This window comes from Linepithema humile, chromosome 1 (genome assembly GCF_040581485.1).
Source record: "Linepithema humile isolate Giens D197 chromosome 1, Lhum_UNIL_v1.0, whole genome shotgun sequence".
NCBI classification, from domain to species: Eukaryota; Metazoa; Arthropoda; class Insecta; order Hymenoptera; family Formicidae; genus Linepithema; species Linepithema humile.
The window spans coordinates 15921058-16065236 of NC_090128.1; the positions used below are offsets into that span (position 1 = coordinate 15921058).

The 144179-nt window shown below is 35.0% G+C and overlaps 13 protein-coding genes, 2 long non-coding RNA genes and 1 pseudogene across 46 annotated transcripts in view; 8 read left to right on the forward strand and 8 right to left on the reverse strand.

Annotated features, from left to right (window-relative positions):
• The window catches only part of LOC105679271 (extracellular matrix-binding protein ebh-like), a 9736-nt gene extending 9658 nt beyond the window's left edge, over positions 1–78 (forward strand). For all 8 annotated transcript variants that reach the window (XM_067351091.1, XM_067351058.1, XM_067351066.1 and 5 more), the window contains one exon: positions 1–78. This exon is cut by the window's left edge and continues 1179 nt beyond it. The gene's annotated coding sequence lies outside the window, so the exon portion shown is untranslated.
• A 23774-nt stretch (positions 79–23852) lies between these two features.
• Positions 23853–32061, reverse strand: LOC136997540 (uncharacterized). The gene is made up of 12 exons (XM_067348451.1): positions 31268–32061; positions 28573–28788; positions 28277–28483; positions 28020–28172; positions 27741–27824; positions 27540–27632; positions 27123–27352; positions 26897–27056; positions 26669–26818; positions 24744–26578; positions 24292–24374; positions 23853–24225 (listed from the first exon to the last, which is right to left on the reverse strand). The coding sequence occupies exons 2-9, from the start codon at positions 28772–28774 to the stop codon at positions 26688–26690; spliced, it is 1260 nt and encodes a 419-aa protein (XP_067204552.1). The 5' UTR covers positions 28775–28788; positions 31268–32061; the 3' UTR covers positions 23853–24225; positions 24292–24374; positions 24744–26578; positions 26669–26687.
• A 10461-nt stretch (positions 32062–42522) lies between these two features.
• LOC136997539 (uncharacterized) lies at positions 42523–46414 on the reverse strand (annotated as a pseudogene).
• Positions 46415–51754: 5340 nt separating this feature from the next.
• LOC136997541 (putative nuclease HARBI1) lies at positions 51755–55075 on the reverse strand. The gene is made up of 2 exons (XM_067348452.1): positions 54202–55075; positions 51755–54066 (listed from the first exon to the last, which is right to left on the reverse strand). Exons 1-2 carry the CDS (start codon positions 54388–54390, stop codon positions 53458–53460), a joined length of 798 nt encoding a protein of 265 aa, XP_067204553.1. The 5' UTR covers positions 54391–55075; the 3' UTR covers positions 51755–53457.
• A 5280-nt stretch (positions 55076–60355) lies between these two features.
• LOC105669704 (putative nuclease HARBI1) lies at positions 60356–60961 on the forward strand. The gene is made up of 2 exons (XM_067361040.1): positions 60356–60644; positions 60753–60961. Exons 1-2 carry the CDS (start codon positions 60356–60358, stop codon positions 60959–60961), a joined length of 498 nt encoding a protein of 165 aa, XP_067217141.1.
• A 7351-nt stretch (positions 60962–68312) lies between these two features.
• On the reverse strand, positions 68313–76163 carry LOC137001887 (repetitive organellar protein-like). Its single transcript, XM_067361086.1, has 6 exons — positions 76121–76163; positions 75547–75661; positions 75326–75473; positions 69101–69322; positions 68944–68972; positions 68313–68592 (listed from the first exon to the last, which is right to left on the reverse strand). The coding sequence occupies exons 1-6, from the start codon at positions 76161–76163 to the stop codon at positions 68313–68315; spliced, it is 837 nt and encodes a 278-aa protein (XP_067217187.1).
• Positions 74866–82155, reverse strand: LOC105669709 (uncharacterized). 3 transcript variants are annotated; one of them, XR_010888176.1, is made up of 8 exons: positions 78275–82155; positions 77127–78166; positions 76929–77003; positions 76817–76861; positions 76555–76739; positions 76121–76283; positions 75547–75661; positions 74866–75473 (listed from the first exon to the last, which is right to left on the reverse strand). XR_010888176.1 is itself a non-coding variant. In XM_067348176.1 (2 exons), exons 1-2 carry the CDS (start codon positions 78480–78482, stop codon positions 77409–77411), a joined length of 966 nt encoding a protein of 321 aa, XP_067204277.1. In that variant the 5' UTR covers positions 78483–82155; the 3' UTR covers positions 77019–77408. The 3 variants fall into 3 exon arrangements, 1 of the variants encoding a protein (XP_067204277.1); XR_010888175.1 differs by having other exon boundaries at positions 76817–77003; XM_067348176.1 differs by lacking the exons at positions 74866–75473; positions 75547–75661; positions 76121–76283; ... (1 more) ...; positions 76817–76861; positions 76929–77003 and having other exon boundaries at positions 77019–78166.
• On the forward strand, positions 80607–81797 carry LOC137001896 (uncharacterized). The gene has a single exon (XM_067361092.1). The coding sequence runs from the start codon at positions 80607–80609 to the stop codon at positions 81795–81797; it is 1191 nt and encodes a 396-aa protein (XP_067217193.1).
• LOC137001901 (uncharacterized) lies at positions 81926–86461 on the forward strand. Its single transcript, XM_067361098.1, has 2 exons — positions 81926–86127; positions 86293–86461. Exon 1 carries the CDS (start codon positions 81926–81928, stop codon positions 85631–85633), a length of 3708 nt encoding a protein of 1235 aa, XP_067217199.1. The 3' UTR covers positions 85634–86127; positions 86293–86461.
• A 57-nt stretch (positions 86462–86518) lies between these two features.
• LOC136996923 (uncharacterized) lies at positions 86519–89740 on the forward strand. The gene is made up of 3 exons (XM_067348177.1): positions 86519–86637; positions 86706–87226; positions 89627–89740. The coding sequence occupies exons 1-3, from the start codon at positions 86532–86534 to the stop codon at positions 89663–89665; spliced, it is 666 nt and encodes a 221-aa protein (XP_067204278.1). The 5' UTR covers positions 86519–86531; the 3' UTR covers positions 89666–89740.
• Positions 89741–95831: 6091 nt separating this feature from the next.
• On the reverse strand, positions 95832–116930 carry LOC105669708 (myb/SANT-like DNA-binding domain-containing protein 4). Of its 4 annotated transcripts, XM_067348172.1 has the most exons (7): positions 116484–116930; positions 116119–116380; positions 98368–98469; positions 97715–98125; positions 97483–97622; positions 97278–97409; positions 95832–97184 (listed from the first exon to the last, which is right to left on the reverse strand). In XM_067348172.1, the coding sequence occupies exons 3-7, from the start codon at positions 98420–98422 to the stop codon at positions 96840–96842; spliced, it is 1083 nt and encodes a 360-aa protein (XP_067204273.1). In that variant the 5' UTR covers positions 98423–98469; positions 116119–116380; positions 116484–116930; the 3' UTR covers positions 95832–96839. The 4 variants fall into 4 exon arrangements, with proteins under 4 accessions (XP_067204273.1, XP_067204272.1, XP_067204274.1 ...); XM_067348171.1 differs by having other exon boundaries at positions 116119–116930; XM_067348173.1 differs by lacking the exons at positions 116119–116380; positions 116484–116930 and adding an exon at positions 111763–111901.
• LOC136997428 (uncharacterized) lies at positions 112015–113524 on the forward strand. 2 transcript variants are annotated; one of them, XM_067348178.1, is made up of 3 exons: positions 112015–112144; positions 112314–112470; positions 112693–113523. In XM_067348178.1, exons 1-3 carry the CDS (start codon positions 112065–112067, stop codon positions 112819–112821), a joined length of 366 nt encoding a protein of 121 aa, XP_067204279.1. In that variant the 5' UTR covers positions 112015–112064; the 3' UTR covers positions 112822–113523. The 2 variants fall into 2 exon arrangements, 1 of the variants encoding a protein (XP_067204279.1); XR_010888177.1 differs by lacking the exon at positions 112015–112144 and having other exon boundaries at positions 112391–112498; positions 112693–113524.
• Positions 116931–126553: 9623 nt separating the features above from the next.
• LOC136997232 (uncharacterized) lies at positions 126554–127619 on the forward strand. Its single transcript, XR_010888037.1, has 3 exons — positions 126554–126869; positions 126974–127133; positions 127551–127619. It is a non-coding gene; the product is annotated as an uncharacterized lncRNA (long non-coding RNA).
• A 5138-nt stretch (positions 127620–132757) lies between these two features.
• LOC105679532 (chromosome partition protein Smc-like) lies at positions 132758–133989 on the forward strand. Its single transcript, XM_012379603.2, has 4 exons — positions 132758–133130; positions 133198–133360; positions 133474–133677; positions 133734–133989. The coding sequence occupies exons 1-4, from the start codon at positions 132953–132955 to the stop codon at positions 133924–133926; spliced, it is 738 nt and encodes a 245-aa protein (XP_012235026.1). The 5' UTR covers positions 132758–132952; the 3' UTR covers positions 133927–133989.
• Positions 133990–134691: 702 nt separating this feature from the next.
• On the reverse strand, positions 134692–142298 carry LOC105679531 (uncharacterized). Its single transcript, XR_001101861.2, has 2 exons — positions 137565–142298; positions 134692–137261 (listed from the first exon to the last, which is right to left on the reverse strand). It is a non-coding gene; the product is annotated as an uncharacterized lncRNA (long non-coding RNA).
• Positions 142299–142445: 147 nt separating this feature from the next.
• gish (casein kinase I gish) overlaps positions 142446–144179 on the reverse strand; it is a 34419-nt gene continuing 32685 nt past the window's right edge. For 11 of the 19 annotated variants that reach the window (XM_067347715.1, XM_067347714.1, XM_067347720.1 and 8 more), the window contains one exon: positions 143048–143742. In XM_067347715.1, coding sequence (XP_067203816.1) covers positions 143553–143742 — 190 coding nt within the window. In that variant the 3' untranslated portion in view covers positions 143048–143552. Of the gene's footprint in view, positions 142661–143047; positions 143743–144179 lie in introns of those variants that run through there. The other 8 variants (XM_067347723.1, XM_067347725.1, XM_067347730.1 and 5 more) reach the window with 2 other exon arrangements.

Here is a 144179-nt window from a genome sequence, read left to right on the forward strand (position 1 = left end):
TCCCACGGATGCCCTACGGATATCCTACGGCTTTGTACAGACATCCCAGGGATATCTGAAAATCCTTTACATTACATCCCACGGACATCCGTAGGATGAAATTTTGCTATGTAGGTTGTATACTTATTTCACGCCGCTTAAATAATTATTTCACCGTTGCTTCAATAATTATTTCACCGTGGTTATTCTACCGACCGCACCGATACTTTGTTACTATTTCACCGTCGCTATACTGATTTCACCGACACTTTTATATTTCTTTCACGCTACTCAAATAATTATTCAGCCGTTGCTTAATAATCATTTCTCCATCGCTTATATATTCTTTCGCATCACAATTTCACATCGCATGTACACACACAGTCATCAAACATACTTAATTGAATAAACACGTCTTCTGATTTATCATTAACCAAACGCATATTTTCTTTGACACATCCCCAACCGACCGAACCTGGATTCCGACGAGCTATACCGCGCTCGAAAAGCTCACACGGTTTCAGTGTTATTGTGTATTACAGTTTTTGTTTTGACTTATACTAACCATTTATATATATATCATGTGCGTTTTAAATTATAAAATAATTTTTAAATTTTATTGTTTAAAAAAAAATTTAATCTTCAATTATTTTATGTTAAAAGCATTTTTCTGCAACATCAAATGTATTTTAATTTATTTACTTACAGAATTTGTAAATGCTATTTTATTCCTTTGTAACCAACAAACCCAAAAGAGAGGAAACACGTCCAGAGGAAAATCACATCCCTTTATTCGTTACCGATTTTGTGTCGTTCATTTATACCTGCTTTCCCCTCAGCAGCCGCTTAGATACCTCTCTTACGAGATTTCGTCATTAGCTTTCTTTTTCATTCTTTTTCAATGTACATTATTTAAGGATTCCGATGATTTAAATGTATCATATTATAATATAAATAATTTTATTTATAATTAATAATATTTATTTTAATATAAGCAATAAATAATTTTTTCAGTAAAATTAAATTAATATATGTTTATTATGAATAACTACAAATAAATTACTTCTAAATTAAATAACAGATTAATAAACACAATTAATTTGATTTTACTGAAACAATTTATTTATCAGTTATATTGAAATAAAAATTTAATCATTAAATAAGCTCAATTAATTTTTATTATACGTAATTTTATTACAGGATCTGCTAATGAAGAATTGGTTTATTTGAGGAAGAAAGTTTTCTTAATAATTAAAAAAAATATGAAGGATGATTATCAAATCATTATTAATATTTTGCAAAAAGCTCTTGCAGAGAAGAATGGGCGTTTTGTGGAAATACGAGACGATATGCAGCATAGTTTATCGTTGTTATTTTCTAACATGAGAACAAAATGGGCGATGGCAAACAGGACATAACTGACATTTTTCAGAAATAACGAAGAATGGCTTAATGGTCTGATATATTTTCCGATTGCATCAAGTACTGAATGCGCAACATCGACACCGAAAAAGGAAGATAAGAAATCAGGTCGCCCTTCACAAACTTTTATGTCTTCCAGTGAAAGATCTAAACGTAGAAAGACCAAAGAATTACGCGATTCGATTAGTTCAGAGGAGTTGGCATATGCTACTCAAATGAGTCTTCGTTCATCAGGAAAAGTACACAATGCACAAGTTGTCAGAGATGTTATATTGACGAGCCCATCAAGAGCTTCTAAGTACATTAGTGTTTATAAGTCAGAAAGTGAAAAAACTATATCTGCCGATGAAGCACTTTCAGTTATGGTCGAAAATAAGTTCTCAAAACAAACTTATCAAAGAATAAGAAATGTCGCCAAAGAAAATAAATGCAAATTGTATCCATTGTACAATAATGTGACAAAAGCAAAAAAACGTTGTTATCCACCACATTCCAGTATTACTATAACTGAGAGTAGTGCTGCAGTAAAATTGCAGGCTTTATTGAATCATACGGTGGACCGCATTTTGTTCCTTTAAAGGGATGTTATTGTTACATTGACTCCTGATAATGTCAGAAATTTAAGACTATATTGTAAGTGGGGTTGTGATGGAAGCTCCTGACAAAGTTTATATAAACAGAAGTTTACGGAAGATGGAAAATCTGATGAAAGTGTCTTTTTCACTTCATTTGTGCCATTACAACTCACGGGCATAAATGAAACATTGAACACAGTAATCATTGTGTGGAAAAATCCAAGACCATCGTCTCCTTGATTTTGTAGGCCAATAAGATTGCAATTTATGCATGAAAATGTTGAGTTGACTGTCAAGGAAGTGAATGACATTAACGAACAGATCAAGTTGCTTGTACCATTCACAACACAGATTCATGGAATGTCGATCTCTGTAACGTTCAACATAGCATTTACGATGATTGATGGTAAAATTTGTAACTCAGTATCAGGCACTACACCCGAGGGTTGAGCTACCCACCGGGCGCGTCTCCAAGTGGCAGATAGGAGGACACCCAGTAGGTGTGAGTTTTCTGAGGGGACTCAGTGCTGCTGGGTAGTGGCGGTTATAACCTGGCCCTACGGAAGTAAAACCCTGTGGAGGGTAAGGGAAGACCGTTGCCGCAGACCAGCTCCCCAAGCCAAGTTGTAAGCCATCGTGGCGATGGCTGTATGTCACTGGGGGAGCAGTGTCGCGAATGATGCCTCTGGGAAACCGGGTGAAACCCCAGAGTATCCAGCCTTACCCAGGCATGCGGGGCTTTGCGTGGGCGGACCGTGTAGTTCCCTAGCTACTCGTGGGACCACTATGGATGTGAACGTAAACTTAAACTTGGAGAACGAAGGGGGAAATTGGGAGGGCTCGCGTGACGGGTCTCCGAGGGAAGGAGCTGGGACGGTGGTGACGGACGAGACCCTTAAGGGCTCCGGAAGTGAGGCCGGCCCGGCTGCGCGGCAGGAGGCTTCACCTCCAGCGAAGAAGAATCGGTGCTGGGCCGAAAGAAGGAGGGCGAAGCGGATGAAAGCAGCGGCTCTGGAAGGGGCTCGCTCTCTTCCCGTGGCTCCCCCTTGTACGCCGGTGGAGGTGGTGAAGGGGCACGCCGACGGTAAACGTCGGAAGGGCTCCAAGGATATCCCTCCATCGGGCGGCCGTCCGCTGAAGAGGCAAAGGACTCACGACGGGCACCATGCCTACTCGGACGCTGCTGACCCTCTGGCGAGGGTGATTGTGGCGGAGGGCTACCCCGAGACAGAGATCACTGCTGAGCAGTTGACTCTGTTGAGAGCTGCGGTCTCGAAGGAGATCGACGGGATCCAGGAGGGTCCGGTGCCCAGATTCCACGGCACCTCTCTAAGGAGTGGTGCGGCGGTGGTAAGATGCGCGGATGAGGCGTCGCTGGGTTGGCTCGTGGGGCGGATCGGCGGCATCATTCCGTGGGAGGGCGCCAGGCTCAAGGTGATGGGCATGGACGCACTTCAAAAGCAGCACAGGACGGTGGTTTGGGTCCCGGGACCTCTCGAGGGCGCGGCCACGGTCCTGAAGCGGCTGGAGAAGCAGAACCCGGATCTCGTCACCGGGAGCAGGAAAGTGTTCGCGGAGGGGGTAGGGGCCACCAGGGAGGGTGGGAATCTAGTCCTCGGTGTCCCGGGGTCCAGTGTCCTCAAATTGAGGTCACTGGACTTCAGACCATTTTTTGGGCTCGACAGGGTTACCTTTCGGGTAAGTAGAGCCCAGGGAGCGGGGGTAAAGGGAGACAAGGAGGAGCCCCCTAAAACGGTCTCGTAGTTAAATGGCGGGATCGAGAGGGGTGGCCTTCACCCAGATTAATCTGCATCACAGCAAAGGGGCCTCGGCTGTTGTGGCCAGGCAACAAGCTGGGAGGCAAACATGCATATCACTGATGCAAGAACCCTGGGTAATCCGAGGTTGCATCAGGGGTTTGGCGGCCTGCGGTAGGCTCTTTAGGGCCCCATCAGTGGATCGGCCCAGGGCCTGCGTGGCCGTCAAGGGTATGGAAGCTCAGCTAATACCTCACCTGTGTTCCAGGGACGTTGCGGCTGTAGAAGTGAATTTCACTGATGACTCCGGTGACAGGAAGAAAATGGTTATTTGCTCAATCTACTTCTCTCATGACGAGGGGGAGGCGGTGCCGCCTGCACCGGTGATAAAACTGGCAGAATACTGCCAGGAGAAACGGCTTCCCCTGATCATGGGATGTGACGCTAACGCGCATCACACCGTGTGGGGAAGCTCGGACACCAACGAAAGAGGGAGAAAAGTGGTGGAATTTCTAGCATCTACAGATCTGGAGATTCTCAACACAGGAGACGAGCCCACCTTCTGCACTATAGCGAGAAGAGAAGTGCTCGACATCACTGTCTGTTCCATGCAGTTGATACAGGAGGTAGTGGAGTGGAGGGTCTCGACGGAGCCCTCGCTCTCTGACCATAGGCAGATCACCTTCAGGATAGCTAAGACTAGGGGGAAGGAGGGCAAATTCAGGAACCCGAGGAAAACCAAGTGGGACTCCTATAGGAAAGACCTGGCCAACAGTCTCAAAGGCTTCCCTAAGAGGCACGGGACAAAGGACGAAATGGAGACCTGTGTGGACTACTTGCAAAGGTCTCTGGTAAACTGCTACAAAAGTAATTGCCCCGAAAGGGCGGTTACAAATAGTAGAAAAACTTCCTGGTGAACCCCTGGACTGCAGGATCTCAGAGTGGCGGCTCGTAGGACCTGGAACAGAGCCAGGAACACGGGCCGCCAATCCGACTGGAAGCTCTCTAGGAGGGCACAGAAGGAATATAGAGACTCTGTGGTTAGGGCGAAACTGGAAAGCTGGAGGAAGTTTTGCGAAGAAGTAGAAGGAATGCCTGAAACGGCAAAAATCTGCAGGATCCTCGCTAGGAACCCGGATGCGACTCTGGAAACCATCGCACTTCCTGATGGGACGGTGGTGACTGGAGAGCGATGTCTGGAGCATCTACTGGAAGTGAGCTTTCCGGGCTTCCATAGGGAGCCGGGAGAGCTATTTGCATATAAGGAGCCGGGTTCACTCAGAAGAGCCCGACAAGCGGACTGGCGAATGGCGGCCAAGATTGTCATGCCCGAGAAGGTCAAGTGGGCAATTAACACCTTTAAGCCCTACAAATCAGCGGGACCGGATGGTGTCTTTCCGGCTCTTCTACAAGAGAGACTGGAACAGATCGTGGGCCTACTGACCCGAACCTTAAGGGCTTGTATCGCGATGGGCTACACACCCAGCGCATGGAAACTGGCCAGGGTAGTTTTCATCCCGAAGGCAGGAAGAACGAGCTACACCAAGGCAAAAGATTTCAGGCCAATTAGCCTAACATCGTTTCTCCTTAAGACATTGGAAAAGCTGGTGGACGCGTATCTGAGGGAGACAACTCTGTGGAGTCACCCTCTCCACAAAAATCAGCACGCGTATTGTTCGGGCTATTCCACCGAGACTGCTCTACATCAGACGGTAGCGTTTCTTGAGGAGCAGCTGGAAAGGAAGGGCTACGCAGTGGGTGCTTTCTTGGACATAGAGGGCGCTTTTAACAACACACTGCACGAGGTAGTGTGTGAGGAAGCCGCCAGAAGGGGTGTCCCGATGAAGCTCGTCGAGTGGATCCGGAGCATGCTAGGGAGGCGTGTGATGACTTCGCTGGGAACTGCGAAAGTCTGTGGGTGGGTGGGAAGAGGCTGCCCGCAGGGCGGAGTACTTTCTCCACTTTTATGGTGCCTGGTAGCAGACGGTTTATTAAAGGCACTGGACGATAGAGGCTTCACTGCACAAGGCTACGCGGACGACGTGGCAATACTTGTGCGAGGCCCTTTTCTAGAGACGCTTCTAGAGCTCATGCAGGGGGCACTGGAAGTTGTAGAAGAGTGGTGTCAGAGGACAGGTTTAGCGGTGAATCCACTGAAGACCGGTCTTACTGTTTTCACTCGCAAATACAAGGTGGGCACCATTGTGGGACCCACTCTTGGAGGAGTAAGGTTAGTTCCGACCAAATCAGTGAAATATTTGGGAGTTATCCTGGATAAGAAACTGCTTAGGGAGGAGCACCTTCGTAATCGGTGCAAAGGCTTGTGCCAGTATTTTTGGATGTGTAGAAAGACCTTTGGCCAGACTTGGGGCTTGAAACCGAGTATGATACACTGGATCTACACAGCCATACTTCGCCCCAGACTCACATACGCAGCCGTAGTATGGTGGACTAGGGTGCAAAAGAAAACAGCCAAAGTTGCGCTGGAGCATGTCAGGGCTCTGATTTTGAGAGGGGCCCTGGGTGCTATGGTTACGACACCAGTGGCGGCGATGGGCGTAATGTTCGGCATCGAACCATTTCATCAGGTGGTGGTGGCTGCTGCAGCAATGGCAGCATATCGTCTGAGATGCGAACTAAAATGGAAAAAAGGAGCCCGGCATACGAGGCTGCCGGAAGACGTTCTGCTGGATCCAATATTCGAGATGCGACAGGACAGAATACCTATTATTCGGCAGGCGCTTCTGATAGGCGCTTCAAAGTGCATGTACCGAGGCCGGAGGAGTGGGAAAAGGAAGGTGGACTTAGGGGCTCGAGTGCGTGGAGGAAATGTCTGGTATACGGACGGCTCCAAGACGGACACGGGCTCCGGGGCCGGCTTCTTTGGCAGTCGAGAGGGATGGAAGGAGAGTATTTCTCTCGACAGTTATGCCACGGTATTCCAAGCGGAGATTGTGGCTATCCTAAGCTGTGCTCAGACCGTGCGAAGTAGAGTAGAGGCGGGGGGGGGGCACATCAGGATTTGTACGGACAGCCAGGCAGCCATCAAGGCGCTGGGGGCTCCGACAATAACGTCGCGGTTGGTTCGGGAGTGCAGGTGCGTTCTGAACGAACTGGCGAGAGAGAGAGAAGTCACCGTTACCTGGGTGCCGGGCAGTGATGCGATATTTCCCACAGCGGTCCCGGCTCCGCTGCCTCACACAACCTTACAGAAGCGCTACGTCACGTATCCGTGTGAGCTCGGCCGTTCAACCAATGGAAGAGAGCGAACGCTCCCTTCCACCGAGCCGACACAACAGACGATAAATGCATGCTACTTGCATGTTAAAAGCAAGCGTTACTGATTCAGAAAAGAAATTCTGAGGCGAGTCACACTGGTCTCAAACGACATGAGCTGTCTCAAAACCCCCTACAGCCTTCAATTTTTGACCGATTTCAATCTTTTTTTTTTTTAAATAATCTGTATAAAATTTCCAAGAGATCTGTGGGAGCCGATTTTTAAAAAACTTAGTTAACAATTCTAATGTTTAAACAAATTAGGAATTTTTGGATTTTTTACTTATATCTCCCTAAAAATTATACTTTTGTGTTATATATTGCATGAAATTTATGTAAAAAATTGTAAAAATGAAAAAAAAGTGTTGATATAATAATCCAATTGTTATAAACAAATTAGATTAAACCATTCAGGTCCATGAGCAAACCATTAGCGTTAGCAAGAAAATGAATACAGATATGACAGCATTAGGTAAAAATATGATTATGCATTAAAAAAAAATTTGCCTATTTGTTTAAACAATTTTTGTTTAAACAAAAAGTTATAAACAACGAGATTATTAGAAACTAATAGCGTTTTTCGCTTTTACGAGAAAAATTACGAAGGGAATGTGCCTTGCAAAATTTTTTTTAAATCTTAATTTTCAATAAAAAATATAAATAAATATTTCTATGACGAGTGAGTGCCCATTTGGACCCATTCATGGGCAAATCATTAACGATAACAAGAAAATGAATACAAGAATGAGAGTATTGGGTAAAACTACGATTATCCATTAAAAAAAAGTTTTTATTAATATTGTTTAAACAGTTTTTGTTTAAACAAATTGCTAAAAACAGTGAGATTTTCAAAAACTAATAACGCCATTCGATTTTACGTAAAAAATTACGATGGAAGTGTGTCTTAAAAAATTATAACATACAATTGTTTATTTCTTTATTGTATTGATTAAACAAATTGCTTCTTTCCACCTACCTTTAAATTACATTGCAAATAAATCTTAGAGATTGAAATTTGTTATTGGATAATATTGAGAATTTTGTGAATTGTTTCATATTGGAAGTAGGAAAAAGTTTAGATCAATTTTATGAGGTTTAGTACTTCATTTACTTTATTATTATAGAATTTATGCATCCAATGTCATCAGAATAAGTTTTCTTTGTTTATGCGAGGTTTAGAGTATTTTATTTGTTTCAGTATTATAAAAAAAGGAGTTCTATAAAATTTGCTTATTCGCTGTCAGTATAAATTTTCGTCTTTTGCTTTGTTTCCCATTTGTTTCGTTATTATAATATCGAGTTAAATAACATTTTGGTTTTTAAAATAGCAAAAGTTTACGTGTTTTTTACAAGATTTCGTTCGTCATTCGTTTCAGTATTATATAATTTGCGCATTTAATGTCAAAATAAGTTTTGGTTTTTGTTCAAGGTTTTCTTAGTTTTTCATTTGTTTCAGTATTATAGAATAATTGAATTCTATACAATTTTCACATTCGATATTAAAATAAGTTTTTGTTTTTTGTTCGAGGTCTAGAGTATTTTATTTGTTTCAGTATTATAAAAAAAGGAGTTCTATAAAAGCTTATTCGCTGCCACTATAAATTTTCGTCTTTAGCTTCGTTTCCAATTTGTTTCGGTATTGTGAAATCGAGTTTAATGACATTTTGGTTTTTGAAATAGGTAAAAGTTTACGTGTTTTTTACAAGGTTTCGTTCTTCATTCGTTTCAGTATTATATAATTTGCGCATTCAATGTTAAAATAAGTTTTGGTTTTTGTTCAAGGTTTTCTTAGTTTTTCATTTGTTTATGTATTATAGAATTAAATTCTATAAAATTTTCGCATTCGATGTTAAAATAAGTTTTTGTTTGTTCTTCGATGTTTAGAGTATTTTATTTGTTACAGTATTATGGAAATAAGTTCTATAAAATTTGCTAAATCGATGTCAGATTAAGTTTTTGTCTTTAGTTCAATACTTTGTTTTTTATTTGTTTCTGTATTATGAATATTGCGGGTTTGATGTCAGAGTAATTTTTCGTCCTATGTTCTATGATTTAATTAAATGATTAAAAATTTGTGTTTTACTAAGGCGTTTTTACTTTTAGTTTTATCAATTTTTTATTAGAAATGGAAAAGTTTGAAATTTCTAATAGTGCTTTATGCAATATACTGTTAGAACCTGAAAGTGATAAAAGCATTAATGCTCTAATAAGCCACATTAGACAGCACTATGATTTGGATGACAAAACTTTTGTATTAGTAGAGAAAAAACTTGTTCGATCCTTTATGCCTACTTTTAAATCAAAGTTTTCCAGTGTTTTATATAACGAAAATGTGTTTAGAAAAAAAATGCTAAGTGGTTGTCTCAACATTTCTATGTTGCTTTTAATGAGGATATAAATGTTGGTGGAAGGCCTGTTGTGGAAGATTTTAACAAAGGATCGAGAGCCACAAAGTATAGAAAAATTCAAACGATTGCAGAGAGTTATTCTTTCGAAGAAATTCAGAAAGCTTTTTTTAAACATTTGCGTGACTCTGGAAAGGAACATTTAATAGCAAATATAGAAAATTTGTTATCTGAAACTTCAAAGAGTGATCGAAATACAAATGATCCTATTTCTTTTACCGAAGATGAATGTATATCCCTTATAGAAGATGCAAAGTTGTCAAAATGGCAATACGACTCTATACGAAAACAAATTTCTGCAAAAAATGCTGATATTTTAATTCCTTATCAAAATCTTTCATTAGCAAAACAGAAATGTTATCCTTCTCCAGAGCATATAACCATAACCGATAAAAGTGCTGATGTCGATTTACAAGCTCTTTTAAACCATACATGCAAACGCATTTTAGAAATTCCACGTCTGCGTGTTAAAGATAATTTAATTGGAAACAATACAGAATTGTCATTAACTACGATTTCAAAATGGGGATGTGATGGTGCATCTGGTCATAGCCGTTATAAACAAAAATTTTCTGATGGAACTACTTCTGATGAAAGCATTTTTGTAACATCAATTGTGCCTCTTACTTTGGTCTTGAATAATGCAAATGCAGTTAATCAGAAAGTAATTTGGAGTAATGCTCAGCCTGGTTCAACTAGACATTGTCGTGTCATTAATTTTGAATTCACAAAAGAATCTAAGGAAACGATAACAAAGAAAGTTAATCAGATAAATGATAAGATTACATTTTTGCAGCCAACAACAATTGAGACAGATTCTGTTAAAATTAAAATAAATCACTCCTTGTATTTAACAATGATTGATGGGAAAGTTGCACAGGCCTTGACTGATACTCCTTCTTCTGCCTCCTGTGTCATTTGCCAAGCAACATCCTCGGAAATGAATAACTTACAAAAATTATCTCTTAAGACAGTAAATGAAGAACATTATAAATATGGTCTTTCTAGTCTACATGCGTGGATAAGGTTTATGGAGTGTATTCTTCATATAGCATATCGTTTGGAATTTCGTAGGTGGTCTGTTCGATCAGTTGAAGATAAACTAAAAGTTAAGGAAACAACACGAAGGATACAGAAGGAATTTAGAGAAAAATCCGGCCTTCTCGTAGACTATCCAAAACAGGGTTCTGGATCATCTAACGATGGAAATACTGCGAGAAGATTTTTCCGCGATCCGGAACTGACAGCTGAAATTACGAAAGTTGATTTGAAACTAATTGAGAGATTTGGTATAATTTTGCAAACCCTTTCTTGTGGAATTAAAGTAGATGCAAAAAAATTTGATGATTATACTAAAGAAACAGCAAAATTATATATGCAACTCTATGACTGGTACTATATGCCTTCTTCTGTCCACAAGATCCTATTTCATGGTTCAGAAATAATTCAGCACTTCCTTCTTATTCCAATAGGAATCTTGTCAGAAGAAGCACAAGAATCGCGTAACAAAGACATTAAACATTACAGAGAATTTAATACTCGAAAGTGCAGTAGAATTTCTACAAACACCGATTTATTACATAAGCTACTAATATCATCTGACCCTTATATTTCAAGCCTTCGATGTCAACCAAAATATCAAAAGCACGTTATTGATTCTCCTGCAAAAGACTTATTAGATTACTCATAAGAAACAAATTTTTAGTTTAATTCTTTAAAGATTGACGTTAAAATATGTTTTAATTATTAATGATTATGTTTTTATAATGAGGATTTGCAATACTCGATAATTGTTTGCTCATGGACCTGAATGGTTTAATCTAATTTGTTTATAACAATTGGATTATTATATCAACACTTTTTTTTCATTTTTACAATTTTTTACATAAATTTCATGCAATATATACCACGAAAGTATAATTTTTAGGGAGATATAAGTAAAAAATCCAAAAATTCCTAATTTGTTTAAACATTAGAATTGTTAACTAAGTTTTTTAAAAATCGGCTCCCACAGATCTCTTGGAAATTTTATACAGATTATTTAAAAAAAAAAAAGATTGAAATCGGTCAAAAATTGAAGGCTGTAGGGGGTTTTGAGACAGCTCATGTTGTTTGAGACCAGTGTGCGAGTGGCTGGAATATTAGAGATCACCTGTTCGAAACCTGCTTCGTGCAACTTTTTTTTCTTTTTTCCACATTTGTTTCTAACATAGTAAATTATTAGATAATATTTTTTTGCCCAAAAAAATAATATTTTCTATTTATTATTAATATTCGCATATATTAAACTAACAATTTTAGAAATAATACAGATCTGCTATTGTTAATAGAAAAATGAAGTTATTTTACAATGTTGCAACAAAGTGCTAATTTAACATATGCGAATATTTTTAATAAAGATAAAATAATTTTTTTTAGCCAAAAACATTATCTAATAATTTACTTAAAATAAATATCAAAAAAGGAAAAAAAGTTACAAAATCACAGTTTTCAAACACGAGATTTTTAATATTCTTGCCATTCGCCTTACTCGTTTAGCCATGCTTGTTATTTTACATTTATCAACATAAAAGATTACACGCCTGCAAAGCTTTTAATTATTTATTTTAAACTACTGCATATTAGCAAGAGTTACTGCAGTAACTACATTTACATGTACTGTGGAGATTAGTGGAGGAACACAGTAGCATATTAAAACTGCAGTCAAATAGATGTAGATTGGTAATTTTATTAATACTATTAATAAGTAGTGGTCTTCCGCATCACCTTTGAGGTTCCACTTATGGCGCGTTCGATTTTTTTTTAAGTGGATCGTCGCCTGGAGCCCTATTGTACCACTTTTTTTTACACCTGTTATTTACAGGTTAAAATAATTTACAGTAGTTGACACTGTATTTTTGTATCTATATACTTACTGTACTTTGTATACTCACTGTACTTGTACTTTTGCGCGTTGCGCGTATATTGGCGAGTTGGGAAAATTACTTACTTTATAATTTTTTATAAATACAAAATATATTTTGTATTTATTATGCCTGCAATGCTATCAAGAGTAATGAGAAATACAAGGTGTCCCATTTTAAACAATCCACTCAAATATCTCAGAAACACCGAGTTAAATAATAAAATTTTTTAAATAAAAGTTGTAGGATTTGGAGAGGGAAAAAATATAGGGATATTTGTTTGACCTTGGATGGAAGCGCTTCTGAGATTTGAAAGTCATTTTTATTTTTTTAAATGGAACCACTTTAATTTTTTTATATAAATCGATTTCTCATAATATTTGTCGTAAAAAGTTATAAAACTAGGATGGCCGAAAATTGAATGGTTTACAAGATATTTTATACTTTAATTTGACATAATTTTACATAAACTATAAAATATCTCGTTAAATATTCATTTTTCAATTATCTTACTTCAACACTTTTATGCACAAAATAATGAGAGGAATCAATTGGTATAAAAAAAACACATAGTTGTCTTTAAGAAAAAATCTAGCAGAGCTATATTTAAGCTATATTTAGCAGATATAATATAATATACTTTCTTCTTAAATATATATACTTTTTTCTTAAAGTCAACTATGTATTTTTTTACACCAATTGATTCCTCTCATTATTTTGTGCATAAAAGTGTTGAAGTAAGATAATTGAAAAATTAATATTTAACGAGATATTTTATAGTTTATGTAAGTATGTGGTTTCATTTAAAAAAATAAAAATGACCTTCAAATCTCAGAAGCGCTTCCATCCAAGGTCAAACAAATATCCCTATATTTTTTCCCTCTTCAAATCCTACAACTTTTATTTAAAAAATTTTATTATTTAACTCGGTGTTTCTGAGATATTTGAGTGGATTGTTTAAAATGGGACACCTTGTATTTCTCATTACTCTTGATAGCATTGCAGGCATAATAAATACAAAATATATTTTGTATTTATAAAAAATTATAAAGTAAGTAATTTTCCCAACTCGCCAATATACGCGCAACGCGCAAAAGTACAAGTACAGTGAGTATACAAAGTACAGTAAGTATATAGATACAAAAATACAGTGTCAACTACTGTAAATTATTTTAACCTGTAAATAACAGGTGTAAAAAAAGTGGTACAATAGGGCTCCAGGCGACGATCCACTTAAAAAAAATCGAACGCGCCATAAGTGGAACCTCAAAGGTGGTGCGGAAGACCACTACTTATTAATAGTATTAATAAAATTACCAATCTACATCTATTTGACTGCAGTTTTAATATGCTACTGTGTTCCTCCACTAATCTCCACAGTACATGTATATGTAGTTACTGCAGTAACTCTTGCTAATATGCAGTAGTTTAAAATAAATAATTAAAAGCTTTGCAGGCGTGTAATCTTTTATGTTGATAAATGTAAAATAACAAGCATGGCTAAACGAGTAAGGCGAATGGCAAGAATATTAAAAATCTCGTGTTTGAAAACTGTGATTTTGTAACTTTTTTTCCTTTTTTGATATTTATTTTAAGTAAATTATTAGATAATGTTTTTGGCTAAAAAAAATTATTTTATCTTTATTAAAAATATTCGCATATGTTAAATTAGCACTTTGTTGCAACATTGTAAAATAACTTCATTTTTCTATTAACAATAGCAGATCTGTATTATTTCTAAAATTGTTAGTTTAATATATGCGAATATTAATAATAAATAGAAAATATTATTTTTTTGGGCAAAAAAATATTATCTAATAATTTACTATGTTAGAAACAAATGTGGAAAAAAGAAAAAAAAGTTGCACGAAGCAGGTTTCGAACAGGTGATCTCTAATATTCCAGCCACTCGCCTCAGAATTTCTTTTCTGAATCAGAAACGCTTGCTTTTAACATGCAAGTAGCATGCATTTATCGTCTGTTGTGTCGGCTCGGTGGAAGGGAGCGTTCGCTCTCTTTCATTGGTTGAACGGCCGAGCTCACACGGATACGTGACGTAGCGCTTCTGTAAGGTTGTGTGAGGCAGCGGAGCCGGGACCGCTGTGGGAAATATCGCATCACTGGTGCCGGGTCACTCGGGCATCCAGGGTAATGAATGTGCGGACCAGCTGGCAAAAGCGGGTTCAGAATTAATGATGGTAGGACCGGGGCGGGCTCTGGGAATCCCCTTTTGTTTAGGAAGGGGGAGGATCAAAGAATGGCTCCGCAGAGAACATCTAAGACAATGAAGAGTGGAATCTGAGTCCAAATGCAGACAGGCCAGAGCTCTGATGGGAGATACTCCTAATAGAGAACTGGCTTGGAGCATAAGGGCTCTGAGTAGGAGAGATGCCAGGACAGCGGTACACATACTGACGGGTCATGGCACCTTAAGCTACCACATGTACAAGCTTGGGCGTAGCGATACATCCAAGTGCAGGGCATGTGGAGACGACGAAGAAACAAGCCTTCATGTGCTCAGCGACTGTCCTGCACAGGCAGGGTTGAGACACAAGATGCTAGGCTCAGCACTACTTGGGCCCGAGCAGATCAGGAAGCTGCCGGTGAGGGATCTGATTCTCTTTTGGAGAAAAACAGGTCTCTCATGAGTATGTTTATGAGGGGAGGCACAATGGACAATGTCTGGGTGCCGCGGGCGGTGCTTCGAAAGAGGAACGCCCCCCCGTTATATTATTATTATTATTATTATCAGGCACTACATCTTTGCAACGTTGTTTTTTGTGCGGAGCTACATCAAAAGATTTTAATAACATTGATTACGTTCTGACAAAGAAAATAAATGAAGAAAATTTGCAATTTGGTATGTTGACTTTGCACGCGTGGATACGTTTTTTCGAATGCTGTTTGCATTTATCGTACAAACTCGGTATTAAAAAATGGCAAGCACGTTCTGTGGAGGAGAAAAACCTTACCGAAGAACGTAAACATGTGATACAAAAGGGATTTCGTTTGCAACTGGGACTTGTCGTCGATCGTCCAAAGCCAGGATACGGAAGCAGCAACGATGGAAATACGGCTCGGCGTTTCTTCGAACACTCAACTACATCTGCTACAATAACAGGTGTCGACGAGTCTTTAATCCATCGCTTTCACGTGATTCTGTAGGCTTTTTCGAGTGGCTATAATATAAATTCTGATAATTTTAGAGAATATTCTTTAGAAACTGCGCGGAAATTTGTCGACTTATACCCGTGGTATTATATGCCAACTTCCATACACAAACTGTTAATTCACAAGCCAGAAATAATAGCCCATGCTTTATTACCAATTGGGCAACTTTTAGAAGAGGCGCAAGAAGCGCGAAATAAAGATATAAAACGCTTTCGTGAAGACTTCTCGCAAAAATGCTCTCGAGAAGCTACCATGCAAGATGTTTTCAACCAGCTATTAATTACCTCGGATCCGTATATATCTAGTGTGAGGAAACTTCAACAAAAGCCACTGAAATCATTAGCACTCGAAGCCATCGACTTACTCACACTACCAGAAATTCCTGCTGCCTGAGAAATTTCTTATAATTTTGATTCGGAATCAACAGGAACTGACACCGAATCACTTAATATTTATGAATCTGATGATAAAAGAGATTTTTGTTTTTGAAATAAAAATAATGTTTTTCTAAAAATTTGTAACGGTGCGTATTTTTACGCCTCACGGGCGGTGCGTAACGATGCGGAATTTCGACGGTGCGTAGGTAGCAAAGCGGATTCTTACAACGCGGAATAACTCGCCGGTTCGTCAAAATTCGTTCGTGTGGTTTTCGGGAGACTCCAAATTAACAAAAACAAATTAAAGAAACAAAATAAATATTTATTCAAGAGAGCATTTGGACTGATATAATTATAAAAGAAAACATTTAACAATGAGTACATAAGTATTTCCCTATCGGTTAAACTATCTAATGTTTCAACGGTATAAACGGGTACAAATCTAAATGTGAACGAATGAACAACTATCGGAATTAATCGGATAACAAACAAACTGCATAAACCGTTAAACGTGGTGCGCCTTTGGCCGAAATTAAACAACTTAAATTATTTAATTCTAAACTAATCTTTGATTGGTTAGAAAAATACGGCAGAGATAACATAAACGTTATAATTAATCCTAAGTCGGTCGGTTTTCGTACGGCACGGTGTAAAAGTATTAAAAAATAAGCAATACCGCGTGTATCCGAGCCCTGCTGAGTCGTCGACGGTTGCCGGTGCGCTGTGTCCGAAGACAGAGAGAATTTTCTCTCGTGCAAGGGATACAGGAAGTCGAACGCCGGGAACACCCGACCGAAGCAGGGAACGCCCTTCTCCTAGAACGACGGAAAGTCGGAAGTCGAACGCCGGGAACACTCGACCGAAGCAGGGAACGCCCTGCTCCTAGAACGACGGAAAGTCGGAAGTCGAACGCTGAGAACACCCGACCGAAGCAAGGAACGTCCTGCTCCTAAAACGACGAAAGATAAGAAGTCGAACGCCGGGAACACCCGACCGAAACAGGGAACGTCCTGCTCCTAGAACGACGGGAAAGGATGGGAGCGAGTACGACCGGAGCTTCAGAGTGCGCCCTGAGGCTTGTCCGAGTCGTACTCGGGGGAATGGTATCGGTCTGCTCCGCGAGCCGGCTTTCATACCGGTCGCGCTACCCTCACTTGGGGTGCTACCCTACCCGGCTACCCCTTCTTGAGCTACTATTCTCGAGTTGGAGGATCGGAATGCGGCCCGTAATGGGGGGTGCTCACGTGAAGCCCGTGTGGCGCTTAGTAACAGCGCGTGCTGTTACAAATTTATGTTATTTGTTTTCTTAATTAACTCAAAATTTATCTTAAAAATTCTACTATTATTTACACGAAATCTGACTGCTTTTTAATGTTCGAATTCAACATTTTGAATCCGCCATTTTTAATCTTAAAAATCTGATTCTAGATTCGTAATCAGCGACCTCGAAAACCCCAGTATACTAAGTTTCATTAAAGTCTGATGCTTTTAGACATTTTGGCCAGCTTTTTGGGATTCTGTCCCACTGTGCGTCGGCAGGAAATGCACGACTCGGTAACTCGCGGTATCAGCAATAAATGCTCGATTCGGTAACTCGCGGTACTCTACGCACGTCGGGAGCAAGGTAATTCACGAAATTGGCAATAACTGCACGATTCGGTAACTCGCGGTGCTCCGCGAAATTTGGGAGCAAGGTAACTCACGCGATATCGGTAACCGGAAATGGGCGCCAGGTGCGAGTATCGCACCGCGGTATCGGTAACTTCAAAAGTTCTTTAATATGTCCGGCCGTTCCCCGCTCAGAATATGGCAGATGAGCACAGTTCTTTTACTTGACGTTAGAAATCTGGAGTGAGAGGCGAACACAAGGACAACTCAATTATTAAGATTTAACAATAATGTATTTCAACGATTTGGTTACAAAGGTCAAAGATGGGTAGATGGTTCGGCCTGAGCCGATACGGCGGAAATAGTTTAATACGGCGGCAGTAAGGCAATTCGCCCACAAAATCGGTAACAAGAGCAAATTTCGGTAACTATATGAAATTTCGAAAACGCGATCACGACAATTCACAGCTGATCCGACGATACTCGGCGAAACGGATAGCACGTAACACGACAACACAATGCGACCGATAAAGGCCAAACAAATATGACTCGAACGACGATAGCCTAGCGGCCAGAAATACTATGTCGCGGAGCAGCTATTTTCGCGGGTTCTTTTCGTTTCTCGCAGAGACGCTAAAGTGGTGGTAACAGCAGTTTCGCGGAGAACGTTCCCGAGCAAAATCCGTCCGCAGGCATTCAACCACGGTACTTCCAGTACTATAATACGTGAAAAAGGGTAACAAAGACGGTATCATAAAAAAGAGACGGTAACGGAAAGACGGTACGGTAACCCGATAACGAAACGGAACGGGAACAGAAACGGTAGCGAGAGAGAGACTGTCGGTGCTTGATTCGTGCAAGTTAGAAACTTTGACGCAATATCCTGAGCCGGCTGGATATGCGGTAACTGAGCGCGCCAAAAACGCGCTCACGGTAACAAAATCGCGGTTAGTTGTGTGAGAGACACAGAATACAGAGTTTTAGACTCACGCTACCAGCCATAACCGGACGGAACTCTACGGCTACCCGAGAGGCGGCTTACATCAAGTCGGCGTCTTCGGCGTCGTCGGAAGCGTCCTGGAGCTCGTCCTCACTTTTTCACGGCACACCGAACAGTGCTTCTTCTTGGCACTGCAAGTTTGTCCTTCTAATCCCGCGTCGCCTTTCCGCGCATTCTGCCGATTTTCCAAAAAGAGGGGCCCCTGAGAACCGCCCACAGTTCATCTAGGGCGCCCCCCCCCCTCCCCCGCTTTCTGTGGCTTCCTCAAATCATCTGGTTCGGATCGCGTTGATAATTCGATGTTCCCGGAAGGGACTGGTTAGACTGACCGGACCATACTCCGGGCCTTCCGGGTGCAGCATCCTCGGAGTCCTCGGTGCCGTCTGCAGCCGGGCGAGGTCCGCTGCTGCGTTTCTTTGTGAGTTTGCGGCTAAAACCAAAGCGGAGTTAGTCGATAGGGCTCGGATGGTGGAGGCGACGGAATCGCGGTACCTGACCTTTTCTGCTGCGGGGTCACTAACACACGTGACACCCGTTGATGATCCCCCGGCATCCGGTCTCTATGGCGATGCTGAATTCTTCGCCCTGAGGCACAAAATACGCAATGCCGCCCGCACGGGATCTCGCCTTACAACTTAAACGATAATAGACATATGAAACGGGAACGAAATATAAAATAACGCGCGAAAATGGTGGAGTCTCGTGGATTGCTCTCTCAACGCGAGGAGCAACTCCAGAACCTTTTGCTCCCTCGGCCGGGCTATCGCCCTTGTGACGGCGCTCGAAAAACGTCATGTCACAATATATAGTCTTTCGCCGTGCGTTAAATCTTGCCGTTCTATCATAGAACGAATAAAACGATTTTGATTATGTAATGGCTGATTTCAGGACATACGACAAATTTTTATATTTTAGAATATGAAGTCATTTTGCTGTATACATTCTTTAATACAAATAGTATTTTTGTAGAAGGATGTTATGTAATGGCAGATTTCACTGCGACGTCTGCTGTATTTTTGCAGCGGAACAATGCGAGATATTATTTTTTGTGCAATTTTTTTATTTTGTATAAAATTTAAATTTAATAATGTTAAAAAAGTTGCTGTTGTATATAATGTCCTGGAATCTGCCGTTGGACATTTGTTTTCCAAGACGGTCCTGGAATCTGCCATTAGACAAACATATATATGTTTAGAATATACATATAGTATTTATATTATAATATTCATAATATTTATATAGTAATATATTTTTTGGGGTATTTTGCAATAATATGTGGTATAATAGGCCTACAGGCAAAGATGTGCACTTTAAAAAAATCTAGCGCGCTATTAGTGGCACCTCATGGGTGGCATGGAAGACCACTATTAACTAGTAATAAATTATTAATATATCTTTTTTTCAGTTTAAAGAGGTAAATGTCAAGTAGCAAGCGTGGCTAAACGGGTAAAGCGAGTAGCTAAAATGTTGAAGATATTGTGTTTGAAAATTGCTTCTTACAACTTTTTTTGCACATGAGTTTCTAACAGTAATCAATCTAATTATTAAATAATGTTTTCGACAAAAAAATATTATTTTATATTTATTAATAATTTGGCATATGTTAAACTTGCATTTTGTTGCAAAATTGTAAAATTATATTTTATTTTTCTATTGACAAGTCATAGCAAATCAATATCTTTTTCTACAGTTATTAATTTAACTTATGCGAATATTTTTAATGAATATAAAATAATACTGTCCAGAAAAAAAAGTTATTTAATTATTTACTCGATTGTGCATTAGATTGTGCGTTAGAAAGAATTGCGGGAAAAAAAAAAAAAAAGTTGCAAGAAATAGGTCTAGAAGACGGAATCTCTATTATTCAAGCGATTCGCCTTACTAGATTAAAAACGCTTGGCTTCTTAGCATTTTTCGCGGGCTGGGGAAGTGACACAAAATATAGCATGCTACGCAGATGCGTGCGCACACGGACGCGTGACGTGCGGTTCTCGCTTGTGTAGTGTCCGCATGGTGGGGGCCGTTCCCCTCATGTTGCTCTGTTGCAAGATGCTCGATCTTGCAGCACTGGTACTCCCTGAGGCTTGTCCAAGTCGTACTCGGGGAAATGGTGCTGGTCTGCTTCACGAGCCGGCTTTTATACCGGCCGCGCTACTCCTACTCGGGGCACTATCCTACTCCTTCTCGGGCTGCTACCCCCGAGTTGGAGAATCGGAATGCGGCCCGCGATGAGAGGTGTTTACGCGGAGGCCGATCGGCGCTTAGTAACAGCGCGTACTGTTACACTCAGAATGCAAAGACATATTTAAGAACAAAAGTTTTTTTTATTTAAGCAAATAATAACATAATTTACATACAAAAGCTATATTACAATGTATAATTATTATGTAAAATTATTATTTAACCCATGAATTCTCGCATAATTGAATAATACTACATATTTGGAATTATTATGTAAAAATATGGACAATGCATATGTAAATAAAAAATCAGTTATCTTTAAGAGATCTTTTTGAAACGGATAAATATTTTTTATCTCGTATGCATTTAATGTTTCACTAAAATAAATTCAGTTGCATAAAATAAAATGTATACCATTTTGTCAATGACATACATCTCATCAATTATCCCAAAGCGTGGAAAGTATTCGTCTTTACACTCTAATAAAATGACAGATTTTTTCTTATAATTTGTTCTATGAAAGATAACTTCTGAAGTGCACATAACTTTTATTTCATTTGTATCAACGTCTCGTAAAAATTTTTCAAAAAGAGTTGCATAAGTAACCGTGTTCAATATCATAGTTTGCCCATGTTTAATTTTGTCGTTATTACTTAAAAAAGTTTTTTGAAGGGCACCTGGAAATGTACTAAGTAAAGAAGACTGTAGCGCCTGATGTCTGTAAGCCAGGGTAAATGGAATATTTTTGAAACAACGAACCACTGAGATTAATGACTTAAAATATGCATGTGCTGCCTTAAACCGCATACACCACTGCTGTCAAGGAGGTCCAAACTCCAATATTTATCTCGGCATATGAACCAAAAAATGAAATTTAGGTGTAATATGTCCTGGATAAAGGTGATAAAAGCGGGTGTGATGAGTTTCAATTATTTTGGCAAACATTGGTACTATTATATTTCAATTTTTATCTCGAATGCAAGGCAAATATTAGTTATTTGCAACAAAAGAACAAAGTTTACACTTCATCATCACTATCCTCTATCCAATCAGCAATTGAAAAGGGCAATGTGTGAGACAGAGCAGCCATTTGAGACGCACTTTGTTTCAAGTTTTGGTTTAAGTGTATTTCTTTTATAGATGCTGGTTTGTCTCTTTGCAAGTGACCAAAATCGAATCTGTCAATTCTACTATTTAGTTCATCTACAGAAAACATTTTCTTTACAGATATACAAAAATGTAATAATAAACGACACTCTACTTGAAGAACGCCCTCGTACAAAACATGCATAGCATCTTGCAAGCGACATTTTGTTACATCAAACCCTGGTATGTCAAGGAAAGGAGAACGCTGATTTACGCCATAATATTGTGCCCAAAAGTCATTAATTCTTTGAACATTTTAAGGCTCAGTCACTGCAGCAACATAATCCCTATGCACATCCATATTTCTCAGGGTAAAAAAAGATTCAGTAAAGTAAATTTTCATTTTTGCTTGTGTTGTCATTCACATACGACAAGGACGAGTTGCAGATACAGATTCTTTAAAGCCCCCCATCATAGCAGAAAATGGCGTGTCTCCAGTTACAAAAAATAAGGAACCTTTATAATTTCTTTCTTCACCATTAACAGATACATTTATGCCCTCAGTTTGAAGAGTTTTAATATCGTCAATGAAAGGTTTGAGTACCTTGTGTAGTCCAAATTTTTTCAAAAAAATAGCCTTTACAATTCCATATAAATTAATGGCCTTGAGGCTAGAACGAAGTTCAGGAGGGATATTAGCAAGAGTCCAGTAAAACATTGTCAACTTCTGTTTTACAGTATTTGCCCCAAGTGGGTTTACTACGCAGAAGTCATCCCCATATAAAATAATGCCCAATGAGTTAGTGTAAGACGCAAAGAATTCATTTCTCTCATAAAATAAGCCATCAGTAACAGTTAATAACCGATCGGTATTTTTCTTGGGATTATCAATTTTGAAACAAATTTTATCATTACTCAAGAGAGCTTTCAAAATGCTAAGAAAAGATACTACGTACGTATAATGAGTTTTTTCCACTAAATTACGACAAGGTTTACGCAGCCAAACATGTGTTTTATCAAGAGGTATCGCTTTGGGCATTATCATGTTAAATTTTTCCATAATAAACTTATCAAGTAACCATCTGGATTCAACAGCTGAAAACAGTAGGGACGGTGAAAGATCTTCATTTAATAAATCATAGAACATTTTTATAGAAATAAAACCTGAATTGTTGTTTGAAATTTGATGCATCTTTTTCTGTAAAAATATATAAATATATAAATAAATTTAATAAATAAATAAAGAATTAAAAAGTTAAAATATTTTGATCTGAAATGCAATTATAGCAAAATGATAAAAATAATTAATAACTAATACCAGAATTAAAGAGAGATAATCTTTCATTAATTCTTCCACTACAACACGTATTCGATCCAGTACAATTTGTGAAGTTTTGCAACCTTCTCGCACTTGAATTAAAAACTGTGCTCCATGCCATTCAAACAACTGGCAAGATGTCAATTCAGGGAAATTATAATTTTTTAGAAATTAATGTAAAATTAATTTCATATTTTTTCAGATTTTAAATCTGAATAATTTTAAAAACAACGTAATAATTTTTCTCCAAGAATGCCTACCTGCTGGTTCGTTAATATCTTCGAAATCTTCTGGCCGTGCAAGTTCCTGTATATTATCTTCTCTTTCATAATTTCCTGTATTAAATATTAATGCCCGATAGGCTCTTTGGAAATATTTTTTAAAAGAAAGCCAGTTAGAGTAAGTAGAACCACAACCCACAACAAAACACATTACCATAAAATTTTTGTCAAATCGATGATGCCGCACTATATGATTAAGGAGGTCAGTAACAGCACGATATCCCAGATAACAAAATGCTTGCACAAATAACCTCACTGTGCGCGCACGCAGTGCGGATGAAGTCGCACGCGTGAGCTCTTATCACTAAACAGATGCGTCATCATTGGAGACTCATATTGCTGGCACGCGTGAGACTGCATGCATGCGATAAAAATATGATCCTCACGCGTGCGAGCGATATGAACGTCAATTGCATCATGAATAAGCGTGTTTTATATATTTATTGCAATAATTTTATTTTAATATTAACAATTTACAATTAATTATTACACGAAAGGAAATAAAAAGGTAGATTTTGTATATAAAATTATTTATTATATTATTGTTAGAAAAAACTATATAATGAATTATATATTATATATAATAACTAAAAATAGACTATATATAAAAACATTTGTTTATAAATCTGTTTCATAATCGGTTGAATCTAATGATTCGTCCCCGTCGAGATCAGATTCCTCATCTCTTTCATCATTCATTGATTTTTTTCTTTTGTTACGATATCGTTGCTTCACTGTGCGCAAAACTTCTAATATTTCTTCCTTGAATATCGTTCTGTCTTGGGGTCTATGAAAATTTTGCAAATCGCAAAGCTTTTGTTAGCAGTTGTTGCTATTGTGGCTGGCGTGGACGGAGCTGGTGTTCTTGCAGATGATTTATTATTACCTAAAGAGTATATCATTATAGATTATGCTGCAGAATATTTGATTGAATAAATAATGGTTAACTTACTTGAAGATTTCGAATCTGTTAGATCCAGGAGTGAGTGAATAAGGCGGTTACTTATATTTGCTGTATAGCCAGTGTTTTTCGTGCTGAAAATGAAAGAAGTATATACAGATAGAAGGGTGCAAGGCAGTAATATAGTGCTACTTTTTCAAAAAGGAAATTAAATGATATACATTATGCTTAATATTTTCATTTACAATTTTCTACCTTTGTGAAATAAATAAACATTATTATATGAATAAAAATTAAGTAGTACGACCATGAAAATTAACAAAATGATTTAAAATAAAGATTTTCTTTACGGAAAAATGATCGCGTGGTTTAATTCACCACGGCGACTTTTTAAGGTTATAGTCATTGTCAGTATTTCTATTTCAACAAAGAAATCACTATTAAAAACAATTAAACCACGATCGTATTATTTTTCATATAATAAGGATATATTATGTACTCACCTCTGGTTAATACTGGTATAATTCACAAATGCACAAAAAATGAATAATCAGATGCACGTTGCACGTCGAGTAACCTGGAATAACCTCTTGTCCGTGCGAATTGTCTTTCCGTTTGTTATTTTGGTCGCGTCGCATGGCGCAGGCGCGGGAGGCAAGAGGCGGGAAGCGATAGGGAGATAGAAAGAGAGAGAATGACAGAGAGGGCAATGGTGTGTTATTAGAAAGAGGGGAAGGTGAGAAATTCGACGTATAATTTCATCCACCTTTTATATATATATTGCATACTCTATTTATCCAAAACAATCGTGCAAATATAATAGTATATATATATATATATATATATATGTATATGTATATGCAATTATTGGGAAAGAAATCTTGATGATTTTGTCTCGAAATTTTAAGAAAATTAGAAAAAAATTTTTGTAAAAAATGTTGAAAAATTATTTTTGAATGTTATTGTCCATTTTGGTATTGATGAATGGCCCAAATAATGCCTCATATATCATGAAGTAAAGAATGGATGGATATATTCCCCACATCACACTGTGACTAATTATATATATACCCAGATAGCACAGATACATTCTAAGAATGTTTTATGAATATTTTTTGAAAACTTTAGAATATTCTCAAATGATACGTACAAAGTATAAGTAACGTTCTAGGAATATTATCAGCACGTTCAATTGAGACTGTTTTCTTGATTCTAAGAAGGTTTATAGAATGTTCTACCGAATCATCATAGAATATTCTGAGAATACAATAGGAATATAGTGAGAGAATATTATAGGAAGATCTATATACCTATATAGGATGTACAATTAGGTACGTTTTTTATTGCTGAACTGAATTGAACTGGCTGCACTAGTTCAGAGTCTATCTTCTTTACTGCACATTAGAAAAATAAAGGTAGACTCTGAACTAGTGCAGTCAGTTCAGCTATATGACAGAATAATTTTTAAATATCAAATAAACTTAAATAAAACACGTTAATTACGCATTAAATAGTAACTTTTATTTTAATTATACTTTAAACATGTAATCGTAATTTAAACAAATATATATATATATATATATGAAACTCTGATATACTTATTCAAAACTTAATAAATGACAATTTTTTTAAAGAAAATGTAACACCAAACATAATGTGTGCCATTCTTATTCAGATACAAAAGATTTCATCTTGTATAACAAAAACATTATTTTTTTAAATTAAACTGATTATATGAGAAAAACATATTAGAAATAAAATTTGAAAAATAAAAGAATTCATTGGTGTCCACAATCCTCCGAGTGTGACACAATAATTCTCCTTATAACCTTTTCTCTAAAGGTAAAGAGTGTATAAACATAAAATGCTATTTCTTATATAAAGACTTATACACGTATAAAAATTTTACGCTTTTTTCCTCTAAAGATTAATAGTGTGATACGAACATATAAATGCTATGTGATTCTTATATAAAGACTTATATATTACGTATAACAAAAATTAAACTAATTATATAAGAAAAACATATTAAAAATAAAATTTAAAAAATTTTAAAAATTCGTTGGTATTCATTGCATAATCCCTCGGAGTGTGCACGATTCTCCTTAACCTTCTGGAGTGTGATACAAACATAAATGCTATTTCTTATATAAAACTTATACGTATAACAAAAACTTTGCGCTTTTACGCTTTTAATTTAATTGGCTGTATGAGAAAGATATTAAAAATAAAAGAATATAAAAAAAATAAAAATTTTATCGGTGTCCACAATCTACTATTCTCTTCTTCTTTGCATAACTCTTATCGAGCTCTGTGTTCTGACACAACACAATAACAACTGTAAAAACAATTATAAATGAAAGTAATTAGTAATGTAATATATATTCATATATAACGTTATTAATAATAATATAATACAAATAGTAACCTTTTTATAATGCAACTGTCTAAATAGTCAGCCTTGGCTTCTTTAAAGTCTTGGTTTCTTTTTCTTGCCTTTCTTTTGCTTTAACTAACCATAATTTAATTACTTTTTCAATATCTGCAAGTGAGGTTGCATGTATTTTTTTTACTGCAGCTATAAACATTTAACAACAAATTATTATTAAAAATTTATAATATTATAATAATTTGTAATATGTGAATGCATACATACTTAAAATTGTGGATGTAACATGAAGTATCGAAAAATTTTTTTTTCCTTTAAAACCAACCCAACTATATGTTTGAGCGATATTATCCGAAAATAATTTTTGCAAAATTCTTCGTGTCATACTTTTGTGTGACAGTCCTCCTATTTCTATCAGTTCTTTAACCTATCAGAAATATTAATGTTTAACAGAAATCCACTTACAAAATAGCATGAAAATGTTTCTACTTACGAATTGGTTTGCATGCTCTTTATTCGTTAAATACTCCTCTAATTCGTGCATTTCTGTTTCAGTTTTTAATGGAAATTCAAATTTATTGAAAATTGCATTATCTTCTTCTATTGACTTATTGTCTTCTTTATTTCTATTTTCCATTAAAAGATTCATGTCTTGTTGCACTTGTTGTATACGGAAGTTTATCGAATGTAACTGTCGCAACACTTGTTGTTGGAAAGCAAACTCTGAAAATTATTTAACAGAATTGAGAAGTAGAATGAGACAAATAGATTTCTAATATAATTTTTCTTTAATACAAATTTTATTGAAAATTTGTATTAAATTATATTAAATTGTTTTTATGAATAACGTAACTTTCCAATCCTAAATTAATATTTTATTAATGCTTTGTTACTGTTTCATATATCTTACCATTAGTACTTTTATTTTCATTAATATTATTATTCTCTTTGTTTATATTCTCTTGCACTTTATTTTCTATTGCATGTGTTTTCTGAGAACCAACTAAAATATATATAAATATATATTATATAATATTACATATTGTATGTATATGGACATGAAAACATATATTAAAAGAAGTAATATAATAAGTTAATCAAAAGATTTTACCAGAATTATAATGCATCCCGCTCAAACGGGAGCAATGAGGAATTGATTCTTTATTTGAACGTAGGAGTTTGCTTTTTGGTGAATCTATTATAGTATAAAAATGTGTGTAAAAAGTCAAGTAAATATTTTGTTGTAATATTTTATCTTAAATTATTCTATGTTAAATTGTTTAGTTTTTATAAATATGTACATACAAATATAAAATAAAATTTAAATAGAAATAATACAATAACTTATTGTTAGAATATAAGTTTTTGTCTTGTAATTTGCTTTACTTACATGTTTTGACAGATTTTTGTATTTCGTTACTTTCTTTTACTATTTTCTTGCCATAAGTAGCTTTATGTTGCATGTGCGAAGTTTCTTTTAGAGATTCTTGAGATTTTATTGAAGATAGCTGTGTGTTTAACTGTGCATCTTTCTTGACGATATCTAAAATTTTTGTAAACTTACTAAATGATATATTAAAATTTATGTGTACTATTTACAAGTTCCAAAACACTAACCATAATGTGCTTAAAAAAATTGCAGAATACCTGTACTGTTTGGTGGCTCTGGTAGTTTTAAATTAGATGATATTTCATCTTCAAACGAGCTATTATGTGAATTATGTGACGATAATGAGTCTTCATTATCGTCAAAAAATCTTTTCTTCTTGTGTATTCTCTTTGCATCATAATCAGATGTTAAATCAGACGTTTCTTCTGCTAATACGGCTTTTGCTTTCGCTTTTTGCAAAGTGTCTAAAAATAAACAAACATATGTATAATTATATAAAGTTTGTTATAAATAAAGAAAATATTTTATTTCACTATAATATAAAAATAATTACCATAAGTACGTCCATCACCAAGTTCTCTAATTTTATGGAGAGTCCAAGTACTTAGTATAGGTGTTTCGCAATTATTAATGCTATGTGTCAATTTTGACCCAATAAATGGTGGCCAATAACAGGTTTCACCATGTACCCATGATGTTGGAACAGCCTCTACCGTTTCTTCTTCAATGAAATGTACTACCGTCCAACAATTCATAGTGTACGCAATGTCTTTGATATAATAAGTAGAGTTAAACAGATGTTTTGATAATTATATACAACATAACAATTTGATAAAATAATTACTTATGCATTGCAAAATTGTTTTATTGCAATAAGCATATAATTAATAATATGATAAAAAGAAAGTTAAAAGAAAAAATATATGTTAACATTTTGAGATTATTAATTAGCAATGGAAAACACTTAACAATAAATTGATAATTATATTATTAATTATACGTATAAGAGAGTAAGATTATAATTATTATTAGTGATTATGTATGAAGAAGTGGAAGCACAACAAATGCATGCTCTTTAGTAGGAAAAATTACAAATTTCCTTACAATATTAGTAACAAGCCATACTGATAACTCACCCAATGTATCCACTAAATAAATATCTAAAAGAGATGAATTACATGGCTCTATAAAATAATTATTAACATTTAAAAATTTTTTACCAATTACATATAAATCATTATTTTGTTTTGCAAAATTATGAATAATAATGATACTACGATCACGCAAATAACAACAGTTATTACCCACTTGTGTAGTTAAAAAAAAATACTGCCTATTGTACATTTTTTATATTGAACATCAAAATTGTTTGTTGGCAATGGACCTGCATAATGTTCATTCATCATTGATATATTTCTTGGTTTGATGGGTTTGTTAAATGACAAATTTTCAGCTTCGTGTAAACGATTAATAATTTGAGCCAAAGCAGCATCAGGTTTTCTCACTAATTTTTTTAAATGCTGCAGATAATTTTCAAACGGGAAAGCACTGAGAATCTAAATTGCCAAAAATTCTGCAATCATCAACAACATGGATTAGACCATGAACGTTATGCGAAATGTATTCCACTCCGTAAATAATTATAAATTTTTTAACAAAGTAAATTAATAATGATTGAACATAATCTAAGCAATTAGGATAAAGTTCGATAGCACTTAAAAATCTAATGGCAACATACAAGCATAAGAAATGTAAATATTTTTCGTCCGATATGGAATTTTTTAAAACAATTGGCCCACAATACAACAAAAAGAATCTAAATTCTGTTGCTTTCCAACGTTTAGCTTCTTCAAGTGAACGAGTTTTTCTCACACATTCAGATGGGACACATATGGTTTTATAATAGTAAGATATTCTGAAATATTATCTATAGAATTTTTTGATAATTTATTCGGAGTTTTTCCAAAAAGCCATAAGTTAACTAGAAGCTTCTTTACAACACCCAGGAAAATTAGATGCATATATTCAAGTGGAAAACTATTAATCATGTCAAGACTAGGTATATTTTCTAAAATTGATGTCGCTATATGATGCTCAGCTTGTAACTTATTACGAAAATTTTGATCTGTTCTTTTTCTTGAAGTAATATTGGGAAAACAAACTCTACCTTTAATGTATTTTCCCTTTTGCATGCATTTTGTACATGAAAAGAAGCCAGTATGGCCTTTCGTATATGTAACAAAGCATTTAGCTGGAGCGTCACAAATAAAACCTTTTATAGTAAATGGTAATGTGTGTTCCTGAAAGATAAATCCATTTTGTGTTAATACTGCTGCTTCTTCCATAAAATTTTGTAAAAAGTCATTTGCACTAATGGGTTTTTCATAACCATGATATATCCCAATAACAGAAACATTTGAATAACCAAAAATAGAGCACAATATTGGATAAATTTGATTACTTGAACGTTTACTTAAGGGCAAGCCATCAATATTAATTAATAAATCAATTTTTGTAAGTGGTTTATTCGTAAAATTAAGAAGTTTGTCTACTGCCTGTTTTATTCCTATGTGTGAATACTTTCCCGATCCTATAGATTTATACAAATTAGTTCGAGGAGTAGAAAGTAGTGTTCTAGGATCAACAGGTAAAGTTACATGACCTCCTGATGATTTTAATATTTTTAATAAATCTTTTAGTGCACTATGACTTATGTTGTTTGTAACTGCCCATGAACGTAATTGTTCTATAAATCTATTTTCGATGTTGTTATCTACATCAGTGCTATTTGAAGAATTTAAGCTTTCTTCTGAATTGTTACAAGACATTGGTGAGTTATCATAATCGCTTCTGTTGTCAGAAATATTTCCTTCGGAAATATGTTCTGGAATATCAATATCATTATCAGTAATAAGTAAATCATTATCTGTGTTTTCACTGCTACTATCGCTGTCAATATTATTAGGGCTATTTACAGTATTATGCAGTTGGGAAAGTTCTAACGCAATAGCAGTATTATGCCTTACTTTTCTGTAAAAAGTTGCCTTTGAACACTTGCGCTTTATCATGCTTCTACTCTTATATATATTTAAAAGATAAATAATAATAATATAATTAATTGAATGGTAATATATATATATAATAATGATAAATAATAATATAATAAAATCAAGAAAATTACAAATACACATACAATACACATACAAATACACATACAATATATAAATATAAGTACATGTTTTTCTAACCTAAAATAATAAATCGTAACTTAGTTGATTATAGCACGGTCAGCGTTCGGGAAATCTTGCTTTCTTTAACTTTGCTTAACGGACACTTTCAGTTCGCCACATAAAATGAGCCACGTCCACGTGTGATATAGCATAGAGTGTATGTCAAAGAATATTCACGTATATCATTCACGTGTCGTCCAGACAGGAACGTGGGAAGGCGGAACAATATGACTAGCGATTGCGATTCAGGCGTATTCTGCAGGCGTACGTTAAAAGCTTCTTTGAAAACATTAAATATTCTTGAATATTCCTAGAACATTCAAAATGTTCGTCAAAATTTTGAATGTTTTAGGGATATTCTATGAATGTTCCGTACGAATATTCTCTCAAAAGAATATTAGTCTCAACATAGAATATCCGTAGAATAATCTGTGCTATCTGGGTACATACATTATGCTCGCATATGTGTGCCATCACATCGTGAGGGCAACGTGATGTCGTTCTTTCATTCATGACGTGATAATCACGAGTGAAAGTAATGCAAACTCACGGTAAATTTCGTTATTATTTTTTTATAATCGTATACGACAGTACACAATGACCTTTATGCTCGCATATATGCCCCCATCACACGTGATTGTACAGGGATATCTTTTACACTCGCATCTGTGGTTCCGTCATGTTGTGAGTGCAATGTAATTGGCGTTCTTGCACGCACGACGTGATAAGCACGCGTGCGTACAAAATGAACCCTCACGTATTGTTATCTGGGATGCACACATATTACATTTATATCTTTCGAATTGCATGACTAATTGCAATAAAAAAAATTAATCAATTTTTATATGACAAACAGCTGATGAATTGTGAAGTGCATTGAGAGTCGTTGCTAAGGACGACCAGAATTAAAGTTTGAATATTTTATCATTATTTATTCGGAATGTCTACTAACGAAAAGACTGTTTTTTGTGAAATTGGTGAAGGAAGAGTAAAAAAAATAAAGTTTACATCTAATAGTGCACTGGGAGATGCAAAAGCTCTTTGCCAAAGTTTAATTAAGGCGGCTAAAAAGGACTCTCATCTTTATGATAAAATTAATGGCAGCACAATAATATTACAATGTTTTGTCTAAGAAGTATCATTATATGTGGATGTTGAAGAAGACGACGATATCGCACCTAACTGTATTGTAAAAATTAAATTTCTCAAGACTCAAAAAATAATGGAAGTTTTGTCACCAAGTCCAGAGTCCTAAACTTCTTCAAACAACTCATCATCAAATTTTCAAAATTTAATTGATGAAAAATTGGATTTTGTTTTATATGTTGAAGACATTCTTTTGGCAAAAAAATCAAATGAGGGAGACGTTCATTTAAATCAGCGCTCGGAATTAGTTGCACATTTCGGGCCGATTCCCGAGATTAGATGTAGGTATTCTAAAGATGTAGGTATTCTCACCTCTGCGCCATTTTTGGCCCATTCCCCCACTCCTTACCCTCTCGCCCATTTACCGCTGAGCTAAGAAGTAAGAAGTTTATCTTCGGCTGATTCCCGAAACGACGCCTCCTGTTCCCCCACTACCATATATATATTTAATTATTAATGAAAATAAACATTATTTATGTAACAAAGAAAATGTTACGATATATATATATTACGTATTAATGAAAATAAACATTATTTATGTAGCAAAGAAAATGTTACGATTTCCTGAAAGATGCCTAAACAACCCAGCCTGTTTCTAATATAAAACGCTCCTGAACCAGAGCTATCGGTGGCTCGGTCGCCAGCGGCCAGGCGGTAGTGGGGGAACAGGAGGCGTCGTTTCGGGAATCAGCCCGAAATGTGCAACTAATTCCGAGCGCTAATTTAAATCAACAAAATGAAAATGAATCTTCGACCAGTTGCTTTTCTAAATCGAAGAAACAAAAAATTTAATTACTTGTAACGGTGCAGCCCGCAAGCTGCATCGTTACGGCTACGGACCGTCCATCGTCCGTAGCCCACCAAGGGCGCATCGAGCGCCGATAAACTTTATCGAAAACAACGGCGGTCAATCGCCGAACGGACCCCCACATCCGACCGTTCCGAAATTCCGTTAGTTGGGGGCCCGCCGCCGAAACCGCCGATGCTTGCCGATCCGAAGTCAGTCGGCCGCCAGCCGGATATAAAAGAGGCCCGGCTGTACGTCTTTTCACCAGATCCTGTTCGCTGCTAGACAGCGAACATCCCTCTACGAGCGTTCTCGTAGTCCGCCGAGCGTACTCGGCTTCTATGCCTTTTTCCAGCACACGAGCGTTCTCGTGTACCGCCGAGCGTTCTCGGTATTCTTTCTCCGCATACGAGCGTTCTCGTATACCCGTCGAGCGTACTCGGCTCCTCCAGGCACCGATCTTCGTGCACGGGCATTCCCGTGTACCCAGCCGGATCGCCGCTCTAAATCCCGAGCGTTCTCGTACTTCCGCCGAGCGTACTCGGCTTCAAGCCCCCGATACGAGCGTTCTCGTATACCCGCCGAGCGTACTCGGCTTCTCACCTCCCAGACACGAGCGTTCTCGTGTACCCGTCGAGCGTACTCGGCTTCCCAATCCTAACATCGCGTTTCCGTGCACCGGAATTTAAAGTTAGAATCCACCCGGCAGGCAAAACCGCGTCAACCAATCCGCGCCGCCGAGCGGCCCGTATCGATCGATTATCGAACGGACTCGTGTCACCGCTACGAACGCACCCGCCGACAAGCGCTCCGTCGTACCAACCGTCACAACTTGATCATCTGCACTTGCGCAAATCATTCCACCGATCGCACCAAGACGCTTCACGTCACGCGTAAATCGATCATACTCCGCCGTCAGACATTTAAATCACTGTACAGGCCATACACCGCCTTTATTTCACTCACGTAGTTATACATACAGGACATTTATACACATTTCATATCGCAATCATACGTCGTTTTGTTTTCACTCACGCAACTACACATTTGTACACATCGCACCGAGTACATTTATACCAATCATACCTCGCATGTATACACAGTCATCAAATTCATTATTTCAATAAACACATTTCTTATTTATTATCATCAATCGCGTGCATTCCTTTTGGCGTACCCCCAACCGAACGAACCCGGATTCCGGCGAGCTATACCGCGTCCGAGAAAGCTCACACGGTTTCACAGTAAATATTTCAACAATTAACTATTAATTTATCTATTTCTTTATTAATTAGTGTCATATATTGTGCTATATTTCGTCGTATCGCAAATGTTGTAACTAATTTTATAATGAAATATTTGGTTTCTATTTTTTAATTTTTTCATTCTTTTGTGTGTAGAAAAATGAAAATCCCTCATACTTCTAGCCTGAAGTAATAATCTGAAAACATTGCTTTTTAATGATAAAATAACACACAACAAGACAGGAATACGACATTGGTGCTAAATTTGAAAAAATTGATGTCCTTTTGGGCAGTAGACTTGTTATCCAAAACTAATCAGTGCCCAATGATGACAGACTACAATTTATATTCATTAAAAGTTGTAGAGGCATATCCTATTCTTCAGGATTGCATAAATGCTGGAGCAAAGCGCATAAATGTAAATATATACTACAGTGTTAAAATTATTGTATCGATTAAAGTTGCATATATATATAATGTTTATTGGTTCTGTGATGTGACGCTTTTAGGCGCAGTCACAGGGCAGTAGCCCAGCCGAGGGGGCGAGGAGTTCTGGGGGTTGCTCCTCACTTTTGAGACAGCAATCCGTGAGACTTTATTGTTGAATATCATATTATTTTTGTACTTTGTTTCTTTTGTTGTTTCGTTACCGTTTTATCGATATTTAAGGATTTAATTAGCGATTGTAAGGCGATAACCCGAGGAGACGTAAATTGCGTACAATGTGCTTCAAGCGAAGACCTCAGCATCGCAGTGAAGACCGGACGCCGGGAGATCACCGAATGAGTCACACACTGGTGACAAAGCCGAAAAAAAGTCACGTATCGCACCCCCGTCGCTCCCGCCATCTACACCCGTTTATAACAATGCCTTGCTTTCAGCTGCATTGCTCAAGAGCCATATAAAGAAATACATCAGAGGACCTCACCCTGCTGCAGAAGGTGTCGAGGATCTAAGAGATACCGCTGTCATAACGACCGGAAGGACTGGAGTATGGCCCGGCCAGCCTAACCAGCCCTATCCGGGGACACCGGCTTTTACCGATCGGATACCAACCGGCGGACCAACAAGTTCCGAGAATCAAAAGGAAGCGGGGGCGCTCTAAAAGAACTATGAGCGGTTCTCTCTCGCAGAGAGAAAAGAAGTCCCTCTCGCAAAAAATCGGCAGGATGAGCGGAAGAGCGGCGCGGGGCCCGAAGGACCAACGGCACGATTTCGGAAGAAGCATTGTTCGGTGTGCAGCAAACAAGTGAAGACCAACTTCCAGAGCTCGTCCCGACATCGCCGAAGGACCGAATTTATTGTAAGCCGCCTCTCTGGTAGCCGTAAGATATCGTCCGGTCATGGCTGGTAGCGTTAGTTATTTTGTCTTTATGTCGTGCCTCACACAGGACTAACATCCGTGCATTTGTTACCGTGAGCGCATTTTTGACGCGCTCAGTTTACCGTGGTACCACATATCCAGCCGGCTCCGAATATCATGTTGAGGTCTCTCTCTCGCGAACTACCTACCGACAGACCGTCTCTCTCTTTCGCTACCGTTTTTTCGTTACCGCTTTTCATGCTGTTTCTCTATCGAAAGTACCGTCTCGCTTATGAGTACCGTCCCGCAGCGCGGGTATCGTAAAGACTTTCGTTATAAAAGAAGTTGCAATTGTTTAATGTCAGCGGACGGGATTTGCGCGGGAACGTTCTCAGCGAGATTGCAGTTACCGTCATTATAGCGTCTCCGCGAGAAACGAAGGCATCCGTGAAAATTACCGCTTCGCGACATATCGTTTTTTGTAATGGATAACCGCTCGTTCAAACTTCTCGCCAGCCGTCCGCTGCCGCCGCAGGCTTTCGGCTCCCCGAAGCGGGGGTGATGTAACGGTGCAGCCCGCAAGCTGCATCGTTACGGCTACGGACCGTCCATCGTCCGTAGCCCAAGGGCGCATCGAGCGCCGATAAACTTTGTCAAAAACAATTGCGGTCAATCGCCGAACGGACCTCCACATCCGACCGTTCCGAATTCCGTTTAGTGGGGACCCGCCGCCGAAACCGCCGATGCTTGCCGATCCGAAGTCAGTCGGCCGACAGCCGAGTATAAAAGAAGCCCGGCTGTACGCCTATTTACCAGCTTGCTAGACAGCAAACATCCTCTACGAGCGTTCTCGTAGTCCGCCGAGAGTACTCGGAATTTATGCTTTTGCTTCCAGCAGCACGTGCGTTTTCGTGTACCGCCGAGCGTCCTTGGTACTCTATACTCCGAAGCACGAGCGTTCTCGTGTACCCGCCGAGCGTGCTCAGCTCCAGATAACGGTCTTCGTACACGGGCATTCTCGTGTACCCTGCAAGACATTCTCACCGCGCCTTCTTATACGAGCGTTCTCATATACCCGCCGAGCGTACTCGGCCCCCAGATACCAAATCTCCGTGCACGGGCATTCCCACGCACCCACCGAACACAACCGCCAATACGAGCGTTCTCGTATTCCCGCCGAGCGTCCTCGGCTCCAAATCTTTCTAACACGAGCGTTCTCGTGTAGCCGCCGAGCGTACTCGACTACCGATCCGAATCTTTCCAAACACAAGTGTTCTCGTGTATCCGCCGAGCGTACTCGGCTTCCGATCCGAATCTCGTAAAAACCCACACGCGCTTATATCACTATACTCCGACATTTAAATCAAACACCATTCGGCAGGCAGACCGCGTCAACCAATCCGCGCCACCGAACGTGACCCGTATTGATAAATTATCGAACGGACTCGCGACGCATTTACGAACGCGCCCGCCGACAGGCGCTCCGTCGTACCAACCGCTACGAGTCGCTCTTACGCGCTAGCGCTAACACTTCACTGCTCGCACAAGACGCTTCTCGTCACATTTATACGAATCATACATCGCATCTATACAAATCGTACACTGCAATTATGCAAAGTCTCGTCCGGATGGATGAATAATTGTAGTAGCGCTCTCCACTGTGCTATCCTCAACAGAATTTTAGGGCGGTATTCATAGTCCGTTCTTATATTCAAGATCGTCTTAAGCACGAACTTATATTCGCTCTCTTCGTCAGACACAATCTATGTGTGACGAAGAAAGCGAATATAAGTCCGTGCTTAAGACGATTTTAAATATAAGAACGGACTATGAATACCGCCCTTAAAGCTAGGGAAAAAATTTGAATCGAGCGCCGCCTGCCTACACTCAGGCGCGGCTATCTGCACCTACCACCAGTGCTGCCAGAAACGAGCGGCAGCATCACACAAATACAACCGAGAACCGATGACGTCACCCTATCCGTGTGAGCTCGACCCGGTCGACCAATGGAAGAGAACGCACGTCTCCCTTCCACCGAGCCGACGCAACAGATGATAAATGCTAAGAAGTAAGTGTTTCTAAGGCAAGTGGCTGGAATATGAAAAATCCCGTGTTCGAGATTTGCTTCTCGCAACTTTCTTTTCTTTTTTCCGCATTTGTTTCTAACAGTGTAAATTATCAAATAATCTTTTTTTTGCTTAAAAAATAATAGTTTATATTTATTAATAATATTCGCATATGTTAAAATTAACAAATTTTGAAATAATTCAGATTTGCTATTGTCAATAGAAAAATGAAATTATTTTGCAATATTGTAACAAAGTGTAAATTTAACATATGCTATGTTCTTGCCACTCGTCTTATTCGTTTAGCCGTGCTTGCTTTGACATTTATGTCTATCGACTCGAAAGATTTTACATACCTGTAAAACTTTTAATTATTTCCCAACTTACAATTAGTCACTCGCGTCCTGATATTTTTTCTCCCGTTCAATAATTTTCTATTCGTACATTCGGAGAATCCGAATAGTGACATCAATAATGTACTTAATTTTCGTACACTCTAGTATCTCAATCCGAGATCGGTGTACATTTTAACGTCTCAAATGTAGACGAATTATTTCTATATGAAAAATAATTAAAATTTTCACACCAACAATCTATGATATATGCTCCATATGCCATATTATATTTTATTCCATTTTCAATCATTTATTTTAAACTACTGCATATTAGCAAAAGTTACTGTACTATGGAGATTAGTGGAGGAGACGGTAACATATAATATAAATGCAGTCAGATTTATTGTACTCTTGTTAGTATTATTAAAATATTGTAAAAATAATGTATTATATTAGAGTTTATTAGTAATTATAATAGTATTATTAATAGTGGTCTTCCACACCACCTTCGAGGTTCCACTAACGGCGCGTTAGGTTTTTTTAGTTGACCTTCGCCAAAAGCCCTATTATACCACATTTCATTATTCTTTCTACATTTTTTTTATACATATGTGATGTCATTTGCAGACATGTTAGTAACATTTTATTTATCTATAAATATGTGACGGGATAGAGAGTTAGCACGAGATAATTGATTTTATTTTAAATTTTATTTAATATACAGGGTGTCCCATTATAAAACATCCACGCAAATTACTCCGAAGATAAGGGTGATAGCAAAAAATGACCTTAACAAACGTTGTAGGATTAAAAGAGGGCCAACTGAGGGTGACCTTGACTTTGACCTCGCAGTTGATTTTCAAGGTTATTTGAAGGTCAGAGTAATTTTTTTAAATGGAAACCCCTATTTTTGATTCCAAAATCTAATAGCTGGTGTCAAGAGCTTTTCAAAACACTATAATAAAGTTATTTTTTATTAAGTACTTTTCGAGTTATGAGGCTTGTAAATTATAGTATTTTGACATAAAATACAAAATATCTTGTAAAACATTCAATTTTTGGGAATTTTACCTTAATACTTTTATGCATAAAATAATGAGACGAATCAATTGGTATAAAGAAAACACATTGGTTTTAAAAAAAAGTATGCAGTTGCAAATTACATATTTTTTTTTTAAGCAACTGTGTTTTCTTTATACCAATTGATTCGTCTCATTATTTTATGCATAAAAGTATTAAGGTAAGATTCCCAAAAATTGAATGTTTTACAAGATATTTTGTATTTTATGTCAAAATACTATAATTTACAAGCCTCATAACTCGAAAAGTACTTAATAAAAAATAACTTTATTATAGTGTTTTGAAAAGCTCTTGACACCAGCTATTAGATTTTGGAATCAAAAATAGGGGTTTCCATTTAAAAAAATTACTCTGACCTTCAAATAACCTTGAAAATCAACTGCGAGGTCAAAGTCAAGGTCACCCTCAGTTGGCCCTTTTTTAATCCTACAACGTTTGTTAAGGTCATTTTTTGCTATCACCCTTATCTTCGGAGTAATTTGCGTGGATGTTTTATAATGGGACACCCTGTATATGTAGAATAAATCTTAATATAAAATTATCACAATATGACTAGTCAATATATTATTACAATGTTATCACATAAATTAGATTAAAAAAATTATTATTAATAATAATAATAAATCAATAATAAAAAATATAAAATAAAAATATAAATAAAAAATAATAAAAATATAAATAAAAAATAGAAAAAAGATATTAAAAAATAAAAGTTTTATTGTTAAAAAAATAAAATTAATATTAATATTAAATTAATATATAAAATTATTTGTATATCTATTTAATATCTTATTTATTTATATAATATTTTTTTATTATAATAGGGCCTTTTCCGCCCTGGCCAACCTTTCTGTCCCCACCTCTGCCACCCCATCCACCTCTGCCATCCCATCCACCTCTGCCGCTCCATCCACTTCTGCCTCCTCATCCACCTCTGCCTCTCCATTCATTTCTTCCACCTCGCTGGTGATACCAACGAGCGCGAGACTTTCCGCCTCCTCTTCTTTTTTCTAAAAAATAAGCATATTTATAGATAAGTACTGGGAGGGTCTCAACTGCCTACATTCCCATTTGCCAACAGCTTCGTTTGCCCACAACATTTTGCCGACAGCTTCAATTGCCGACATTCCCGATTGCCTACAGAGCGATTGCCTACAAGCATTATTGCGCACATTTAAAAATTAAAAATACAAACGTACGTTTGCACACAAGACATTATTGCACACATACACATTGCACACATGACATTATTGCGCACATACACATTGCACACATGACATTATTGCGCACATACACATTGCGTTTTGTGTAGAAACTCGTAAACCCATGTTGAACCTCGCTTTGTTTGAAATTTCACGCGTAGGCGGCGGAGGACTTCGCCCCTACGGGGCGAAGCCTCTCCCCCGCGTAAAACAAATAACAAATCCTACTCAGGTTATACCTAACAAGGTAAACCTAACAAGGTTAACCAAGGTTCACAAACAAAGTTGTAAACCCATGTTGAACCTCGTTTCGCATGGAAAGAATATGCGCAATAATATTATGTGTGCAATGTGTATGTGCGCAATAATGTCATTTGTGCAATGTGTATGTGTGCAATAATGTCTTGTGTGAAACGTACGTTTGTATTTTTAATTTTTAAATGTGCGCAATAATATTATGTGTGCAATGTGTATGTGCGCAATAATGTCATGTGTGCAATGTGTATGTGCGCAATAATGTCATGTGTGCAATGTGTATGTGCGCAATAATATCATGTGTGCAATGTGTATGTGTGCAATAATGTCTTGTGTGCAAACGTACGTTTGTATTTTTAATTTTTAAATGTGCGCAATAATGCTTGTAGGCAATCGCTCTGTAGGCAATCGGGAATGTCGGCAATTGAAGCTGTCGGCAAAATGTTGTGGGCAAACAAAGCTGTTGGCAAATGGGAATGTAGGCAGTTGAACCCCTCTCTAAGTACTATATTAAATAAAACAATCACGCATATAAATTAATTATTTAGTTACAAAAAATAAAAGATAAAAATAATTTACCACTTGTTTGTTCCTCCGGCTGTTGCTGCTCTTGTTGGATGTTTTCTATGTTTTTATTTGTATTTTGCTATTTGTATTTATAAATCAGTAGAGTTTCTAACCACAGTTTGTAAACACTTTCTAAAACCTAAGTTTTTAAAAAACGTATGCAATAATATTCAATTTTCTGACAAAAATAATCAAAAATCTTTAAATGAAATAAATTTAGGATTAGAATGCGAAGAATACCTCGACGAACTGACAAAGAACGGATACTTACAAGGAAAGGGACCCAAGTGTCCCCCTTCGATTTTGACGAGCTTTAAATATGTTGTAAAGTAGCTCAAAATAAGAGACACGTATTTTTTTTTATGTGCTTTCTTACACGTTTAGGGTTGAAACAACCCCTACAAGCTAAAACGGTTTTTTTGGTTTTGACTGAATATCGTCAAAACTGTAAGAGATATCAAAAAAATGTTTCGAATAAAAGTTGCATGGTCTTTTATGAGCTTTATAACCGCGTATATATATAGCTCGATTTTTAAAAAATTTTATATTTTTTAATTTACTCTCACCCCTTCTTATTATTTTTACAAATTTCAAAATTTTTGTTATGACAAAAGTTGTAGCATTTTTTACGCTGAATACAACCATATATGATTTTATTATGTTTCGAAATCGCATCTTTCAGAAATGAGCTGTTAATGTCGCACTATATGCGTCGCGCTGCGATATATGCATATATATGCATAACGCATCGTTTGTGCCGCTTGTGTAATTGATGTTTGTCGCGCATGTGTAATTGATAAGATGAGTAAAATTAGAAATAAAGATTAGCATGTTATGAAGTATTCGGAAAAATGTTCTGATCAAAGAACAAAGTTCACTAAAGTTGTTGCCAAGGCATCTCCTCTATATTACACTTTTATAGTTATACTAGAACAATACAAGCGCGCGCTGCGCCCGTGCACTTATTATAATAATTTAATAATTATGAAATCTAAATATTTTAATAAAATTTTTAAAATTTTAAATAACCGTCAAAATAATCTTTGCTCTTAAACTATCAAACTGTCAGAATAATCGAGATAACCAATCAGCGTCGCGGATAAGCGTCAACAATACTTTTGATACATTCGAGTATCGATTTTTCATCCCTTTTTTAAGAGTGGATTATATCGAAAGAGAAATAAATAAATAAAAATCTTACAATTAAAATGCAATTTATTGTTTTTCAATGGTAATGCAAAAAAATCCAATTAATTTCAAGTTTTTCTATTAATCAATACTAGAAACATTTGTTTGTTTATTATTTTATTTCTTTTATAATAATATATGTCGAAACAATTACAACTTTACCTTCAACAATAACATACTACATATATTGAATATAATACATATATTAACATATATTAAAAACAGATGAATTTATGGAACAAACGTATCACAAAGGTGATGTTCGTGAAAAAAGTGATTTATACAAAGTGACTTTTTGCACCATGCGCAAGTAATTATTGCAGGTGCGCCACAAATATCGCATGTTGGTTTTGACTGTTTATGGAAACAAAATTCCACTGGTGTTTCGCATTCTTCGGGCTTATTTATTACGTACCCGCTTTTATACCATGCGTATTTCAATAAATTTCTGAATCTTGGCGATGAAAATTGAGTCAATGACTGTAATTTTAAAATGGTGTTTCTTGCATGCAGATTGACTTCCAGACCTAAAAGCATTACAGTATCAGAAAAGTGTCTAATAAAATTCTTCCACAAACGAAAACCATATACATCCAATGGTTGTATTTTTCCTGTTGTTCCAGCTGGTATAGTCAACAAAATAATATCTTCTGTGGATTCTGGTTTAGATTCTTGAATAATATTTGGACAATGACCAAAGCTTAGTCCATGAATCTAGTAGTAAAACAGATTTTAGACCTACATTTGGAAAAAGTACGTCTTGCAACCAAATTTTAAAATGATGCACTGTTAATTTTCCGGATTTCGAAGCCGTAACAAAAATATTAGGTGCCTTAAACATTGTTTCTTGCACTCTGGGACCAAATGTTCTACTAACTTCTTTCAGTACAATAAAAAGAGGCGATAATAATCTACCATCGGCTGAAACAGTAGGTTGTATAGTATAGCTATGCGTAGTTGCCGATACGGATTGTACTGCAGATTCAATCTTTTTTGTTCCTTTATATGCCAATGTACGACCGGCATGAAGTTCTAATTGGAATCCGCTTTGATCACTGTTGTAAATATTTTCAACTCCATATTCTATTATTTGATATTTAACGTTTTCAATAAATGTGTTACATTTTTCTTCAAAATTGATGTTAGACAATATAGATGTTTTTCTTATAAATTTTGTTATTTTACGAGATACAATATTATGTATTATTTTAAATTTTCGTATCCATCGCGATAAAGCTGTAAATTCTGGTACATTTAAATTTTCCTGTGCCCGAATAGCCCATCGAGCTAAATCAGCGTCGTGAACAATAATTCTATTTTCAAGAGCTGTATGAAAATTATTTAATGTATATTCCGAAATTTGTTTTAATTTTTCGAATCTACTGCCACCTTGATTCACTTGAATTTCCCATTGTCGTAATTGACGTAATGAATATACTTTCCGAAATCTTTGTTTTACTCCTTCTAATGTTCTTGGCCTTGTTGTACTGCTTTTCCAAAATTCGACTGCATTTTTTTTATATTCATACGGAATACGTCCATCTGTAGTACATATAACTTTAGGATTTGCGTCCATAGCTCACCTTCTTCCTCTTTATCTCCTAGTTCGAATTGCTCTGCTGTTGGAATATCGTTATCGTTTTCATAATCTGAAGATTCTTCTACTTCCATTTTGTATCTCTCATCGCGCATTTCTTTCAGCATAGATTCTATTTTATGTGCCATTTCTCGTTCTTCAGATGTTATCGGACTTGTTGATAGATTAAGGGCCGAAAAAGTTACGTATACTAACATTATTATGTTAAATGGATTTAATTGAACCATTCTGAAAAATATAACAATTAAATATTTCTCCTTATTTGTGTACAAAAAAATAATACTTACTTTATAGTGAATTTGCTGTTCTTTGTTTGATGCTGTTTTATATATTGTTTTTTTGTAATCACTAACAAGCGCACAACTTTAAAGCGTAATATGCACTGACGGGATATGACAACGCGCTGCGCTATAAATGTACTCGAAATGCGACTATAAAAGTGTAATATAGAGGAGATGCCTTGGCAACAACTTTACTTTGTTCTTTGATCAGAACATTTTTCCGAATACTTCATAACATGCTAATCTTTATTTCTAATTTTATTCGTCTTATCAATTACACATGCGCAACAAACATCGATTACACAAGCGGCACAAACGATGCGTTATGCATATATATGCATATATCGCAGCGCGACGCATATAGTGCGACATTGACAGCTCATTTCTGAAAGATGCGATTTCGAAACATAATAAAATCATATATGGTTGTATTCAGCGTAAAAAATGCTACAACTTTTGTCATAACAAAAATTTTGAAATTTGTAAAAATAATAAGAAAAGGTGAGGGTAAATTAAAAAATATAAAATTTTTTAAAAATCGAGCTACGCGGTTATAAAGCTCATAAAAGACCATGCAACTTTTATTCGAAACATTTTTTGATATCTCTTACAGTTTTGACGATATTCAGTCAAAACCAAAAAAACCCTTTTAGCTTGTAGGGGTTGTTTCAACCCTAAACGTACGAGAAAGCACATAAAAAAAAAATACGTGTCTCTTATTTTGAGCTACTTTACAACATATTTAAAGCTCGTCAAAGTCGGAGGGGGACACTTGGGTCCCTTTCCTTGTTAGACATAGTTGCAAATGTTTGAGAAAATTGTTTGCAATTTTATGTGACAGCTGCCGAGGAAATTAATAAAAGATTACCAATTAATGACAAATTTTTGTCAAAATTGAAAGTTTTTGATTCAGACGTTGTTTTATTTGATTTTGACAGAGAAACATCATTCAATGACGTTTTTTTATCGTTCAAACTCTCGGTGGTTTTGACGAAAATGGTTTAAAAAAAGAATGGTTTATTGTACATCTCAATTTTACAGAAACAGAAAAAACAAATCTTAAAAAATTAAGTTTTGATGACATGTGGAAACAGATTTTACAAAGTAAAAGCTCCAGAGATCTTGTAAAATATCCAAATCTTAAATCCCTTATAAATTCTATTAGATCACTTCCAAATTTTAATGCCGATCCAGAAAAAATATTTTCAATTTTATCAGACATAAAAACGAAAAAACAAAATAGCCTTTTATCCGTCTCTGTAAATGCCATTTGCGTTTTAAAATCAGCTTTCAACGCAAGACAAGAATCTATTTTAGAGATGGAGATTAATGAAAAACATTTGTCTCTCATGTCATCGAATAAATTATATTCTACATGTCCTAAAAAACATAAAAGTTGTCTTAATCTACATGCTGCAGACGTTGATGATATAGCTGGTCCCTCAATATCTAATGATACGCAATAATAATGTTACAAATAAATAGTATTTTTTATATAACACAAAAAAGTAACTGCTAATTTTATTACAGAGGTGTAATAAGTTATTTGTCTGCAAATGACATCACTTGTAAATGACAAGCGTAAAAAGAGTATCTTGTCTGCAAATGACACCACACTTGTAAATGACAAGAATAAAAAGAGTATCTTGTCTGCAAATGACATCACATATGTATAAAAAAAATATAGAAAGAATAATGAAATGTGGTATAATAGGGCTTCTGGCGAAGGTCCACTAAAAAAACCTAACGCGCCGTTAGTGGAACCTCGAAGGTGGTGTGGAAGACCACTATTAATAATACTATTATAATTACTAATAAACTCTAATAATACATTATTTTTACAATATTTTAATAATACTAACAAGAGTACAATAAATCTGACTGCATTTATATTATATGTTACCGTCTCCTCCACTAATCTCCATAGTACAGTAACTTTTGCTAATATGCAGTAGTTTAAAATAAATGATTGAAAATGGAATAAAATATAATATGGCATATGGAGCATATATCATAGATTGTTGGTGTGAAAATTTTAATTATTTTTCATATAGAAATAATTCGTCTACATTTGAGACGTTAAAATGTACACCGATCTCGGATTGAGATACTAGAGTGTACGAAAATTAAGTACATTATTGATGTCACTATTCGGATTCTCCGAATGTACGAATAGAAAATTATTGAACGGGAGAAAAAATATCAGGACGCGAGTGACTAATTGTAAGTTGGGAAATAATTAAAAGTTTTACAGGTATGTAAAATCTTTCGAGTCGATAGACATAAATGTCAAAGCAAGCACGGCTAAACGAATAAGACGAGTGGCAAGAACATAGCATATGTTAAATTTACACTTTGTTACAATATTGCAAAATAATTTCATTTTTCTATTGACAATAGCAAATCTGAATTATTTCAAAATTTGTTAATTTTAACATATGCGAATATTATTAATAAATATAAACTATTATTTTTTAAGCAAAAAAAAGATTATTTGATAATTTACACTGTTAGAAACAAATGCGGAAAAAAGAAAAGAAAGTTGCGAGAAGCAAATCTCGAACACGGGATTTTTCATATTCCAGCCACTTGCCTTAGAAACACTTACTTCTTAGCATTTATCGTCTGTTGCGTCGGCTCGGTGGAAGGGAGACGTGCGTTCTCTTCCATTGGTCGACCGGGTCGAGCTCACACGGATAGGGTGACGTCATCGATTCTCGGTTGTATTTGTGTGATGCTGCCGCTCGTTTCTGGCAGCACTGCCTACCACCTTCATTGTTTTTTTCTGTTGTGCATATCCTCAACACGTGTCCGTTTTTTAGTCTGCACTTAGTGATTTTTTTTAGCATTCTCAGGAATGGGCAAGTCTTCTCATAAATCCAGAAAGCGAAGAAGATTATCATCTTCGGATCGTCTGACCGATTTGGAAACTCAGATGTCTTGATTGATTGACATGCTTCCGCATAGTGAGGTTAGGGTACATGACCGCCCGTCCCGTTCACCACCGGGATCAGTGTCTGCCCTTCAGGAGGATATAGAGTCTTGTATCGAGTCAGTTTCTACTTCCCACAACAAATCTGACTCGATTTCGACTTGAGTACCCCCTGCGAGTCTGGAGGGGCCAACAGACCTAGAACCATCAGGTGTGTTTGATATTGCTGGTTTTGCATTTGAATAATGCAGGCGGCATGACGACACTACCTTTTTCCTCCTAAACTCACTGGGAATATTGATACATTTTGCAGCAATAAACGAGAGAATGGAAGGTGAGCATACTTCATTCTGTGGCAGACCAAAAGAGGTTACTTTTGTCGAAGGCCTCCTAACGGCAACTGCCGTCTCAGAAGACGACTCTCTTGCCAAACACCTTTCTGGTCCAGACCTAGAGGGGGAGGAGACACCATCGTGGAATGACTTGGTAACCTCAAAGTGGCGTGAACTAACACGCAAGGGCCTCACGTCGGATCAGCGTGAGCTGTTAAATAAAAAGTATGCTCCCCAGGAGTTAGTAGCCTTTCTCAAGGCCCCCACTCTTAATCAAGAGTGCAAACTCTTGAAACTGACTCTTAAAAATAATCTCACGGTCAGGAGAGACGACTACGCCAGAAAAATCCAGGATCAAGCAGGCGTAGCCTTATGCGTTTTGGGTGAAGCCATATCGAATTTCCTGCAATCGGAAATTCAGAACTCTCTGACCTCGGGAGCGCGTGCAGCGGTCGTCAAGGTCAATAAGGGAGCTAAAATTCCTGCTGATCTTTTTTACCGCATCTCTCTAAATAGGAGAGCTCTAATCACTCCTGCCCTCAATTTAAACGCAAAGAATACGGCGAATGCTATTCCGGTGGATGATTTATTATTCGGGGCCTCTTTTGGCAAATCAATCAAAAGAACAGCTTCTATAAAGAACTCTTCAAAGGACATCGTGAAACCTTCGTTTCCAATAACCAGAAGAGTTTAACAACCGATTAAACAACCAATCCAGGTTGCCTCTGGTTCCTCGGGAAACGCCCGAGCCCTTGTGCGACAATCGAGACCGGCACCGAGAGGAACAGGGGCATCGAACAGCCACCGCCGACCATATTATCGCCCCAGATCCCGTTCGAGGAGGCGATAGAGGAAGAGGTAAATATCGGTGGCAGATTAGCCGATTTTCTTTTTAAATGGAGGTAAATCACGGTTAATCCGGTTATCCTGGAGACCATTGCGGGCTATAGGCTACCTTTTGTCCAACATCCACCTTCTCAAATCAAAGATCCACCGAACAAATTGTCAAACTTAAAAAAACAGATTTGTTCTCAGGAGATCTCTAGATTCCTCGTTATACGAGCGATTGAGCGGGTATCTGACTGCGAGAATCAATTCTTATCACCTTATTTTGTTATTCAAAAACAGTCAGGAGGATGGAGATTCATTCTAAATTTGAAGTGACTCAATAAATTTATTATCGCGACGCACTTCAAACTGGAGGATTGGAAGACGGTTATTCAGCTCATCTCTTCGAACGACTACCTTGCCTTAATCGACCTTTTTTTTGTGCGAGAGGGGCAAGGAAAAAAACGTTCCTCGTTTTCATCACTGTTTTCTTTATCAGGCGGATCATTTCTATCGTCTAACAATATAATGTTATCGTCTATTTGCTCTTTTATTAAATCGTCTTGATCGGTAATTCGACGTCGTGCTGTCCGATTTCTTGTTAGTATTTTGTCATGTGTAGGTGGACTGTGAATTAATGCTCTCTCTATTATTTGTTGATTTGGTTCATCTAATTCTTCTTGGGTAAATGGTATCGAGTCTGTATTATTTTTAATTACATTTTCGTTTTCTTCCTCGTTTTCTTTACCACTTCCCGGGGGTGGGGAATCTTCCAAAGACATTCTCTGGCGTGCAATGTGAATTCCTAACGAGAAACCCACTGCCAGAGGGTAGTGTTGGATTCATCTGGGGGGTGTGGTCTGCGACTCCACACACGCCCCCAGACGCCTACCAACTAAACCCCACCCCCGTTGCTTTGCAGTCCGCAGCTATGTTGGGGGGAGGCTGGGCACCACCAACGCATACATCCAACCATCTCCCCCGGTGGCCGGTTTCCCGGCGTAAATCTGTATTGTGGGGAGAACAAGTGTTTTCCCCCAACCCTCTAACGCTTTTTCGCTCCGTGCCCAAAGGCCCGGGGATCCACACTGCGGGCGGCCCGCGTCCGTACGCCGCGCCTTAACTGCCCGCAGGGGATCAGTTCTTCGGGTCGGTCAAAAAGGCCGACCCGAGGATCTCTCTCCCAGGCCCGTCTATTGCCCAACCTAGGTCGGGCCGGACCTGGGCGGACATAAACCATTTTAGGCTTTCACTTCCTCCGGACTTAAAGGCGGGGAGCGCATGGCGCTTCAATCCCGCCGTCCGGAGGAGGGAGCCACTCTTAAAAGGAGCGGGGGTGCGGGACAGGGGCAAGCCCCCACCCTTCCCTCGCTCGTCTCCTCAGTGGGGGGCACAATTTCTCCACATAATTGTTTGCCTGTCGAGGGGGAGCCGACGGAACTCCGTCTGATACTCCCCCCCCCCCCCCCAGGCAGGGTAATCCCTTTTTGTGCTCCACTTTCTCCGGGCACAGCTGCGGGGCGCGCATGGCGCGAAAATCCCGCCACCCGGAGGAGGGAGCCTCTCTTAAGTACCGGGGATGGAAGGCCGGGAACATTCCTGGCCCCCCTTCCTGCAACCCCGTGTTATTTATTACGGAGTATTCTTCTCCGGGTTTTTTTTATCGTGGTTTTCCTTCCACTAGGACGGCTGCCCACCCAGGGCTAACGAGCCCGTCCTGCTCGGATGCCTTAATCAACCTAGAGGATGCTTATCTTACTTTACCTATTCATTAAGATGATAGGAAATATTTACGTTTTCGTTTTCAGGGCCAGCTCTACCAATTTAGAGTTCTCCCTTTTGGCCTGGCATCAGCGCTTTATATTTTTACAAAGATTATGAAACCGGTCTTATATTATCTTAGACAAAAGGGTTTTTTCTCTGTAGTTTACTTAAATGATTTTCTTATTGAACACTCCTATGATCAATGTGTGGATAACATTAATTTAACAATAAATCTTTTATCTTCTCTAGGCTTTATAATTGTAAAAGTGTCCTTACTCCATCAAGTTTCTGTCGTTTTTTGGGTTTTATCTTCGACACAGAAAATTTGGCCATTACTATCCCGTCTGACAGAAGAGAGAGGTTACGTCACATGACTCTCACTATGCTGAACAAGAGACGGTGCAAGATTCGCCATTTAACAAGTTATATTGGTTCCATCATCTCAGTCTGCCCGGCAGTCCAATATGGAATGTTACACACCAACGCCCGTATTCTGAGCTCACATTTATCGTTAAATGTACCTCTAAATGTTCCATAGATGAAGCCATAGATAAATGTGACGGTATTCTCAGTGCACATTTAGAGACACTTTTAGAGACGGTCAGCCATTTTTAGATACGATCAGTCTTAAAGAGGCCTTTTTAAGTCAAAATCCTATTCTGAACCACATTTATCGCACATTTATACGTATTTGATAAATGTGCCGCTAAATGTGCACCTAGGCACATTTAAGGTGCGATTTCACGTAGCTATGCATAGCCAGATATTTCCCCCACTCCATCGACATTTTGTCCCACCAGTCGAATTACACTCATAGCCAGATACGACCCTGATAGTTCGAATAATCGATCTATGGGATACGTATCTGAATTCGTTAATTTAAAAAAGAGGTGCGAGTGATTGAGAAATGGAGAAAGAAAATTACGAAGATTCTAGCGAGGTTAGTAAATATAAATAATATATTTCTTTCTTTCTAATATTATTAACTGAAAGTGCACCGCGAGAAGGGCGTTTTTCATAACATCATTTGAAATAGCACGTGTGTGGGCCATGTGCGTGTTATAAAAATTTAATTCAATTTTTTCTTATTATTTATTATTTTAGATATCACAATGCTACACGTGCGGGGTCTGTGAAACTATTTGTAATGTAGACGACATCCAGATCCATGACTGTGTACAAGATTACAGCGAAATCGTCACCGACGAAAACCTATATTTTTTCCCAAGAGACAGTAAGTATAATAACTGGATAATAAAAAGTTTGACGAAATTGGTGTGCAAATTCAAATCTTATTTCAATTGCTATCTTTATTTGTATTTACAGAAGACGGAAATATTGTACGGCGCAGCTTGGTCAATAGGGTCGAGCAGACAGTGATAGAGAGTACGCTGTGCAGCGGAAGTGTCACCAATGAAGGTGACAAAGACAACGCCTGGAATTCTAAAATTCGTCTGGAGAAGCAGCTTATTGGTGAAGTTCGTCAGAGACCGCCCCTTTGGAATTTCAAGCTTCCTCTCGCAGAGCGAGGCATTCGGATCAAAGAAAGACTGTGGCAAGAAGTTTCAGTCAAACTTGGTATATTATAATATCTTTTACATAATAATAGGCATTATTGTTTAACATTATTAATCGCATGTTTTAATTGAATATATTTTTTTCTATAAGCACATTGTCAGCTAAAGAGCTCAAAAAGAAATGGAAATCTCTGTGTGATTTTATCTTTTATCATATTTTTTATATGAATATACAAGTTTATAAGTTTATACAAATTTTAAATTGATAATTTTAAATTGATTATATAATATTAATTATGCGCAATATTAATAAAAATAAACACATTACAATCAATCTATATGATAAATGTCACTATACTAAAACGTTTTTTTTTTTTTTTTAATATAAAAATATTCGCTGACGAACACAGTGTTTTACTTTAACGACCCTCTTGCCACGCTACTGCTCCTTCGTTGTTAAAGTAATTGCAAAATTCATCTCGAATTGCTATGCACCTGCGAGCACTTGTGTTCGATCCGCATCGAATTACATCTGAAACGGTACGTTTGTATACGCGGAATAACTCGCCGGAGTCAGGAGTTCGGTCGGTTGGGGGCACGTAAAAGAATGCTCGGTGTAATAAAATAAAATAATTAAATAAAATAAAATAATGTTTATTTCGTAAATGCTAAAATCAAATATATACAGCCGTGTGGATACGGAACGTTTAGTATGTTTGTTCGAACGCGTATTATAAATTATAGTGGTGGTGCGAATGCGGTGTAACGGCGGTCGTACAGTGACGAAAAAGCGTCAGCGCAAGTGCGGGCGCCGCAGTTGTCTCTAGACGACTGCGAGCGCGTGGATCGATACGTTCAAGCGGCGTCGATGATTGATCGACTGATCGATAGCTCGGGCGCGTGCGCGGTGACTTGATGATCGCTGTCGATTCGATTGTTCGCGATTGCCTGCCGGATATAAGGACCCGATTTGAAGGGATGAAGACAGGAGCGAGGACGCGCGTATTGCCCGCGCGGTGCAATGACCGGTGATCTGACATGGAGCCGAGTATTCCCGGCAGTATACGAGTATGCCCGTATATAAGAACGAAGCCGAGTGCGCTCGGTAATATACGAGTATGCTCGTATTTAGGAAACGAAACCGAGTATGCTCGGTTATTATACGAGTGCGCTCGTATGCGAGGAAACAAAACCGAGTATGCTCGGTAATATACGAGTACGCTCGTATGCGAGGATCGAGGCCGAGTACTTTCGGTGACGTGCGAGTATGCTCGCACAGAGGAACGGAGGACGGTTTCTGGTGGCCGAGTATGCTCGGCAGGAATACGAGTATTCTCGTATCGAGATCTAGAGCCGAGTATGCTCGGCGAGGATACGGGTGTTCCCGTAACGTGTGGAAGCGGTTCCTGGAGCCGAGTATGCTCGGTCGGTGCACGAGTATGCTCGTGCTCGTGGGGCTACTGGTCATAGACTTCGAGTATTCTCGAAGGATTACGAGTGCTCTCGCAATAGGATGTTCACTGGCGAGCAGTGTACAGGATCTGGTCAAAAGGCGTACAGCCGGGCCTCTTTTATACCCGGCTGTCGCCCGACTGGCGAAGGATCGGCAAGCATCGGCGGTTTAGCCGGCGGACCCCCACCTGGTAAATTTTGAAACGGTCGGGTGTGGGGGACCGTCCGGCGATTGACCGTCGGTGTTTATGATTCTTTTATCGGCGCTCGATGCGCCCTTTTTGGCTATGAACGATGTTCGGTCCATAGCCGTGACGATGCATGCTGCATCGTTACATATCTGTAAATGCGCATCCAGTCTCCATGATCCTTCGCCAAGAACCTGGCCTAAACCCATTTGGGCCATTCGGAGCATCTTCGTCGACCAAACCTGCAGACACATATGTTTTGTCTATGTCGCTTTTTCGGAGCCAGTTGTGTAGACAAACTGTTGCTTGAACCATTGACTTCACATTTTCTGGGTTAGCAATTATCGGCCTTCGATATATTTGCCACTGACTTGCTAATATACCGAATGTATTCTCAATCATCCTCCTGGCTCGACTTAAGCAATAATTGTACACATCTTGCTGTGGCGTGAGTCCATTCCTATCTGGATAAGGGCTTAGCAGGTATGATTTGAGAGGGAAAGCTTCGTCTCCAACAAGGCAGTACGGCAGTACTCGTCCTCCTTCAACAGCTGTTGGCTTTGGCACATTTATGCAGTCTTCATCAAATTTATTGCCAATCGTGCTGGCTTGAAAAATACCACCATCGCTTTGTCGTCCGTAAGCCCCGATGTCAACATAACGAAAGATATATTTCGCATCGCAAATTGCCAACAATACTATACTATGAGCACTTTTATAGTTGTAGTAAGTCGAACCAGCATTATTAGGACACTGAAACATTAGAAATTATTGTTAGTACCGCAATGTATGTCCTTCTCTGTTGTGCATTATCTATTTTCCAATAATTGTACTATTAAAGCTGAACAAATAACACGAAAATAACTATTAACATATGTATATACGTACTTGAATCACAACATGCTTGCCATTTATGGCTCCTATGCAGTGAACGAAATCTCTCAACTCTTGAAAGTCCTGTGCAAGTTCTATCCACTCTTTTTCGGATAATACCGGCGGTAGAACTAAAGGGCACAAGCAGTCCCAAATTGCGGTACATGTTTCATGTATAATATTGCATACTGTCATCTTCCCCATGAGATATTAGAACGTCATGGATATCATGGAGTCATCAGAAGCCAGATATCTGAAATATTTAAAAGGCATATATATAGACAAAGTCCATTGTTGAGATAACAACAACTTTTGCCATCATTTCGTTTATTTTATATCCCGGTAAAGTAAACATGAACTTACCTCAAAGTTACTGCCAAACGTTCCGATGGCGTTATAGCCTCTCTGATAAAGTCTTGTTTTTGCAATCGGGGGCCAACAATAGACAATAAATCTTCCAACTGCGTTGCAGACATTCTAAAATAGTTATGAAAACGGATGTCTTCCAATTGCAACTTTGGCAATGATGTGTGAAAGAAACTGTGATCGGAGCGATTTTGGAAGAGCGGTGCTATCCAGTGCTGTTTTTTTTTTTGTACTTCCTTTTAACTCCATTGTTCTTTTTTTTTTTTTAAATTGCAAGTACTGCAGCTACGCGTCGTCGCCTAACCTCTTCCGCCACCACTTGTAAAACTGCATTTCCGCATATTTCTCCTAATTGCTCGTCGCTTAAGTGGTTTGAATCGCCCTCCATTCCAAGTAGTAAAATGCCACAAAATCACTTTTATATTTTTCACAAAGTTTTAAAATAAAAGTATCTCTGAAATTCTCTCACAATACACAAACTTTATACATTTACAACTGAATAGCTGAATATGTTGTGGCGGCCCACTTGTCCAATTCCCCAGACGGGGAAATACGCAGATGGCGACAGCGGTCGACATTGCATGGAGACTCTTCTATAGCATACTTGTTCAAAGTCTCAGCCAACAAGAACACACATTCCCAAAGATTCCCAAAAAAAGTATAGTTAGTTTCCGATCCCAGTAATTTTAAGTTCCTCTCGTTTTTCTGTGACCATAAGTTGGTCGCGGCTAGATTTTGTATTTTTGCAATAAACTTATTGTTAGAGTTAATAAAGTGACCGGAATTATTGCTGTCCTAAACTTCGGCGTTACAAATCGCGCCCCAGAGTAACACGAGACTCGAAGGGCGTATCGGCGAGAACGCGCACGTGGCCTGAACGCCATAAGTGGTGACCCCGACGTGATCGCCGGTAACATCTTCTTCGCGAAGTGACCTTTAGTGGACAGAGTGCCATCCAACAGGATGCCAGTGAACCGTTCGCCAGACAGGTCGAACGACACTTTTAACGTGCCGGAGACGGAGGACTTGCAAGGCCCGCGCGATAGCGGAACGCCGGGCTCGCGGATCAACCCCGCGAGAGGAGGCATGGCGATCGAGGCGAGCACCGTGCGGCTACCACCTTTCTGGAAAGAGAATCCGCAGCTATGGTTCGTGCAGGTGGAGGCCGCGTTTGCTATTCATCGGATTACAAGCGACGAAACCAGGTTTCGCTACGTAATATTATTTTAGACCCGGCTATTCTTCCTTTGGTCGCGGATATCGTGACGTCTCCACCGGAAGTGGATCGGTACGCGGCAATTAAAGAACGTCTCACCACCGTATTAGGTGAGACCAGCGCTTTGCGATTGCGGAAATTGCTAACCGCGCATGAGTTGGGAGATGACAAACCGTCCATCCTCCTACAGAAAATGCGTAATCTCGCGGAAGGGCAGGTGACCGACGGGGTCCTGCGCACGATATTTCTCGAGCAACTCCCCGAAAATGTTCGCGCCATTTTATCCATATCCGAAGTGGGCGACTTGAGCAGGTTAGCCAACCAGGCTGACAAAATTCTAGACATGGCAAAACCCGCCATGTTGGCCGTCCAGCCAGTCACCGCTGAGACAGGAGTGCTCGGCAAGATGGCCACCGAGATCGCCACTCTAACCAAACAAATGGCGGCATTGAACAAGCGAATCGGAAGCCGGTCGCGTAGCAGATCACGAGGACGCAGCGGATATAGAGACCGCCCGAGGAGCAAATCTCGCGGCAGGGGAGATAACAAATTTTGCTTTTATCACTGCAGATTTGGAGCCAAAGCCTATAAGTGCGAAAGCCCATGCGAGTGGAAGGACGAAAAGAAGTCGGAAAACTAAGCCCACCGCCACGATGCCAGGCGGTCGTCGGCGGAAACCCAGGGAGCGCACGCCTGAAAATTCGCGATAGAACAAACGGCACTACTTACCTGATCGATACCGGAGCGGACGTCTCCGCGATACCGCGAAATCTAATCCGCGGTACGCTCCGACCTACTGATTTAAGGTTATTTGCAGCCAACAATACTGAAATATTTACATACGGCAGCAGAACATTGGTATTGGATCTCGGCTTACGACGACCTTTTCGCTGGGATTTCGTGATAGCCAATGTGAGACAACCGATAATTGGAGCCGATTTCCTGGTGCACTATGGACTCTTGCCAGATCTGAGGAATCGCCGACTGGTGGACCAGCACACGACCTTGTTCACCAGCACACGCCCCAGTCACACCGCACAGCTCTCCGTATTAACTGTGAGTAGCAGCTGTAAAATAAAAGATTTACTAAAAAAGTACATCGAGATCACGCGCCCTACGGCATTGTCAAATACAACGCATGAGGTGAAACATCACATCATGACTAGCGGCCCTCCGCTAGCAGAGCGACCGCGCAGGCTAGCGCCGGAGAAATATGCAGCAGCGAAGAAGGAATTCGAGATTATGGTGGAGCAGGGGATCTGCCAACCATCTTCTTCACAATGGGCCAGCCCGCTACATCTAGTCAAAAAGGAAGATGGTAGTTGGAGACCGTGCGGGGATTTCCGCAGACTGAATAGCGTAACGGTCCCGGACAAGTATCCACTTCCGCACATCCAAGACTTCACGTACCATTTGGCGGGATGTAAAATATTCAGCAAAATCGATCTTATTAAAGCGTATTTCCAGATACCAGTGGCCGACGAGGATAAGCATAAGACAGCGGTAACAACTCCATTTGGGCTGTTCGAGTTCAATCGAATGCCATTTGGCTTGCGCAACGCCGCGCAAGCGTTTCAACGATTCATCGATACAGCGTTACGTGGTTTGGAATATTGCCACGCATACATAGACGACGTTTTGGTAGCATCCAAGGACGAAAGAGAGCACAAGCAGCACCTGGAAGAGATATTCAGACGCTTGAAGAAATTCGGCTTATCGATCAACGTAGCAAAGTGCAATTTCGCGGAAGAAGATATTGAATACCTAGGGTACAAAGTAACCAAAGACGGCATACAACCTCTGGAGAGGAGAGTGACCGCAATTACTGAATACAAAAAACCGACCAATACTGCCGAGTTACGAAGATACTTGGGCATGATAAACTATTACCATAGGTTCATTAAAAATGCAGCGGAAGTTCTAGCGCCGCTCAACCGATACTTGATTGGTAAGAAGAAAAGAGACAAACAGGCCATCGACTGGTCAGCAGAGACGGAAGAGGCCTTCCATGAGAGTAAAAAGTGATTGGCAGAGGCGACACTACTGGCACACCCTTTCGAGAACGCTAAGCTAGCAATTAAAACGGACGCTTCCAGCAAGGCGATGGGAGCGGTTCTCGAATAACTTCAAGGCGAAACGTAGAGACCGTTAGGTTTCTTCTCCAAGAAATTGTCCGAAACGCAGCAAAAGTACAGCACATACGATCGTGAACTTCTAGCCATATATTCATCATTGAAATTTTTCAGACACATGTTAGAAGGACGCGAGGTGACAATCATAACGGATCACAAACCGTTACAATACGCATTCCAGAAACCGTTAGACAAGGCATCCGAGAGACAGAGGAGGCAGCTGAGCTTCATTAGCGAGATCACCACGAAGATTGTGTACATCGCTGGGAAGGAGAACACGGTAGCAGATACGTTGTCACGCGTAGAAGCCATTGACATGCCGACAGTAGTGACAACGGACGAATTATACGAGGAACAACGAAAGGATGAAGAGCTAAAGACGCTACTCGAGTCTAACACAGCGCTCACCTTGAAGAAACTTCGTTTGGACGATGGAGACAAGACCATCTACTGCAACGTCACAGACGAAATTAGAATATACGTTCCGACATCGTTACGGAGAAGGATATTCGACGTCACGCACAGAGCTTCACACCCGAGCGGCCGTACCACGAGGAGGATGATCGCGCAGAAATTCGTGTGGCCTAGCATGAGGAAGGACATCGCACGATGGGCAAAGACATGCCTAGCCTGCCAGAGAGCTAAGATCCACAGGCATAATGTACGTAACCCTGAGTATATACCGATACTTAATGATCGATTCTCGCATATACATGTAGATATAGTGGGACCCCTTCCTCCTTCAAGAGGGTTCCGATACTGCTTAACCATGATTGATAGAACTACAAGATGGCCGGAAGCAACGCCAATCGCAGATTGTACAGCGGATACAGTGGTCGACGCGTTCTTTAATACATGGATCTCGCGATATGGATCACCAACAACAATCACCACCGACAGAGGAGCGCAGTTTGAGTCAGCGCTATTCGACGCCCTAGTCAAATTAATTGGAAGCAGGAGGATTAGAACCACAGCCTACCATCCGCAATCGAATGGGATGATCGAGAGATGGCACCGTTCACTTAAATCAGCGATAAAGTGCCATGAGACGCAGAATTGGGTAGATACCCTACCAATGGTTCTATTGGGCCTTCGTACCAGCTATAAGGAGGACATCCAAACCTCAGCGGCGGAGCTAGTTTATGGCAGCACTCTAAAACTGCCCGGAGAATACTTCACCTACGAAGATCCGATCGGATACCCGCAAATCTTCGTGGAAAAATTGAGGGAGCGGATACGCCAAGTACGAAAACCGACGAGAGCTCATCACGCCAAGATCAAGACATTTATCCACAAGGACCTGGAGGACGCCACGCACGTGTTCGTTCGGGTGGACCACCCCAGAGGACCCTTGGAGTTGTCCTACGAAGGGCCATTTCGCATAATCGAAAGAACCTCTGATTTCCTTTACAGAATCAACTATAAAGGACGACCGGAGGAAATAAACACCGATAGGCTGAAACCAGCTTTCACCGAGAGTGAGAGAGAAGAACTACCACCCCCAGAGGGCGGAGATCATCAGCAGCCAGGGACATCGGACGCATCACCCAGCCAAAGAGAGGGACGATCCGAGCGGAAAATCCAATTCGCGACTCGAACTGCGAGTCACTAGAGGGGGAGTACTGTGGCGGCCCACTTGTCCAATTCCCCAGACGGGGAAATACGCAGATGGCGACAGCGGTCGACATTGCATGGAGACTCTTCTATAGCATACTTGTTCAAAGTCTCAGCCAACAAGAACACACATTCCCAAAGATTCCCAAAAAAAGTATAGTTAGTTTCCGATCCCAGTAATTTTAAGTTCCTCTCGTTTTTCTGTGACCATAAGTTGGTCGCGGCTAGATTTTGTATTTTTGCAATAAACTTATTGTTAGAGTTAATAAAGTGACCGGAATTATTGCTGTCCTAAACTTCGGCGTTACAAATCGCGCCCCAGAGTAACACGAGACTCGAAGGGCGTATCGGCGAGAACGCGCACGTGGCCTGAACGCCATAATGTCTCGCTCCATGAAAACGTAGGAGACGTTAGCGGCGAGATATTGAATCAGGATTTACCCCCATTCTTTTGCAGCAATATCGATGGGAGTGGGGGAAATATCTGGCTATGCATAGCTACGTGAAATCGCACCTTTAGCGGCACAGTTACACGTAATAGCGGCGCCCAGCGTTTGACAGGCACGGGCTGCTTCGCAACTATTGATGATGTTAATTGATATTATGCGATTGATTTTATGAATAAAATTAATATATTTCGCATTTCTATAACTGATAGAGATAATACATATCAATAATAATGATATGTGTCCTATTTAAAAATTTTTTCGATCTTAAAATGCAGAAGGTACTGAAAGTGCAATAAGTGCAACAAGTTTAATAAAGCCGGTCTTACATAGCGCGCGAATTGGCACGAATATGAACGTGTCTCTTGACATTTTATTACATTTTATTATTAATCATGGATGTGTTAGACGAGATCGAACATGTGGCTGACGTTCGAGAAGTAAATGCAATACGTAATCGTGATCCGCGAGTGTTTCGAAATAAAATAGACGCTTTTAAAATTTATAATGATCGCGAGTTTCGACAACGATATAGATTAACGAAAGAATGTGCGCGTTACGTGATTTCCTTGGTAGAAGAAAGGTTATCACCCCTTTCTGGTAGGAGAAATGTTGTTACACCAACTCTCCAAATCCTCATCGCTCTGCGATATTACGCTAAGGGTTGTTATCAAATTGAATTGGGTAAGTTAAATTTTTTTAAGTTTTAATCTTTAATAATTATTATAAATTATTTATTGTATTATGTTAGTGAAAAAAAACTGTTATAAAACTAAAAATTTCTTATTACAGGAGATTTGCATGGTGTATCGCAGCCAACAGTGTCTAGGATCGTCGCTTCCGTATCGCGAGTTTTGGCAGATTTACTGCCACAATTTATAAAATTTCCACCGCGAATAGAAACACTTCAGCAGGAATTTTATAACGTAGCTTGTTTTCCTATGGCTGTGGGCTGTATTGATTGTACTCATGTACCAATAAAATGCCCCAACCAGGAATAAGCTGCGTTATATATAAACCGGAAGGGTTTCTATTCGTTAAACATCCAGGTGGTTTGTGATGCTGAACGACGTATACTGGACATTGTTGCTCGATGGAGAAGCAGTGCCCATGATGTGCGTATATGGGATTCATGTTCTCTCAAGGACGAATTCGAGGTAATAATTTTGTTAAGTATAATTATATATATTTAGATATAGAGAAGGGGATTGTTTCATCCATAAAATACATTTTAATATTTATGCTGTCATTGATTATATAAAGCTATGATAATTATTTTAAGTTGTCCAAAATTATTTATTCTGTGATTTTAATTATAGCATTAATATTAAAGAGTGATAAATGTATTTCACATTAAAACCACTTTTTTCATTTATAAGTAATTAATATAATTATTATATTTACATATGCATTTATGTATAATATAATATATGCTGATAAATTTACAGGCAGGTAGAATACGAGGTATTTTGCTTGGGGATTCCGGGTACCCTTGTAAGCCATACCTCTTAACACCAATTTTAAATCATCGTAATCCTTGTGAAGAACGTTACAACGCATCTCATATACGGACCCGGACCATCGTGGAGCGCTGCTTTGGTGAATGGAAAGGCATGTTTCGTGCCTTGCAAAATGGAATGCAGATCTCCCTTTGTACAGCAAAGACAGCCATCATAGCGATGGCTGTCTTATATAACATCAAGAAAAATTTTTATGATAACAATCCGTATGGTATGTTATACAGGGTCATCGAAAAGTATCGGACCCCCCTAATATCTTCAGTTAGAATGCATTTTGGAGAAAATGTCCAATAACAAAGTTGTATGGTTTCAAGCGGGGAGTAAGATGATGACCTTGACTTTGACCTTGACCATGTCCTTCAAGGTTATTTCAAGGTCAACCTTATTTTTTTAAATGAAACTCCCTACATTTTATTGCATATTTTTATAGCTTATCTCGAGAGCTTTCCAAAACACTAAGTTAACAATTTGTGTTAAGTGGCGTGTGATTCCGGCCAGTTAAGGCAAGAGTGGCGTGTGGGTCCGGCCAGTTAAGGCGAATTTCATTCCAATTGGTCAACTTGGGCAAAATATTCAATTGTACCAAACAATTCACAACAAATGTTCAAATTGTTGCCTTTCAACAGTCTGGCAATGTGCCAATCTGTTATAAACAGCTGAAACCGCATTCCGGTACGTTTCCGGCGGAAACTTAACACGTAGCGACAGCAGGAATGATATGCGTTGTTATTTTTTGTTGCCATGCGATCCTCGTTGTTGTCACGTTTAGAGTGTACAGCCCACGATCTAGCTACGCACAACGCGCGATTATTCGTCAATCCCTTTTAATTAATATCTCAATTACTATTGCGAAAATTGCAAAACGGTAAAGGACTTTTCTATCAAGAGACACGGCAGTGTCTCGCGCCAAGTTCACGCGCAGCGCAAGACCGACCGTGTATCTTTACGCGAGACCGAAAGTTGAGACGAGCCGAGATTATCGGATCTCAGTAATGCCTGAGTCGATCGATTTAAAAATAGGCTCAATCGATAGCGCTTACCCAAAATATATAATAAAAGTATGCTTGTTTTTGCTCTATATGCTGTATAAATAAAGATATTAAAGTTTAAAGTCGAAATGTCATGAAAACTATGAAAATTATTTCAGTCGTCTGGGATGTACTTTATAAATTCTTGCCGATAGATGGCTAGTATCTCAGATGTACACATATCGGCATGTATCGCCGGCAACGCATGCGCAAGCCATGTACATGCGAAGCTCGGAGCTCACATGTACAATGTGACTTGCGCATATATGCGGTAATCTTTTCATTCCTGCTGCTGCTGCTGCTGTTTGTGTCTCAAATCTGGCCACACAGCGGTATACGTGTGTGAAATAAAATATGTGTAATACTCCTACATTGCTGATTGTGCTTGAGAGTTTCGAAAAATATTACGGTGCGGATGATATTTGTTTCTCACTTTAGAGCAGACTCTGTGCGTTGTGCGCAAGCGTTGTACCTATACATATATCCCGTACGCAAGCTACAGACGTCGCGCACGTGCAGAACGGCCAAATCGTGGTAATATAATGTAATATCTGCTAGTTTCTATTTTTCATTGTCAGTATAAATTGTGAACATGTTAAAAATAATTATATGTAGTATATTGTTTTTAAATAACTAATCAAATGAATAATACGTACTAACATATTTAATTAATTATCTAACTCATGTACTCAATGTATTTGAATATCGTTTTTGAATGCCACTTATAAATTGCAAATTGAATTTAACTATGTAATACGAGTTTGTAATTCTATTTATACCAACTATAATTAAATTATTTATTAAACTGAAAGAGATGATAATAGGTCAAGGCCTAATAGAGACTAAATGAAATAGATAATTATAAACGTAATATATACAGGGTGTCCCATTTAACTTGAGACAACTAAATATTTCGAAAAATAAGCATTGTACGAAAAAATGTCCCAAATAAACTTTTAATATTATCAAGGGGGACGTCTGCCTGTGTAAAAATTAACCTGCCGCCACCGCTCCTTGGGGGTGGGGCGGGTGGCAACTTTGAAATTTTAAATAGGAACCCTTATTTTTTATTGCAGATTCGAATTTCTTGGAAAAAAATACGTAAGTTTTGTCCGAGACATTTTTTCGAATCGTGATAGATGGCGCTGTAATCAGTGAAAATTAGTTTTTGCCATTTTCTCTCACCATCGGGGTGCTTTATTTCGGTGAGTCCCCTCGCCTCTCACTATTCAATTACAATAAATGCTCGAAATGATGACTTTCCATTTCGATGCATTTATTAACTCGAGCTTGGAATGCTTGTACACATGTAGAAAGTGTATCTGGCGTTATTTGTGCGCAAGCATATCTAATACGTTCCACCATGTTTTCTCGAGTATTTGGTACTTTTGTATACACTTTCTCTTTAAGGTAACATAAAATTATTTCAACTTTCTTCTCTAAAGATAAATAATCCATTATTTATTTACTGACATAAAGAACGCGTCCGTAAAAAAACAAGTAGCTAGCGTACGTATTACTGAAATTTACTTGACTTGAAATTTAAAGAATCCAGTTATTGAAGAATTGTTCTGACTTAATTTCTTTCATTTATTTTGTTTCTCCTTTTCAGTATTTTCAGTATTTCAGAAATTTACTACATTTGTAGATGCCTCATAGTTTTGGTACGCTAGCTACTTGTTTTTTTACGGACGCGTTCTTTATTTCAGCCATTATTAAATAAATAATGGATTATTTATCTTTAGAGAAGAAAGTTGAAATAATTTTGAAAGTTGAAATAATTTTACCTTAAAGAAAAAGAGTATACAAAAATACCAAATACTCGAGAAAACATGGTGGAACGTATTAGATATGCTTGCGCACAAATAACGCCAGATACACTTTCTACATGTGTACAAGCATTCCAAGCTCGAGTTAATAAATGCATCAAAATGGAAAGTCATCATTTCGAGCATTTATTGTAATTGAATAGTAAGAGGCGAGGGGACTCACCGAAATAAAGCACCCCGATGGTGAGAGAAAATGGCAAAAACTAATTTTCACTGATTACAGCGCCATCTATCACGATTCGAAGAAATGTCTCGGACAAAACTTACGTATTTGTTTCCGAGGAATCCGAATCTGTAATAAAAAAATGGAGGTTCTTATTTGAAATTTCAAAGTTGCCACCCGCCCCACCCCCAAGAGGCGGTGGGGGCGGGTTAATTTTTATACAGCCAGACGTCCCCCTTGATAATATTAAAAATTTATTTGGGACATTTTTTCGTACAATGCTTATTTTTCGAAATATTTAGTTGTCTCAAGTTAAATGGGACACCCTGCATAGAGAAGAAAATGATTGGATTGAAGCTGATGATGCTTCAATTAGAAAAACACAATGGCCTAGAAACAATATGATACTTACAGAATTTTGTATTTTTGTAACTTAATTAATTAAAGAGGACCGTCGTATGCTGTATACTGAAAGTACGACTGGGGTGATAATGGGCCGTCTTTAGCAAAATCTAACTGATATTTCATTATTTTAGCTTTAAAAAACACTGTCGTATATATATCATTAAAAAAAAATATCTATCAATTACCTTTTTTAAAAAAAAGGTAAAATAAAGGTGCCAAGTACACGCTCTTGTCACAATCAAAACAAATTACTAAAAAAAAGAAATAATATCTCAAAAAATAACCTTTTCAAAAAAAAAGGTAAAAAAAAAGGCGCCAAGTACACGCTCTTGTCACAACCAAAACAAAACAGTATTGTTTTACATTTAAAAAAAATTGCCGTATATATTAAACCTATCAAAAAACCAGTCGTATATATTACCCTTTCAAAAAAAGCTGTCGTACATATTAAAACCTTTCAACAAGTAATGCTGTTGTGTATATTAAAACTATAAAAAAATATGATATCAGGAAATGACGCAAGTGGGATTAAAGAACTATGAAAAAAGTTGTACACTATTTCTATAAAACTCTTCTATAAAACTTTTGTACATAAAGCTGTCGTATATATTAAAAAAAAAATCTAAAAAAATGCTGTCGTACATATATTATTATATTGCATACTATATTTCACCATATTTTACATATACTATACTACTAGGTGTTGGAATTAATTCGTAGCGTTTTTTTGCAAAATTTCGTGGTTTATTATGCAAGTATCATTACAGTGGCGTCATTCAAAGTATTGTCCATCGTTATCCACTACTTTTTGCCATCTTTCTGGCAAAGCACGGATACCACGTCGGAAAAATTCTTCGTCTTTAGATTCGATGAATGAATCGATCCAATTTTTAGTCATTTCGTAGTTGTCAAAGTGCTGCTCTGATAAGCCATGCGCCATGGATCGGAACAAATGAAAATCAGATGGAGCAATATCCGGGGAATATGGCGGGTGAGGCAAAACTTCCCATTTTAGCGTTTCCAAATAAGTTTTCACGACTTTCGAAACATGAGGTCTCGCATTGTCATGGAGCAAAATTACTTTGTCATGTCGATCTTTATATTGCGGCCGCTTTTCCTGTAATGCTCGATTTAAACGCATCAATTGTCGTCTGTAGAGGTCCCCAGTGATGGTTTCACCCGGTTGGAGCAACTCATAATAGATAACGCCCAGCTGATCCCACCATATGCACAACATGATTTTCTTCCCATGAATATTCTGCTTGGGAGATGATATCGATGCATGACCGGGAAAGCCCCACGATTTTCTGCGTTTGGGATTGTCGTAGAGTACCCACTTTTCGTCGCCAGTGACTATTCGATGCAAAAATCCTTTCCTTACCTGCCGTTGAAGCAGCAGCTCACAGGTGACTAAACGCCGTTCGACGTCCCTTGGCTTTAACTCATGTGGGACCCACGTTCCTTGTTTTTGTACCATTCCTATGGCTTTAAGGCGTTTACTGACCGTCGAAAAGTCGACTCCAAGCGATGAGGATAACTCCAGAAGTGTTTGGCCCGGGTCTTCATCGAGCAACGTCACCAAATCTTCATCTTCGAACTTTTTCGGCTGACCGGGACGTTCCTTGTCTTCCAAGTCAAAATTTCCATTTTTGAACCGCGCAAACCACTTTCTGCAAGTTTGCTCAGCCAGGGCATGTTCACCGTAAACATCCACTAAAATGCGATGACTTTCCGCGGCACTTTTCTTCATATTGAAATAATGAAGTAACACTCCCCGCAAAAACGATTTTTCAGGTACGAACTTCGACATGTTTGACACTGCACGACAAATGCTATGGACACAATAACGAAACGTCATATACTGGTAAAGATGCGCTATACCAGTAGCTTCCTAGGGAATATTTACTTTTGTATGTGTGACTATAAATAGTTGGCTAATGCCATCTTTTGTAAAACGCTACGAATTAATTCCAACACCTAGTATATATATTATATATATTATTACATATACTATACGATATATATTATTTATAATATTACATATACTATATATATTATAACAAATTAAACTCATAATTAAAAAAAATAAAAAAAATATTAAAAAAATAAAAATATTTTAGCAAAAAAAATTTTTAAATATTAAAAAAATTTAATTAAAATAAAAAAATATTTATTAAAAAACGCAAAAAAACTTGGCGTTGCTACAGTAAACTACATGTTAACTTACATGATGTCAACTTATTACATTATGTCAATTAATCGTCAATTGTTATATTATTACGAATTTTTTTGCTTTATAATATTTTGAGGTGTAGCAACGCCAAGTTTTTTTGCGTTTTTTAATAAATATTTTTTTATTTTAATTAAATTTTTTTAATATTTAAAAATTTTTTTTGCTAAAATATTTTTATTTTTTTAATATTTTTTTTATTTTTTTTAATTATGAGTTTAATTTGTTATAATATATATAGTATATGTAATATTATAAATAATATATATCGTATAGTATATGTAATAATATATATAATATATATAGTATAGTATATGTAAAATATGGTGAAATATAGTATGCAATATAATAATATATGTACGACAGCATTTTTTTAGATTTTTTTTTTAATATATACGACAGCTTTATGTACAAAAGTTTTATAGAAGAGTTTTATAGAAATAGTGTACAACTTTTTTCATAGTTCTTTAATCCCACTTGCGTCATTTCCTGATATCATATTTTTTTATAGTTTTAATATACACAACAGCATTACTTGTTGAAAGGTTTTAATATGTACGACAGCTTTTTTTGAAAGGGTAATATATACGACTGGTTTTTTGATAGGTTTAATATATACGGCAATTTTTTTTAAATGTAAAACAATACTGTTTTGTTTTGGTTGTGATTCAGTTTACCGCACTCTATCCGTACACGAGCGTTGGCACGGACATTATAAAACACCCTGTATAAACAATTTATATATACATATAAATTTTTTAATTATTATTTATAAAATATTTATAATAACAAAATTTTAATTATAATTATAAAAAATACTAACATAATAAATATTTAACTTATCGCAAGAACAAAAGGATACATAATACAAATCAGTTATACAATAATGAAAGGCAATTAGAAACAGAAATAGAAAATTAACGAAACAAATGAAAGTTTCCGGGAAAAAAGTGACAACGAAAAATATCTTTGAAGAGGGAATTAACAAATTGATCATGAAGCATTAGATTTAGAATATTTACATATAATAAATTTTGAGGTCTAAAATAATTATTCTATTATTTTTATTTTTATTGCATAAATTACAAATGGAAAAATTAAAATTACTCATCAGATCATACTACTCATATTTTCTAATGCGTAATGCTAATTCCTTCATTTGTAATTCATGCAATTCTTATTTCTGTTTTTGTTCTGCCAAAATTGCTTTTATCTTTGCTTCATGTTCAATTTGCATTAACTCCATGGTCTTCAGGTGTTTTTCCTTCTGGAATTCGAGCAAAGCCTCTTCATAAGCACTCATTTCTTTCTTCCTCTTCTTTGGTGCAGGCTCATTTAATTTTTTTGAATCACTATGTAACCTGACCAAAGAAGAGGAACTTGGTTGTGCTGTTGTGCTGATGTTGTGTTCGTCTTGCTCTTTGCTGAGGTCTTCTTTCTCCAGAAGCATGAACATTCTAAAACAAATAATATTTATTTTCTTAATAATTAACACTAATATTGATAATTATTGATTATATTGATTAAAAAAAATATATTTTAAATAAATCTTACCCAGTGGTAGGGTCCAACAATAATTAGTCGTCTTCGCATTCTAAATAGATGCTTTCTTCTTGAACCCTACGTCTCTGTAACAAATAAATAAATAAATATACATTTATTAGAAATTTGATTTGTCAAAATTTTCAGAATATGCTATAAAAATTATTTTAAAGTAAAATGTATCTAAATCTAAATATTTCATTAATATTACAAAATATTGCAAATATTATATTAATATTACAAATTACTAATATTACAAAACTTACTTGACCATCACTGTCGTGGATGTTTTCGTCTATTTCAAAATTCTCGGGACAGATTTTAACAACATTGAAATCTGTCTCCGAGGGCATAGAAATAGACGGCACCACCAGTGCTCTTCAAATGTTTCTTATATGCTGTTATATTTTTCTTCGCTGTCACCTTCCAGCGTTGATAAGCTGCCCGCAATTCTTCCCACTTTCTTTGAGATCCCGTAGCTTTCATCTGTTCTGCTAATTCCTTCCATTTCTGTTTCTTGAGTACTTGCAGTTTTGCGCTTGCACTCTTGTCTTCCATTATTGCAGAATTATGTCTTATAAATTCTACAATAGTATCCTTTTCTTCCTGCGAAAAGTTTTCTCTCCTTTTCAGTTTATCAGCCATCTAATACAAAGTATAACAAGTCATAATTAACCTTTATTCTTATAATGCAGTTTTTAATGCAAATATTATAATTTTGCATACTTACTTTTATCTTTCAATCTGACAGCGTCAAAAGATAAATCAAACTGAAGATTGCACATTTCACTTACAACGCGAAGTTTGTACTCGGCCGCGTGACCATCACTTACGCGCAAGCGCGCTAGTGCCACGAGCGTCTAGTAACACGCGATGTTCGTAAATGCGCCTCTAAGTTAGAGGCGCTCTAAATGTGCGGTGAGATACGCTAACTTTAGAGGCATTTCTCTAAAGTTGGTCCGCGTTTTTAAGGTTGGTCGGATAAATGTATTCATAAATGTGAGCTCAGAATACGGGCCCAAGACTCTAGAGAGAGAGAAATTTCTCGCGCTTATTTCTGCGGGCAATGACTTCGAGGCTCAAATGTCCCTCTCAACCACCCTTAGAGAGGACCTTCTATGGTGGAAAAGTATCTTCTCTAACAACTCACAGCGTAACCATATTCGAACAGGCCTTTTTGCTCTCGAGATTTTCTCGGACGCTTTGCTCACAGGATGGGGAGCTGTGTGTAACGGGATACGTACACACGGTTTTTGGTCATCAAAGGATAAAACTTCACATCAATTATTTAGAGCTATTAGCAGTTTTTTATGCGCTTAGATGTTTTGCCTCGCATTTGGAAAGCACAAACATCTTGCTAAGAATAGATGACTCCACAGTGATTTCTTACATTAATCGCATGGGTTCAATTAAATTCCCCCTCCTATCGAATTTGGCCCGCGAAAAATTCTGGTCTTGGTACGCAGAACGAAATTTATTTATTTATGCCTCATACATCCCTTCGGCTCAAAATTTCGAAGCGGACGCAGAATCACGCGTCGTCTCAGAGGAGACAGAGTGGTCTCTGTCACAGAAATATTTCGACAGAATCAATTCCCATTTTGGTCCCTTCGACATTGACTTGTTCGCTACTTCAATCAACACAAAGTGTTCCCGTTTTGTCTCTTAGCACCCAGACTCTCTCGCACTCGCAGTCGACGCATTTTCCCTCTGCTGGAGTAGTTTTCACTTCTATGCATTTCCCCCCTTTCCTATTATTCTAAAAGTACTGCGAAAAATTATCACTGATAAAGTGGAAGGAATTGTGGTGGTACCTAGGTGACCGGCTCAGCCGTGGTTTCCTCTTTTTCATCAATTGTCTGTAGGACAAACGATTCATTTTAATCCGGATATTAACATGCTGACATCTCCTTTCAGAGACACTCACCCGGCCTGGTTCAGAATTTCCCTGATGGCCGCGAAGTTATCCGGCAGGCGTTTCTACTCAGAGGGATACCACCACCAGCCTTGACTGTTTCACTTACATCGATTTCCAAAGCTACGCTAGCTCAATACTCAAAGATTATGGTGGCTTTTCTGTAAGGAAAAGGATATCGATTGCTTTGCGCCATCAGTGTTATCCTTTTTAGAATTTATGTCCTTGACTCTCCCTAAGGTGGGCTCTTATGCTACCTTAAATACGTATCACTCAGCGATGTCTCTCATCTTTCAGGACGAAATAGGCTCTCATCCACTAGTCAAGAGATTTTTTAAGGGAATCTTGTTTTAAAACCACAACGTCCCCGTTATGACTACATTTGGGACCCGTCACCTGTGATCGCACATTTAGCGTCACTATATCCTCACGAAGGCCTCTCGCTGAAGGTCGTATCAATAAAGCTTACTTTACTTGCCCTCACTACTGCACAAAGAATGCAGACTTTGGCTGCTATTCAACTATCAAATATCTCCTTCTCGGAATCTTTAATTATAAAAATTTCTGCGCGTCTTAAAATCTCTGGGGTAAGTAGGTCTCAACCATTACTTTTCTTTAAGTTTTTTGTAGAAAAACCAGAGCTCTGCATTTTTTCTCTAGTAAAGTTTTATTTAGCAATCACGGACGATCTCCGACAGACAGACTGCGATTTTCTTTTTATTTCCTGACGGACCCCCTACAATGCAGCTTCATCTCAGACCTTCGGCCGCTTGGTTAAAGCGGAATTGCGCTTGGCGGAGATTGATACAACTATTTTTTCGCCACATTTTACCCGACATGTGTCAACATCCTTAGCAGCGAGTAAAGGGATTAGTTTGGAAGAAATCAGACGCACTGCGGACTGGAGCAGGTCCTCAGAGGTCTTCGCTCATTTCTATAACCGTCCAATTATTAACAATACATCTTTCCAGGACAAGATTCTGGATAGATCTTAACTCATAAGTGCCTTTTCTGGCTACTCAGTACCTAATTATAGGCACCAGCCTCGCAATAGCTTATATCTTTCGATTTACTTTGCTCACGGTGATTCGTGTTTGAATTGATTTTTATTTGGATTTTATAAGCATTATTTTATTATAAGCATATTTTTGTTTATAGGGCGATACAATCCTCCCTTTTTTAATAAGCAATGGTAGAGTATCCTGACAATAAAAGGAATATTGACAAATGCTAAGTAATAATAAACGATTAAATTTGCAGTATTTTGCAAAAATTTTTGTTTTTTCTTTTTCTTTTATCAATTGATCTTTAAACATCTACAATTATTCATCCATTCGGACGAGAATTTGCATAATTGAGTGATTAAACGAACTTACTGTGAAGTTCGATCACAATTATGCTTGTCTCGTCCGGATGGAGACTCCCTCCTACCCACAATCCATTGCCAGATTTGTACTCTTTAAAATAATGAAGGCGGTAGGTGCAGATTACCGCACCTGAGTGTAGGCAGGCGGCGCTCGATTCAAATTTTTTTCCTAGCTTTAAAATTCTGTTGAGGATAGCGCAGTGGAGAGCACTACTACAATTATTTATCCATCCGGACGAGACAAGCATAATTGTGATCGAACTTCACAGTAAGTTTGTTTAATCACTCAATTATACCGATCACATATCACATTTATACAAGTCGTACATCGCAGTTATACCAGAGAGAAGACTGAGAGTGGACATGCCCGCATTTTTCGTGTTTCTGGGAGCTAGCGCCTCTATGTGCACAAAACGTGCACATTGAACTACGTAGCCAATGTCCACGAATCCCGTAGGTAATGTCCACGATCTTTTGAGTCTCTTCCGTGCTATGTCCACGACTTTTTGGTTCCGATATGTGCTATATCTACAAAGTGTCGGTAATGCATACTTGTAAAACATGATTATGTATATCAATCAGATTTGAAATATAAATACACACGTATTGTAAATACATGTATTGTAGCATTTATTTTTGCATTTACAGTTTATTTAGCAAAAGATCAGTTATTTTCAATAACCTGTATAATTTGAAAATGTACATTTAAATTATTTTAATAAATTACTTCTATAATTTTGTGTGTGTGTGTGTGTGTGTGTGTGTGTGCGTGCGCGTGTGTAAATAAAATGTTGCATTTTTATTAATATTTAAAAAGATGATAAACTCTTATAGATATTTCATACAGTAATGACCAATAACTTATTTTGAATATTAAAAGCCAGGGTTGGGCGTTTACACGTAAACTATAATAGATGCAAAAATACTCGCATATTAAACACGAATGCAAACTAAACAGTAAAAACAATCTTTTCATCTATAATTTGAGAAGACTATAGTTATGAACCGTCGCAAGAAAGTGTGCAAATTGTAATCTTGAATTTTAGAGTACAATTTACGAAAAATTACGACATAATGTAAAATGAACAAAGATATACATTTTTAATTAACAATCTAACACATATAAAGGGAAGGCTCAAATGATAGCTATCACATAATATAATAGAAGAGCATTGAGAACCGTCGCGGAATGTTAGTGCGGAATTTTAATTTTTTTTAAAGAAATTAATTTATTAGTCTACGTGAGACAGTTAACTTTGTACACCGATTTCTGGTTCGAGATACTTAAAGTGTATAAAAATTTTAGTACATTGTTCTCACATATGAAGAATCAGTACATACTTAATCAATAGACCATGTTATTTCATAATCGGGATATGTTTCTATTTTAAAAAATTACTCTGACTTTCAAATGACCTTGAAAATCAACTGCGAGGTCAAAGTCAAGGTCACCCTCAGTTGGCCCCCTTTTAATCCTACAACGTTTGTTAAGGTCATTTTTTGCTATCACTCTTATCTTCGGAGTAATTTGCGTGGATGTTTTATAATGGGACACCCTGTATACAGGGTGAGGCAAAAGTATGGAAACCCCCGAATAAGTTTTGAGGAAGGCATTTTACGAAAAAATGTTAAATACAAAAGTTTTAGGAAATTTCTCTGGCTTTTTAATGGTGACCTTGGATTTGACCTTGACCGTGACCTTGAAGGTCATTTGAAGGTCAGAGTAATTTTTTTATTCCAAAATCTAATAGCTGGTGTCAAGAGCTTTTTAAAACACTATAATGAAGTTATTTTTCATTAAGTACTTTTCGAGTTATGAGGCTTGTAAATTACAGTATTTTGACATAAAATACAAAATATCTTGTAAAACATTCAATTTTTGGGAATTTTACCTTAATACTTTTATGCATAAAATAATGAGACGAATCAATTGGTATAAAGAAAACACATTGGTTTTAAAAAAAAGTATGCAGTTGCATGTTGCAAACTACATATTTTTTCTTGAAAGCAACTATGTGTTTTTTATGTAGTTTGCAACATGCAACTGCATACTTTTTTTTAAAACCAATGTGTTTTCTTTATACCAATTGATTCGTCTCATTATTTTATGCATAAAAGTATTAAGGTAAAATTCCCAAAAATTGAATGTTTTACAAGATATTTTGTATTTTATGTCAAAATACTGTAATTTACAAGCCTCATAACTCGAAAAGTACTTAATGAAAAATAACTTCATTATAGTGTTTTGAAAAGCTCTTGACACCAGCTATTAGATTTTGAAATAAAAAATAGAAGTTTCCATTTAAAAAAATTACTCTGACCTTCAAATAACCTTCAAAGTCACGGTCAAGGTCAAATCCAAGGTCACCATTGAAAAGCCAGAGAAATTTCCTAAAACTTTTGTATTTAACATTTTTTCGTAAAATGCCTTCCTCAAAACTTATTCGGGGGTTTCCATACTTTTGCCTCACCCTGTATATATAAAGAAACAAAATTTTTGTACGTTTTATATATAATAATCTTATATACAGGGTGATTTAAAATAACCTGATGTCCTTGCATTGCCATATTCTTGAGCGAATTCTAAGACGATTTTTCCTTTTACAAAATTTTGTCCGAAGTTTAGTTTTCGAGTTATAATTGAAAATAGTTTGCTACTTATGAGTCCGATACAACGGACAGACAGGGACGTGTAATGTGTCATGAGACGATAGTAAATACTTGACAGTCTCATTATACGTTGCGCGTCCCTGCCTGCCCGTTGTACCGAACTCGTAAGTTGCTATCTATTTTCAATTATAACTCGAAAACTAAACTTTGGACAAAATTTTGTAAAAGGAAAAATTGTCTCAGAATTCGTTCAAGAATATGGCATTGCAAGGACATCAGGTTATTTTGAATCACCCTGTATATATATATACATATAAGAAAAGAAAATTATATGTAAATAATTATTTTAACATTTATATATTAGCAAATCTGTTTAATTAATGGTAATACTTTTTACAATAATATCTTATTATATATAATATATTTATCTTTTATATTTATCGTTTAATAAAACAAAAAGCGCGAAAAGTTTTTATTTTAAACATTGTTTTTTTTGCGATGGTAAAAAATAAAACAAAAAAATAACCATCTAAATATTTTGTCTCAAATAATAATGTTAAAAAAAATATCACTGTAATGTGTTTAAACCGGTTGCAGTATTGCAGTATTGTGTAGAAAAGAAATTATTTATAAAATATAGAGCAATATATACTTATATAGTTTTTTAAAAGTTATTGTTAACTTCTAATGTTGAAAAGTTAGAAGATTTATCATCCGAGTTTTCAAGATAAGAAATTTTATTGCTTTCGTCGTAAACGTCATTATTATTTTCAGAATCAATGGAAGTATTAGTTTCATTTTGTTCATCTTCTTCACTTTCACTTATGGCAGAGAAAGCTTCTTCGGTTTCAGATATATGGCTGTGAAGATTTTCATCTCTTTCATTTTTATGCTTTGATTCCCATCTGTCAAAAAATTAATAAAAATTAATAAAAGTAAAAATAAACATAGAAAAAATTGATATAAGTTAATATTTACGTTTTAGCTCGACCAATTGATTGACGAAGAAATTCCTTGATGCTTCCAATAATATCTTCCTCAGTTGCATCAGCTGCCAATGCTATACCCTTATGTTTAGTATGCCTAGTTGCACCTACAAATAATTTAAAAAATTAAGATAATCAGTGTTTTAGAAATTTTTGTTTTACAAAGAAATATTTCTTTATATAAAAATGTAAAGTAATTAATATCTTTGATGAAATAAAAGATTAAAAAGGAGGATTAAAAAAGTAGATCAATTTACAAAATACATGCTTGTAGAGAAAAAACAAAATTAGTATTATCGCAAAAAAATATGTATTATGAATATCAATTGAAGGCTGATTGAAGTTTAGCGATGAATCGAGAAAATACTTTCAATGCAGATGTTATCAAAAACAGAATATTCAACTTATTGTACACTTGTTTCAAATTAACTGAAATTTGTGTTTATATTTCAACTATTTTCAGAATTTTAATAAAATAAAAATAAAAATCTTATTACGCTCCTGAGTCGTCCAAAACCTATTACCCGCGGACACAACAATATCTAAATTAGTTGAAAAAAACTTACAAATTACAGCATTCACTAATCCTTTAAGAACACGGAATTGCATTTTGCCTTTTCCTCCATTCCAACTATATTCTTTTGCAAGAGTGCAATGGATAATTCTTTTCAAAATTGCCATTAAAATTTTTTTATAATGTTTTCCTCCTACTTTGGCCATCATCAAGATCTGAAAAATATTTAAAAAATATTAATCAAACGAAAAGTTCAGGAAAAGAACGTATCAAGTCCATTACTACGTTTATACATCATCCTTATAATAATATATTCATAATTCTAAGGTTCGAACACAGTCATTTCATTTTTCGAAGGAATAGCTACGACTGTGCCAATTGTAGAACTGTGGATGTTTAAACCCGATTAAGGATGACGTATAAACATAGTCTGTATTTTTCATCTTTTTAAACAATAAATAATATAGCTGAGGCTTTTGAACTTACCACTTTACTCCTGTAAACTTCGTCAGTTTTCAACTTATTATTAAATTGCATTAAAGATTCCACATTATTAATATATGGAAGATTGTCAAAATATAATTGATTATGCTTTTTCATTGAAGAATATTAAAGTTGTTTTCGATGTGATGCATTTTCAAGCAGTTCCGATATAACAAATTTCTTAAAATCTGAAATTTGAAAGTTACATGAGAACATATTATATTAATAAAAAATAATAAAAATCCAACTTTTCTATATCACTCACATTCATCGTTCTGCAAGAGTTTTTGCAGTTGTAAACCCTATCGGCCTGTTAAAATAAAAAAATTATAATTTTTTTCAAAATTAAGCAATTATAAAAAATTATATTAACTAACCTTTTGTAAATATATTTACGGAAGAAGTGGGCTCAAGTGACAATGCATCATTATTAACAGCTATGTCTAAATCTACTAAAAAATTCAAGAAATGTAATAAATTAGAAATAATTATAATTTAATGATTTCTCTCACACATCAAAACAAAACTATTTGGATAATATATTGAAAATTTAAATATAAATTGATATTACTTACTGAAGTTTCTATCAGTATTATGTTCTATATTTGCTGTATTAACTTCGTACATATTCCTTATAGATTCTAATACTTCATTAGAGGATAGTTCTTTTTCTAAAGTTGACTTAGTGATTGATTGAAGTGATTTATGATATTGTGTAGAAGTATTTTCATCTATTAATTCACGAAGTGGGCTTATTGTTGTAGAAGAAATGACTTTATCTTTTTTTCTTGACTTGTTAACTCTTGAAACAAAAACATTTTCATCTTCATGCAATGATTTAGATTTAGGAAATGTTGTTAATATTGAGGCAGCTTTTTTTCTTTTTTTCTAAAGTCATGAAATGAAAATCTTGAAGTAACATCATTTTTATCTCTACATTTTGATTCAAACAAAAGTGACTTAGCAGCAGAAGAAATTTTTTTGGGTTCCTTCCATGATTTGTACGGACTTGGAGGAAACAAAGCAACATTTCTATCAGACTTTTCTAATTGCTGTAATTCAGAAAGTGACCCAACAGCTGTTTTTTCTTCCTCTTGTGAATTATGAGATCTTGAAATAAAAACAGAATTTTTCTTCATAGATGTAAAAGGTGATGCGATAGTACAAGCAGCCCTTCTTTCTCTCATTTCAAAATCATTACATTCTGAAGCAAGATCACAATTTTTCTTTTTTTTTACTGATTCATATCTAACAGATGAAGCCACTTGTTCGTCTGTTTGTTTTAACTGTTGTTTTGAGCAAAAATCTGATTTTATAGCATCTTTTTCTTTTTGAGGAGTAGTATATTGAAATTGCATTAGTTCCTTAGGAGGTTTAGGAACAATTAAGTTAATTTTTTCTGCATGCACTGTTTGTTTTAGGATTTTTCTCTTTGAATTATTCTTTACATCATCCTCTACATCATCTTCTACATCACCTTCTACATCAGTATCAAAACCGTATCTGTGAATAGCTTTTCTTCGACGTTTTCCTTTCCCTCTTAATTTAGAATCAGTGCTTATATCTGTGTGAATTTCAGCATCTTTTAGTTTTATACGAGCATTGTCATATGAGTCTAAAAAGCAAATATTAAAATTAAAAAAAAAAAATAGTATGAAGGTTTTTTTTCCAATATTAATAACTTTTTATAATTTTAATAAACAAATTTAATAATTTCTCTTACCATAACAACCTAAAATTTTAATAACTTTGACTTTATCCCATTTTTTTTCTTCTGGATCAATAAGATTCTTAACTATTTTGAAATACTTTTCAGTTTTCACATTTGGCCAAAAACATGTTAAAGTGTCTTTTTCTTTGTTTTCTTGCAACCATTTTGTACAGACTAAATTAAAATATCCGTCTTCAAACTCAACTATACTGAACGCCATTGTCTTTAAATAAACGATAAAATTTAATCAAATTAGAAAACTGATTTTTTGTAATAAATCGAAAATTGTATGTTCTTCTATTTCGACTTATTCTATTTTAACATGTTAATGATGTAATAAAGGGAAAGTGGCATAACCATTTTTGAAAGGCAATGCTACATATTTCTGTTTAATTTCATTCACAGACCAGCATTTTAATGATGACAATCCATAGACATGAAAGCAACCAAGTCCAGATGATGAAAATGATGAGGGCAAGAAATCTTTTCTATATAAAAATCTTTTACCTATTATCATTACATCATTATCATTAATTTTACTAAATGCAAAATTTTCACATAAAATAATGGTACCATCTGTAAGACCACAAATGGAATCAGCTTCTTTTGATACGTTAAATGATATACCACAAGGTAAGGAAAGAGATTTAAATTGAGGAGAACAGCAATTATTGACTAAAGGCCCATCTGTGTGATTACCTTTAAAGCTAATTTTTGAAACCTGAGTCTCTTTTTTTATGGATATTATATTCAGAATATCGTCGTGCTATCTGTTGTAAAGATTTTTCACCCTTCCTAATAAAATGTTTAAAAATTTGCATGAAATTTTCGAATTTAAAAGCACTAAAATTATCCAAATGACCAAATTTTAAAACATCCTGTGCTAAATGAGTTAACCCGTGGATATTATGACTAACGTATGCTTCACCATACAATAACTTGAAACTTTCTACAAAGTGTAAAAGAAGTTGATGAGCATAATTATTAAAATTCAAACATAGATTCGGGCTAGCTAATATGCGAATCGCTACATGCAATGATAAAAAATTATTATAGATGTCTTTGTTCAGGCGACGGAATATAATAGGTCCTAAGTAAAGAAGAATTAATCTGAATTCAGTTGCCTTATATCTACGAACAAATTCTAAAGATCGAGGTTTTCTAGTGAATTCAACTGGAATATTTTTCTTTAAACTTACTAAATGTTGAGATATTTCATTTATTAATTTGGAGCTAATTTTGACTTTACGATGATCAAATAAGAGAAAAAGAAGCAATTTCTTCATTATCCCTAAACAGACAAGATGCATGTAATCTAGTACGAAACAAGATACAAGACCAAGCCCTGGAATTTCACCCAAAATAGTAGTATCTTTATGATACTAAGTGTGAGACTGCTGAAGAAATTCTTCATCATTTCTCAGATCACAATTTACTAAAGGAAAACTCGTTCTATTTTCTATTCTAATTCCTTTTTGTTTACATTTTGTGCATCCATAAAAAGCATTGTGTCTAGTTTTCGTTAGCATAAAATTACTGTTACTTTAGTTAGAAGCGCCCTCATATATATATATTTTGGGGATCGCCGCTTAAGGCAAGGAGGGCGCGAGCGAGGAAGATATGGCGACACTGAAGAGAAGAGACGTGTACGCTAAGACAAAAAAGTGAAACCCAGCATAGTGAAACACATCAATAATTTGAAAGTTTCATGAACATGGTTCTTCGAGCCGGATCATTCGGAATTCGGTAAAGGAAGAGAGGAACAATCGGGACCTCTAAAAGAGTCGTTCAGTGCAAGCGGTTACTCAATACGCAGTCGGCAAAACGAGGAGACCATAGGCACGTGTGCCCGAGCAATCGCATCGATAGAGATCGTTGGCTCGGCAGACAAGTATTCAAGTTGAGAACATCAAGTCGTGAGTATCGACGCGACTGATCGGCAGATTAAAGAAGGTACAGCAACATTAATTTGCCGACGTTGCGCACATCGAGGTCACGGTGGTGTGACAAGGACATCGGCGAACGAAGACGCGCCATCTTGGATCGGAGATATAGACAAGCTGTCAATCATAGAAGAGGATCGTAATAGCAAGGCCGCATCGCATGAGACGAAGGGGCACCAATCACAGTTTGAAGCTGGACGACTTCGCCATCTATACGCACACGGCAGGACGAGACAACTCTTAACCAAGTAAGAAAGTGAGCAATTCCTCTTATTCACTAACCTAACTCTGTCACAACTTCCTGTCCGTTATATTTTGAGAAAATTATGGAGGCATTAATTAGATCTCGAGGTATTGTAAAGAGTAAGATAACATCGTTCAAAACATATCTTACAAAAACGATGGCAGCATATCCGGACTCGCGTGCACCCTTAAGTGAACTAACGAGGTTAGAAATTCGTGAGCGTGTTTTTCGTATACGGGAAGCCTATGAAAAATTTGAGCAAATACAAGTCGAGATAGAAGCTTTGACGGATAATGAACAAGAAGCATTAGAGTATCGCGAGAGGCTGGATGAGGAGTATTTTCTTACAATAGCTCAAGCAGAGTCCTTGCGTATGCGCGGCATGAAAGAAGTAAATTCGGATACAACGCGATTTGAGGCTGCAATTAATGAAACTCATGGCGTACATTCGCAAATAGTAAATGATGATAATTCAGTCAACTATTTACCGGGTATTGCGGCGCAATCAAATCAAGGTGTTATATACAAAACTACTGGTATTAGGCTACCAACAATTGAACTACCTAAATTTAGTGGCGAAGCAGCAGAATGGCTTAGTTTTAGGGACACGTTTGAATCACTAATACACAAAAATGAGACGATTACTCCCATACAACGGTTTCATTATTTAAAGGCAGCGTTAGAAGGCAATGCATTGCAAATTATTAAGTCTTTAGAGTTTACAGCCGTGAATTACACAGTGGCATGGAAAACAATATGTAATCGATTTAATAACAAACGATTATTAGCACATAATCACATTAAGGCCATTTTTAACATTGTTTCAATAAAGGAAGAATCAGCTGCGCAGATTCGCGAAGTAGTTGATACTCTCAGTAAGCATTTACGGGCTCTAAACGCGTTAGATCAAGCAACAAAACATTGGGATGCCTTATTAATTTACCTAATATCAACAAAATTAGATAGTGTCACTGCTCGAGCGTGGGAAAAGGAACGCGCAGGAAGTGAAATTCCCACATTAGATGACTTTAAGTCATTTTTGAATTCACGTGCAGATTTACTAGAAACTTTAGAATTAAATGACAAGTCTCTCACTAAGTCAAAGCACACAGATAGAGCTAAGGTAAAATTGCTACTCATACAAAGGCAAAGGTGCATAATGTGTAATGAAACTCACAAATTAACGACTTGCGCAAAATTTCTTGAGCTTTCTCCCCAAAAAAGAGTAAATCAAGTAAAGAATGCGAAGTTATGTCTCAACTGTATGAAACCTGGGCTTTTTAAAGGATTGCAAAGGAGGTTCATGCAAACAATGCTCAGGGAAGCACAATACTCTACTACATTTTGAAAGGATGTCGTCAGCCCAGGAGCATTCTGGTCAAGAGACTCAAAATTCATCAGTTTTGCATTCAACTAACCAGTATAAATCAAATAATGTTGTATTAGCAACTGCAGTAGTATTAATAAATGACAATCATGGGCGAAAGCATAAGGCTCGCGCTATATTGGATCCAGGTTCTCAATCCCAATCTCATCACTACTAATCTTTGTAATCAGTTACGATTATCCACGTCAAAGATCAATATGACAATTGAAGCCATCAATGGCATGTCGTCTGCGATCCAACATAAGTGCAATGTCAAAATACTATCTCAATACAACGACTTTCAGTTTAATATTCAATGCCTAGTAATTCCAGAGATCACAGGTCATCTGCCAGCTCAACACATCAAGATTCAAGATCTTCAAATCCCGAACAACATCAGACTCGCCGATCCGTCATTCTATATTCCTAGCAGAGTGGATATTCTTTTAGGAGCTGATTGTTTTTGGGATCTTCTGTGCGTTGGACAATTAAAAATCGGACAAAACCAACTTACTATGCAGAAAACTAAATTAGGATGGGTAGCTGCGGGCCCTTGGAAGGGCATTACACACTCAATCAAATGTAATCTGAGCAGGGCAGTTGACATTGAAAGGAGCCTAGCAAGATTTTGGGAAATCGAAGAAATCAAAGATAGCAGGGTACTATCCGACGAAGAAAAAGAATGTGAGATTTATTTCTCAAAAAATACATATCGCAACAAAGATGGCAGATTCGTTGTGACTATTCCATTCAAGGAGCACACCAGCAAACTTGGTGAATCCAAAACAATAGCTCACAAGCGTTTTATAACTCTTGAAAAAAGGCTAAACGCAAATCCTATGCTTAGAAAACAATACATAACATTTCTATCGGAATATGAAGAGCTTGAGCATATGAGTAAGATATCTGAAGAATTAGGACAGCAAACAACCTATTACATGCCGCATCATTGCGTCATTAAGGCTGACAGCTCGACTACAAGGTTACGAGTAGTTTTCGACGCTTCAGCGGCAACTAGTAATGGAATTTCACTAAATGGATTGCAGATGATAGGCCCGACGATTCAAGAAGATCTATTTGCCTTGCTCGTCAGATTTAGAACTCACCCTTTCGTCATATCAGCAGACGTACACAAAATGTACAGGCAAGTGCTAGTAAATCCAGAGCAACGCTCACTGCAGCGAATTCTATGGCAATCTAAGGACACAGATCCAATACAGACCTTTGAACTAAATACGCTCACGTATGGCACCGCATCTGCCCCTTTTTTAGCTACAAGATGCTTGTTAGAATTAGCTAACCATATCAAGGAACAAATGCCAGAAGTATCCAAGGTCATTCGCAGAGATTTCTATATTGACGATTTGCTAACAGGAACGAACACAATCGAGCAAGTTATAGATGTGCGGCAAAAGGTGTCACAGGTTTTAGAGACCGCCGGTTTTCAACTACGAAAGTGGGCATCTAATGAGCATACGTTAATTCAGGATATTCCAAAAGAAAACAAGAATCTAAACAGTATAGACTTCAATGACAATGGAAAAACTAAAACACTAGGCGTAGCTTGGCAAGTAGTGCCGGACAAATTAACATTTACAATTAGAGAATTACCTCAAACAAGAATCACTAAAAGGCAGATTTTAGCTGAAACTGCGCAAATATTTGACCCACTCGGTCTTCTTAGTCCGTGTATAATTCCAGCAAAGATCTTATTACAAGAACTGTGGTTGCACAAACTATCATGGGATGAATCTCTTCCATTGGATCTGCACAACAAATGGTCAGCGTTTCGGCAGCAGAGTCAATGTCTGAATCAAGTTCAAATAGACAGAAATGTCATATGCAAGGGCTACTCTGAAACACAACTGCATGGTTTCGCAGATGCATCAATAAAGGCCTATGGAGCATGCATCTACATACGATCTCAGGATTCAAGAGGAAATATTCACACAGCATTATTATGTGCAAAGAGCAAAGTAGCCCCCCTTAAGCAGCAAACGATTCCACGACTAGAACTCTGTGCGGCTCTCACTCTTGCGCGCTTGGTTGCCAAGGTTGTCCAATCTCTGGAGATAACTTTTAACAGAATCATATGCTGGAGTGACTCTTCAATAGTCTTAAATTGGATACAATTACAACCAAATACATTGCAAATATTTGTAGCAAACCGTACAGCACAAATACAGCAGCTAATGAATTCATACGAATGGCGACATGTTCCAAGCACGGAGAATCCAGCTGATCTTCTGTCACGCGGCTTGGCGCCAGATAAGATAATGCACTCAAGACTTTGGTGGAATGGTCCATCATTTTTATTGAAAGATGAAGGTGATTGGCCTGTGTTTATCGCGACGGAAATTAATATACCAGAAATAAAAAGGGCGTGCTGTGCGGTTGTAGGGCGGATGACAGAAGCAACCATATTCGAAAAGAGCTCAAGTGCAAAACACATCATTCGGACAATAGCATATTGTAAGCGATTTTTGCATAATTGTAAGCATAAGAACGAACGCCGAGTAGATGCGCTTTCAGCACTAGAATTAAGACAATCATTAAAAACATTAATAAAAATAGTTCAGTTTGAATCCTTTCCTAATGAGTTACAAAACAAATCGGGAGCACTCGCACTAGCAAAAAATTTGAGTTCGCTCAGTCCATTTGTTGACAAAGAGGGAATTTTGCGTGTAGGAGGAAGGTTAAAGAATTCGGAATTTTCTAATGATAAAAAGCATCCCATGGTTCTGTTAGCAAAACACAGATTTACTAAATTGCTTCTCATAGACGAACATTTACGATTGCTTCATGCACCGCCTCAAGCACTTTTAGCATCAATTCGCGAACGGTTCTGGATAATCGATGGTAGAAATCTCGCAAAAAGGGTTGTTCACGAATGCATAAAATGCTTTAGAAACAGGCCACAGCAGGCGCAAACACTAATAGGTGAATTGCCAAAATCTCGCGTAACAATAAATCAGCCATTCTACAAGGCGGGAGTCGATTATGGTGGTCCCTTCTTGATTAAAGACAGAAAGGGTAGAGGGTGCAAAACAAGCAAGTGTTATATCTGTTTATTTATCTGTTTCGCCACAAAGGCAGTTCACTTGGAACTGGTCTCTGATTTGACGACAGAAGGCTTTATTGCAGCCCTCAGACGCTTCGTATCTAGGCGGGGTAAACCAGCTGACATATACTCCGATAACGGAACCAATTTTGTTGGTGCCAAACGAGAGCTAGATGAATTAGCACAATTTTTAAAAGGAGAACAAGCAAAGTTGAACGAAAATATCAACGACATAGGTATTAATTGGCACTTCATTCCAGCCTATTCTCCGCATTTTGGCGGATTATGGGAGGCCGGAATAAAATCCACAAAGCATCATTTAAAACGGGTTGCCAGCAATTCGTCATTAACCTTTGAAGAACTATATACATTGCTCACACAGATAGAAGCGATACTAAATTTGCGTCCGCTAACTCCAATGTCAACAGATCCTAATGACCTCGTTCCTCTTACTCCTGCTCACTTTCTCATTGATAAAACGTTCAATTCAGTACCAGACCCTGATTTAACACATGTGGCAGAATCCAGGTTATCCAGATGGCAGCTAATCCAAAATCTGCAGCAACACTTTTGGAACAGATGGAGTAAGGAATACATCTCGGAGCTGCAGCAGCGGACGAAATGGAGAAAATCTTCTCAACAAATAAAGGAAGGCATGATGGTGCTCATTAAAGAAGAAAATCTACCGCCATTTAAATGGCGACTGGCGCGTAATATCCACTTGTCCAGGACGGGACGAGGAAGTCCGAGTAGCTAAGGTGAAAACCTCCACGGGCACCGTACAGATTACTGTCGCAAAGCTTTGTCCACTCTCGTTTGATAAAATATAAACTATATCCAAAATGCGTGCTCTTTATATCATTTAAGTTTATTATATTATCTAAATTACCAATAGTTTATATCGAGTCAAAAGACGGATCTTTAGTTTAAGTTTAATTCAGTAAGGGGCATTTCGCCAAGGATTTATTTATGTTACAGTCCACTCAGCTTCGAATTTTTGTTTACCTCAGTTGTTCTGTTAATTGAAAGATAACTTTCAATGCCGGGGGGCATGTCTAGTTTTCGTTAACATAAAATTACTGTTACTTTAGAGTTCCTATAAGTAGAGTTGTGCCAATCATGATTGCTTCTGTGATTGGTTACGCCATTTTGTTCCCATGTTTCCGTTTCAATACGTCATCACAGTTCAGTTTGTTGATAACTTTGTGTCGGACTAGTTGCAATTTGACCGATTTATTTTTATAAGCAACGGTAAGTACGTTTTAATTTAAAAAAAACTGATATATATCGTGCGATAAATATTTCACGGAATTCATTTTTCTGCATATAAACTACTAATAGAAATCTAATCTCAAAGTGACAGTTTTGTTAATGCATACATATGTGCATAATAAAATGTATTTATAATAATTACAGAAGGAAATGCCGAGTTGTGCAGCGCCAGGATGTCGCAGTCATTCAAGACATGGCACAAAAATGCACCGTTTTTCAAAGAATCCACAACGACGAGAAGTGTGGGCAAAAAATACTAAACTAAAGTTACCAATAAAAAATGGTTTATTTTTATGCGAGGTATGTATTTCACTATTCTATTTTATTTAACTATTCTATTTTAATTTTCTCCTTTTATTTTATAGTACCATTTTCCAGCAGACATGTGGGAAAAGGAGCGTGTTGATGGAAAGAAGAAATTGAAAGTGCACGCTATACCAACAATATTTGGATGTGCTATCATGCAAATGCAAAATAATAGAGCTTCAGGTATGATGATAAATGAAATATTTGATTTGTTGGGTTATTGTAATGAAAGGTAATATTGTATTTTACAGAGCATAGATCTAATGCGAGGTCTACACAGCACTCACCGATATTAGTATATACAGATCCGTCAAGTAAAGACGTTGTGATATTATCTCAATGTGATGAAACTGGACATTACGAGAGTACAGAGCCTATGCAGGAATCTTTATTAGCACACTTAGCACCATCAAATGAAAATGAAATTAACAAAGCACAACAGGAAAATAAGGAAGTGGATGCACAGCACCAAGAGACGTGTACTAATATTCATGCTTCCAGTAAGCAGACTTTTTTATCGGAAGATGTACCTCTGGAGGAAAATGAATGCGATATCATTAACAACGATGAAAGTGTACATAAACAGGAAGTCGAATTATTAACTGCACAGAAGGAATTCGCAACATCTGACTGCAATTGTTGTATGGCAGAGAAGTACAAAAAACTTGAGAAACTATATTTAAAAAGTGAAAGATCGAGGGTTTTAATGAAAAAAAATCACAACCGATTGCAAGTCATTATGAAGAGGAAAATTATGAAACTGGAAAAAATTGTACGTACGCATGAATCTTCAAACGGACTTAATAATAAACTTTTTAATTCTGATCAAAAAAATTTCTTAAAAATTCAGTATAAAAGAATGCCAAAGTGGTGTGATAGTACTTTAGTTAAAGCGTATCAATTAAAATTTGCATGTGGTACTTCAGGCTATCGAGAATTATTAAGTCAAGGATTTCCACTTCCCTCTTTTAGAACTTTGCATAGAAATTTAGAAAAATGGAAATTTTAAAGCGGACTGTCGACGGAAATTTTCGAGTTTTTACGTATAAAAGTTTCACAGTTTAAAAACGACATAGATAAAGATTGCCTTATTGTTCTTGACGAAGTTAGCATTTCTCCGGGGAAATGGTTTGATACGTCCACGAATACGTAGGTAATGTAACTTTGCCAGGTCATAATAGTAATAATGAAGCGACACATGGCCTAGTATTTATGCTTGCAGGTGTTGCTCAAAGGTGGAAACAAACCGTGGCATATTTTTATTCCGGTAATAGTACAAACGGATCGATTTATAAGTCAATAATTTTAAATATTATTGAGGAAGCTAACAAAATAGGATTGCGTGTTCAGGGTATCGTATCTGATATGGGTGCTCCAAACCAGGCAATGTGGAAATCGTTTAACATTAATGTTTCTCGATATTCGACGGTACAAAATAAATGTGAGCATCCATTAAATGAAGGACGACACCTTTTCTTCTTTCATGATGTTTGCCATGCACTTAAAAATTTAAAAGATGGCATATTAAATCACGTAAATGTTACTATTTCTGCGAAATTTGTTGATAAATATAACTTGCCAACAAACACACTAAGTTCGAAACATTTTACGGAACTAATTAATGCGCAGAAAGATTTACAATTGTCATTAGCACCAAAATTGCTAGAAAATTATTTAGATAGGTCCAAACACTTTCTAAAAATGAGGGTGAAAAATGCATACAATGTTTTGAGCCGAGATGTAAGCTCAGCGCTTAACTATTTAGCTGTTGAACATAATCGAGAAGAATACAAGACGACTGCTTGGTTGGTTGCGCAAATTGCAAGATGGTTTAAGATAGTTAGTTCACGAAGCCTCACTTTTGCTATTAGCAAACACGACGAAAAAAAATATATAGAAACAATAGAGTTTTTGTACGAATTTGTTGATTTAATTTCTTTATTAACTTTTGGTTCAAAAACAGATTGGAAGCCTTTTCAAAAAGGTATTATTATATCGACACTTTCGTGTATTGAACTGTCAAAATACTTGATTGAAGAAGGGAATTTTATAAATTCGTTTTATGCGGTAGATTCACACAGGATTGCATCGAAAACTTGTTTGCGGTTCTTCGTTCAAAACATTGTACATTAAATGCTCTACAATTAAAAAGTAACTGAAAATTAGTAACTATTTCGCAATACATGCGAAAAATCTCTACTAGCAATTATGATGAAGATGATCGTGAATTCTTGCCCGATTTCTTGCAAATTTTGCGAAACATGAAAAAAGACTGTGATAACGAAACGCTCAATAAGCAGCTGCCAGTACCTAACGTGTTACCCAAAGATATAACTTTAAGTAATATTGAAATGAATATTTTATATAATGTCGCCGGTTACATTATTACTAGTATTATAAAAACTAATAGAGCTTGCAAGCAATGCATCCAATGTCTTGGCAGTCGTAGACAAAAATTAAGGCACTACAGTAAATTAACAATGATGAAATGTTATAAAGAGGATACATTATTTTTTGTTAACAACGTGACATTTGACTTCTTCGTTGAAATGGAGAAAATATTTAGAAGTTATAATAATAGTTTTCTTTCCAGAAGTAACATTAATATACGTAACTTTATGGTTGGTAAATTTAAAGAATGTTCTTACTTTTTACCAGAGTGCCATAACTTAAAGGATAAAATAGCATCCAGGTTTGCAGGGTTTAGGCTAAGAATTAATTCTAAAAAGACTCGCGTTAATAAAAATTGCACCCAGTCCAGCAAAACGATGGCAATGCATCATAATATTAAGTAATGTTATTTCTTTAAGTTTTAATTAATATGTTTATAAATTGTGATGATTTGTAATTTCTTTAAATATTGTCATGTTTATTAAGTGTTATCGTTTGTAATGTTTTATTGCGTAAAAAGACTGTGATAACGATGTGCAATTTTCAGTTTTAAAACAATGCATGTTTTATTTATTATATACTTACAAAAACGTAATTAAAAATGTATTTAAATAGAATTACTAAGACCAGGTTGCACCAACATTAGTTTAGATTTCAGCAAGACTTAAATATGTGTATATTTTTATCTTTTTTTATAAATAAATAGACACATATTTAAGTCTTGATAAAAATCAAAATAATGTTGGTGTAATCAGGCCTAAATGTGTTCTTATTTTTTCAGAAAAATCATTTATTCATGAATCTATACCAGCCAGTTTGAAATTACCCGAGCTCAATTATGCAGAGTACACATACGAAAGGATCAAAAATGAATTTCATAACTGCAAATAGATGGCAAGTATAAATATATATGTGAATTTTCATTTATAAAATATTTTGTACATAAAAAATAAAACTTTTTAAATAATATTACATTATTTAATGATTTCATGTCCTTTTTTGCATAAAAGTGTAAATAAAATAACAAATATTATAAATAGCAAATAAGTATAGCAAGTATTGTAAATGTCCACTGAACCGTTTTTTCTACACACTTTTGGTCTAATTTGACAATATTGCTCCCACAGTGAAGGAATTAAGTTTGATGTTACTTTAATATGTCTAAAGGACATAAAGTAATGTATAAGGACTACATTAATCTTTCAAATCTACATTCAACAATTTTAAATTTTCCGCGCGTCAATGAATGTCACGTGGCTTCCGGGAACAAAATCTGGATTGGCACAACTCTACTTATAGGAACTCTATGTTACTTTAGTGAGAAGCGCCCTCATATATATATATATTTTGGAGATCGCCGCTTAAGGCAAAGAGGGCGCGAGCGAAGAAGATATGGCGACACTGAAGAGAAGAGACGTGTACGCTAAGACAAAAAAGTGAAACCCAGCATAGTGAAACACATCAATAATTTGAAAGTTTCATGAACACATTGTTACCACATATCTTTAACACAAAAGATTTTGCTGGAACATCACAACAAAAGAAACTAATCTTTATGCTAATTAAACGATTATCAATAAATAATCTGTTTTGACACAAATCTTTTAATTCATCAACAAACTCTCTCAAAAATATATTACTACAGTCTGGTTTTTAATATCCATGATAAATTCCAACTGGAAAAATTGTAGAAGACCCTTTTTCTGAACATAATATAGGCCATAATCACTAGATAAAGATATTGATATTGGTACACCATCTATATTAAATGTTAGTTTAAGTTCTGCGACATTTGTATCTTTGTATAAAATGCAAAGCTGCTTAGCAAGACCATTGTGCCAGTACTGCCCTGGTGATACATTTCGAAGTGAAATTAATTTTAGTGATGTTTTCATTAAAGTTCTTGCATCTTTAGGTAATTTGTCTTCTGGATGTTCAGAATTCAAAATTGTAAGTAAAGACCGTAATTGATGATGATTAATTTTAGTATCTAATGCCCATTGTGCAAGTTTATCTTGAAAAGATACGGCTTCATAATAAGTACCAAATTCCTCATAAAAATTTTCAGTCTCTTTATAATCGTTGTCATAATCAACAGCGCTACATTTTGTACAGTGCTGACAATAATCTTCATTATGAATGCACTCTCCACAATCAAGAAAGCATATACATAAACTACATTTTTCACATAAGTCATACAATTCAAGATATTTATCATAAGATGACTCATTTAATATTGCACATGAATCAGATACTACAAGAGAATCTTTAATGATGTACTTATGATGATCTAATTCATTATGTTCAAAATTTCTTTGTTGCTCACATTCCAAACGATTTGAGTCATGTAAGTTTGATTGATCTATCTCACTATAAGAAGAAGAGGAAACAGAACTTTCGAATATACATTCAACGTTCTTTTCATTATTAGCAGTGGAAGAAGAAGCTGTAGAATTAATATTTCTAACAGCTTGATTCAATAACTGATTCCGATATCGAGATGTCAAAGCATATACTGATTTCTTAGTTTTTGGCATAATTATATATACCTCCTATAAAGCATGTATATCAAAAAAACATTCAGATTTCAAAGATATATCTTTGATAAGAAATATGATGAAAGATATGAAAATGTCTTTTGAACTTATATCTTATAAATATGCGTGCTATGTGTGGATTCAATTGATATTTTAACAAAAAGATATATATTATACGTACAAAAATTATAATAGCACTAACATTTAGGTTATGTTTTATTAGCATAAAGAAACATACTTTCAAAAAAAATAAAGAACATATACGAGTATATATATTCACAACTTTATATTTTATTGTATAAAAAAATTATAACAATAAAATACTTACATGAAGATACAGAAGACAATGCACAAAGATTTCACTAAGTAGTCAAACGTCTAACAATCTACAATCACGTACAATGGCGAATGTAACTTTTATTTCCGCAGTGTCGACACAAGTCACAAGTGGAGCCAGATTCGCGCGTATGCGTGGCAGAATCTGAATAATTATAATGGTTAAGTAATAAATAAGGTAAATATATAAAATAAATATATATTTATAAATATTTAGAGTAAAATAAGTATTATAAAACTTTTTGTATACAAATATTTTGCAAAAATATCACTTCATAAGAGATTTCAGATATATGATATCCTGAAAATATTCAAAATATATCAGATAATGAGATATCTCAAATATGACAAAAATATATTGGTAAAATGATATCTGATTTAAATCTCAGATATATTTTGCTGTGTGGGATGATGTTTCTTTTATCGCTCAAACTCTCGGAGGTTTTGACAAAGACGCTTTAAAGAAAGAATGGCTTATTGTACATCTAGATTTTACAATAGCAGAAAAAAACAAATTTAAAAAAATTAAATTTTGATGATATGTAAAAACAGATTTTACAAAGTGAAAACTCCAGAAATACTGAGATAAATATCCCAATCTCAAATCTTTTATAAATGCTGTTAGATCACCTCCAAATTCTAATGCCGACCCAAAAAGAATGTTTTCAATTTTATTAGACTTAAAAACAAAAAACGAAATAGCCTTTCGTCTGTCTCTGTAAATGCCACTTGCGTTTTGAAATCAGCTTTAAAAGTTAGAAAAGAGACTATTTTAGACTGTTTTATGGAGATTAATGAAAAGCACTTATCTCTCATGTCGACAGACAACTTATATACACATTGTGTATATAATAATCCTAAAAAACAGAAAAGTCTTCTTAATCTATATGCTGCAGATGTTAATGATATAGCTAGTCCCTCGACATCTAATACGCAATAATAATGTTTAAAATAAATTTAATAATATTTTTTATATGATACAAAAAGGTAATTGTGTGCTACTTTTAGTACAGAGTGTAACAAGTATCTTGTCTGCAAATGAAACATACTTGTAAACAACGTGTAATAAGTATTTAGTTGCAAATGACACATTTGTAAACGATGTGTAACAAGTACTTTGTCTGCAAATGACACACTTGTAAACGATATGTAACAAGTATCTTGTCTGCAAACGACACCATATCTATATAAAAGTAATGTATAAAGAAAAATGAAAAGTGGTGTACAATAGGGCTCCTGGCGAAGGGCCACTTGAAAAAACCTAACACACCATTAGTGGAATCTCAAGCGTGGTGCGAAAGACCACTATATTAAAATGATTAAAATAAAGTTAAAATACTAAACTATCCAACGTATAATCACATTGGTATGCTTTGTCCAGATTACTTTTGTGTTAAATAAGATAGTCATAAATATTTTTTAAGTAAAAACATGTTTCTTTTATTTTCGATCAATTCTTTCCTTTACTCCTCAAAGTATTTTGCTATTTACAAAAGATATTATGCATGATATTATAATGTGATTTTTCACGTTAATGTATAAAATTGGAACATATAAATAAATTAATAATATACATATATGATATAAATATGTTTAAAGCTTATTTTCGTCGCAATTAACTCATGTTAATATGTTTTAATAGGAAAATGTTTTTCTACTAAAATTATAGAAATGTTACTTGTTTTGTTTATATATTGCGATACACATAATTTTTTATTATTATAGAAAATTTATTACGATATATAATTTTTATTACTTTATTCTTATTTTATACATTAACGTAAAAAATCATATTCTGCAGATACATAATGTTGAAATATTTTATTAATATAAATATGATATATGTTTTATAAAAGACTGCAAATCTTAGAAAAAATATCGCGTTGAGCTAAAGCAATACGTCGCTAGTCGACGAAACCAAATTTATTAGTGCCCTGAACACCTCTAATAAATTTTATTAGAATCGGACGAGCCATTTAGAAGTTATAGAATTTTAAAATAGGGAAGTTACTTTATAACCACCCTGTATATTTATTGAGAGCTAACGAAAGCAAGCTATTATGGAAAAATTCGACAGGAAATATTAACAAAAACAAGCTTTACAAATATTTCCTGTCGAATTTTTTCATAATAGTTTGCTACTTCTCACAATCCATAATATTCTACCGTGTGTTAACGATGAACCAATATGATATACACATTGAAAGAAAAGTGTTTGGTATTTGTGACTATAATTGCATGTGACTACAATTACGATTAGGAGCTCCATTTTTATTACTGCTATAATGTTAGTAATAATAATTATATTTATAGTTCTACCAAAATATATATAGTTGGAAAATACATTATATTTAGTTAATTGCAACCATTTTTTTCTCTTAATGCAATATTTCTTATTTACTTTAAAGTTGTAAACAACTTCTTATAAATTTAATAATATTCATAATATATATAATGTTATATTTAAATTATTGGTTTTTAGAACGTGAATACATTGACGGTAACATTGCCTCAAACACTACTAAACATTGTATCGAGAGAAGCAATTCCGTCTCTCTGTTTGACGAGAATAAACAATACATCACTAACGGCAAGTTTTATTAATTTCTATTTTACTGCGTGATTATTTAATATGGGCGTATAGCCCAAAGGATTTGTTCGACTCGGTTGAAAACTTTAAGAAACCAATTTTGTTAGAAAAATATAAATTTATTTTTCTCGTCAGAGAATGAGTATGTACAGTTTGAGTTGTGTTTAAATTAATTGATTGCGCCAGAGGCGCTTTCTCGGTAAAGGTGTAAGACCGAGAATTAAAAGAAAAATTGACGGGCGCGGTAAGAGATTACCGGCCGCGTCTTGGTATACTGAACGGGTCCTAAAAAGGACGGTTCAATTGAATCTGCTCGTTGAAGCCCCTTTCCCGGCGTCGGTGGAACTCCGTTCGGGAAGTGGTTTTCCGTCTGACAACTGCTCTCTGAGCAGGCTCTAGGCGGCGAAGTTTTGACCGCCACTGAATGAGTTTCCGGCGTGCCGTTGGCTGCTACCGTCTCGGCTCTCGGTATTACGGAATGCTCCGTGTACCGAGGAGAGAGAGGTCTCTGAATTCGTCTGTCGCCTGGTACTAGAGTGTCCCTTGGTGGCCGAGTCAACCGGACGCAGAACTCTAGTGGAATTAGCTTCCACGCTAGAGTCTGAGGAGGTGACGGCGGTACTGAAGTTTCAGCGGGCCGCTTAGTTGAAATGTGCGGCCGATGCTGGGACTCTGTTTTCCTTTTACGTGCCTTGCGAGGCAGCGTGAGAAAAACTGCGAGACAATTTGCCTCTGGTAAATTCTGCTAAAGCAGAGTCTGACTCAGATCAAGGGCCCTTGGAGAGAGCTCGCCTTGAAGCGAGTGAGTGAGTAAAGATCTGCGGAGAAACTCTTTTATATTGCTTCGATCGAAGCTTGATCGCGAGAAAGCTCTTCACCGCCTGCGCAACCTAGCGGTGTATCCGCAAGCTCATAACTCGGAATAAGGTCTGCGGCGCGTAGCGGCGCCGCGGCGTATTATGCCGCGTCAGTGTAGCGGTGTGGCGGTGAGCCGCCACATTTAATATTTAATTTTAATTATTGTATTATATTATAGATTTAGCTCGCTTGACGACATCCGGATTCAGAAGTGTATATACACAGTTAACACAATTGGCTTTAACCATAAATGAGTTGAAAAATGTATTCCTTGAAAAGAATGTTTCTCGTCAAATTTGCACTGATTTGCAATTTTCTAAAAAATATGCTATGGAATTTCCATGCAAAACGCTGGAAGACTTCATGCAATTTGAAAAGAATCTAAAGAGCACTGCATTTCGGCAAGATTTTGTAAGACGTTTTTTCTATAAATACTTACGTGGCATTTATAAATTGTATATTTGATTTTAAACGTATTTACTTATGTGTTGTATACTTGATTTTAAACGTATTTATTTATGTTTTTAGCAACTTAATTTGTGGAAAATTGTCGACACAAGCATGCCTTTACTAAAATCATTAACTAATATTTTAAAAAATATATATGTCGAGAGATGTTGCTATGGCATTTACAGCCGTTAAAAAAGTGGAAGGAAAGCAGATTTTGAAAACAACTATTTTTTTGTCATTCATTAAAAGTAATTATTTTTTTAATCTATACATGTCTATATTTTATAATTTTAATTATTGTGCAATAACTCTTAATAAATCTCATTCATAAATTACAGAATGTTGTCATTGAAGAGTATTCAAAATTGAACGCTTATCCACCTATTACAGATAAGATGTATTATTCAACATTAGGCAGTGTACTTAAGGGTTGACAAGAGTGACGGTCTGAGTCCGAATTGATTTTGGGGGTTTCATGCGGAGAAATTAAAAACTAAGAACAATGATAGACAGATCCTTGTCTCTCCTGCAATAGCTCTCCGAGATACGAGTACAAGCTGAATATGAATAGAACTTGATTTTATTTATAAGAAAACAATAATAACACTTTATATTTTAAAATCTTTTTTTATTCTTTTGTCTTTCTTTTTAATTTTTTTTTAAATTGTAGCAAAAAAATCTTTTTAATCAATGTTGTGCTTTAATTATTCTATGTAATAGAATAAATATAAAAACAATGAATTCGCAAGTACAGGTATTTCATTGATAATAAATTCTACTAATTTATACATTTTATTATTTTTAATCAATAATAATTATTTTAATTTGCATATAATATTTATCGATAATTTATATACATATATACACATACATGCATAGGCAAATATGAAATATATAACAAACGGGCGCTCGATAGTCTTGTTATGCTACTATTCTTCTGCTGCAAGTATCTAAAAAGCATTTTCAGCTCGTACTCGTATCTCGGAGAGTACTTTTTATAATTACAATTTTTTAATTACAATTACATAATACACATACATATTCTATTTAATTTTTTATCCGTTTTTTCAAAATTTCAGCAAAGCATCTTTGTAATGTGTGTTATACTTTGATTGTTCTTTTAATTCTCGACGTTAAATTTATGGTTTTTAAGTTCATGGTATCGGGGCCTAACAAAGGCTAATGAGCTCCTGATCAGGCGTCAGAGCATGCTTAGTAGGTCCCTAGCAGCGCCTATCAAAAATTTCTGCTCGGATAGCCTTAAGTTGCAGTTTTTTTATCTCCACTTCTAATTCTTTAAGTTGTATATCTAAATTTATGAGCTTTAATTTTCCTTTACGTATTTCTAGTTCTGTTCGTAAAATCTCTTTTTGCGTATTGTTATTTTCTTCTTTTATTCGTATATCTATTTCTAACGCCGTTTTTTGTAATTGCACTAATTCTTCTTTTGCGTTTACTGATGTGACAATATCATTGTTTGCAACCGATTTTAGTACATTTTCTGTTGAATTAGAGATTATTCTCGAAGCGCAGTTTTCCAGATCTTTTGAATCGAGTATATCTTCTGCCTGTAAATTTATAGAGAAGTTAGAAATTAGTATAAAAACTAAATGTAATTAAATAAAATAAAATTATTGTAAAGTTAATAGATGTTATCATACAATATTATCGTTGATGTTATATGTTTTTACTTTTTTTAGATATGCGTTAGGAATTTCTTCGGAAAATAATCGCCTTTTATTTATACATTTTGCATAATTTTTTACATCAATAAAATTAACTATGTTTTCTGTCTATAAATGTATTAATAAATGAGTAATTAAAATTTTAAAAATATCTTTATATATTCGAAAAGTATTGTCTTACTTCATCATTAACTTCATCATTATCTAAATCAAGTGTTTCATGTTTTATCTCCCACTCAGATTTATCAATATCTGAACTTTCATTTATATCGTCTTCTACAATTGTCCCCATTGAAGAGATTTTGCAGCTCTTTTGTTCATCTAAAGCATATTAATATAAAATATATATTAATATTATAATAATAACAAAAACTATAAATTATTTAAAATTATATATATAAATTAATATGTACCGAATGTTCCGACACAATCAGAAGCACAAAACAATTCTTTTGTTTCTGTGGATAAAGGTAAAAAAGATAGAAGAATTTCTTCCCCAGAAGTAAAAGGCTGTATTCTTGCAGGTCCACCAGTTTTAAATATTTCTATGTTGTTTTTTGATAATTTTTTCTTTAAATTCTTTTTCATATTTTCATATTTTATCCTCACGGTTTTTGTCTTTCGATAATTTACTCCACAGCGAGAATTTAATTCCTCTGTTATTTTAGCCCAACAATTATCTTTTTCTCGCCATGTAGTACTATTAGTTTCCTTGGATTCGATAATGTCTACATATTTTTTTACAATTTCTATTAAAGTAGAAATTTCATCAGGCGTAAACTTAGTGCTTCTATTTTTAATTACTTCTTCCATTTTTAGTATAACTGCAAATATAATTATTATTGTATATATTATAGCGAGTTCGACTGGCACAGGTTTATTCGCTCCGAGAGCGAATAATGACGTCACAAGTTTCATCCCGAGTTACTACGTTCCCGCGATGGAACTTGTGACGTCATTATTCGCTCTCGGAGCGAGTAAACCTGTGCAAGTCAAACTCGCTATTAGATTATTTAAATATTTTATATAATTAATAACATTAAATTTAAAAGAAATAATTTTTTACCTTTTATTCTATTTGTCAGATACACTACACAATGTCCAGTGTCGGATCTACACATAAACTAGATAAGCTACAGCTTAGGGCCTCACATTATAAGGGAGCCTCCTTAGTATAGAAAAAATTTTTAAAAATGTATTTTTTGCTAATAAAATTGGTAATAAAATAATAACAGCAAACAATTATTAAAATAATAAAAAATTATTTTTTGTTGTTATAGCCTTTATTATCAATTATGTTTTTTGTACTTATCACAACAAAAAATAATTTATCACAATATTTTTTTGCGAAGAACCGTAAATTACAAAATCATATAACTCCTTTCCTTCATTTCCTTTTTTTCAGGTTTTCCTATTATAGCTAAAATATATATGTACTAGAACAATACAGGCGCGCGCTGCGCGCGCGCACTTATTATAGTAATTTAATAATTAAAAAATCTAAATATTTTAATAAATTTTTTATATTTTAAGTAACCGTCAAAATAACCTTCGCTCTCAATCTATCAAACTATCAGAATAATCGCGATAACCAATCAGCGTCGCGGAAAAGCATCAACAATACTTCCGATACATTCGAATATCGATCTTTCATGCCTTTTTTAAGAGTGGATTCAAGTAAATGACTTTTTTAATTCCAAGTAAATATTTACTTGAATAAAATAATTCTATTTTTTATTCAAGTAAATTATTTTTTTGATTTAATTAAATATTTATCAGAAACAAGTAAATATTTATTAGCATCAAGTAAATATTTATTAGAATCAAGTAAATATCTATTAAGATTAAGTAAATATTTATTAGAATCAAGTAAATGTTTATTAGAATCAAGTAAATATTTATTAGAATTTAGTAAATATTTATTTAACTCTAATAAATATTTATTCGAATCAAGTAAATATTTATTCGATTCAAGTAAATATTTTTTTTATTTAAGTAATTATTTATTAAAATCAAGTAAAGATTTATTAGAATAAAGTAAATATTTTTTTTATTCAAGTAAATATTTATTTAATACAAATAAATATTTATTAGAAACAAATAAATAATTTTTTTATTTCAAGTAAATATTTATTAGAATCAAGTAAATATTTGTTAGAATCAAGTAAATATTTATTAGATTCAAGTAAATATTTATTAGAATCAAGTAAATATTTATTAGAATCAAGTAAATATTTATTAGAATCAAGTAAATATTTATTAGAATCAAGTAAATATTTATTAGAATCAAATAAATGATTTTTTTTTAAAGTAAATATTTATTAAAATCAAGTAAATATTTATTAGAATCAAGTAAATATTTATTAGAATCAAGTAAATATTTATTAGAATTAAGTAAATAATTTTTTTTATTTAAGTAAATATTTATTAAAATCAAGTAAATATTTATTAGAATCAAGTTGATATTTATTAGAATCAAGTAAATATTAGAATCGAATAAATGATTTTTTTTAATGAAGTAAATATTTATTAAAATCAAGTAAATATTTATTAGAATCAAGTAAATATTTATTAGAATCAAATAAATAATTTTTTTGATTTAAGTAAATATTTATTAAAATCAAGTAAATATTTATTAAAATTAAGTAAATATTTATTAGAATTAAATAAATATTTATTAGGATTAAATAAATATTTTTTTCATTCAAATAAATATTTATTAGAAATAAATAAATATTTTTTTTATACAAGTAAATATTTTTTTATTTAAGTAAATATTTATTTGATACAAATAAATATTTATTACAATCAAATAAATAATTTTTTTAATTCAAGTAAATATTTATTAGAATAAAGTAAATATTTATTAGAATGAAGTAAATATTTTTTTGATTCAAGTAAATATTTATTTCATACAAATAAATATTTATTAAAATCAAGTAAATAATTATTTTAATTCAAGTAAATATTTATTAGAATTAAGTAAATATATATTAGGATTAAAGTAAATATTTATTTGATTCAAATAAATATTTATTTGAATCAAATAAATATTTTTTTCATTCAAGTAAATAATTTTTTAGATTCTAGTAAAAATTTACTTGAGTGGAACAATACAAGCGCGCGCTGCGCGCGCGCATTTATTATAATAATTTTATAATTATAAAATTTAAATATTTTAATTAAATTTTTTTTAATTTTAAATAACCGTCAAAATAACCTTCGCTCTCAAACTATCAAACTGTCAGAATAATCGAGATAACCAATCAGCGTCGCGGAAAAGCGTCAACAATACTTTCGATACATTCTAGTATCGATCTTTCATGCCTTTTTTAAGAGAAGCCAGCTAGCTGCAATTTTATATTCTGCTTCTTGATCTTGTTCCAGAGCGGCCTCCGATGCGGACATCGTCTCAGGCATGCAGAATAGACTTCATAGACCCGATTTTACGATTTGTCGGCTTCGAAAAGCTCAATTTTTATTCATATGTATTATTCAGCGTTCTAAATCTACATTATTCTTCTCTAAATATATGCATAATTTATCTAATTAAGTATGATGATATATGACGTTAAAATAATATTATTAAAATATTGCAACAGACAAAAATTTCTTACGTTTGCACATGAGCAGCCTGTTTTGACGAGGAAAAATCTTGATAAGTTTTTATCGCGCGCTTACGTATGTATGATATGTATCGTGGATATACGGATATCTGACAAGAAAGAAATAGTCATTTGCCAGCAAATCCGACTCGCGCATCTAGTTTCTCTAGATATTCTTTCTCTAGAAAGTTATTCAAAACGCGTGTGTATCTGTATGAGATTTTTACGAGTATATCCGCAAAAATTACGCAAGACAGGGTGAGTTCGATAGAGTTGCATCCTAGAATTTCCACATTCAACAAACAGTTGCTTCCAAGAAAGTTATAAGAAATTGAATTTTATACAAGATAAACTAATTGTTTAAATTAAGAAAAAATATACAAGTAAAAAATATCTAAATAATTTTGCAAAAAGATTCATAATAAACGCCCTAGTTTTTTACATATTTTTAAACTCCTTTTTTATTTGAATACAACTTGACAGCTTGAGGAAATGTAAACAATTGTCATAGAAACATTTATAAATTGCTAATCAATATTGCCTTGACAACCATTTAAATATAAACTGTCAAAATATATTTTTTGCACATGATCAATATTGCCTTGACAACCATTTAATCAGCGTCGCGATAAAACTGCAACAATACACTTCGATACTTTCGAGATTTCGATACATTCGACTATCGACTTCTCATGCCTTTTTTAAGAGTGGATATGATCAATATTGCCTTGACAACCATTTAATCAGCGTCGCGATAAAACTGCAACAATACACTTCGATACTTTCGAGATTTCGATACATTCGACTATCGACTTCTCATGCCTTTTTTAAGAGTGGATATATCGGAAACTCTTTACTTGTAACTATGAAGATAGCATGATACATCTGTAGTCTGACGTACCATACCTGCAATTGTTTTTATGTTCAATTGTCTCCGATATCAGAACAGCTAGATCGCTTGAATGCTTTTCTGACATAGACAACAGTTTATTTCTGATTTACTTCCGTGCTGATTCAAATTTTATTTCAAATTTTTAATTAAAAATGAAAAAAAGTTTTGCAAATAAATATCAAAAGAGGAAGAAAAAGTTATTAAAAACTAAATTATCTAATTTACCTTAAATTAACAGTTATTTTAAAATACCAGAAATGAAGGAGGGTTTATTTATTGGGAGTCAATCTGACATACCAACTATTTCTACAGATATATCTACAAATATTCCTACAGATACTGCGTCTAATTCTAAAACTGCAGATTGCAGAACAGAAGATATTGATTTAATGGCTGAAAAAGTAAGAAACTCTATTTTTGAAGATTTAAAAAAAGCAGGATATTTTAGTTTATCTATTGATTCCACACCTGATTTCTCACATATTGATCAATTAACTGTTATTGTAAGATATGTATCTCCTCATGATGGTTATCCCGTCGAACGATTTTTAACATTTATACGAATAGAAAACCATTCTGGAGAAAATTTTGCCAATTTCATATTTAATTATATTAAATGAGTGTAAAATTGATTTTAACAAATGTAGAGGACAATCCTATGATAACGCGGCCAATATGTCAGGAAGATATAAGGATATGCAACAAAAAATTTTAGCAAAATATAAATATGCTGTATATATTCCTTGTGCTAGACATTCGTTAAATTTAGTTGGACGCGTTGCAGTTAATTGTTGTATAGATGCAGTGAACTTTTTTGCGATTTTGCAACAAATATACATATTTTTTTCTGCTTTGACAAAACGATGGTCTATTTTAAAACCAAGTTTAGGATCCAATTCTGAAATTCCAAAATGTCTTTTTGTTACAAGATGGGAAGCAAATGTTAAGGCTACAAGAGCAGTTTTAAAAAATTACAATTCAATTATTAATGCTTTAAAAATATTTTAAGATGATAAATATGAAAATGGCGAAACTAAAAGAGAAGCATCTATTATTCACGAGAAAATGGAAGAACTTGAATTTATGTTTATGTTTATATTATATAATAATATATTAGAAAAGTTTCAAAAAACCAGCAAAATATTACAAGATCCTCAAACATCATTAAATATATGTTCAAAAATGTATGCATATTTATCAGAGTTTATAAAAAAAAGTAGAAATGATTTCGATAAATTTGAACAAAATGCGAAAGAAAAATTACAAGACGACATAGATTATAAGAACGTAAAGAAAAGAAGAAAATTTAGAAAAGTACAGATTAATTATGAAAGTGCACTCGATATTGATGATCTTTCTCCTAGAGATCAATTCCGAATAAAATCTTTTATCCCTATTATGGACGCTTTAGAAATCAATATACAGAAAAGAGCTGAAGTGTATGAAAATATTTCAAACAAATTTTTATTTTATCTAAATTTTGATCTCAAAGACAACGAATTGACAGAAAATGTAAAAGTATTAGTAAATAATTATCCTGATGATATAGATGAAAATTTATGCGAAGAGATAAAACATTTTTACTTATATGTAAAAAAAAATTATTCCGAAATAAAAGACTATACTTTTCAAAGCTTATATAATATAATAATAAAAGATAATGTGCAATCAGTTTTTCCAAATGACGAAACTATATTTCGAATTTTTCTAACTTTAATGATAAGTAATTGCTCTGGAGAAAGCATTTAGCAGGCTGAAAAGGGTAAAAAATGAATGTCGCAAGCATGCTGCAAAGAAAACTATGTTCTTTGAGTATTTTATATACATATACCCTTATGGAAATATTTTTCTGAAAATATAACAAAACTTTGCTGAAATATATTTGAAAATCTCTCTCAATTGACCCCATTTCATTATCATTTCATCAATATTTCAGTAAAAATTTAGTAGAAAAAAATTTTTTTTGTTTATATTGAAGTATTTTTTATGAAATTTAATTACGTATTTAGTTCAGAAAAAAGTTATTCAGCACTGTTCATTGTAGTTCATTAAAATGCATACAATGAAAGAGAAAAAAAATACACTGTAGTAACTCAGTCAACACCGAGCATCTGTTTCATTACATCTATGTTATAATTTCGTTCTCAACAATGCAAATGCAATATAACACATGGTGTTATATTGCATTTACATTACATCTGAAACCATGTGAGCTTTCTCGGACGCGGTATAGCTCGCCGGAATCCGGGTTCGTTCGGTTGGGGGTACGCCAAAAAGAATGCACGCGATTGATGATAATAAATAAGAAATGTGTTTATTGAAATAATGAACTTGATGACTGTGTACATGCGATGTATGATTGATATAAATATACCCGGTGTGATGTGTACAAATGTGTAATTGCGTGAGTGAAAACAAAACGACGTATGATTGCGATGCGAAATGTGTATAAATGTACGGTGTGTGTCGCTGCATGAGTGTAAAGAAAACGACGTATGATTATGATATAAAATGTGTATAAATGTCCTGTATGTATAACTGCGTGAGTGAAATAAAAACGGTGTATGGCCTGTACAGTGATTTGAATGTCTGACGGCGGAATATGATCGATTTACGCGTGACGTGAAGCGTCTTGGTGCGATCGGTGGAATGATTTGCGCAAGTGCAAATGATCAAATTGTGACGGTTGGTACGACGGGGCGCTTGTCGGCGGGTGCGTTCGTAGCGGTGACGCGAGTCCGTTCGATAACCGATCGATACGGGTCGCTCGGCGGCGCGGATTGGTTGACGCGGTTTTGCCTGCCGGGTGGATTCTAACTTTAAATCCCGGTGCACGGAAACGCGATGTTAGGATGGGGAAGCCGAGTACGCTTGGCGGGTACACGAGAACGCTCGTGTCTAAGAGGTGAGGAGCCGAGTACGCTCGGCGGGTATACGAGAACGCTCGTATCGGGGACTTGAAGCCGAGTACGCTCGGCGGAAGTACGAGAACGTTCGTATGAAGGAGGATTTAGAGCGGCGATCCGGCTGGGTACACGGGAATGCCCGTGCACGAAGATCGGTGCCTGGAGAAGCCGAGTACGCTCGACTATACGAGAACGCTCGTATGCGAAGAAAGAATACCGATAACGCTCGGCGGTACACGAAAACGCTCGTGTGCTGGAAAAAGCATAGAAGCCGAGTACGCTCGGCGGACTACGAGAACGCTCGTAGAAGGATGTTCGCTGTCTAGCAGCGAACAAGATCTGGTCAAAAGACGTACAACCGAGCCTCTTTTATACCCGGCTGGCGGCCGACTGACTTCGGATCGGCAAGCATCGGCGGTTTCGGCGGCGGGCGGTTTCGGCGGCCCCCACTAACAGAATTTCGGAACGGTCGGATGTGAGGGTCCATTCGGCGATTGACCGCCGTTGTTTTCGATAAAGTTTATCGGCGCTCAATGCACTCTTGGTGGGCTACGGACGATGGACGGTCCGTAGCCGTAACGATGCAGCTTGCGGGCTTACACATCTATGTTATAATTTCGTAGCCAACAATGTAAATGCAATATAACACCATGTGTAATGTAATTAATGCTCGGTATTGACTAGGAATGTATACATAAGTATATCTTTTATATATATTTATTTATTATTTCTTCTTCATTACAAACTTGATAACGTAACTTTATAAAAAAAATTACTTTTAAGATAAAATAAAAACTTTCTTTGTAATTAAAAAATTACAATATTTCGCGTATTTATACTTTATATTAGGTGCAAATAAACAATTTTATGAATTTACAAATATAGTGAAAGAATCAGATTTTCGATATGGCAGTAATTTTCAACGATAGTTTAATAATTTTTCCTACTCTCAGTATCTAGCAAATTGTACAAAGCAAAATTTTGGTAAGCATCAGTAAATTAAAAAAATAAGTAATCTTCAAAGTAATTCATAAAAAATTTATTATAAATGAATATTTTTTGTCAATTTTTTCAATTTGTCAATTAAAAATCAGCAGAACATCGCAAAATTTTTCAATAATTTCACAAATTAATTTCATAAATATTTCAGCAATTTTTCATTAAAAAGTAACACAGTTTTCAGTTTAATTCAGTAAATTTCATAATATCTAATATTTCAAAACTCTTTTATTACTTTTCAGCAGTATATTTTAACTTTCCTTATATTTCACAGTATTACATTAAATTTTCATACAGAAAATTATGATTTATTTTGAAATATTTTCAGTAATTTTTCAAAAATTTTCATTTTACTTTTCATTGATTTCATAGTACTTTCAGCAAAATATTTCCATCAGGGTAGAGAGTGATAAACTGAGAACTTTGTCATTTGAAGATATTGTAACAGATTTCGCGATAAGAAAAGCACGAAAACGAATGTTTTAAATAAAATTGGATCCCGATATTTTATATTATTCGTTTGAAATGTGAGTTGCAATAAATGCGGACATATGTGTATATGTCCAGATAGCACAAGGACGTCCTATGAACATCCATTGAACGTTCGAGTTCGGACATCAGGACATCCATAAAACGTCCGAATGAAGTCCGATGAACGTTTTATGGATGTCCTATGGATGTTCGTTTTTCACAACTGTGGACGTCCATAAAATACACAAAAAAGGATCTAAAATGGACATAATTTATTCCAGTGCTTTACTATTCATAATTATTGCTGAAATAAACATTCAAAATACATAAAGGAAAGGTTTATCAGTAATAATAAATCTGAAATGCAGAATTAATTCAGATATATATATATATATATATATATATATATATATATAATATATATATATATATATATATTATATATATATATATGTATATTTTTAAAACTTAATTTTTCAAATTACAAAATTTAATTATACATACATATACATATCATATAATATATATAATTAGGGTTATAATTAATGAAAACTAAAATAAAATAATATATAAAATATTAAGCGTAATATAAAATCCCGGACAAGAAAAACATAACAAAAATATTCAATAAACAATATCCGAGAATATAAAAACAACACATCACAGATATATCTTAAAATAATCAGTACTTCAATTACATTTTTAGAAACAAAACAATAATATAAATAACTTTAAAGGAGGAGTTAAATTAAAGAAAATAAAAAACGTTTGGATAAATATATAACTATTGAATGCCATTTTTTTCGCGTGCTTCAAGTAACGTCTCGGTTCAACATTATCTGCATGTAATTTTCTTACAGTACCTAATAAAGTACGAGCATCTCGAGGAAGTTCTGGATATCTAGGTTTTATATATGCCATCAATTCATTTAGTGCGACATGAGTTATCTTATTTTTAATAGTCCATTCTTGCAATTGTGATGTAAAACTTACATTATCATTCTCACAATGTTCAAAATTATTTAAAAAATTACGATTAACTGGACTATCATCATTAATATTGCTATCAACATTATTATTCTCGCTGTCAAGGGCCTCTTCATCATTTATTAATTCACATTTATCATTATAAACGGCACATGTTAGTGATAGATCTTTATCCAATTTTTTATTTAAATTAATCGTATTTGCAAGTTCATCTCTCTCAAGTACTAATGATGATACGTGTTATCAACCCGGATAACTTTGATATCCGAATTGCGTTTTCGCGTATTCGAATAATAATAACTCTTTCGTATTAATGCCAATGTTTACCCTGGTGAAAAATATTCTCAGAATTTTTCATAAAAATTTTCAGATTTTTTACAAAAATTTTATAACTTTTTCAGAAAATTTTAAGATTTTTTATATGAATTGGCACACTTTTCAAAAAAGTTCAGAAAAGAAATGAAAATATATGAAAATATTAGGTACCGCGGAAAGTTCGTGTCGTTTTTTCCGATGAACGACATCTCTTAGAAAAACGACACGAATTTTCCGCGGTACCTAATATATGAATAAATTCATTATTTCTCATATTTTCCAGATCTGTATATATTAAAGCCCGTGTCCACGATGCAAGAAATTGGTTCGAATTCTTGGCCCAAAATGGTTGGATTACTTCAAGAAATGTGTAACCAATCAACTTGCTGTTTTTCTATAAAAACTTCAATTTAATTGGCTATACATTTCTCGGACCAAGAACTTGGACCAATTTCTTGCATCGTGGACACAGGCCTTTAGAAATCAAATATTTTTACAAGTTGAAAAATATACGATTTATCAGCTTTTATTTTTCTACCTTATTGGCCGGAGCACAGACTTTTGCATAAAGCATAACGCATAAGCATAAGGAAATTGATTGGTCCATTTCCTTATGCATTTGCTTATGCTTATATATAGACCAATCAATTTCCTTATGCTTATGCGTTATGCTTTATGTAAAAGCTTGTGCTCTCGGCTTATCTTTGAATGCATTTCATTTAGCAATGTAAAAACGTGTCATTCTATATTTATTTTCTAGTAGATATCGAACATAGAATGTCACGTTAACATACATGTTAATACATGTTTTATTCTGTGTTTGACATCCAATGAAAAAGATAGAATAGAAATATATACTTGCGTTAATTTGTACCGTTAAATAAAATGTACTCAAAGCATTGAAATATATACCATACTGGAACGAGCACGCCTTTGTTCTCGACCGGTCAGATGGAGATAGCTGTTCGGACCCGGATCTCTCTATCTAACCAACAGTTTTGGTCACGTGTTCACAGCTACTATTAGTCGAGAGTAGACGAGATAGAAAGAGAAATCCGGTACCCAGTCACTGCCTTGTCTGACCGTTTTGTCGAATGGAGGGGGTAGCCTGTGCGCCTTCCAGTATGGTATATATTTCAATGACTCAAAAGCAGGGCAAAATATGGAAGCTGATAAATCGTAAATTTTTTTTAGAAATATTCCGTTAAATAGAATACAGAAAAATGTACCTTATTACAACACATACTCGCATACATATACATTTAAAAATTCTATAAAAAATATATAATAATTACAAATATTGAATTTATTACATTTCATACATAATAAATATAAAAACCGCTTATGAAATATAAATTGTAATTATAACATATTATTGGCAAAAATAATTTTCATAATAATTATTATTATAACGCTTGCAGCTATACAGCTATCGAACATTATTACATCAGATTCCGTAATCTTAAAAATTCCGGCTAATAATTTTCTTTTTTTTTTTTTAAATAATTTTCTAAAAAATGTTTTAAAAATATGAATAAATAAGAAATTTTTTCTCAGAATTTTTCATAAAATAAAATTATAAAAAATTCTTAAAATTTTCTAGGAAATTATGAGATGTTTTTTCACCAGAGTATTGCAGATCCACAAAATAATTGTTTATTATTTATTCACCAACAGTTGAAATCACGCAAACTTTATAATCAGTGATCTCGATTTACGAGATGCGACAACGCCTAGGAACCTTAATGGTCCTGAGTTGCTTGGCAACGCCTTGAGACTGTATTATATGTCCTGAGCCTTCGCAATATTGAGTCGCTTGTAAAAGATCGGAACGTTTTGAAAATTCAGAAAATACTGAGAGCGATCACTGCGCGACACCGAATTTATACCCGACTTGATCAATGGCATCAAAGCGCGTGTCGAAAGACTTTGCAATAAACCGACAAATAATACCGACAAGAAACTCTCTTACAAGTCAACTCACTAATACGCATATGTTTTTTTTATAAACTATCGTTGTACACGACATATATTAACGCATACCAATACGTCATTATTATTAGTGCTTAAAACTAGACATATATTAGTAGTTAATAAAGGCAAATCATGAATGGAATCCACGATATTGACAGATGCACCAACTATCTTTTTTGCATGTGTATAATATTTTCTATTTACCTTGGGCATTTTTAATCATTAGTTATGATATCTGAATAAACCGGATTGTACCTGATTGTATCTGACTGGACCAGAATCTGCGTTGTATCTACAAAATAAAAATACATAACCTCTAAATATTATGCGTACTCATAGTGTCCATTCAATTTCTTTTTTCGTTCATATAATTGATATCATTCACATGTGTATAATTTCAATAAAATCTACTTACCGTTTTATTGTGAATAATAAATACGGAAAAACACAGAACGAAATTGAAAGAGAATGAGGCGATTGTTAACTTCTCGACGAAATAATGCCGAGCTGTCGATGGCAGAGCATTCTGCGCAGTCAGAGAAAACGCGCGAAACATTCATGTCCATAACCGGATATCTTATGGATGTCCAAATATTGATCACTGACGGATGTCCGAAATCAGATGTACGATGGACATCCATTTCATGTCCATAGACGTGCGGACGTAAAAGGGGCATAAAATGAATGTCCATAGGATGTCCTGTGCTATCTGGGTGTATATTATTGTATATTATGTTTTGTTATTCCTATAAGCCCGCTGTAATAGATTTTTTTTTTGGTCGCTCGAACTATCGAAAAAATGAAATTTTGGAGAAATATGGAGGCCTTCTTAAGATCATAGCATAGAGGCCACAAAATCGTACATCCAACCCCGACAATGTCCAATAGATATTAAAATGATATTGGCTGCGTTCGTCTTGTTTGCTTTCGTGCTAAAAATGTACACAAGCATCGCTTTAGCCGTTCACCTTGGCGCATTTTTTAATTTTATAGAGATTTTAGAAAATTCTATCTTTCTTATTTCTTCTATTTCTTTTTCACCTTCTTTGTTCAAGGTTTTTCCTACAAAAAGGAGATGCAACAACGTTGGTAGTGTCACACCACTGGTGTGGTACACGATTGAGCGTATACAAAAAACGCTCCTTGATTCGAATATTTATTCTTTATTGAGGGTATATTTCGAACCATGCTAGTTTAACTTATTTTATTTTCTTATTTATTTAGATGTTGGCAGCCACTAAACTAAACCGAGAAGTGTTCCGAACCCTATCATAACATAATCCTGTACATACATACGATACTAATTACAGGTTAAGGGCCGTTTCAACCCAAGATCTATAGAGAGAAGGTTACCTCATGCGCAAAGAGGGACGAGCGGTAAGAGGGGCAAATGCAGAGAGGGGCGAGCGGCAAGAGGGGCAATGATGATTTCATCGGCGAACAGAAGCTATCTCAAACAGCTACTGTTTGTCGATGAGATCATCATGCTCTCCCCTTCCTTCATTGCCCCTCGCCATCAAGCTGTTTCTAGCTCCCCCCTTCCTTCATCGCTCCTCGCCATCAAGCTGTTTCTAGCTCCTCCCTTACTTCATCGTCCCTCGCCCTCAACCGGTTTTACTGAGGTAACCTTCTCTCTATAGATCTTGGTTTCAACCAACATGGTTTAAGAAATTAAACCCTAGTGACATTCGGTTATCTTAACTTAACCTGAATATTGGTTCCTACCAATTATTTAACGGCGTTTAAATATCTGTAAAATTTAAGTTAAACGGTCGATCTCGTTAAAGTAATTAAACGTCGGTTTTAAGAAATGTTACTAACAATACTCTATTTTTATTTCTATATATTATATCATCAAATATGTATCCTGACCTTTATTGGATATCATATTGTCAAAATTCAAATTCAACACTCATTCACAGTGGTTGACACGTTACAGATACGTTAAAAATAATTGTGAAAAATAATAATTATTATTTTGTTGATATGATGGCGTATTTTAATCTTTTGTGGTCCTCAGATTCTGATGATGAAAATATTGAACAATTTGAACGAAGAAGAAAAAGATTTAAACAGCGAGGTAATTATTTTGAAACATTAGATGACGTTGAATTTAAAATGCGATTTAGATTAAGTAAAGATTTGATATTATTAATATTGGAACATATTAGAAAAGAGTTAGAATTTTTGACACATAAGTAAGTTTTTCAGTATTATTTTATAATTATAATTACAAGTTTAAATTATATTTTAATTATATATATATATATATAATAAATATATAAATCGTGGTAGAAACTAATTAGCATTACCTTTGGTTTAAACTCAGGTTCAAATTTAACTAAGGCACTATAAAACGTGAGTATTCTCACGTCTGCTTACGTCTCCGCCATTTTTGTTCCATTCTCTCACTCCTTGCCCTCTCGCCACTGTCACTGAGCTGAGAAGTTTATGATGATTAGGTTATGGTTTCTAAGCTGCTCGAACTCTGTGTTTACGTGTATTTTGATTATCCGACTGTGAACCAAAAAAAGATACAAAATGCCTTGCTGCGTTGCGGTCAATTGTGCCAATAGAACAGAAAAAGGAGCTCGATTATTTTTGTTTCCTGCGAATGATGGTCGTCGACAGCAATGAATACGTAATCTCCGCAGAGAGTCTTGGACACCAACCAAATCATCGTGCCTCTGTGAAGTAAGTTTATTCTCTTATATTTCCAATTTACGTAGCTTTTTCTGTTTGTTTAGAATCATAGATCGTTTTTTTAAGTGTAGTTTAGATTTGTCACCGTTTGAAATTACATAAATATGAATAACTGTAATCAATAAGGACATTTATTTTATAAGCAATTTTTTTATTTTAGAAACATTTTGAAAAATCAGTTTGAGACTGGTCAAGCAGATAATTGGCGAAAATTAAAACCAAACGCCATACCAATACTTTTCAATATACCTGATTCACCTGCAATGAATAAAAATGAAACAGATGAACCAAATACAAATGCCACTGCTGAGAAAGACGTAAGTTTCTATGATACATTACAGTAAGGTAAAAGAAATGATATATTAATTTGTTTGTTTATTTATTCATTTATTTATTGTTATATTTATGGGCGTGATTAATACTCTTGTACACATCGTACGAGTGATTAAATATAAACATAAGATTAATGAAAAAATTTACGGCTTTCTCAGCAGTGGCATTTGTATTTGGTTCATCTGTTTCATTTTTATTCATTGCAGGTGGATCAGGTATATCGAAAAGTGTTGGTATGGCGTTTGGTTTTAATTTTCGCCAATTATCTGCTCGACCAGTCTCAAACTGTGATTCTTCAAAATGTTTCTGAAATAAAAAAACTGCTTATAAGATAAATGTTCTTATTGATTACAGTTATTCATATTTATGTAATTTCAAACGGTGACAAATCTAAACTACACTTAAAAAAACGATCCATGATTCTAAACAAACAGAAAAAGCTACGTAAATTGGAAATTTAAGAGAATAAACTTACTTCACAGAGGCGCGATGATTTGATTGGTGTCCAAGACTCTCTGCGGAGATTACGTATCCATTGCTGTCGACGAACATCATCCGCAGGAAATGCAAATACTCGAACACCTTTTTCTGTTTTATTGGTAAAATTGACCGCAGCACAGCAAGGCATTTTGTATCTTTTTTTTGTTTACAGTCGAATAATCAAAATACACGTAAACACAGAGTTCGAGCAGCTTAGAAACCATAACTTAATCATCATAAACTTCTCAGCTCAGCGACAGAGGCGAGAGAGCAAGGAGTGGGGAAATGGAACAAAAATGGCGGAGACGTGAGCAGACGTGAGAATACCTACATCTTTAGGCTGTATCCCCATGGAGAAAGAAATAGCGGAACGGAACAGTAACGGAACAGTAGAGGAAAAGAGATATGATGAATATATCTCTTTTCAACTACTGTTCCGTTACTGTTCCGTTCCGTTATTTCTTTCTCCATGGGGATACAGCCTTAGTGCTCTAGTTTAACTGAGAGTTTGCTAAACTGCCAATTAGGTAAAGTTGGTAGAAACGGGCCTTAGGGTGCCGTCACATACAGCCTGTAATCCGTAATCCGCACCGGAAGTCCGCAAAAGTTACTAGGTATTTCGTCCGTAACGTTACGTGTGTTTTTATCTCCTTGTGTCCCATGGAGCCGTAAATACAAACGTAACGGTAGTACTATTTTTTATTTAACAGATTATAATTGTTTATTTGTATTTTATACATAAGAAAACTACAGAATATATTATGATTTTAACAAAAGTTTTAATTAAATCGTCAAATTTAGTTAAATAAATAAAATTAGAAAAAGCATTACTAGTAATAACTAGTAACTTGTAGTAACTTTTACGGAAATTTCATAGAATTACGGCTCCATGGGACACAAGAAGATAAAAACACACGTAACGTTACGGACGAAATACCTAGTAACTTTTGCGGACTTCCGGTGCGGAACACGGATTACGGGCTGTATGTGACGGCACCCTTAGGCTGGCGTCACATAGAACCCGTAATCCGTAATCCGCACCGGAAGTCCGCAAAAGTTACTAGGGATTGCGTCCGTAACGTTACGTATGTTTTTTCTCCTTGTGTCCCATGGAGCCGTAAATACACACGTAACGGTATTACTATTTTTTATTTAACAAATTATAATTGTTTATTTGTATTTTATTCATAAGAAAACTACAGAATATATTATAATTTTAACAAAAATTTTAATTAAATCGTCAAATTTAGTTAAATAAATAAAATTAAAAAAAGCATTACTAGTAATAACTAGTAACTTTTAGTAACTTTTACGGAAATTTCATGGAATTACGGCTCCATGGGACACAAGGAGATAAAACACACGTAACGTTACGGACGCAATCCCTAGTAACTTTTGCGGACTTTCGGTGCGGATTACGGATTACGGGTTCTATGTGACGCCGGCCTTACAGGTCGAAACCATAGACATAGAAATAAGGAGACGGAGTGTAAGCCGCGGGGGGTGAAGCCGCTTTCGGGGAGCAGGGACTACGGTCACATGGTACTTTGGTGCCACATTTATGCTACAACTAATGCCAATGTGGCACCAAAATACACGTGACTGCTATTCTCCGCACCGCGGAACTGGCTTCACTCCCCTCGCCTAAAGTAAGATTTTATGCTTTGTCTCCTTATTCCTATGTCTATGGTCGAAACACTTCTCAGTTTAGTTTAGTGGCTGCCAACATCTAGAAAATAAAATAAGCTGAACTAGCACGGTTCGGAATACATCCTAATTCGTCCATTATATTCGTATGGTTTTTGGAATTCTTATCATTAATGACAGGATTTGTATTATCCATTGTCGATTTTTTAGCTTTTGGGGATTCCGCGTCAGTTGGTTCCTTATCAACGGCGAGCCTTTTGTTATTCTTAGGCATATTTTTGGTTAACTTATTTGACATAGTAATACAAGAATTTGTTTGATTTAGATCAAAATTGATACCTATAATATCTGTAATATTTTTTAAGGATTGACAGGAATGAAACTAGCACCTCTGTCGGAATAGAAGTAAACAAATTTTGGTCATAATGACGGAAAAAAACGCATAACAATTATGATATTCATACTCAGAAAAAGTATACGCAACTTAGTAAAAAGCGATTTTTTTGGAAAAATGGTTTTAAAAAAATTTTTTTTTATAGAAACGTGTATTTCAATTTTTTTTCATTTTTAAGGACCAAATTGCAAAATCGGGCTCTTTACTAAATTGCACAGTTATATAAGGAATATATTTTTTTTTAATTGACAACAAAATATTACTTTTCCGAGTCACAGTTTGTTTACTACAAAATCATTAAATCTGAACGATTTCTATGCTAACATGGCTGCTTGACAAGAAGAAACAAACACCTCGCATTAGCGTAGCAAGACTAGCAAGCGCCCGCTTATCGTACTTTTTATATTTGCATATTGTTATATGTATATGAATTATTGATAATTATATATATATATATATATATATATATATATATATAATATTTATCAATAATTCATATCAATAATTCATATCAATAATTTATCAATAATTCATATATATATATATATATATATATATATATATATATATATATATATATATATTAACATCATCTAAAGATTGATAATAATAATTAAATAATAATATACAGGGTAATGAAATTTATTATCGAGAAAATACAAGTGCCTTTTATACTTGCTAAAACATTGCATGTAATATTTATGAACAATTTATATACATACATACACATATTTGCACACATATATGCATACATACATACGCAAATATGAGATGTATGATAAGCGGGCTCTTGCTAGCCTTACTACGCTACTATCTTTTGCCGCAAGACGGCTAAAAAGCATTTTCAGCTTGTACTTGTATTTCGAAAAGCTATTACAGGAGAAACAAGGATCTCTCTATCCTTGTTCTTAGTTCTTAGTTTCTCCGCATGAGGCCCCCAAAATCAATTCGGACTTGGGCCGTCACTCCTGTCAACCCTTAAGTCAGAAATATCATTTTTGAATGCATTATTACTAATTCTATTTTTCGTTTGAGGAGATATATCTTTGTTTTCATCCTTCATATCTATATCAGAATCGCTGTTGCTAGATTTAGAGATGATTTGCAATACCTTTACATTATGAGTGTTCTTGATATTTTCTTTCTTCTGCCTCCCGTTTATCAGGTACTCAGTATTTTTGTTGTCGTCTCACCGCGTGGCGCACCGCGTGGAATGAACAATTTAGAATGCTCAAATCCTACTACTGTTGGCAAGTGACCGAAGTCGCCGGCCTTAACACCTCTGATCCTGGCCTTCTTTATTGAGATCGCTTATTAGATTTTGAGTTTGTAATACTGATCCTGGCCTTCTTTATTAAGATCGCTTATTAGATCTTGAGTTTGTAATAAACCACAATACAGGCGTTATTTTATTTTGTACAAGGCACTTAATGGACTTTTTAGGTTAACTCAATACGTCTCTTAAGGAATACCAACCCATTCTCCTGCGTATTTGTCACTGAGTACAATTGAGTTTACACCACGGACTAAGGAATAGAGGGACTGAGTCTAAAGTCCTAGTTTAGGCGAGAGGGGATGGTAATTCAAGCGTGCGGGGGGGACTGCTTTCCGCCCACAGATGTCTATACTAGTACTAGATCGCTAACTTTAGGCTTTGACGTATGGAAAAACTGAGGCTGGCAGGATTTCCGGTTTCGGCCATGACACCCTACAACAAAATGGCCGCTCAACAACTGCTCAGCAACTGCTCAACAACTGCTTAACAACTGCTCAGCAACTGCTTAACAACTGCTCAACAACTGCTCAACAACTGCTCAACAACTGCTCGGCATCTTTCAAGAATTTTTACAATATTATCAATTTGTATCACCACGCCGGGTATCACATGTGCATACGCACGTACAGATATAAGGCCATCACACACAAAATGACATAATTGCATATGCATAGCATAAGACCGTCTCGACCAATGAACATGCTATGTAAATCAATATGGCACCTTTATACTAGATGTTCATTGGTCGAGACGGTCTTATGCTATGCATATGCAGTTATGTCCATTGAGTAAAAAGAAACAGGAGGGAGCATATACTAGCCAGGACTAGGTAAATCCGCGGACGGATGTACGTCATGGCAGCCATCTTGAGCGACCACTTTTTGAAAGTAAGAGGGAATGCTCGAGCATTGCTGCAAGCGGCATACCGTACGCCGTACGCATTAATATGCAGTGTATAGTCTTTTATGCAACAGTGTATGGAAATAAACGATCAAAATGGTATACTGTAGAGCTTGTGGCATAACAGCAGCAGCTCGAAATCATGGAATAACGTTTCATCGGTTAGTATTATCAACAATAATGAGATTTTTATTTTGAAGATTATAATCATATGTATAATATTGTGAAATTGTAGATTCACAATAATTACTAAATAATTTTCACTCACAAACAGGTTTCCGAAAAATCCGGATCAAAGAAATGCATGGATAAATTTTTGTAAGGACGAAGGATTTAATATAAATTTAGATTTTAGATTTTAACATTGCTCTTATGGAAATACTGCACGAGTGCAATCCCAATGAAAAACGCCATTAAAATTTGATATTATTGTTGCATATTATAGTTATTTTCTTTTAATTGTACATTATTTCCTAATTAAACATAACAAGTCATTCAATATTGGCGCCCTTGAGCGGCCATCTTGAGCGACCACTTTATATAGTCACTTCCGTCCGCACTTTTAAGACTAAACGCTCCCTCCTGTTTCTTTTTACTCAATGGTTATGTCATTTTGTGTGTGAGGGCCTATACACATTACACACGCATTGTCGCCATTTTGTTGTAGGGTGTCATGGCCGAAACCGGAAATCCTGCCGGCCTCAGCTCTTTTGACGAAGTTAGCGATCTAGTACTAGTATAGACATCTGTGTTTTCGCCATATTGATGTAGCGATTCTCACACAGAGATTCTGTGTCTGGGACATGGTTACACTCGTGTAGTGGTGCCACTAGACATAACGAATGACAAGCGTAAAGAGATTAGGCGGTTTTATTATTGTTGTACTATAAATTTTATAAAATACTTTAACTTTTATTACTCTGAGGCTCTGCATACAGTAAACAAAATATTAGAAATAGCAATAATCATTTAATATTAAAAAGAGAAATTATTTTACATCTAACAAGAGAATAAAATATATTAATTAGTTCCAATTCTTATTTCTTAATTCATGCATTAACTTTTTCTATTCTTTTTATTTTTGAAATAAATAATTCCAATTTCTTATTTCTAATATTTAATAATTATTCCTATTTCTATTTCCTATTTTGTTTATTGTGCGCAGGATCTGACTTTCATTTCTCACACATACGCAAATAGTGAGTTCTATGTGTGGTGATTTCTAAACGAATATGGCGGCCCCCCCCCCCCCCCCCGCCGCAAACGAGCTCCTCCGGTACAGCTTGTGCTCCGTCCCTCTATTCCTTAGTCCGTGGTTTACACGGCAACGTTAATCGGATTTAAAATCCGTTTACACGCAAGAATTTATTTCATCACCATTTCTCTTAAGCCTTGTGTCCACGATGCTAGAACTCGGTCCGAGATCTCGGACCGAGGGAAAGTTACTAGAACTCGGATCATGTACACACTGAACTTGGATGCAAAACTCGAATAAGAAGCTCGAACGAAAAAATGCGTTGCGTCCCATTTTTCGGTACGAGTTATTGCGAGTTATTAGATTTTACTAGTTTCTTTTACTATCTGTCAAGACAAAATATAAGATACTTATAGTGATACGAGATACTGTGAACAATATAAATAATATTTTAGTAAGTAATTATAGAATTGAAAAATAAGAGAAATATAATTCTTAAATAAAATAAATTAATAAGATTAATAATTAATAAGATTTACATAAGTAGTTATTATTAGTTTTAATGCAGATTAAATTAGACATTAAAAATATATTATAATCTATATATACATATTATTTTTCAAGAAAAGTATAATAATATATAAAATTGATTTTCAGAAAAAACTTCTTTTATAATAAAAAATGGATAAGAAGGAAAATGTTAAAATTTTATTAATGTTATATCAACAACATTCTTGTTTATATGTTACAAAAAGTGTTGATTATCATAATCGTATGAAACGAGATCAAGCTTTACAGATAATCTGTAATTAGTACAAAGAATTAACAGGACAACCACTAACAACTGAAATTGCAAAAAAAAATTAATAATTTATGATCACAATATCTGGACCATCTAAATAAAATAAAACATTCGAAATCAAGCGGTGCATTACTTGATGATATCTATAAACCAACTTGGCAATATAACATAGATCAGAAAATCATCGTAAAGAATCGTAACTCGATTACAACGCTAACTATATTCAGCCAAGTATAAATATTATTGTTCGAGGACTCGGACCGAGATCTCGGATTGAGTTCTAGCATCGTGGACACAAGGCTTTACCGATGTAGTAAAACCTTAGGGCCGTTTCAACCAACGTGGTTTAAGCATAGACTTATATAAATAGACCCAGCGTTCTGTGAGAGGAGTTGTCCGCGTCTTCTAAAGGACAGAATGATACGCAGTAAGGTGCTGTCTCCGTCACTTGCTGGTCTGGAGGGGGAACGTCGACAACGTTGAGGGGAATTAAAAGGCGCGCGTACCGCATTTATACATGCGGTACGCGCGCCTTTTAATTCCCCTCAACGTTGTCGACGTTCCCCCTCCAGACCAGCAAGTGACGGAGACAGCACCTTACTGCGTATCATTCTGTCCTTTAGAAGACGCGGACAACTCCTCTCACAGAACGCTGGGTCTATTTATATAAGTCTATGGGTTTAAGGGTCGACAGAAGTGAAACTAGCACCTCTGTTGGAAAAGAAGTAAAGCTCGAAATCATAATAATAACCAAAACCAAATCGTAATAATAAACAAATTTCGGTCATAATTACGGAAAAAAAACGCATAGCAATTATGTTATTTACATTCAGAAAAAGTATACGCAACTTAGTAAAGAGCGATTTTTTTGGAAAAATGATTTTAAAAGAATTTTTTTTTATAAAAACGTGTACTTCAATTTTTTAATTTTTAAGGACCTAATTGCAAAATCGGATTTTTTACTAAGTTGCGCAGTTAGATAAGGAATATATTTTTTTTAAATTACAACAGAATATCACTTCTCCGAGTCACAGTTTGTTTACTACAAAATCGCTAAATCTGAACGATTTTTATGCTAACATGGCTGCTTGACAAGAAGAAACAAACACCTTGCATTAGCGTAGGAAGACTAGCAAGCGTTCGCTTATTGTACTTTTTATATTTGCATATGGATATATGTATATGAATTGTTGATAAATATTATATATATTGGGTTGCAACTAAGTAATTGCGGATTTTTTCAAGAAAATAAAAATTAATTTTTTTATGGAACGAAATAACTTTATTCAATAATGTATTGTCCATTTTTATCGATGACTTTTTGCCATCTTTCTGGCAGCATCATAATTCCACGTTCATAAAATTTATGGTTTTTATCGGCAAAAAACTGAACCAAGTGCGATTTGACATCATCATCATTATTGAAAGTTTTACCATTCAAGAAGTTTTGCAAAGATCGAAATAATTGGTAATCCGATGGTGCAAGGTCAGGACTATATGGTGGATGTGGCAGTACATCCCAACCAAGCTGCAATAATTTTTGTCGAGTGGCCAAAGATGTGTGTGGTCTTGCATTATCATAGTGGAACATGACACCTTTACGATTTGCCAATTCTGGTCGCTTTTCTTGAATTGCATTGTTTAATTTGGTTAGTTGTTAAATGTATACATCTGAATTAATCGTTTGGTTGCGTGGTAAAATTTCAAAGTAGACAATTCCTCTGTAATCCCACCAAATTGATAACATAACTTTTTTTTCGTGAATTTCAGCTTTGGATGTTGTTTGAGCTGGTTCATCTTGCTTGCTCCACGATCTTTTTTGATTGACATTGTTGTAAACGATCCATTTTTCATCGCCAGTTATTAATAGTTTCAAAAATGGATCGTTTTCGTTACGTTTCAGAAGCAAATCGCAGTTATTGATGCGTTTTGTTAAGTAAATTTCCTTAAGTTGATGAGGAACCCATATATCGAGTTTTTTTACGTAACAAAGTTGTTTTAAACGCTTTTCAATACATGTATGTGATACATTAAGCTTCTTTACAATCTCACGTGTTGTGCTATGACGATCGGAATCGATTATTGTTTTTATTTGATCGTCATCAATCTCCAATGGACGACCAGAGCGTTGCCCTTCTTTAAGTGAAAAATCACCAGAACGAAATTTAGCGAACCAATTTTAAAGCTTTGTGTCCACGATACTAGAACTCGGTCCGAGATCTCGGACTGAGGGAAAGTTACTAGAACTCGGATCATGTACACACTGAATTTGGATGCAAAACTCGAATAAGAAGCTCAAACGAAAAAATGCGTTGCGTCCCATTTTTCGGTACAAGTTATTGCGAGTTATTAGATTTTACTAGTTTCTTTTACTATCTGTCAAGACAAAATATAAGATACTTATAGTGATACGAGATACTGTGAATAATATAAATAATATTTTAGTAAGTAATTATAGAATTGAAAAAATAAGAGAAATATAATTCTTAAATAAAATTAATTAATAAGATTAATAATTAATAAGATTTACATAAGTAGTTATTATTAGTTTTAATGCAGATTAAATTAGACATTAAAAATATATTATAACCTATATATACATATTATTTTTCAAGAAAAGTATAATAATATATAAAATTGATTTTCAGAAAAAACTTCTTTTATAATAAAAAATGGATAAGAAGGAAAATGTTAAAATTTTATTAATGTTATATCAACAACATTCTTGTTTATATGTTACAAAAAGTGTTGATTATCATAATCGTATGAAACGAGATCAAGCTTTACAGATAATCTGTAATCAGTACAAAAAATTAACAGGACAACCACTAACAACTGAAATTGCAAAAAAAAATTAATAATTTAAGATCACAATATCTGGATCATCTAAATAAAATAAAACATTCAAAATCAAGCGGTGCATTACTTGATGATATCTATAAACCAACTTAGTGGTTGTTTGAAGATATGAGTTTTCTATAACATAGATCAGAAAATCATCATAAAGAATCGTAACTCGATTACAACGCTAACTATATTCAGCCAAGTATAAATATTATTGTTCGAGGACTCGGACCGAGATCTCGGATTGAATTCTAGCATCGTGGACACAAGGCTTAACACTGCCGTTCTTTTAATGTTTCATCACACAGATGTCTAATAGACATTTATGATGGATTTATATCGTCATTTATCATGGAAATAACATGGATTTCTAATAGAAACCTATCCAATATCCATCGTAGAGATAGATGTAGTATGGAGTTATGGAGATTATATGGACGTCCATTGGATATTATGTTCCGTGTGGGATGGATAGTAAGAGGTTCAGAACAACTGATATTTTTAAGTCACTGGAGAATGATATAAATAAAAACGGAATAATGCGGGATGCAAAACAAATTCAAATAAAATATAAAAGTTTATGATTCATATGAGTTTATGATTCATATGTATTTTGTATAAATTTATATATTTTATAATTTTCATATATGTATTGATAACTATTAATACTTTTTGTAAATCCATATTAAACCAAATAATATATATATATATATATATATTATTATGTATTATTATAAAAATTAAGAGTAATGTTTACCTTATAACGTTCACCTTCTTTATAGATTATAATTTACTAGGTTGGCAACTCTGACACTTTCATTTCGCTCTTATTAGGAGTAAATTGAATCCGGTGTAAACGTTCCCTAAATCCAGTTCACTTCAGAGTGAATCGGAATTGGACGGATGGGTATAAACTAAGGGCTTGTTCGTTTTAGCTACACTGGGGCTGCTCTGGGTCTGCTCTACACAGGATAATACAGGACAGATAAATAGTTTGTCCTGTATTATCTTGTTTAGAGCAGACCCAGAGCTGCCCTAGTGCAGCTAAAACGAACAAGCCCTAAGGCTGTGTTCCAAAATTCACTGCCAGTACTAAAAATCTATAATTTACGTTACGTATATTGTAGATTTTCAGTACTGGCAGTGAATTTCGGAACGCAGCCTAAGTCATTGACAGTGGTTGACAGATACGTCAAAAATAATTGTGAAAAATAATAATTATTATTTTGTTGATACGATGGCGTATTTTAATCCTTTGTGGTCCTCAGATTCTAATGATAAAAATATTAAACAATTTGAACGAAAAGGAAAAAGATTTAAACAGCGGGTTTTAATCGAGTAAGGCGAGTTGCTTGAATATTAGAGATTCCATGTTCGAGACCTACATCTTGCAACTAGAAGAATTTATTAAAATAATTTAAATGTACATTTTCAAATTAAACAGATTATTGAAAATAACTGATTTTTTGTTAAATAAACTGTAAATGCAAAAATAAATGTTACAATACATGTATTTACAATACGTGTGTATTTATATTTCAAATCTGATTGATACACATGATCATGTTTTACAAGTATGCATTACGGACACTTTATAGATATAGCACATATCGGAACCAAAAAGTCGTGGACGTAGCACGGAAGAGACCCAAAAGATCGTGGACATTACCTACGGGATTCGTGGACATTAACTACGTAGTTAATGTGCACGTTTTGTGTTTGGCGCTAGCGGACAGAAACACGTAAAATGCGGGCATGTCCTCTGTCTTCTTTCTGGTAAAACGGTCGATTGCATGTCGTGCTAGCAGAGAGAAGCCTGAGAGAGGTCTATATAGTTGGCCCCCCCTCCTAACGCAAATCGTAAAAACATTTATATATTCGGATTGTACATTGTTTGTACATGAATGTACTATGATTTTTATCGTTTGTACATTTTTCGTTAATTTAAAAAAAAATTACAAAGTTTTCGTAACTGTGCCAATGATAGTTAGCCCCCCCTATGTCGCAATTACATCACGTAAACTATAACTTATGAATTTATCGTGCTTAATCGTTTGTACGTCGTTTGTACATTATTAATAATCGGTTAAATTTATAATTCCAACATTTGTTTTTGTTTAAAACGCAAGATAAATAATTTTTATTTGAATATGGCGGGTACGAAGTACGGAGCGGGTGCGCATGCGTGTGCGTGCGTATGCGCGCCTGTGCGTGCATATGCGTGTATGTGCGTGCGTGTGTGTGCTGCATGTATCGTGTAGGTGTGTATGCGAGTGAGTGGTGGGTGTGTACGCGCGTGTGTATATACACAACACAGCATATACCCACACATATGCACACACAGCATCACATTAGACGGCATTATATCACGGCTATGTCATCACAGCATAGCAAAAGTTAAAAGTTAAAGACTTTTAAAATATCTCTAGACGAAAAATTATTAATTTTTAAGCTTTGTTTCCATTGAGACTTTCGATCAGCATCAATAAATGATACTGCAATTTCGGCGAATTTAACCACTTTTCATAATGTTTGTGCGGGGTCCTTTTATAGAAATCTTTTAATTATGATTAAAAATTATTTGAATCAATTTTGAAAAGATAGATTTTCTCACAATGTTTTTAGTTCGTGCTTTACGAAACAAATAATTATCGCTAGCCAATCAAAATCTTTGTCGTTGCGACAAATGTAGACATCTCTCGTCAATGCTGCTCTATGGCCGGTATTCATAGGCCGGTATTCATAGTCCGTTCTTATATTCAAGATCGTCTTAAGCACGAACTTATATTCGCTCTCTTCGTCAGACACAATCTATGTGTGACGAAGAGAGCGAATATAAGTCCGTGCTTAAGACAATCTTAAATATAAGAACGGACTATGAATACCGGCCATAGTCCGTTCTTATATTTAAGATTGTCTTAAGCACGGACTTATATTCGCTCTCTTCGTCACACATAGATTGTGTCTGACGAAGAGAGCGAATATAAGTTCGTGCTTAAGATGATCTTGAATATAAGAACGGACTATGAATACCGCCCTATGTTTTTTTCACAATGTTTTGTTCATCTCCACTCTTTTAAGGTTCACAGTAGTCATATATGTAGTCATCTATGGCTTAGTTTACACCGATTGTTTAGTACGCGTACCAAATACTAAATCTGCTTCTCCGATAGGTATAAATCGTTTAGTGTAAAATCTACACCAATCAAAGAAGCTGATTTAGTACTTGGTACACGTACTAAACAATCGGTAAATATTCGCACATGATCCCCTTTTAATAAAATTAAGAATAAATTACATTGTCTTGTTGGCATTTGATTCTATTGATGTAAAATATTGTGATTTATCCATAACCGCTGTGGATAATATTTGTATTATAGAATCGAATGGACAAGTATTTCTTTCAAAATAGGGTTGTTTATCAATTAAAATCGGTTGATTGACGTTATAACCATTTTTTAAAAGCATTAATTTTTTAATATCTTTAATACGATTGTTACGATGACGAATATCTGGTTCAGATTTGTAATAATAACTACATCTTTTCTTTACATTTTCTTTCTCTTCACTTAATTTTTGATCACTGATTTGATTATTAATATTATTATATACAATTTCTTCAATGTTAGGAGATTTTAAGAAATTTCGACAGTTTTTCTGATTTTCTATACTTGATAATATTGATGCTGATCAAAAGTCTCAATAGGAACAAAGCTTAAAAATTAATATTTTTTTGTCTAGAGATATTTTAAAAGTCTTTAACTTTTAACTTTTGCTATGCTGTGATGACATAGCCGTGATATAATGCCGTCTAATGTGATGCTGTGTGTGTGAGTGGGTGTGTGCGTATGTGTGGGTATATGCTGTGTGTTGTGTATACACACGCGCGTACACACCCACCACTCACTCGCATACACACCTACACGATACATGCAGCACACACACGCACGCACATACACGCATATGCACGCACAGGCGCGCATACGCACGCACACGCATGCGCACCCGCTCCGTACTTCGTACCCGCCATATTCAAATAAAAATTATTTATCTTGCGTTTTAAACAAAAACAAATGTTGGAATTATAAATTTAACCGATTATTAATAATGTACAAACGACGTACAAACGATTAAGCACGATAAATTCATAAGTTATAGTTTACGTGATGTAATTGCGACATAGGGGGGGCTAACTATCATTGGCACAGTTACGAAAACTTTGTAATTTTTTTTTAAATTAACGAAAAATGTACAAACGATAAAAATCATAATACATTCATGTACAAACAATGTACAATCCAAATATATAAATGTTTTTACGATTTGCGTTAGGGGGGGGGCCAACTATATAGACCTGCCTGAGAGACGTCACGGCCAGATTTTACGTAATCCGCTAGAGTTCCTATAAGTAGAGTTAAGACACCGGGCTATCAATTGCTGATTGGTTGTTCCAAGCCGCCATATGCAATAGCCAAACTAGCGGAAAATGTAAATTTATAAGGTCGGAAATTTATAGATATGTGCTTTTATTAACAAATATTTTTTTCAAAACAAAAGATATTAATTTTATTTTAAATAATTAATGTCTATATAAACTATTTTTATACAAATAAAGAGTGATCTAAAGAAAATTGTAATTTATACCGATGTAAACATATACTATATTCTCCTTGCTACGTTAGCAGTCATAGGTCGTAGACAGCCACTTCTGAAATGTTTCGTAGTCAAGCCTAGCAATGCAATATAAAATTAGTTTGTGTTACTGTTTATAGTGTATTTATAATAAACAAAATTTGCGTTAATATTATTTGGAACAGATATTATAGAAAAACATTTCAATAAAAAGTAAGTTTATTTAATTATTTTCATTGAATTGTGAAATAAAAGAAAGTAAGAACATAACCTTAAAATTAAGTGTGCAATTAAGTAGTCAATGTAATATTTTTTAGGTTCATAATGACGGGTTGTGTAGCTCCAAAATGTTTTAATTCATCTTCCAAAGGGTTTAAGATGTGTTATTTTCCCAAAGACTCTAAAAGATGTGCTGAATGGATCCAAAATATGGGGCGAACTAATTGGACACCAACTCAGCATTCAGCATTATGTCAAGTACTTTAATGAAAAATATACGCAAAATATCATATTGAATTATTCTATTCATACTTAACATCACAGACTCAGTACATATAGCTTTTAATATTAGAGTTACAAACAACATACACGTACATGCATAAATACATTATAGAAAATTAGTATTATAAATTTTGTTATATTTTTGATAATAAATTTGATAAATTAATTTTATGAAATTCGTAACATTATTGAATCTCACAGAACAGCAAAAAGCGTCACTAATTTTCAATTATTATGATTTCTTAATGTAATATTTTTTTCTTACGTTATTTTGATTTCCAAAACAATATAATGAAATCTTTATTTGTTGGTATAATTTTGTTATAAATCCCTAAAAAATATATACTTTTATATTTGTATATTTATTAATTATAAATTATATTATTAAAAAAGGTTCATTTTGCGTCAACGGCTTGGGAACAGCGAGTTGATGGTTTATTGAAATTGAAAAGGAATGCTGTGCCTACACAATTTCATCAGCCAGGTAAAAATACATATTTTTAATCTATCCTGTGGAAAAGCATTCATTAAAAACAGTTGGAAAGACATCGAACAAACGACTTTTTAACTGGAAAGTTATTGAAAATAATTCGATTCGATTCTAGCTATTTTCAATATTATGGATAATTTTTCACTGGAGATGTTTTATTGACATTACATTTTATGTACTTAATTATATAAATATGTTTTATATCAAATTTTACTTTATTCATATAACTACTATCTTCTTCTAAAAGTAAAATTTGTAATTTTTTATTTGAAGGCTCAGCACAAGATCATCTGTCACAATTATCTATCACTGAAGCTCATGAAATTCCAACAACAAGTAATGAGATACAAACGGAAATTGTGACACAGAATGAATCGGAAGATTGCAATATTTTGTAAAGACTAATATTTTTCAATTTTTAAATTGTACATACAAATCTTTTAAAAATAAAAATTAACTTTTTAAAGAAAATTATTTTTTTATATTTAATTCTAGATATATGGTTATTATATATATTGTTCTAAACATTTTTAGAAATACAATTGTCAGATAATTATTATATAGATTTTCATCCATCGCGTGTATGTACAATACATGTACACGTGCTTGAAAATCTATAATATATGTCACATGAACTATAGATTTCCGCCATATGTAATAGCCAAAGAAACAACCAATCATAGCCCGATTTGCCCGGTGTCTTAACTCTACTTATAGGAACTCTAAATCCGCGAAAGCGATACGCCACCTGTGGACCTAAAATGTGGACATTGGAACTACGTAGCCATGTGCACAATTTTTGGTTTCGTTCCGTGCTATGTCCACGAAGGATCGATAATACAGAGTAATGTGCACATTGATGTATATAAAATAAATTTTTAGTCTAAACACATGCACATTCATTATTTATTTTTATGTTAAAGCTTTATTTGTAATAAATTGTAAATAAGAACAAAAGTATCAAACGTTGAAGCAATCAGGCACAGATTTAATCAAATAATGCTTTTATTAATTAATTTTTTGTTAAGTATAGTTAAAAATTATCTGATTTATGTCGTGTTTGATGTCATTTTAATCGCAAATTTTTATTAATTCATAAAAATTATTTTCAAACCGATAAAATGCGAAATAAAGGTTTTACTTTTCACTTTATAAAATGTTTACATTCGTGACTTGAGGGATGGGGAAGTCCATTGTAAGAGAGTTCGGAACTCTTCTTTGATGATAGGTCATCTCGCTCGCTCTTCACTCGCAGTTTCACTCACGATTCTCCGGCCAGCTTAGACGATAGCAGGAGCGAGCGAGACGATGATGAGTGTGAGCGAGACAATAGCAGGAGCGAGCGAGACGATGATGGGAGGGAGCAAGAGGGAAATAGCAGCGTACAATGAATAGCCAGATCCGCGAGCTTCTTTGCACGCTACTATTTTTATCTCACTCGCTCTTATAATTGTTTCGCTCACTCACTCTTATGCTCATCCCGCTCGCTGTCAAGCCCGTCGCTGGCAAGCGGCTGGTGAGAAGACAGTTCATGATAGATAGATAAATGATGATAGATAAATTTTTTTAAAGAATATATATATATATTGTATGAGTTAATTATTTTAGAGTTATATATATATAAATTTTTGTTATAGATATTTTTTTTATTTGTTTATGTAATTCTTCGATAATTAATCAAAGGAGTTTGAAATTAAATATTAGGAGTTCTAACTTTATTAATATTAATTATAATGTTTTATTTTTTACCATGAATAAAATCTTTTATAAATATTATAAGATTGCACTCTTTAAGTAAAATATTTTTTTAATTTTTATTAATTATTTTATTTTACTAACATTATTAGGATCGCAATCCATTTTATTACCATTCCATAATATCCATTTTCTTACATATTTTTAAGACAAGTTTTTTTAAGACAAGTATTTTTAAGACAGTCTTATCTCTCTCTCTCTCTCTCTCTCTCTCTTTAATACATTTTATTTACTCATCTATATCTCTTACTATATCTTATTATTTTTCATTATCAAATACTGACATAATAATATTTATTATTTACATTAATTTTTTATCGCCAATACATTTAGATAACAATTTTACTAATAATAGTTAATATCGAAGAATATATTTTAGAAACAATGTGGAAATAATAATTTTCTATTAGCTCTTATTTAATTTATTGAATGTCTGTCTTAACACAATTTTTTATTATTATTATTATTACCATATAATTTAAAAAGACTAAGTAATTTTTTAATATAAATTTATGAATTCATTATAAAACATATCCACAGTAATAATTTCGTTTCAAAATAATTAAAGTCCAAAAAACATTAACATATTAAACTATTCAAATACCTCAATAAATATTCATCTTATACCTTCAAAAAATAGTTATTTCATATTCCACCATAACAATTAATGCCAATCTTCTAAAATATATTCAAAATTAAAAGCTGAAACAAATTCTGCCAAATAAATTCTAATTTAAAACATCAAAAATTGTACTATTAATAATATCAATACTATATATAAATACTAAATATCTATCAGAAAGAAAGAAAAGGAATCAAAATAAGGATATATTGGATACAGATAAGAGGTTCCGAAATAATAATACAAATACCCAGCTTGGCAAAAAAATGATTTTTAAAGAAATTGCGCTACTTAGAATATAATCAGAAGAAATAAAAAACTTAATAAATTTTTTTTTGCGAAGTCGGGCATTAGTCTCATGTAAAGTTTGTGGACAAAATGTTTATTTAGTTTACTGTAACATTAACATGTTTTCATTTATGCTGTAATATGAAAATTTATATTATTTGGAAAGAACATTTTTTTTAAAGAAGAAGGCCATTGTTTCACATGTATGTACACATATTTATTTATATTGAGCAGAATTAAACTTTTGAACGTAGAACGCATTTTCAAAAAATGTTTGAAAGGATAAAAATAATGTTTTAATATAAAAAAGAAGTTTCATTTATTTTTACTTATTTATATTAAAACATTATTTTTATCCTTTCAAACATTTTTTGAAAATGCGTTCTACGTTCAAAAGTTTAATTCTGCTCAATATAAATAAATATGTGTACATACATGTGAAACAATGGCCTTCTTCTTTAAAAAAAATGTTCTTTCCAAATAATATAAATTTTCATATTACAGCATAAATGAAAACATGTTAATGTTACAGTAAACTAAATAAACATTTTGTCCACAAACTTTACATGAGACTAATGCCCGACTTCGCAAAAAAAAATTTATTAAGTTTTTTATTTCTTCTGATTATATTCTAAGTAGCGCAATTTCTTTAAAAATCATTTTTTTGCCAAGCTGGGTATTTGTATTATTATTTCGGAACCTCTTATCTGTATCCAATATATCCTTATTTTGATTCCTTTTCTTTCTTTCTGATAGATATTTAGTATTTATATATAGTATTGATATTATTAATAGTACAATTTTTGATGTTTTAAATTAGAATTTATTTGGCAGAATTTGTTTCAGCTTTTAATTTTGAATATATTTTAGAAGATTGGCATTAATTGTTATGGTGGAATATGAAATAACTATTTTTTGAAGGTATAAGATGAATATTTATTGAGGTATTTGAATAGTTTAATATGTTAATGTTTTTTGGACTTTAATTATTTTGAAACGAAATTATTACTGTGGATATGTTTTATAATGAATTCATAAATTTATATTAAAAAATTACTTAGTCTTTTTAAATTATATGGTAATAATAATAATAATAAAAAATTGTGTTAAGACAGACATTCAATAAATTAAATAAGAGCTAATAGAAAATTATTATTTCCACATTGTTTCTAAAATATATTCTTCGATATTAACTATTATTAGTAAAATTGTTATCTAAATGTATTGGCGATAAAAAATTAATGTAAATAATAAATATTATTATGTCAGTATTTGATAATGAAAAATAATAAGATATAGTAAGAGATATAGATGAGTAAATAAAATGTATTAAAGAGAGAGAGAGAGAGAGAGAGAGAGAGATAAGACTGTCTTAAAAATACTTGTCTTAAAAAAACTTGTCTTAAAAATATGTAAGAAAATGGATATTATGGAATGGTAATAAAATGGATTGCGATCCTAATAATGTTAGTAAAATAAAATAATTAATAAAAATTAAAAAAATATTTTACTTAAAGAGTGCAATCTTATAATATTTATAAAAGATTTTATTCATGGTAAAAAATAAAACATTATAATTAATATTAATAAAGTTAGAACTCCTAATATTTAATTTCAAACTCCTTTGATTAATTATCGAAGAATTACATAAACAAATAAAAAAAATATCTATAACAAAAATTTATATATATATAACTCTAAAATAATTAACTCATACAATATATATATATATTCTTTAAAAAAATTTATCTATCATCATTTATCTATCTATCATGAACTGTCTTCTCACCAGCCGCTTGCCAGCGACGGGCTTGACAGCGAGCGGGATGAGCATAAGAGTGAGTGAGCGAAACAATTATAAGAGCGAGTGAGATAAAAATAGTAGCGTGCAAAGAAGCTCGCGGATCTGGCTATTCATTGTACGCTGCTATTTCCCTCTTGCTCCCTCCCATCATCGTCTCGCTCGCTCCTGCTATTGTCTCGCTCACACTCATCATCGTCTCGCTCGCTCCTGCTATCGTCTAAGCTGGCCGGAGAATCGTGAGTGAAACTGCGAGTGAAGAGCGAGCGAGATGACCTATCATCAAAGAAGAGTTCCGAACTCTCTTACAATGGACTTCCCCATCCCTCAAGTCACGAATGTAAACATTTTATAAAGTGAAAAGTAAAACCTTTATTTCGCATTTTTCGGTTTGAAAATAATTTTTATGAATTAATAAAAATTTGCGATTAAAATGACATCAAACACGACATAAATCAGATAATTTTTAACTATACTTAACAAAAAATTAATTAATAAAAGCATTATTTGATTAAATCTGTGCCTGATTGCTTCAACGTTTGATACTTTTGTTCTTATTTACAATTTATTACAAATAAAGCTTTAACATAAAAATAAATAATGAATGTGCATGTGTTTAGACTAAAAATTTATTTTATATACATCAATGTGCACATTACTCTGTATTATCGATCCTTCGTGGACATAGCACGGAACGAAACCAAAAATTGTGCACATGGCTACGTAGTTCCAATGTCCACATTTTAGGTCCACAGGTGGCGTATCGCTTTCGCGGATCACGTAAAACCTGGCCGTGGCGTCTCTCAGGCTTCTCTCTGGTGCTAGATTCATAAAATAATATGAATTTCGACAAATTGGAGCAATCTATAAAGAATCTAAATGCAGTGGTTAATAAATTTCCCATCGGTGCGATTTCGTCAAACGATTTCAAGCCTGTTGAGGAAAAGATGCAGACAGCTCGGATGTCCCTGATGCACACAAATGCCAGATTTTTAATACTTGCAGCAAAAATCAAACGTATGTTAAAGTTGCACAGCACGTGCATTTCCACAGTTATTTTGAAATCCCTTGCATTGTGTTACAGAATACATAGACAATAGGCAACAACGGAAAAAAGAAATCAAAGGAGTACTTCAGGATGTTACAAGTGATACACTTGTAAATACCAAGGCCATCAAATTATGCCTTCACAGTATCACTGCTCTTTCGATTCTCAACGAAGAGGAAGGCACTGTGGAAGATCAGAAGTAAGAAACAGAAACAGATTATACAAATACTGCTAGCTATAAAGCTTACTACTGGCCAAATTAGACAACTATTAGATACAGAGATGTAATAAAATTTTAATTCTTTACTACAGAAAACTCGACATCAATATGGAAAAATTATTTAACCTCAATGAAAAAATTATGGCAATTCAAAAAAACATTGAGGAAGCATCTCAAGTACAATTAAATCTAAAAATAGAATGTCAGAAAGCGCTTTTCAATCATAAAAATTTTCTGAGAGAACAGGAACAGATACGAAGCGAGAAATTACAGGAAACAAATCCTGAAATAATGAAGTAAGTAAACTGACAATCTCATTGTATATAATTTTCAAATTAAAAATTTTTTTCAGTACTAAATCCCAGATGGAAAAAACTTTGCGGAAGATAAATATAATGAAGAAACTCATTAGAATTTTTATAGCAACATCCGACGACATGTTAGCAAACAAACTACTGTTAGAAATGTTAGAGAAGCATAGAGAATCAATAAACGTTGAAACAATTATGAAAATGGCAGAAAGTGAAGAACTAGCGGATATGTAACAAACATATAATAAAAAAAAGAAAGACAAACAATAAAAGAAAACGGAAATCACAAAGAGAAAATATGCAGGAATTCGTAAGAACTTTTTTCTCTTTTCTTACTTGCTAAGCGCAGTAGAGACGACACATATTTACAAGAATAAGTTTCCACGCAAATTTCAATGTCTATTATTTTTTTTCCTTTTTGTCGTCTATTAAAGCGCTTTGTCAGATCGATTTTTTTTCTGAGTTAATTGTTAATGCTCAGTTCCACCAACGTAGATTAACTTTAATCTCGGTTCAACTTATTCTTCATCTTTTTCTAGTTCTAAGAATTAGAAAAAGGTAAAGAGTAAGTTGAACCGGGATAAAGTTAATCTACGTTGGTGGAACTGGACAAAATAAAGCAAAATCAATATCGTATATAAGTTAAAAATTAGGATAGTAATCACAGCGTACGTATAGTAAAGTTTTTCACTATAGGGGGAGAGAGATGTACATATTCATTTATATTTAAAAATCGGTGTTTCTGTAGTCGAGAGACTCGATTTTCTCACGCAGGATTCTTAATTCGCATATATAACATTAATTACCGCGTGCGTTAAAATGCAGATGTAAAACAATCGGTTCTTATTTTTTTTAATGGTCCAAATGAGTATGTGTATGTCATTCTCAGTCTCATTATATATGTTATCCATCCCTTTTTTATGTAAACCACTCTCCTTTTTCCCACAATCACCCATGTATATACGTATATATGGGCGTGCAAATATATAATCCTCACAATGATAGTAGTACTAAAACAATTTAATCACTATGTACACAAATTTGCTCGGTTTCGGATAGATCAGTTCAAGACGAGTAGAAAGAAAACGAATCCACTTGAGAAGGGAGCAGTATTGAACACTATTAAAAGAGACAATATTCGTGAATTCAGGACCTCACGTCAATAAAATTTGAGAGAAACAATTCATTGAATACACGTAGTACTATTTTTACACACAACCAAAATCACTCTTACGTTCTATTAACTTCCTTCCAAAGAACACATCCGTTTTCCCAGTGGCGTTATTTCATTTACATAATGAAAAAAAATTATATCACGCAAAGACACTAATCCCACATATTAATAATGATATTGTAATAAAAATTGCATTTGTTATGTAAATGGTTGACGAATTGAAGTATAAGCATACGCTTTGTGTGAACATAATTAATTGATAATTTTCTAGTTCTTTCCTTATTTCAGTTTCTTCTTGTGTGTTTTTACCATTGCAAGAAATATGTCAGCTTGCAACGCATACACACAAACTTATGCGCAATATTGCGTATCTAATATCTAATTTAGTATTTCACAATCGTTCGATCAGTGATTCGCTTATGTTTTTAATTGAACGAATTTGGATCGATCCGAGAGTGATTAATTGCAATTTATCGTAAATTCATAACCGAGTTGAAATATTTTTTATCAGTTATTAAGATTAACTTTATTAAAACCTTATCAAAATACAAGTTTTATTTTTGTTTTTGGATATACTTTCCAAGATTCTAAAACTTGAATTGAACACGGTCCGCGTTTTAATCATGTTGCTGCTAATACGCAACAGGTCCAATAACATTATTAATCACTCCCGGATCGATCGAAGCCCAGTCAGTCGAGAATACTATTAGCAATAGTAAACACACATACGCGCACACACACACACGCGTACAATTTCAATTGCACGTAAGCTGTCAATCTCATAAAAACAGCGATTTCTTTTTTTGTAGCAATTAGCAATTTTATTCAACAATTCGTCCATTAAAACAATACGAACGTATAGTAAGTCAAAAATGTATATGTATAAGCCTCGCTATGCGCGTCATTCATTTTCTCTATATGAAAAAAAAAACTATAGTGTTGATCAACTTAATCTCAAAGAGTTCCACAGTTTTTCATCTCTAACAGTTCTTCAACACTGTCGGTAATCTACATATCAACGTAACTAAACAATCACAATATACGAGGAAAAACACGCGTCCAATTTCTTTATTTCGTAGTTATGCTTTGCAACAAGATACTAAACTCACTTCCGTAGACACGCACGATCACGATATACCTTCATCGTTGACCAATGGGCCGAGGAATGAAAAAGATGCGAGAGTGCGTCCCAATCTGTTCGCACCAATTTACAAATATATAAAAAGGAAAAAAAAAAGAAATATCTCTCGAGCGGAGTTTTAGATTACAACAAGCCTTAAGCGCAACAATCACTTCTCTCATTATGCAACGCATGCACTTTGTCTATTATCTAGGAGAAAAAGGAAATATATGCGTGCGTGCGCGCGTATGTGTGTGTATTTACAATCGCTTGTATGTGTGAGTGTATAACTCTGATGGCAGGATATAGTACGATATAAATACTTGGAGCTTTCTCTTCGTGTTTATGTAGACCTTGCGCTCGCTCACGCATGCACGCACGCATGCTTCTTCCTTGCGCGCAATCGGGGATTACACAATTATACGGTTCCGTTTACTCAAATATTATTCCGATCACTCAAATAAATCCTATCTACCCGCAAGAATGACTCGCGAATGAATAATCGCATGCGCGACATAATCACGGCTTCAACATCTTATGTACTGTACAGGAGTGTGTGTATGGTATTATGCGAAATAACGACTTTTAGCTTCGTTGAAGAAATCGTTCTCAAGTAATAACGTTTCTTTTCAACTCGTTCTCTTCCCACGCACGCGAATATCACGAAAATGCATCAGACATTCGTCAGATCATTCACTCTCTTTCTGTCCGTTGATATAAACGTAGCATGACATTATCGTCGATTATTTCGACGATTGCTTGTCAAATTTACACGTGACAAGCTTACAAAAGAAGGAACGATATTCTCGGTGTGTCGATAAGTGGAAAGATACAGATGAGAGTGAGAGAAGATGAGAATGTGAGGGAGAAGGGGGGGGGGGGGGGCAGGAAATGCACACACAAGTACGATCTAGATTCTGATTTCTATCTTTTTAAGCGTATCACTTTTCAAGACATTTGATAGCAACGTAGACTAGTTCTCCTCTTTCTTTCGTCTTTTTTTTTCTTTCTCGTACGAAAACACGTACGGGTCGGAATATACAATAAGAATTCGAGTACACGACAGCTCTGTAAGTACATGGGTTTTCTGTTGCCAGACGCGCTTGTCGGGGTATTTGGATATTCAACATGGTGTACGAGCGTATTACATTAACACAGTACGGTATGTTTGCGCACACATCTCGAGAGTACAAAGTCATCGGTCGGACTAGCGTAAATGTGGACCTTTGGGTCCAGTTTTCTGCACGTCCATCGCTTTCCGCGCAACCACGGTTCCTGCAAGAAAAACAGACTTATGTTTGATTGCATCCTTTTTACTTGCAAATAATATCAGCCTGACAAAAATATTGTTTCTGAGAAATTCTGTAAACGGAAGAATCAAATTTGTTATAATTTCTCAGAGTATTGCGGATTTTTTGTAGAGAAATTTTCTCCGAATTTTGTTAATATTATGATTCAATATTTATAAATACCACGTTCTGAAAAGAAGAAATTGATGTTGAAAATATTTCATTGAAATTAACTAATAATTTTATTTAAAGCTGAATCTTAAAAATTATAAATTACAAACATCCTTACTCGCTTGTTTAATCGACATGACCGACGGGATCAATCCTCGCTGGTCCATGTTCGAATTTTCATATGTATTTTCATCTCGATTATATCTCGGTTGTTCAAGTGCTTCGTTGCGAACTATCAGCAGAAAATCACACCGTATGAATCCCTACAAATACCTCACAACGTAACCCTCTCCTTCTCTTGAAGAATAATAATTAAATATGCTCATAGCAGTAGGTTTGTTACAATAAAAATCTGTACGTTATTGCATATTACACTGTATTTCATAATTTATCTCTTTGCGCTGGTATTTAGTCTAATTTGTTTCGGTGGAAATTATCTTTCGGCCCTCTATTATTTCACTGTCACATCGGTCTTGATCTTTTCTTCTCAAAAATATCAGAATCAGATGTATCATATTTGATTGCTTTTCTCTTACTTCATCTGTCGTCATGTGCCATCTTGAAAATACGCGTGGACCAAGAAATATAACAATTATCTTCGAAAGTCGCACTCTCCTTGCAAAGAATGATTCGAAAGAAGTACTTTTGTCCTTTTTTTCCGACTTTCTTTCTTTTTCCCTTTTAACCGATATACGCTAGTGGCGGAACACGGATCAATGGTGTCACATAATTTTAACTTGTTCTTCGCATTGTTACTTGCTTATTAAACTTTCATTATATACGCTATAAAGTCTACAGACAGAAGAACCTTACTTGATCGATATGTTATGTAAAATGTAATTGTTTCAATTGTTTCATTGCGACAAATCGCTCTCACGCATGATAAATTCAGTTTGGAAGGCATGAAACCGATATTTTGATTCTATAAAAAGCATTGAAAAGTTTGCGGACTTTCTCTGCACGATTTACGTCACCGTATTTCCGTCGTATAGTTCACGCGGATGGAAATCATGGAAACAATACCACGAACGCTACCGCAATTTATCGTGTTAACGAGATATTCACGCATAGAGATTTTGCGTTTCGTTCCAAAAAAACGAATGTAGCGGGATATTCTTTAATATTCAAATCCATGTGGCGATAATGGAATTATCGTTATCATGATCCTCGTGTAGAAAATGACAGGCAGTGTACATGTTAAAGAAACTATTTTGACGCACTCGGATAATTTAAACCATGGCTCGGAATTAGTTCAACTTTACAGCCGATTCTCGAGATTAACGCCTCCTTTCCTCTCCTTATCACGTGCGCATGTTAAGAACGGCACGAATAGTGCCGCCATCCAATTAACGAGTGAATTCTTCTCTTAAAAGAACCTTGATTATTGAAATTTAAGAAAATTTATTACACAATAATTCGGAGTAAAATGGAAATGTGGAGCCAAAGCAAGTTTTGTTAATAATGCAAGATAAAAGAATAATAAGCTATCAACACCTTGCTCTACATTCCCATCGTTTTACTCCGAATTATTTTGTACACGAGCCTTCACTTACTAATTTTATTTATTACACATTTTTTTAAATGGTTTCCCCAGTAGGTCTATTCCACTGAAGACAAAAAATAACGAATTTTTAATTAAAAAAATAAAACATGAAACAGATTAGATTTTCTTGGCCTTTTATGAGAAAATCTTGTCTTCAGTGGAATAAGCCTACTGGGAAACCACTTTAAAAAATGCGTCAGCAACAATACCTCATAGATAATATGGTTCTCTATATTGAAATATTTCCAAATAATAAATTTAAAAATTATAAAAATAATATTACTAATAAATTTTCTTAAATTTCAATAATCAAGGTTCTCTTAAGAGAAGAACCCACTCATTCATTGTGCCGCTCCTAACGTTCGACGGTGCTGGCCCTAGCGGCTGCAGCGCGCGTGGTAAGAAGAGGAAAGGAAGCTTCAACCTCGAGAATCGGCTGAAAAGCGGAACTAATTCCGAGCACTGGTTTAAATTCTATAATACGGACTCGGTATTTATTTCAATAATGCTTATCGATAATGCTAATACTGCCACTGTTTCATATTTCCTTTAATATATTACATTATTTCAAAATTAATTCAAAATTAAAGTTACCAAATTTGTTTACTATACACAATTTTGTAAACTATAAATATCCTAATATATTAGAATCATTTTATATCTTTTTGACAATAGATAAAAAAATTTAAAATTAAAAGATGCATAACAAAATTAAAAGCGCTCACTTTCACTTTACATAGATTATATAGGGTGTCCGTAAAGAAATCAAATTTATACAGTGTACTAATGGGATTCAGTAGATAAAAAGTTTATATAAACCTATATCCGAAAATGCTTTATTAAAAAGTTATAAGCGTTCAAGGATTTATGAGCAGAATTAATTATTCAGATTAGATTACACCGATTCTTCTACCACTAAAATATGTTGTGGGGGAAGTTTTTCTGACTAAATCCCCGCAAGATCATGTAGGGGACATTACTAATTATAGAAACATAATTAAATAACAAATTAAATTTACACTGTAAAGGTACTTATGTTCTGTAAAAGTACTTAATTACTGGAGGAAAATTTAATTTATTATATTTTTACAACCAGTGCGGTCTTCCACACAGTTCTCACGAGGATTTATTCAGAAAAACATTCCGTATAACATATCTCAGCGGCAGAAAAATCGGTGAGGTGTAATCTAATCTGAATAATTACCGAACAATTCTGCTCATGAATCTCTGAATGCTTATAACTTTTTAATAAAGCATTTTCAGACATAGATTTACGTAAGCTTTTTTGATCTACTGAATCCCATTAACACACTGTACAAATTTGATCTCAACCTCAACGGACACTCTGCATGTATTTTCGCGACTCGTAATGTGATTTAATTCGTAAACGCGGCGAAAGTAAAGCAAGATCACTCGTTTACAAACATCTGACATCTCGATCTCATTCCTCAGAGGATAGAACGCCGATTATCGTTTCCTTTTTCAGTTTCATGCCTTTCAGAGAACTATATATAATCGAACTTTGCGACAATCGGAAATCTCGATTACAACAGATTTCAGGAATATACTACGCTCGTTTATCTTATGGGGCTGTGAATATACACACAATGAGATCTGTAGTAGTAGCTTCAATCCGTTATAATTCACAGAGAGTATACATGCGCAACGCAATATCCGTCGCGTAAAACACGGTGTATTGAAGAGCGCCCCCATGGTACAAGAAGAGAGTTGTAGGCACAAACAAGTTCTCTCAACATCGGAACATCAATTCCTTCTTACTTCTATATAATGCGGCTTACCGGTACTGAACCGTCATCGCCGCCGTCATGGCCGACGACCGTTCTCAGTCAACAGCGACGTATCAATATGTTGATAGCGATAACAATGTAATTGATAAACGTGAGTGATGAAAATGGAAATGATGGCAATCATGACTAATGACGATGATGATGACGATACGATAATAATAATAATGATGATGAGGGTGATGATGATGACGATGACGATGACGATGACGATGACGATGATGACGATGACGATGATGATGATGATAACAATGAAAATGATAAGGATGAGAATCAACGCAATAATATTAATAATAATGAAATAAAATAAAATAATAATAATGATTAATCATTACAATAATAGCAATCGTAGTACTAGTAGTAGTAACAGTAGCAGCAGTAAGTAGTAATAGTAGTGGATAGTCGGTAGCAACAAGATGAAATGTAATCATGTAGTAATAATAGCAATAATAATAGCACGAGGTCACCTTTCTTGGCTAAACGAGAAGATTTATTCAGTCAGTAGGTAAGTGGATTCGCCAACGTCTTGACTTCGAATTCGTTTATCAGCAACTCAAGACTACGCCATTACAAAATATTCATCTTGATGATTCATGATGATGAAGAGAAGGAAAAGAATTAAACAATTAAAATTACAAGATGTATATTAGAAGCATCTAAAAGGATATTACCGATCAGAGATGTACTTGCTGAATTCGACTGACTGACTTTTTAATAGACATGGAAATTTAATCATCGAGTAATTGAATTCATGCAACGAAAAATTCATCATCTCTCTCGCCGAATACACATATAAAAACATGTAAAAATCTCAATCGCCATCATGATATATTATATAAAGTTTTACACTGTAATATTATTACAAAAAAAAAGAAATGTAAAGAAAAATACATCTTTGTATTTCAACCTCATAAAATTGTAAGCCTCAATATTTCATTAATAGACACCAATAATTAAATTTCAAAAAAAAAACTTTAAATTTGTATTCGCAGAATACATATCACTATTAACCATTTTTTTCACCCGTTTAGATGTACTCTTTTGTAGATTTGTACATATATAACTTAAAAAAAAATAAAAACAAAAAAAAAGCAAATTGATCGAGCCTCGTTAGCTTCCCATGTGTGATAAAGATTTGGTGTCAATGTATCGAGTTCTACGGAGTGTAGAGTTTTAAGTAACGCCGCAAGACAATCAGCCGCTTTAATCATAACGCAGTCGTAGCAAAAACAATTCTAATCGCACGCAGCTATCATAGAGAATAACCCGATACATTCCATCGTAGAAGGAATGAATCTCCGCCGTTATCGGAGAAGATTGAATTGTCGTCAGCGAGTCCACCTATTTAACGAAAAGATCAGCTCGATTGGCCAGAAGAAAAGGAACTTGATTTATTCGATCACGATTCGAGTCGCGCGCGACCGTCCAACTAATGATAATTAGCAGCGACAGTGGTATAATGGCTGTGCGACAGTGGTGATGTCGTTGTGACTGATGAGGTTTCAGTTCGACAACGGCGGTGGCGTCGGTATCGGCGTCATCGTGACGGTAGTGTGCAGCACCGAGTCCCGGGACGCGGAACGACTGCCGGCACGCAATAGAGTGACAATCTCCCTCTCAGGATCGGCGCTGCTGCTCGCAATACCGCCTGCTGCATCCACATCCATACCACCCGCGCCGCGTTTACCCGCCCTCGATGTCGCGGCGACGGTTCCACCGGCGGCAGCTTCCCTGGGATCGTCGGCACTATTACCCGCACACTGCACCGTCCCCCCGAGACCAACGGTAACGGACAGTCATTTCTGCCTTCCACTTTTCTTCTTCTTACGCTTGAAGAAACAACAGCATCTGGAAATAAAGCAAACACTAATAGGACTTAGAGTCGTCCCCTTGGCAGCATATCTCGTTAGTCAACACTGATCATGCAGCGGTGGGACACAATAGATGCAGATGGGACAATGCGGTCGCACTGTGTGTGTGTATGAAGCAAAGAGAGGGAAATTTTCCTGATCTTTCGACGAGATACTTTATCCTATTGTATGTATAAATGTAGACATTAGTGCTAATTTCAGGATTATTATGCAGTTGTTAATTACAGTTTTTTTTTGACAAAATTTATTCTGACAAAACAATAAAGGTAGAAATAGAAATAATAGGAAAAGTAGGAAACCTGTGATAAAGTGAAGATTAATGCATACATTTAATTACAATTGTGCCGAGTATAGTGAAATTCATTATTTCAACACTTGTTGATAAAAAAAAAAAAAAAAAAAAAACAGTTGAGGACACGGCGTGCAATTTACTTACAATTAGATTGAATTGTTTAAAGCCTATGTGAATATAATCCATCAACTATTGCGTTTGATTAAGATATTAACAGCAAAATAACAGTTTTTGCATTAAACAATAGAATAAAAATATATAAAATTACTTTTAAAAAATTGCTTATTTTGTTTTTGAATATAATGACAAAAATAATTACCTCAACTAAATTGTCAAATCAAATTTTGCCTGTACTATTAAATTTTACAAAAATTTTAGATATTGGAAACACAAAAAATGAAGTACATAAATACTCCACAGTACTATATAAAATATTGAATAATAACATAAAAAAAACATTATACATCATAAACATATATTTGCCATTTCATACTTTGAGATTTATATTTTAATATTGTTTATAGAGCATGATTGATTACACAACTGATTTAAAAATAAAACTTTCTATCATAACAATAAATCTCTAACAATACATTTAACGAATGTTATATTTTCTTCTTATATTACGAAACAAAAAGTCTTGAATTGTCCATTTGTATAAAGATAACATATCGAATTCGGGAATGAGAGGTGTTGGATAGGTGTTGGAAATGTGTGCTTGTAAAGATCGCAACAATAGTTTTTTGCATCGAGGACAATATCTCTGTTTTAGACGACTTATTTTTCTGAAAGAAATATCACATACACGGCTTAGATATTCAATTGATACAAATAGGTTTCCGTTATCTTTATCCCAATTTTGAAAAAGTCCAATTTTTGTGCTAAGACTATTTCAGCATACAAATTATTCTAAGAATGTTTCAGTATACAAATTATTCTATTCTAAGAATATTACGCATATAAATACGTATAATAATGTATGCATGCAGAATTCCCAGAATATATAGTGTCCCAGACATTTTACTACCGTAACACCTGTTAATAACAGATTCTTGAGATCATTTGAAGACGAAAATCTTAATACCAAAACGTTGAGACTGCAATAGTTTTTAAATGAAAAATGTTTAAAGTTGGCCAATCAAGATGTCAAAAAATTGCGCGTCAAGGACATCACACATTGAAAGTGCCCTCAGATATCACTTTAGTTATCGATATTAATATA

What these genes read in the sequence shown, in the direction of transcription:
- LOC136997428 (XM_067348178.1), top strand. Translation starts at nt 112,065, where the DNA reads ATGATGGTCGTCGACAGCAATGAATACGTAATCTCCGCAGAGAGTCTT. An exon ending in AATCATCGTGCCTCTGTGAA is followed by an intron (nt 112,145 to 112,313) that starts GTAAGTTTATTC and finishes TTTTTATTTTAG; the next exon opens with AAACATTTTGAAAAATCAGT. An exon ending in ATGCCACTGCTGAGAAAGAC is followed by an intron (nt 112,471 to 112,692) that starts GTAAGTTTCTAT and finishes TATTCATTGCAG; the next exon opens with GTGGATCAGGTATATCGAAA.
- LOC136997540 (XM_067348451.1), bottom strand. Translation starts at nt 28,774, where the DNA reads ATGAATTGTTGGACGGTAGTACATTTCATTGAAGAAGAAACGGTAGAG. An exon ending in CGGGATGCATTATAATTCTG is followed by an intron (nt 27,633 to 27,740) that starts GTAAAATCTTTT and finishes TATATATTTTAG; the next exon opens with TTGGTTCTCAGAAAACACAT. An exon ending in AAGAGCATGCAAACCAATTC is followed by an intron (nt 27,057 to 27,122) that starts GTAAGTAGAAAC and finishes TATTTCTGATAG; the next exon opens with GTTAAAGAACTGATAGAAAT.
- LOC137001901 (XM_067361098.1), top strand. Translation starts at nt 81,926, where the DNA reads ATGGGCGAAAGCATAAGGCTCGCGCTATATTGGATCCAGGTTCTCAAT.
- LOC136996923 (XM_067348177.1), top strand. Translation starts at nt 86,532, where the DNA reads ATGTGGGAAAAGGAGCGTGTTGATGGAAAGAAGAAATTGAAAGTGCAC. An exon ending in GCAAAATAATAGAGCTTCAG is followed by an intron (nt 86,638 to 86,705) that starts GTATGATGATAA and finishes TGTATTTTACAG; the next exon opens with AGCATAGATCTAATGCGAGG. An exon ending in TTATGAAACTGGAAAAAATT is followed by an intron (nt 87,227 to 89,626) that starts GTACGTACGCAT and finishes TTATTTTTTCAG; the next exon opens with AAAAATCATTTATTCATGAA.
- LOC105679532 (XM_012379603.2), top strand. Translation starts at nt 132,953, where the DNA reads ATGAATTTCGACAAATTGGAGCAATCTATAAAGAATCTAAATGCAGTG. An exon ending in ACTTGCAGCAAAAATCAAAC is followed by an intron (nt 133,131 to 133,197) that starts GTATGTTAAAGT and finishes ATTGTGTTACAG; the next exon opens with AATACATAGACAATAGGCAA. An exon ending in GGCACTGTGGAAGATCAGAA is followed by an intron (nt 133,361 to 133,473) that starts GTAAGAAACAGA and finishes TCTTTACTACAG; the next exon opens with AAAACTCGACATCAATATGG.
- LOC137001896 (XM_067361092.1), top strand. Translation starts at nt 80,607, where the DNA reads ATGGCAGCATATCCGGACTCGCGTGCACCCTTAAGTGAACTAACGAGG.
- LOC105669704 (XM_067361040.1), top strand. Translation starts at nt 60,356, where the DNA reads ATGGATGTGTTAGACGAGATCGAACATGTGGCTGACGTTCGAGAAGTA. An exon ending in TTGTTATCAAATTGAATTGG is followed by an intron (nt 60,645 to 60,752) that starts GTAAGTTAAATT and finishes TTCTTATTACAG; the next exon opens with GAGATTTGCATGGTGTATCG.
- LOC137001887 (XM_067361086.1), bottom strand. Translation starts at nt 76,163, where the DNA reads ATGCAATTCCGTGTTCTTAAAGGATTAGTGAATGCTGTAATTT. An exon ending in ATTAGTGAATGCTGTAATTT is followed by an intron (nt 75,662 to 76,120) that starts GTAAGTTTTTTT and finishes AATTATTTGTAG; the next exon opens with GTGCAACTAGGCATACTAAA. An exon ending in CAGCTTATCAACGCTGGAAG is followed by an intron (nt 68,973 to 69,100) that starts GTGACAGCGAAG and finishes ATTTTGAAATAG; the next exon opens with ACGAAAACATCCACGACAGT.
- LOC136997541 (XM_067348452.1), bottom strand. Translation starts at nt 54,390, where the DNA reads ATGGGGAAGATGACAGTATGCAATATTATACATGAAACATGTACCGCA. An exon ending in GCAAGCATGTTGTGATTCAA is followed by an intron (nt 54,067 to 54,201) that starts GTACGTATATAC and finishes CTAATGTTTCAG; the next exon opens with TGTCCTAATAATGCTGGTTC.
- LOC105669709 (XM_067348176.1), bottom strand. Translation starts at nt 78,482, where the DNA reads ATGGCGTTCAGTATAGTTGAGTTTGAAGACGGATATTTTAATTTAGTC. An exon ending in TAAAATTTTAGGTTGTTATG is followed by an intron (nt 78,167 to 78,274) that starts GTAAGAGAAATT and finishes TTTGCTTTTTAG; the next exon opens with ACTCATATGACAATGCTCGT.
- LOC105669708 (XM_067348172.1), bottom strand. Translation starts at nt 98,422, where the DNA reads ATGTGTAGATCCGACACTGGACATTGTGTAGTGTATCTGACAAATAGA. An exon ending in TGATTGTGTCGGAACATTCG is followed by an intron (nt 97,623 to 97,714) that starts GTACATATTAAT and finishes AATATGCTTTAG; the next exon opens with ATGAACAAAAGAGCTGCAAA. An exon ending in ATGATGAAGTTAATGATGAA is followed by an intron (nt 97,410 to 97,482) that starts GTAAGACAATAC and finishes ATACATTTATAG; the next exon opens with ACAGAAAACATAGTTAATTT.